This window comes from Wyeomyia smithii, chromosome 1 (assembly GCF_029784165.1).
Source record: "Wyeomyia smithii strain HCP4-BCI-WySm-NY-G18 chromosome 1, ASM2978416v1, whole genome shotgun sequence".
NCBI lineage: Eukaryota > Metazoa > Arthropoda > Insecta > Diptera > Culicidae > Wyeomyia > Wyeomyia smithii.
The window spans coordinates 179887824-180025151 of NC_073694.1; the positions used below are offsets into that span (position 1 = coordinate 179887824).

The 137328-nt window shown below is 38.3% G+C and overlaps 1 protein-coding gene and 1 long non-coding RNA gene across 11 annotated transcripts; one reads left to right on the forward strand and one right to left on the reverse strand.

Annotated features, from left to right (window-relative positions):
• Nucleotides 1–3007: 3007 nt before the first annotated feature.
• On the reverse strand, nucleotides 3008–121557 carry LOC129726185 (heterogeneous nuclear ribonucleoprotein R). Of its 9 annotated transcripts, XM_055682956.1 has the most exons (13): nucleotides 83462–83700; nucleotides 68213–68337; nucleotides 57956–58149; nucleotides 57765–57892; nucleotides 57458–57699; nucleotides 43331–43466; nucleotides 40649–40782; nucleotides 39266–39394; nucleotides 39064–39204; nucleotides 38895–39001; nucleotides 38641–38777; nucleotides 28018–28222; nucleotides 8450–8593 (listed from the first exon to the last, which is right to left on the reverse strand). In XM_055682956.1, the coding sequence occupies exons 1-13, from the start codon at nucleotides 83502–83504 to the stop codon at nucleotides 8584–8586; spliced, it is 1731 nt and encodes a 576-aa protein (XP_055538931.1). In that variant the 5' UTR covers nucleotides 83505–83700; the 3' UTR covers nucleotides 8450–8583. The 9 variants fall into 9 exon arrangements, with proteins under 9 accessions (XP_055538941.1, XP_055538931.1, XP_055538951.1 ...); XM_055682966.1 differs by lacking the exon at nucleotides 28018–28222 and having other exon boundaries at nucleotides 3008–8593; XM_055682976.1 differs by lacking the exons at nucleotides 8450–8593; nucleotides 28018–28222 and adding an exon at nucleotides 12776–24808.
• On the forward strand, nucleotides 69764–91743 carry LOC129726220 (uncharacterized). 2 transcript variants are annotated; one of them, XR_008728275.1, is made up of 4 exons: nucleotides 69764–70739; nucleotides 71511–72013; nucleotides 72070–72141; nucleotides 91626–91743. It is a non-coding gene; the product is annotated as an uncharacterized LOC129726220 (long non-coding RNA). The 2 variants fall into 2 exon arrangements; XR_008728281.1 differs by lacking the exon at nucleotides 91626–91743 and having other exon boundaries at nucleotides 71511–72009; nucleotides 72070–73078.
• Nucleotides 121558–137328: the final 15771 nt, after the last annotated feature.

Sequence of the window (137328 nt, forward strand, 5' to 3'; positions counted from 1 at the left end):
CAGCATCTCTTCCCTAGTCTCATCCCCACACCCTGAGTTCTCTTCTCAGGTGTCTGTTCGCAGATTTCCCCGCCATCTTAAAAAAAAGTAGACCATGTGAGATCTTTTATACGATTTGAAACATGTTATTTCTTCTTATTACATAATTTGAATAAGGTTCATTGGATTGATTCGTTGCCAAATGTTTTTATTATGATGATCCACAATATGATGCAAATTTTTCATATTTGGGACCGCTTCCACTAGTGATCCATAATTGTGTATTTGATGAGTTATAAAATAGATACCGTTTTGATTCAAACTTCGAACAGTTTCAAATTTTGAACACTTCACAATTAAAATCGAGTTATTATAACTAGTATAATAAAAAGAATTATTATTATATACTATTTCGTTTCTTGTTCTTCACCCAGTGATGTGTAGCAGTTTACTGTAGGGCCACTTCCGGGGAATCAGCAGGCCTTGAAAAAGGTGACAGTCCTTGTTTTCATGTACGAAACGTGTTTAAATGTAAATAAATAGCACTGATTTGCTACAACAATAAAATAACCAACATACATGAGCCAACATGAAAAGATTCATGTTTCGATGATCAGTGCAAGAAGTTACATCATAGCTTAGGTGTTCGTAATTTGATGCAGCACGGTATATTTTTTGAGAAATATTCACAAAACATGGAAATAAATACTCGATCCAGTGAAAGATTACGTATTTCTGTGACTGAGAACATTTATAAATTACTAATAAATAATAAAATTGGCCAGAAATGATTTTTTGAATTTATACAACTTCTTAAGTGATTTATTAATGTGGAGGACTGTACCTTCTACTTCTCTAAAAGGGCTGTATTTCTAATTTAGTTTTTGAAGTGAAAAAAAGTAACACAGAGAAATAATTTTCTACATTCATATAAAGATAAGTTTGGACTTGCGGAATAAAATCAATACGATAAAACAAACAAAATGGCGGACTTATTAACAATCCCGCTGACAATTCGAGCGATGCGGTTTTTCTTTTGCAGCTGCAAAATACAATTAAAGTTCAATTTTCACAATCGAAAAAAAAAGGTCTTTTATTAAAATCTGTTCCAAAATAATAGCATATTGAGAAAATCTGCCATTTTGTTTTTTTTTGTGTACCAACAAGTTTTGTGTAATGTCGCTTTTTTCACATAAAATAAAATAAGAAAAACTACCTCCGACTGATGAGGAGACACTCTAGAAGTATGTATTCAAAGAATAATAGTTTTTTTTGCTTTGCTCGATGAGTAAAAAATTTACCTTCATCACCAAACTGAATGAAATCCATCGCGGACAGTTTCTGAATTGGTGGAAACAGGGCCTTCAAGTTAATTTACATAACAGTTAGTAAGGCTTTTTTGGAAGTCAAGCATACGTCATAAAGCAATGTTTTTTCTGCGGTTTGAATTGAAAATCCCAAAAATTGAAATTATTGTTCTCAGATTTTTGATTTAGGGGCCATCCACACGTGGACAGCTTTGGGAGGGGAGGGGGGGTGGCGGTTGGCTAATGTCGCAGTACATACATTTTTTTAGAATTTATATGGGCAGTTGTCCACGAAGGGGGAGAGAGGGGGGAGTTCAAAATCGTTAAAAATTTGTCCACGTTCTTTCATCCCTGGAAGAGAATACGAACCCCAACAGTTTTTATGCCTAGGTTTTATCTAAATGTATGCTGGTCGGAATAGATCGGACTATTATTTGACGAGAAATCACTAATTCTTAAAACAAGTAGAGTTAAAAGCCCTCATGAATAGGGATTCCATCTGGTCGAAATTAGAAATCAGGACACCTTTTCTCGGCGCAAATTTGACTTAACCATTCTATTCTTCGGTGTATGAGCAAATATAACACGTAATATGTGATTTACCTTTTAAAATACAATATAAAACTCTTTTATTTACTGTACATTGAGTAAATTAGTTTTTTATTCTGTTTTTTACGCGTTGATATGTACCTCATGGAAAGACGCGGTAATTAAAAAATCCTTCAATTTAAAAATCCGCGTGAAAAAATTAATTCGAAAATCTGTGTTGATATTTCAAAAATTCAACAAACGTAAACTGTTTCAACTTAACTTAACAAATGCCAGATGCTTTATGGTAACGGTCAACGCGTGAAAGATTCTTCTTATTACTCTACTGAGATACAACAAATGAAAAAAATTTGATCGCAGTGAGCGTTGCGTCCTGGAATCGAAAACACTTATTGAGCAATTTTCAAAAATTCTGCTCATTACCACACAACAAAATTAAATATCTTAAGAAAATCAGGACAAATGCTTAAATATAAAAAATAAATCAGGACGCTCAAATAGAACTTCAAAATCAGGACATGTCCTGCTAAATCAGGACGGATGGTATCCCTACTCATGAAAATAATGCTTTCAATCTTTACTTGCTATATAAACCACTGCGCTTTCTATTAGACAAGTATAATGAGCAGATATTCCATATTTGCCAATAAAATTTATAATATCCGATTCTATTACTAGTAGTAGGTTGCAATGCAATTATGAAAAAAGTGTGTTTTTAATTTGTTTTCAAATTGAATATGTTGATATTTATTTTGAGTTGAATATTTTCTTTTTATTCTATCCATCAATGGTCTACAGGAAGTTGAAATTTAGTGGTGAGTTATCAAAATTTCAAAATGACTCGAATTTCCCTTTCTTTATAACCACAAGGTTCAAGTTCAGCTGTCAAAAGTTTATCCGCACCTTTAATACACGTCATGTCATATGCGATAGATTGCATACAAGTTGAAAACTTGTATGATATTAATTTGGATTTCGGATGAAGAAGAAACTTGTACAGTATTGAACAGGGATGGTATGCAGTGTTTACAATAAATCGTTCCACCAGTAGGGACTGTGATATTATGAAGATTTTATCTTTTGAATCAAACAAAATGCGACTGATACGTTTGGGTACAGTGGTGGAATTGTCTGAAATTGGGACATTTCGAGTAAACATAAGCACACCAATGTTAACATTTATTTTCATTTATTTTTCTTTCGTATATAGAGAAGATACAAAGGTTGTTTAGCTTTATTTATTCGTTACTTCCTTCTTCTCTGATGTTTGCTTGCTTCTTCATTTCATTTCTTGTTTCGTTTGCTGAAGTTTTTGCTTTTGCCTGTTCTTTACGATTATGATCAAATGTGTGTGTGTGTGTGGGTATGTTGTTTGTGGTTTGCTGTCTGCATTCTGTTGTTACTGCAACTGCAAATCGCATTTCCGATAAACTGGAATCGAATGCCCGCTCCGTTGTTCGCACTCTCCGGGTCTAGGTAAATAAAAACCAGCAGTTTTTGGCAGTCAAGTCGAGAGAAGAACACAAAAAGCGAAAAACGCGCGATTGACCGTCTCGATTCCACTTTATCCCTATCACCTTCTCGCGTGCACTGACAGTGTGTGTTTGAATGTGTGGTTTTTGTTTTGTTTTTTTTTTTTTTCATTAAATTTTGTTTTTATTTTGAAGTTATTTCCAGTTAAAATTTTGAACACAATTCCGAATTTGAAAAATTAAAAAAAGTCAATTTTAAATCGAGTAACAAAACAATAGAGAAAATCAAGAAGTTGAGTGAGAATGTGTGTGTGTAATGGGAAAAAAGGATAAATAGTAAATTGTTGATAGAAGAAAAATGCTATTTTTGTTACTTCAAAGCACAAAACCAACTGAGAGGTAACGTGTACGTGAAAAAAAGAAAATTTTCAATAGAAAAAAAAAACTACCTGAATTCAGTGTAAAATGTGACAGTTCAAAAGAATTTCAGTCAGTGGAAAGTTGATCGTGGCTTGCTTTGATTTGCTTTGATTTTAATTGTTTCCTTTTTTTTTGACAACTCGCTGGTTGTTTAGGTTTACTCTGTATCTCGCTTTTCTGTTTTGTCCTGTTCTTCTTCTGGCGTACGTTACTCTCCTCGGTTTCTTTAGGTGGTAAATTACTTCGATTTGACCTGACGTCTCCAAAATCAAGGGGGGGGGGGAATTGGTTTTTAGACTTTTTTTTCTGCCGCTGTTGTGTTTTGTGTTTTGAATTACAAACTCGGTCACTGTATTATTGTTTGCTGTTTGTTTGCTGGCTTGTTGGTTTACTTGTTATTGTTGAATATTTCTTGAGTGAAAGTTAGTTACATTTTTTTGTTTAGATAAAGAGATTAAAACTATTTGCTTTATTATGTTTAAGGTTAAAATTCTGTGATACATATTATGATTCTTGTTTTTCCATATTTTGCTTCTGCTTGGTTCTGCTAAACTAGTTTGACAGCGAAAAGAAAACTGGAGACTGTGTGTTGCTATGGTTTTGCATCGTTTTCGTATCGTTAAAATTAATTGTTGTAAACATTAAATAAAAAAAATAGTGTGTGGAGGCTTTTGGATAATTTAAAATTAATTAATTATTTTAATTATGTATCTCTATGAATTAGATATTTTACGGTAGAAAGGGAAATCGTTCATTGTTGTTGTTGATGTTTTCTGTTTTGCTTCATGCGTACGATTGATTTAGAATCGAACTTCTGATCGGTTTATGTGAATTTGCTGCAGTTACGATGATTTAGCGTGGCATGCTTGTTTTGTATGAACTAAAGATAAGGATAATTTTATCTAGAATAATTAAAATTTACGTTAATTAATCAAAATACAATATAAAATAAAAAATATATAATTAACATAATAACTTCTCAATATATATTTTTATACAAATATTTTTTCTTGTTTCCATTCTCTGATCCTAGCAGTGTTTCCCCCTCACTTAGTTTCGGTTTATATTTGATTCTCTCTTTTTGTTTTCATCATAGCTTCTCTGCAATATTCATCCGACTTGTCCAAATTGCCAAACAGCGCGTACTATTAAGAATAACATCTAAACGTTAATATTTATTTTGTTACATTTACTTTCCGATGAGACTGGCCCACAAGAACGCGCTCTGTCAACGGGCCTCGAGCCACCGCGCGACTGCCAACGCTGCCAGTGGGAACAAGACGACTGTCAAGTAACAAAGATTTACACGAAACAAAACAGAAAAAAAACGTTACGCTGTCGAAGGTTAACGATAATAAAAATGTAACGAAAAAGTATAACGGAACATTACAGCTAGAAAGTAGTTCAGATGGAACGCATCCACATTTAGGAATTAGAAAAAAAGTAATAACACAAAAAATGGAAACAAACAACTGGCAGCACTTGCGGCTTTGCGGTGGTGTTAGTGATAGACGTCGGCCTGCTGAGTTAACAACCCGCCTCGTGGGATATCGTCGACCGGGAAAATGCGCTACAACTAAATACCTAAATACAGTCGTTATTCCGCTATAGATTTTTGAGTTCTGAACGTACACAAAAATAGTTTAAAAATAATGATTGAATATTGCATAAATTTTACGTTCCGTTCATCCTCTACTTTTTTTTCCTCAACATGTCTACTACTGCTCCATGAATACAATCAATTTTGACGAAAAATAAGTATAATGAAACGCTCCTAGCACTAAAAAGTTATCTTTTAATCATGAACTGCTTGCGATCGCTTGTTTTGTCGTCGTTTTTTAACCGTCCACTTTTTTTTAATTTGTTGCCGCATCGCCAACCAATTTTTTTTAAATTTTTTATCAGATGGCCAGTCCACCCGTCCATTCGTGTGCGCTCTCTAGAAGCACTGCGTAAACGTTGCGATCGCGAATAGGAGGGGGGCGTCCAAAACCTGGCCATCCTTTTCCATCCGATCACTTTTCTTTGCCCATCTAAATAACTTGAAATTAATTTTCATTCAGTCTTTTCTCCCACTTTTACGTTTTATGTATTGTGTAGTAAAAGATTCTCTTCTTTTTCCTTTTTTCAGTGCGTTTGCATTTTGTTTCGTTTTTTTCTCTATAAGGCAGCTTTTTGGGGCACCGTATTCCGTAGAAAAGAAAAAAAAGAAAAACACCACGACGACTGTTTCTCGATAACTCATATCAGAAGGGCGTAGGAGATTTACGCCCTTCATTTCGCTCCGTTCGTTTCTATTTCCCATCAAAAATGAACAAAAATTATACAGAAAAAAACGCCTGCGGTTACCGTTTCTAGTGTGAGTATGCCTGCGCGTGTGTCTCAGTGTATGTGATTCAAACTAGTTTTTTTTGTTATCTATTTTGCTCTTTTCTAAATTGACTGCTGTGCTTGAACGATTGCTACTGTCCTTCCTATGGATTTTATCGCCGGTCTACTATTTTCAATTTCCGGTTAGTTAATAGATATGAATATTGTTTTTGTTTTGTTTATTTCTATTATTTACCTATAGTTTACCATGGCCTACTTTTGCGTGTGTCTGTGGAAGCTGCGAGAAGTCGGAAATTAACAAAACTTTTGCTTCGTTTCATATCGCAAGCGCAGGTAACGAACAAAAAAAAGTTAACAAGTAGTCAAGCGCACTGGATTGCTTGAAATTAACATAAAACAGAAAGCGACGATGCTACGGCAGCGGCCATTTTTTTGGAGTTAGAGTTTCCTTTCCGAAAAGAGACGCTTTTTTCATTCGTATGTAACCTAGACGCTGTTGGTATTTTCTTTCCCGTTGTTGTTGTCTGCTTACCTTTCAGTTATTTTTTTTTCTTGTTGCTGCTGTCCTGTTCCAAAAGCTATGCCCGATGATGATTTGGATGACGTTTCGATTTTTATTTTTCTCCTAATGCGCAATATTATCAAGCCTAAACACGTTTTGCCGATTAGCGAATCACACTTGCCTGGTGGTCCGCTTTCCCGAACGGTTCTCCTCTAGCTGCTTACATAATTTCGAATTTGGTTATCACTTCCTAAACGTTTGTTTTTAGATTTTTACTCTCTCTCTCTTTCTTATCCTGATCACTATAAATTTTGTGCTTTTAGCCGAGTTGATTTTTTTTACCTTTCAAAGGGCCTAAATTCTACACATTCAATTTTATAATTTCCTTTTTACATTTTTTTTGCTCCGATAATCACATTTCACCATATTGTTTTGATGTATTTTTTTTCTTACTTTTTCATCAAAAATCACTAATATGCTTTTCAATATTGTTTGCAATTTAAACTGATTTTTCTTCTAGTTTTTTTTTGTTTATTACTAAATACACGATTTTTTCGCATTTTCGAAATATTTATTTACACCTTTTTGCCGTCTATGCTTTGCATTTAATCCCAGATATTCACCGAATAATATTTTTTTTTCCTTTTTCTCGAAACGCAATTTCAATTGTTTTACTTTCGCCGAATTTTTTTTTTTCAATACGAACGCCTATTTTTCTTCTAATTTTTCTTTTTTTTTTTGTCGACATCACTAGCTGACAGTAGTAGTAGTAGTTGTAGTAGTAGTAGTAGTTAGCAATAGTAGTACACACTAAACGGTTCAGAATAATTCTTTTTGTTGGTTTTGTTTTGCCGTCTTTCCTTGTTTTTATTTTAGAGAGACGGGGGTTGCGTTCCTTCTTTTTTTTTTGTTTTGTTTTGAAATAGTATATAGACGACGCAGCCACTAAGCGAAAACGTTGGTAATAATTTGAGTAGAGTAGTATATTTTGTTTTGTTTCGTTTATCACTTTCCGTTGCCCAGCCCTCGGGTGGTGGAGATCCGCATTTTGTTTTCGTTTTAATTATATTGGAACACTGGGAAATTATTGAACTTTCGTTTTTTTCTAGATGTTGAATTTTTAAATTAAATTATCTCAAGATAACTTTTTTTTTTGAGTGTGTTTGTGTGTGTGTTTTGAGTGTGGATTTTGTCCGAATCCTATATGATGATTAAATCTCTTTTTATGTTTCTGGTATTCATTTTTGTTAATTTCTAAATCTTAAATATTAAGAATTATGAAAAGATCAGTCATTTTTTCCTTCTCTTATTATTGTTTTTTTGATGATTAGCGAAAGATAATTTCGTTTATACAATATGTTGGATTCTAATTTTATGCTTATCAATTTCTTTAAAAAGACTACAATTTTATCGTATTACTTTTTTGCTTAATTTTTGCTTGTGTGTGTATGTTTTTTTTTTGTTTCCTAAGTCCACATTTGAAGCTCTTCTACTTCCAAGTTCAATTTAGAGTTTGACTACATACAATTGTGACTGAGAAATAGCTTACTGCTACGCAGTATTAATATTAGCAATAGAAGTAGTAGGCGATGGTTGCCCGGCTCCCTGTGCAGTGGTGAGTTTGTGTTACCAATGTGGTTAATTTCGATTCGGTGTTGTTTACTTTTGTTTCATATTTGTTTGCAAAAATTCAACTATTATTTCGCACCTCTAACTGTCTGTGTGTATGTTGTGTGTGTGTTGTTATGGTTGAATGTTTGGTGTGTGTGTGCAGTTTACATGTGTTGCGCTGGTTCCGTTGTTCGTCGTTCGTTTCGCATGCGAATGACCTGCTTTTGTTTTTTAGCTCCACACCGAGTAGGTATCGGTGTACCATTGTTCCCCACCGTTGGTACCGAGGGGCTGCTGGGGCAACGGCTGGCTGCCCCAGTTATTACCAAGATTTCCGAGTGCCGCTGCGGCCGCCGCTCCGTAACGCCGCTTGATATCCCCTTGATTTTGATGACCTCCGTCGAACTTACGTTTACCGATTGCTGGAGATTGATCGGATATTTGTAATGTTTTTGGTTTCGGTTATTTTTTGTGATTTATCGAACGTGAAAGAGACGAATGCGATGAGAGAAGAGCAATAGATGGAAGAAAAAAGGGTGAAAACAAGAATTAGTTATCTTCTTCGGTATATACTTTCTAGGTACAAACTGTGATTAATATTAGGTTTTTATCATCTTATCAGCTATATTCTCTGTTGATTTATTTGCAGATTGTTCGGATGGATTATGAATAACATGTTTTTCTGGCAACCTCAAAAATTATTCGCTCTGCTACGTCGACATGGCGTAAATGATTAGCAAAAAAAAAAAAACAAAAAGTTCTGGTGTTTGAAACCGTTGCAAAACTACATTACCTTTTGAACTTATTCCTTATTGAAATTATAAAAAATTATATATAAAAAATAACTTGACAGCTTGAAATGATTGATTGATGCCAACTCGCCTCACAGGAAAGAATATCTAATTTTTCGCAGCGCTTGCTATATTTTGCGGCGTTTGCTGTCATCCAGTGTTATTGTTGTTTTTTCATAAACATTACATACATGGGTGAAGGACATTCCTACGAACAAAATGGAGTATAAAAATAATTCGTTTTATTACACTAGCTAAAATAATTCGACTTTTATTGTAGAGTGTTCGAAGTTTGAGACTGTTCGAAGTTTGAATTAAAACAGTATTTTAGTTTATTTTCAAATAATAACGGCAATGGATTTTGGATCCAAAATTTGCTTTGACTCTATCGCGAACCTTAACTTTTTGAGCACATTTTCCCAAATGTTGACTGAGGATTTAGTGATTGGGAGAAACTTACAACAATAGTTCTACACTGAGATGTCCTGCTGGACTTGTTTCGTGATAACTACATGTCCCGTAAGAAACAAGAGTTTTAAGGAATTGGTCTCTGTGTTAGTGGAAAATTGTAATTCAAATGTAAATAACAAAAATTCTACACATCTTTTGAAAACCACAACTTTTCTTGTTTCGTTTCGAGCCTTTTCAAGTCTATCTAACAAAAAAGAACACCTCAGACGTGTGCAGTTGTACGACGTTTTGGGTGGTCTTCTTCGAGAGAAATTTGCGATCCTCGAGAAAGGCTGCTAAAAGCCATGAGGATGGATTTCGTACCAACATACCTCTAGGATTGGCTGCCAGCACCTTTCCAGAGTCTAATGAATCTCTGTTGATTGTTCTCTTTTTTTCGTTTTGTGTGTCTAACTCGTGTTGATTTTTTCCAATTTTTGAAAATCTCTGGTAAATATCAAGCGGTTTTTGATTTCTCGGGGTGAAAAGTTTCAGAACTGAGAATCATTTCATTTATTTCACTACCACCCCGGATTTCAAAGCGGCAACTCAATTCCACATTGGATGGTATTTGGTCATTTTTGTCTTTTTTACAAAAGCCGGAATCCGCCATCTTGGATTTCAAAATAACATTTGGAATAGACTTAAGACATATGGGCATCAGATCGTTTTTGGAAATATTTATAATTAATTATTTTAAGTACGCACTTCTATTATTAGCAATATCACTATTGGGAGAGTACGTGGCATGATTATTATAATTCGTGCTTGTGTGCAGGCCTTACATTTTACGCTTACTACCCTGAGCCTCGCTGCCCCGGCCAATATAATCGCCAATCACAATTTCCTGGAGAGGTTTCAACTGAATGAGCTACAGACCAGTTTTATTGCCAAGAGGTATTTGTCGAGATTTTTATAATTCAACGTAAAGAAGTTAATGGAAAGCCTGAGAATAAACCCATACCTAAGTCCTTGATGTCGAATGGCCTGATTCTAGTAAGATTCGAACCCACGACCGCTTGTTAAAGCGGACTCTATAACCTTGCGGCTACGAAGCTCCCTTTATAACCTATCATTTTAGTTTGTCCATTTTCTGTCATTCTGTTTGCTCACTTTTGACGTTGGACTAACGTCTATATCGAAGTTAGGCACCTGAATTTGAAAATCTAGTAATTCAACCGGGGAAAACCAGGGAAAAGTGGTCAGGTTTTGAGCGCTTATATATCAGTCATTTCTTTTCAGAATTTCGAGGTTTTGGCATCAACCGATCAGAAATTCTTTTACGGTTGAATTTATGTAACAAAAATAACCTATTGTTCGAGATACACTATTGAAAAATTGATAAATCACATCGATTGTCTAAATCATACCGAGCAACCAATCACCACCTCTCTTCACAAGCACAGTCGACACTAACGGATACAACCGATCTGACTTTGTAAACAGTCTCACAGCTTTCAACCAATAACGAGCTCGCTTTCGGTAGCTGCAACAGGTGTTTCAACACCGTTTTAAAATGCTTCTTTTATCATTACCACTGAACAGATTCTAAACACCAATGGCTTGATTGATAGGGGAAATATTGCGCAAGATTGTCATATAATAATTTAAATATGTTTTCGATACTAAACTAGTTAAAAGTTGTGTTAAAAGTCGTGCACATCCAACCAATCACAAGCTCGCTTCTTGTTTGCTCGCGGATGGATTTTTGCTTTGGGCTATATAATAGCCTGTTTCGTCTCATAGCAGTCATCTGTTAACAAGTGAAAGGCCACCAGGCCGGTCTTGTATAATCAGCAGCGGTGGCTGATTCCAGCGGCCAAACTGAGCTGCAGCAGAACCAGAGCGGTGGTATCAGGCAGCAGCGGCGGAGGTAGTGGGAAGCTGCATTTCTTCATTCAGTTCGGTGCTCCTTCGATCTGAGTTGGACCCCACCAGCGGTAATCCAATTCAGATATCGTTGGGTGAAAACGTTGGGTGTGTGTGCAGTGTGCACATATAGCGTATGTGCATCTGTATTGCTATGACATTTGCGATGATAGGGATGGCGCTGTTGCGTGTGTATGGCTAGCTATAGCGTGTGTAAGACACTAGCATGTGTAGCATATTATGGCTATTGCGTGTATATCTTCAGCGTGTGTACGGATAGTTATAGCTTGTGTGTGGATAGCTGCTGCGTGTGTAATGATTAGTTATAGCGTATGTATGGATAGTACTAGCACATGGTTGGATAGCTTATGCGTGTGTATAGATAGTTGTATCGGATGTATGGAAAGGAATAGCGTGTGTATGGATAGCTATAGCTACAGCGTGTGTATGGATAGTTTTAACGCGTGTTTGGATAGTTATAGCATGTGTGTGAATAACTATAGCGGGTGTTTATCGAAGATTATTATTGTCATTGAAAATATTAAAACGTCTTAACGAACACAGTTGTGAATTTGATTTTAATGCAGCGATTTTAACTTCTTCAGCCAGTCTTTATTCATCGAGGAAAAATTACTACCTATGAATGATCAACACTTATTTACTATAAATTTGATTTAGATCAAAACGGGTTCTTTTGAGTATCATAAGTTATTGGTAAAAAGAGTTGCAAGTTTTCTCAATGAGCATTCATTAAATTTTCGTTTTTGTTTCTCGGTGCGCGGTTTTGATTTTGTTTCTCGCACACAGAGAAAAAAACAAACTTGTCGCTATCGTGAAAAATAACAAAACAATTAGAAATGCTCTAAATCACAACTGAAGAAGTTAAGATATTTTCCTGTCACTCGCCCAAACCTTGATAACAACTACCGAAAAACGTGTGATTGAGCTCTTGCTATATTGAGTTATTGAACCAAACGTTTTTTTTTTTCAAATACATGAAGTTATATGCTGGGCTGGAACTAACCTAGCATGAGTTTTATCGATTAAATGTCAAACAATTTTCAAATTTAAAATTTTCGGTTGAATCGTTCTGGGCTCCAATTTCAGATAGTTTCGTAAAGTTTGCTTTTTGCTTAGATAGGAAAATTTTATCAATTCGCTCAATCAAATGATTGTCTTGGTAGTGCAGCAAACAAAGGGTTGATTCGGATATGTATGAAATGACAGCGATTAAATAAAAGATATCCATTCTTTTAGTATATATTATTATTTATAACGTTTTAACGTCTCAGCATCCAGAAATGCACTGTAAGATAAAATTGCAGCAAATACTAGAGTTGCAATTCTCTCTATTATTTGTTTTGATGGAATATAAGAATACCGTAGTCCAACGTCATGCGGTCGTGTCTTGAATACCACCCTCCTACTTTTTCTTCTCTATTTTCGTTTTTTTTTGTTCATCGATATTTTTCTTATCGACATTTTTTGGCTTTATTTTTGTTTTTTTTTTCCGCAAGTTTACAAGCGCATACTTTTTTCAACAGATATTGTCAGACCTGGTCGACAGAATGATAAAAAATGCATTCCAGAAGCTCAAACCGGAACAAATAAAAGATTATAGCTATTAAATCATTCCTATGAATTTTAGTGCCCCTACCCATTGTCAACCAACGATGGTTGGTAAACGGCGGGGCAATGCGTACCAGCAGTACACCCGTACTAGTTGGCATAAAATAGACCCCAGTGTGGTCCATAGCATAATGCCCAGCAACTCCTATCCCTACCTCCACGTGGTACCGACTGGGATACGAGCAACCAAGGGAAGATCGGTTAACCGGTGGGAACTTGGTCGTATGCTGACAGGGAAGGGGGAGTTGTTCTCCTTGGAGAGCAACTTGCCTGAGCGTCTGTTCCCCAGGTCAGGGGCGGCTCAAACAGCGACTGATCCGGAGCGGACGGCTGAATTATGAAATGCGGTGTCTCGCCAGCTACACCCAAGACGGCATCGCAGCCCTAGTAAGGCAGCATGCTTAAAATAAACATACTACGAACAATCCAGAGAATGATACGAATCGGAACAATCGGTATAGACCTAGGCAAACGAGAAAGGACAACGATTGGAAACTTGGTACTTGGAATGTTAGGACTTTGCTCGAACCGGCACGCGTGGGCATCTTGGCCAGAGAGCTACGGAAGGCAAAAGTGGAGGTAGCAGCCATACAAGAGGTGCGGTGGCCTAAAACCGGGGAACGTGAATTCCGGGCGGTCGATCCGACCGCGGGCACTTCTTTCAAGTATCACATCTACTACAGTGGCGGCAATAGAGCGGAACGGGGCGTCGGTTTCGTACTACTTGGAAACCAAATGAAGCGTGTTATTAGGTGGAGGCCTATTAATGACCGTCTATGCGTATTGAGGATCAAGGGCAGATTCTTCAATTACAGCCTTATCAACGTGTACGCGCCGACAAACGATAAAACCGATGACGTAAAGGAGGAGTTTTATGAGCTCCTCGAGAAAACGTATGGAGAGTGCCCACAACACGATATAAAGATCGTCATCGGAGATACGAACGCACAAGTCGGACGAGAGGAGTTCTTTCGTCCCGTTATTGGTAGGGAAAGCCTTCACTCTACCACCAACGACAACGGCTTGAGGCTAGTGAACTTCGCCGCGGCCAGGGGAATGGCCATCTGTAGCACCCATTTTGCACGTCTGAATATTCGGAAACACACCTGGAGACACCCCAATGGAGAGGCCTGCTCCCAGATCGACCACATGCTGATCGACGGCCGGCACTTCTCAGACGTCATAGATGTGCGGTCCTTTCGAGGGCCAAACATCGACTCGGATCACTATCTCGTGGTAGGCAAGATTCGCGCCCGGTTGTCCAATGTATTTAAATCGAGATCGGCGAGGAAGATACATCTGGACATCCAGAGGTTATCAGCGGAAGGAGTTGCTGCAGAGTATACTCGGAAAGTTGATAGACGGATCGTTGGACCAGCTGGAGTGGACCTGAACGAGCAGTGGAAGCACATCCATGATGCGGTCAGCGAAACAGCGCGAGAGGTGATAGGCACGACAACGGAAACCACGCGTAGTGGGTGGTTCGATGCTGAGTGCCTAGAGGTGACGGGGGAGAAGAATCGAGCCTACGCCAACACGTTAGTAGCAGTTAATCGTGTAACGCGTCAGATACGGGTGAAATACCGGGAGAGCTGCCGAAAAGAGGCTTCATCGCCGTAAGAAACGTGAGCACTACGATCGCGTCCTCGCGAAGGCGGAGAATTGCTTCACCAGGCACGACACGAGGAGCTTCTATAGAACGATCAACGGAATCAGGAACCGGACCGTGCCAGTACCTGCCATGTGCAATGACAGGGAGGGGAACCTGATTACCGATAAATCGCAGGTGGCCAGGCGTTGGAAGCAACAAGTGATGTTGAACGGCGAGGAAGGGAGGAGAGTCGTCGAGGGGATCAGGATAGAAATTGGGGAGGACGGACAAGCTGTGGACCCACCAACATTGGACGAGGTGAAGAATGCTTGCAAAGAGCTAAAAACAACAAAGCTGCTGGGAAGGACGGCTTACCGGCCGAACTTTTCAAAGTTGGGAGCGAGCGGCTGTGTAGTGCAATTCACCAGATTATCCTAAGGGTTTGGTCTAAGGAACAACTACCTACGGACTGGTTGGAAGGACTCATATGCCCTATTCATTGAAGAAATCATTGTCTGATCGATTCATTTGAAGACATCATTCCATCATTAACAATAAACAAAAACATGAGATTAGTCCAAAACATTTTGCTTTCAATTATGACTCTGGTTTCATTCACATGCATTGCGGCACCAGCTTCCGCGGCAACAAGGCTTGCCATTGGCTGTTCCGATTGCTGACGATTTTTAGGGATGCACGAGCCGTTGATACGCACCGGCTCGCGAAAGTAAAGAACGGTTTTTTGAGCGCCTCGAAACTGATCGTTCGCCCGAAGCCGAAGTTTACCGAGACATTACGATTTTTGTGTATATGATACATATTCTGATTTTGATCTCTATCAATGTATTCCTTGTACAACTTTTGCGTTATGCGTATCACGCATTGGTTGTGCGAAGTCAGAGCAAATTCTGTGCGAATCGAAAGGACACATTGGATGATCAAAGCTTGAACTTTTGCGTGTACGAAGCTCCCTTTATAACTTTCCCTCTCTTCACTATTTTCGTTTTTTTTTTTTCGTTCATCGATATTTTTCTTATCGGCATTTTTGGCTTTATTTTTTTTTTTTCACAAGTTTACAAGCGCATACTTTTTTTTAACAGATATTGTCAGACTTGGTCAACGAAATGATAGAAAGTGCATTCCAAAAGCTCAAACCGGAAAAATGAAAGATTAAATTAAATCATTCCAATAAATTTTGGTGTCCCTACCCATTGTCAAAACGCGACAACTTAAGTAAGAGTGTCGTATAGAAATTGCTCGTCGAGTTCGTCGCTTCAACGTTATGTTTAGGAGAACACTCATTTGAGTCTCTTATATAGGGGTGCTTAAATAGCTTTTTCGATTTAAGCTTCAGGAGTGCACCTGTGTTGACCAGTGTCATCCATCTGCTCAATGTTTTAATGCTGGTGCTGAAGTCACGGTTGACTTTATTAACAGAACGTACGTGGTCTGCATAAATGTAGAGCTACTGCCGCTGCGATTTGACGAAGCGTACTATTATAATTGTGGTCAGAGCTAGACAAAAAATACTTGGTTTCGTTCTAGTGAAGTTCACAAAACAATTCGAGATGCTAAAAACTTCGTATGGCTTTGAAAGCAGTGATTGTCGTATATTGCAAGTTGATGCGCTGTTCACGATGCCCTCAAACGGAGTGCGTTTTACAATCAAGAGCAGGTTCCAAAATTCCAGAACTGTGGTTGTTTACGAAACGTATTCGTTTTCGATACAAATTTGCCGCATTTTTTGACCCACCGTTATTTGAATATCGTGTCATTTCGTTCCATTTTTAGTTTGTTTTTGTCTCATTTACACTTCGATTTTGCTCATTAGAAATTATTCCTACATATTTTTTTTTAATATCCAGAAATCCAGAAAAAGCTGAGCTTAAAGCTTAAAACCGAGTGTTGAAGATGTTAAAGATTTGGATCTTTGGTTCTTTGTTGGGAATATTTCTGGAGCTGATAGAGGGCCACATTTGATTGGAAAATTGTGCTACACTTATGCCACAAAGTTAATCTACTCAGAATTATTCAAATTTTAAGTCAATCACTCTGTATTATACAACTCATTGTCATTTTCAAGATTTTTGTTTTCAAATTTGCCGACCAAATGCTCTGATTATACTAAGATTCGATAACCCGGACCACCCGCTCATCAACCTTGCGGCTACGGAGGTCCCTCTATGCTATATTTAGTCGGCGTGCAACCAAACCGAAACAAGCACCAAAAACATTATTTTGAGGGATTGCCGTTCAAGGTTTACCCACTTCGTATTGCTGCAAGCTGCAACGGAGAACATTTGTGATAAAATAATTTTTTAAGCGAATTCATTTTAATAAATCGGGGTGCCGAACCAAGTTCAAAACTGCATTGCATAAAATCATAGTTTGTTATAAATGCTAACGATATTCTAATAGTTTTCAACACAAAAACGCAATATTTTTTCATATTCAATTGCTTTCGATATGAAAAACAAGTGCTTGCTGCGATATATTTTGCAGTGTTGTCTGTTATTCAGTTTTTAAGGCAATCCACGGGTGACGTTTCAATGCTTGTACGTTTGTTATTGTTGCTGTTTTTCAAGCTGCCAAACCAAAACACGACCAAAACCGAAATCTTTTAATGTCGGCAATAATATCAAAAGTGATTTGTTATTGTTGTATTTAGGATTGGCACCCGCAATACTAGAGCCACCGACCGGATAACATTTGTTTTTCACGCTTCTGGATCCGGGTTGCATCCGGGTTGCGACCGATCGAACATACGTAAAGCTGTCATAAGTTGAAAACAGACTGAAATCAGCTGATCACAACTGTCTCGTGGATTGCCTTATTGTTAGTTATAAGAGCATAGAGATGAGTGACTTTTCACCTACACCCAACACAAACGGGGAAGATTTTGTTACGTTTGAGCAACGTTTATTACTTTTTATGTCTCATGACCACGCATTATATACAAAAAGTAATAACCAAAGAGTATCAAAATATATGATGGCTTCACGCTTGTATGTGTTTTTGCAGAAGAACATACAACCAAGAAACGCAATGCGTGTGTTAGTAAGACTCTTATTCGCTGCATTTGTAATGATGCAAAGTAGGTTCCTTTCTGTTCCCTCTATAGGGCCTTTGCTACATATCCATGCACAGCATCTGTTGGACACACATTCAAGATAAACCATTTGTGTTCTTCGGAGCGGTTCGAGATTCAATCATCAACTACCTGACGGATTTTTATCCTTTTTGAAGGCAAAATCTCGAATATCTACAATTAGTGATAACCATTTTTTATTATTTCATTTTGTAAAAAAAAAACTCAAAAACGTAGCGCTTTTGGCGATCATGAGTCTACCGAGTCTAGCAAAAAACTCTTATTTCATATCTAGATATTATTTATTCACAGTGATATAGAAATCAACAAGTTTTACTACTTCTTAAACGTTAAAAAATCAATATTTATCAATATTTTATCCGAAGGAAAGTGAAACAAAATCCGAACGTGACGTTCTTGGAACCCGGCATATTTCAAATGCATCTAAACTTTTTAAAACTTTCATTCAATTTCCAAGGTACGTCTTTATCGGCAAGATATTCCGCAACTACGGAAAATGTAATATTTTTTTGATAAATGGATTGTTGAATACTCGCGCTATTTCGATTAGCCTGGATCACAAGTTTGAAATACCCCAGCAGAAATATCCGTGTTAATCATATGGAGCTGTCACTTTTGTTTGCCCAACGCATGACTAATACATATGCACTGTGCACCCTAAAGTTGCTTTTATTTGCTCGAAACTGTAAATCATCGCATTGCGTTGTTTCGACTTTTTATCACTTTTTACCATTTTTGTACGATTAGGATCAGCAGCTTCTCCCGATTCCTGGTCACGAATAAAAAACTTATTCATAACCTAGTTTAAAACATAAAATAAATGTTCAACTGAATATTTGTCCAGCTGCTAAGAACATAGCATCGCATACAAAACAGTGATTTGTTCATATTTTCCTCATCGACTGGCATCAACACATTCACACGTAAATACTAATGTCGAATTCGTTTTTACGGCAGGACTATACCGTCCCGGACTACACTTTGCAGCTGAAAAAAAAACATTTTCCGAGTAGTTGTAATGGTGTGCGTAATACCAGAGGTAGCTGTCACTTTGTTTTGTTTTGGTCATTATCGCCATTGTCTTTTTGTCGTGTTTGTGCTACTGTACGAAATATTTGCCAATTTACTGTAAAATTACGGAACTTAATATCAATTTGCAAGAATATGCATTGGCATGCTTGTCACTCTCCTCAGTATGTGAAAGGAGAGGAGAAAAAATTCACCGTACACTTCCCTTCCAGTATGTGCCTGCGTGTAGCAAATGCTTTCACCACACTGCTTCTTTCTCCACTCCAAAGTGTCTTAACCAGCTTACAGAGAGACAAACACACTTCCAGCTCACCCCACATCTGATAGAAACAAGAGGGGTGAATAACTCTACAGAGGAAACGCAGAAATACACAACAGTATCCACTGGCGAGTAGTCCGGAAGGTGAAAAAAAACCTACCGGGCAAAAATGTAGTCCTCGTGTAGCTACACTGCTAAAACGAATTCCACCAGAGTAGATTCGACCGGCACGAGCAACGCAGTCTATTTTTTTTTTCTCCCAATCTCTTTTCCTCTTCTGCCATGCTCACGAAACCAACTGTGAAACGCACCGCAAATAGCTCTGCAGTGTAATTATTGTGCGTGATGTCCACATGTGTGAGAAAGTACACCATAGTGCATTGACTCCAAGAGAGAGATTTCAGATTTCACCGCAGTGCGTTCAGGTAGCTCAGCAGATAAAAATCGTTTGTCGCTCTCTTCTAGTATGAGCGTTGGTTTGCTTTTTAGTGTGACGGCAGTTGTTTCCACAGTGCAAGATGTTCTCCTGCACTCTAGAGGTTTTCTGAGGAGAAAAGACAAGCATGTGCATTGGTAGTGAACGATGATGGTACGGTGTAAAAATCAATAATAATAATTAAAGCAAACCGATTTTGACACTTTTTTTTTCTTTGACACATACGTGTGAATGTGTTGGTGTCTTCAAAACTGCACTCTGTTTCTTTCGCGGACTGTCCGGGACAGAAAAAGGGGTCCGGGGATAGTCCGGAAAAAAACAGTTATGGGACAAAATGTAGTCCGCAGTGTAGGTACACCGCGAAAACGAAAACGGCATAATACATAATAACATTTTGACTCAATCTATACAAAAAAAATCGTATTCCAAATGTCCGACGTTTCGGTCCTTTCCTGAAGGGGAATATTAAGTTTTACCGTATCTTTTTCATTGTTTGTGCTCCAATCCTATAGATTGCCGGTTCAGTTTTAGCGTTCTTTTAGATGGTTTTGTCTTCTAATCACTTTTTTGTCTTTATTTTAGAATAATGTTACTACTAGTTAAACAAACCCGGCGTTATTAAGAACGAAAAACGATTCCCGTCTTAGGCCAAAAGTAATCATACAACCGTTCTAAAAAAACAATTTTTGGTGTAAAACTGAAAATTTAAAATGTTACATTTTGGTTTCTAAATTGACCACTATTCTGTTCAAGCGGGATTCGAACATTTTGTATTTCTTATACTTCACAGTTATCTAAGATTTCAAAATGGTGTCTGAGGTCGGCTTTAGCGGAACCTGAACATCATTTTGGTTCTGGAACTATTCATATTAGATCATATTTGTCAATTTTAGATTATTTTCAGGAAATCGGAGGGTTTCAAAATGGCGTCCGAGGTCGATTCCAGATCTATGGGCATCATCGAGGATTTGAAAATCTCTGATGAAATCTGGCCAGTTTTGACTGCTTTCCAGCAACCAGAAGGTACCATTTTTGGTTTCAAAATGGCATCTGGAACTTATTCTCGGGTAATATTGGGTAATATTTGTCCATTATAGGTCGTTTTTCCGATACCCTAGTTTCGAGTTTCTGTCATTTTGCTTCCATGTTGCTTTGTCTACTCTTTATTTTCAGTGTTCTTAATTTTTTTTCATTCTTGTTGTTCGATATTCTTAACTCTCGGCATTATTTTTTTCAGCAAATTTTCATCGCAAAACGCATACTCTGTACGGACAAGGCCAAGAGCTTGTTAGTGTAAAACCGCAAACTATACTGGCCGACAAAAGCGAAAACATGCTGCCCTAAGGCTCAAAACAGTTGCCCTAGAAAGATTATCCGTTTTCAACCATTATTTTGAAATTTAGTTCCTCCAGCCATTGTCAAAACACGTCAACTTACGTCAAAGTGTCGCATAGTAATTACTCGCCGAAATCGTCGCTTCAACATTATGTTTACGAGGAAACTAGGGATACCATCCGTCCTGATTTAGCAGGACATGCCCTGATTTTGAGATCCTATTTGATGTTCTTAGAATGTCCTCGTTCAATTTTGTTACGTGGCAATAAAATGTACACGTAAAAGTTCGAACCTTAATCAACCAATGCAATGTGTCCTCTCAAAACACACAAAAATTGTTCTGACTTCGCACAAAAACTGTGTGAAATGCATAACGCAACAGTTGTACAATGGATACATTGACAGAGATTGAAATCATAAACTTTAGTTTCGAGTGAACGATCAGTTTCGGGATACTCCGTAAACCGTTCACTAGGGGCAAGACACTATTGATATATTGCGAAATATTTCCAATATTCAATATTTAAAAGTATTTACCGTTTTATTTTCGGGCACCCCTTTACGTCACATCAAGCGTTACATTATCGTTAGAGGGTGTCAATTGACAGATAAACGATAAATATCAAAATATATCAACCAATATCGTGTAATATTATCGAAATATTTTGCATGAAAATAAAGGTGTCTAGCCCCTAGGTGGTTCATCGTAAGCCGGTATATTTGAACGATGAGACGTCCCAAAAAGCACGGATGTTTTTTGCCACAAAATTAACTGACGAAGGTGCCAGCAGCGTAGAACCGAATGCGTATGAATAAAACCATAGTCATAGTTAAATGCAAAATGTTGTAAGCAAATCTAATGCTTTTATATCTGTTAATGATTCGTTAATGTTTACAAATGGCCGGAATCATGAAGTGCATCGATCAGTTGATATTTTCATTCATTTAGTCATTACTAGAGACAGTGGTAAATCGCGGCAAAAAAGATGAAAATTGCATTACTGACTAACAGCACATACAGTATCAAGGCTCACGCTATGTTCCATATCTATAAAGTATCCAGGAATTGTTGCCGGGAAAAGGAGGAAAAGTTGCCATCTAGGTGCCCATGATTCTTTAGTTTTGTCCGTGTCGCTGGTTTTCAGCAATTTCGCGGGTTAGGTTGCAGGATTGACATAGAGTGCTGCGGTTTTTCATTACTTTCGCGGCATTTCGCGGGTTTTTGTAAATTTCGCGGAATTCGCGGCTTCCGCGAAATCGCGATTTACCACTGTCCCTAGTCATTACCCTACTTATTAGTATTGATTGCTGGCTGCACTGCTTCAACGATACCAGCTCGCTGAACACCAGTTGATACTTTATGATTGTGGTGGTTTGAAGCATCAGTGTCATGTGTTAACATACATTCATTGTTCCGGTTTTAATCTTAATCATCAGTAGTGCTATTTCCCTACAATATTGATGTGGTTTCGCAACAAACATTTTTTGTAAATTGCTCAGTAACATTTTCGGGACACTGCGAACAAATGTTTTTGTTTTCTGTTGAATCTCAGTGAAGTGACGAGAGAAATCTTCTAGATGTTGAAACATTTGGTAATTGTGAAGTAACGATACAGTCTCGCATTTCATCAGAATGTCCCGCTTACACCAAACACAAACGGGGAACATTTTGTTACTTTGATGGAACATTTTATTACTTATTGTGTATTAGACCGCACATTATACACAAAGAGTAATAACCAAAACGCAACAAACATTACGACGACCACACGCTTGTATGTGTTTCTGCCGGAGAACATACAGCCAAGAACCGCAATGCATGTGTAAGCAAGGCTGTACTCGTTGCATTTGTATTAATGCAACGGACAGGTTCATTTCCGTTCCCTTTATTCACACATAATCAGAATCTAACCCGTCAACATCAAATATCTAATTAGAAACATCACTGTTTCGTTCCCCAGTGTTTACTTGAAATGAAAATATGCAATACCGTGTGATCAGAGTTGCGAATGTTGTTCTGGATGGGCACGAGTTTTGTATCTTCAAACAGGTTGAGTTTCTATGAAGCACACTCATTGCGTGTTTTAGATATACACTTAATTTATCTCGGCAAACCCTCAGTAGTGCTGTACATTGACCTGCGGCAGGGCTAGTCGCCCTCGCACATGTACATGTACAACATATGCGACGGTGTTGTTTCTTGACTGGAGATGGAAAGGGAGCATTTTTCGACTGAGAAAATTTAGCATGTGGTTGAAACGTCCAATATTGGGTCGAATTCGTTTTCGCGGTGTAACTACACTTTTCCGAACTGCGTAATTCCGGTATGCGTAATTATAGGGATAGCTGTCAATTTGTTTTGTTTTAGTCATTTTGTCTCGTTTTCATTCCATATGTCTATCTCGCAAATGTGCTGAAAAAAAAAAACCTGACACTTTACCACGTGGAACGAGAACAAAAACAAACCAATTTTGACACATACGTGTGGATGTGTTGGTAACTTCCTACAGTACACTCTGCTATTTTCTGGTGTAGTCCAGGACAGGAAATGTGTAGTCCGGAAAGTGAAATAAAACATTTACGGTGTCAATAGTGTAGTCCGAGTGTAAATATGTGACAGTATGTGTTATTACTTGACTGGAGATGAATTTTATTACTTTTCAAGTAGCAGATTCGTTTCCCGAACAGTTATTCCACGTTAATGCTAATTAAGTAATACGGAAAAACTTTGCGTGTAGAAATACGTCCCGCGAGCTCTAGAAACTTTGTGTGGCTCTCTGACAAGTATCATTTTACTCATTCATCTGCCACTTTACATCTATAATAGTCGATTGGAAAGGCGTAAATCAAATTAAACGGCAAAACGTAGGTAAGTACTAACATTTCGCAGCCAAAACTTGACCTTTCTGTTTTTCAAACACGCACTTTGCAGTCAACTATTAGTATATAGGAAAATTTTGGGGCTATCGCTACAGTCCTATTAATACTAACAGTCTCTCCCGCGCTGGGTTTCGGACCTACGACGACTGGCATGTTAGGACAGTATCGTACCTCGAGACCAACTAAGAGGTCTTAAGCTTAGATCAAATTTATACCGAAAAAAAAAGGTGTCCTCATTAAGTCTTTGGAAAAATGTTGGTGGCGCACTAAAATTTTATAATGTTTTTTTTTCCAGAGTTAGAGAAAAAATGCTTAGTTTCGCTGTACTATACGCCGTCATAGAGTTCATGTTTATTCGACTTTCCGCAAGGCAGTAATATAAGGTTACCGCTATCTGTGATTTCCTTTAAAGGCACGCATCCTAAAATCAAAAAGTTTTGATTGTAAAACCAACGTCTAATTTACCTACAAATTCAACATTTCGAGAATCGCATAAAATTTGTCTGAAAAATGGTCATTTATTGAGCAGAGCACTTTATACACTTTGCAATGGATTTAACAAATAATGATAGATTTGTGGTGAAACTGACACATGAATTATGATTACGGTGGAGTGAACCGTGATGGATTATGAGCTGGTACGTGATGTAGTATGTGATGGAGTACAGTTGAGTATGATGATAAGTCAAATGGATTATAATAAATATTGTGCTGGACTATATAATTATGTATGAAATACCGTTTTAAGAATCAATATAGAAATGTGAAGAATGTAATGGTAAAATGGTATTTTGATAGGTTTCAACACAAGAAAAAAACTTAAAAACGCCATTAAACTCGAACACCCCAAACTACCTGCAAATAAACTCAACAGAGACTTTTACGCTTATCACTAAACATATTCGTTTTTGTTACACACAAAAATGCACGCTGCATATTTCAGATAATTTAATTGCAATCAATAAGTTACTCTACAAATTTGCCCTACACGTGTGTGCTTTCGTCGGCTGCTGGCTAAGCTAGGTTCAGATACCCTACTATCTCTGCATTGGCTACTCTCTCTCCTACTGGAGGAATTGAAATCAAATCATTAAACCAGAAAAAAAATGGTGGATAACCAAACAAGTGTTAACGAATTTAGGAAACAAAAAATGAAAAAATAACGCTTCTCGCTTCTTGCTTGATCCTCCGAATTCATCTTCACCACTGACCGCATTTGAACGACACCGAGTGATCCTGTTTTTTTTCGGGACCATCTCCTTGTAGTGGTTTGTGATTGCGGGTTGCGGGATTCGATTGGATTTGAATGATTTTCATTTTCAGAAAACATGAAAAAGTAAAAAGCGAAAAATCAGGTCAAAACGAAATAAAATGAAAAAGAAAATGAAAATGAAAAAGAAAATTAAAATGAATACATTTTAGTCAATAATTGTGCAACTGTACTCCTTCGAGGCACTCGACCAGAAAGAGAGAAAAAATATTTTCTTATTTCCACCTGAAGCGTTGGATACAGAGAGGAGAAAGAAACAACATTGCGGCTACCAGAACGAAAGACACTCCTGGTTTCTGTTTCGATTTAAATTGCTTTGGAAAATGAAATAAAACTAGAACGAAAAACAAAACAAGTTGGGCAGTAAAATTTTGGCACTTACCTGCGGAAGTGGGTGGGTCGGATAAACCGATCTTTGTGCTGAGGAGTTTGGTTTGCCTGTCATTGCACGGTGCTAAACAACAGATAGCTACACATAGAATAATTGAGAAAGCCAATTCGGTAACGAGTGTAAACAAAGCACAATTTACAACACGAAACTAAAACAGTTTTGAGAGTCGGAGAAAAGATTATAGAAAAAAAACAACAAAACTAGACGGTGCCAATACCAGTGAGGTTTTTGGGAAACTATACTGGCAGAAGACGCAAACTAATTAGAAGTAAACACTGCATCCAAGCCATCCAGAGTGAAAATAAAAACAATATATTTTTTCTTTCTGTTTTACGTCAATTCGGTAATTGTTTCGGGTGCGAGGGGGAGTGCGGGTAAAATGATGAAACAACAGAAAAACAAACCGAACGGTTGAAAGGAAAGAATAGAAATATATTTTGATTCACTTGTTTGCGGTTGTTGCAAGAAATAAACAAAAAAATAAACTAGATTTTCCTTAATAAAGTGTCGAATAGCACAAGTTTGTGTTTATTTTCATTTTCTTTCTCTTTATTGATCATAATCTTTTGCGGTAGTAGTAGTAGTAGTAGTAGCAGTAGTAGTAGTAGTAGTAATAGACTTGCGTTGGAGCCGACATCATTCAAAGGGGGGAGAAAGGTAAACGTAAAGGTGTGTGCTTGCGTGTGCGTGTGACGTTTTCGCGTGACGCACACACACACATGTTTCTTTCTGCACTCTAAGACCTAACACTATATAGACACATCGAGTTGTTTAAGCTACTATCTCATAGTTAAGACTAAAATAAGGCATTGTTTCGTTTGTCTGTCCTACGCACACTACTTTATCATCTAACCAGAAAAATAAAAGAACGAATCGATTAGTATTTGTTTGTTTGTTTTGCTTTTTTTTTGTTTTGCTATCCAAATTGGTTTTGGCCGGAAGAAGAAGAATCTAGTTCCCATTTATTCACGGTTCAGAGCACTTGTATGATTTATTTTTCAATTGACTTTAACAAAATTTACAAGAAATCGATTACGCTAGACTCTAACAGTTGGTTGTTGTTTATTATTTGGTGTCAGGCTAAAACAATTAAAAAAACGCCGTTGCTTTAGGCTCCTGACCGGGTTTCGTCTGCGACTAGTGATACTCATGTTTTTTTAGGTTTGATTTGAGACTCACTAGTCGCGTCCTGTTTTATGGTTTTTTATTTATTCATAATTCGCTGGAGCACACTAAGCTGAGCTGGTGCAGTCAATCAAAATGAAAGCGGGGCATACGGAAGCTGTAGTTGTGAAGAAGGCTCGATTGTAGCAAAATGATGGCAGATGATGCGTGGCATGTGTTTGTTTGTGTACGTGCGGTGTCTTTTTTTTTTCTCGGTTAGTTGGGTTATAGAGGTGATGGTGATTCGGCTTTTAATGGTGGTGGTGGAAACGGTGTTGGTCGTTGAAAGATTAAAACACAAACAAAGGTTACTTAGATCGAAACCAGAGCAGCCGGAAGCGCTCTAGTTACGAAGTCAAACATAGAGAGAGTGAAACGAGCAGTTTTAATTAATTAGGCGGTAATGGGCGTGATACAAAGTTGGGGAAAAATATAAATATGAGTAAAATAACTTAAGAGTTATCGAACGATATAATTTGGTGCATTCGTCAAACATCAAGGGTAAAGGTTGGTTTAAGAAAGAACTTAGCAGAATGCAGTAGGGATGAAATCAGATTTAGCATAACACAAATATCTTCTCAATTTTCAGTGGTTTATCTGCAAAGTTGTCTAGATTCTAGCATTTTCGTTACAATTTCAGCGAAAGCAAAGAAATATTGTCATTGCTTTGGACCCTGAGTACAATTTTGACCTCGAATGAGTTTAAATACTAATCGATTCATTATACAAACTTTTTGTTTTGTTCTCAACATAATTTGTCGTGGCTTAATTACTCCTTAACAGTATATAAACAATTAGGCTAAACATGGACTACGATCTAAACTGACGAAAAGTGTCGTCCCATGCGTTATGGGGTAAAGTTCTGTGCTTTCCTTTCGTTAGTTTAACTATATACCGACATATGTAATGCAGCTGGGGTGAAAAACGGTTTGAGTGTAAGATTTTTTTCAAACAAAAGGCGTACAATGGAAAACTTAAGAGCGAAACACTAAAATTTAAACAAATGACATATTATACCTGGGAATGCAAGAACCGGACAAGGCCCGCAAGTGATTAGCAACAAAATCAACTCGGTTATGGGCCCTGCTTGAATTCGTAATTTTAATCAAAAAACGAAAGAAATGGATGATTGCAAATTACGACAAATTTCCATGTGGCGAAAATTTGTACACTTCTGACGGTGTGATTGATAAGAACCAAAGTTATCGACTGAGCAAGGGTGCTTTGTTTACACTAACACTGGAAAAGTTTTTTTTTGTATTTTTACCGCCCATTCGTTTTGCTTTCGTCATGCTATAATGCGAATCGTTAATTGGTGCTACAACACCGTTTGTTTAACTTAACATCTACTAACAAACAAGAAACAATATGTGCGTTGTTCACACCTCACAATCAGTTTTCCTCATCTTGATATAAACGAAAAAAAAAAAAACACTATCTAACAACGCGTAACGCCTACCATTACAAACTAGTTCGTGACTGTCTCTTCCCTTAACGTTTTTTTTTTACTATGACTTTTGACAATTGTTGCATAGAACCATGATTGATTTTTTTGTTTGCATTTTTTGTTTAAATTATAAAACACTATAGTTAAACAAAAAAAATAAAAAATAAACAGAAAAATGAAAGCTGGCCGTCCTCACCTGGTTTTGGAAAAGGGTGTACGTCGCCACGAAGGTTGAGACGAGTTTGACCCACCCCACGGACCACCACCGCCGCCCCGATTGCTGCCGGAGCCCCCGCGGTGCCCACTCGCCGACCCAGCGGGACCCCCGGGTGGTTGCGGTTGCCACGACGGTGCCCAACGATTCGGCCACGTGCCATGGTTCCACGTCCACGACCAACCGCCTGTGTTTTTCGTGCGCATTCGTGCGTGTTCATTCGTTCGTTCGTTCGTTTTTGACCCGTACAGGTACGAAAACAATTTTGTTTTGTTCAGTTTTGGCACGCGTGAACAATCAGGCCCGAATCATTGCGTTTTTGGCCAGTTTTGCGACGGTTGACGGTTGTGTTCCACCGCATTCATTCGGTGTTTGTATGGGTGTTTATGTGGGGGTTGGTGGTTTTGTTTTTGATTTGTTTGTTTTTGGTTTGTTTTTGTTTGTGCGAGTATATTAATGCGCGTTTCGGACACGCACGTCGATGGAACAATAGAAATGAAAATAAAAGAGAACACAAGAAAAAGAAGAAAAGCGAATAACGCGTTAGAAAATGAATTGTCGCTGTTGGTTGGTAACAAAAATCAGGAACTTAAAAACTAATATAAGACCTATCGTAACGGTAACTCAGAGTAATAATTATACATGAAATCACCTAACAACTTGTTTTTGTTTTTGATTTTTTTTGGTAACAATACCGAGATTCTGTTCTACGAAGAAAATCGCTAATTTGATGAAAATTGAGAAGACTAGCTTGACGGGTATTCGCGATATGTTCGAAGCACCCCTTATTATTATTTTTTTTTTCAAGTTTCATTGGGGTTTTATCTCGTAACAACACTAATGGAAGCTCGTAAACAGTTTGTATTTGCAACCAAAGGAAGAGAGCGAGAGCAACGAACAAGCAGTTAACAATTTGCGTAAGTAAAGGTGCGCGGGTTTGAGGTTATGAACGAATTATGTTATGAATGAAAACTCATAGATTGATTAGAGAATGTGTTTGATGTCATTAAAATGATTTGATATATAATTGGTTCGTGAAACCTAAAATAAAACGAAAACTCTCATAACAAGAATAACACTGCAATCATGGCCAAAATGTAAACAAAGGAGTGTCCGAATGTGTGTAAACAAGGAACGCAGAATGTGATTCCGAAAAACGATAAAAATTAATAAATTAATATATAATGGTAGTAAGCGTGTTTAAAACAAAGCAAAGGAAATAAGCATTTTGGGGGTTTACACTAAAAAAAGCATTGACTATATGTATGACAACAACAAAAAAGCATCTAAACTTAAAATAATCACCTTTGGTCAGGCTCTAAAAGCAATGTTCTAACGAAATGAGGTCTCGTGACACAAAAAAAAAGAATAAAAAAACGTAACAACATTCGAAACAACAAACTAAACGAACAGATGAATAACCTTTCGCTCTCAGACGATTTTTCGCAGCTTCGAACCCAACAGATTGCCGCCTCTGGACGTGCCCGCCGTTCCGGCATGATGATGGTGATGATGGTGATAGGAGTGATGATGGTGGTGCGACGACGATGACGGTCCCCCGGGGTAGCTACTTTCACCGCCGCCACCACCGCCTCCGGTTCCACCACCTCGCTGGCTGTAATTTCCTGAGGAACCGGCGACGGCAGCGGCCGCGGCGGCAGCTGCAGCTGCTGCGGCTGCCGCCGCCGATGCCGCACTTGGTGGATAATCGTAATAGTAACTGTCGCGGTACCCACTCCCGCTGCCGCGATAGTAATCGTCATAAAAAGGCGGATCGGCAAATCCTCCACCAGCGCCGCCGCCGCCATGATGCGGATAGTCCGCGTACCCGTAATAATCACAGTCGAAATCTGACGTTTTTAAAGTTCGATTTGTTACGTTTTTTTTTGTTTGTTTGATTGAGATATTAGGTAAGTATATTTAGATAAACAATTAGTGTGTACCGTTAGTGTGGAAAGCACATGAGTGGTAGATGGCGCGGCAGTAGTTGTGGTAGATTGTCGATGGATTCCCGGTATTCGTATGTGTGTGTGAGCGAGGAAAAGAAGAGAAGATAGAACCAACAAATGCGCTCAATCAAAACATCATGAATTGCGACGCGCTTGCCTCGTCTGCCTAAACTGGGTCCTAGAAATGTAAATTTTGATTTCGTTTTCACTGTCATTGGTCGAGAGAGGTTTTTGTTTTTGGTGGTTGAAAATTTTGATCTACTTTCACGATGTTTTACTTGCACTTTTATTTTTGAACTATTCTAGTGTAATTTGGATTTCTCTTCTCCCACATGAGCACCAAGGAGGTTTTTGGTGATGCGGCCAATCGGGGCAATGCATGATACTAAACCAATCGAACAAATGTCAAACAGAAGGAAAGAACAAAAAACAAAACCGATAAACTAAACCCATACTAATGTGGATACTCTCTACATGAAGGGAAAACTAAATGCGAATACATATGATAAATTAAAAACAAAAACAATAAAACATGAACGGGTCTGCTTAACAGACCCCTTCCTCCGAACAAAGGTGGGTGATTGGTTACTTACCAGCACCGGAGAGGTTACGGTTACGCGGCAGGGTGGAAAGGAGAATCGATGGCAAATAATGGATGTTTTGGCACGCAATCAAGACATGTCCTGGCAAAGGAATGGATCGATCCATTTACCAGGGTTCGATCTTTCTATCCTAATTCTGGTCTGGTTCACCCAAAAAAAAATTACGAAATCGCCGCAGAGCGGAATTCCAACTACAAACCAGTGGTTTAAACAGAATTAAACATAAATAATAAAATAACTGTTTTTGTGTGAGAATGGAAACTGTTAACCATTTCGAATCAAACTATCTTTCTGCATAAAAATCTGGTGTTTTCTGATTCATCACTTCACTTGCTGTCACGAACTGTAAGGAGCGACAATAACAATAATCTAACAAATTCTAGAAAGTACACGCCACAGTGGCATCACAGACTAACAGACATAACACGTCGAACAAATTTGCAATAAAATCATCGTTGGGAAGATTCCAGTACTTTACGTTAGTAACACTAGCACCATCTGCTGTCGTGTTCGCGCTGCGTCATGTATGTCGACATCAGCGCCAGCGTTACTGCATGTGTCAAATGAGGAACTTCGAAATATGTTAGAGATTGCATGACAGCGCCCCAGGTGACGTTGTCGCACGATAACTGTTATCCGATTGGAAATTTGAAATGAACGTTTGTTGTGGCGATGGAGCTAGGTTCCAGTGTTACGTCTGTTAGTCTGTGGTGGCATAATGGCTCCTTTCATTTGATTTCTTTCATTGGTGTGCGTCGCAGTAGGCTTTCGCTCACAAAATAAGACAAGAAGTGGAACTTCATTCTATAGCGCCTTTCACCTTCATCCTAGCTTACTAATGTCTTCGGAAAAATTGTTTGTATGAAGGACCCGCATAATCGCAAAATTGCCAAAAATTATGGAAAGTTTACTATATTAAAAAAATATTTTTTTTTTGTTACGAGAAAGAGGAGTGGTTTATTCGGAAAAATTGTAGAATATTAAAAAATATGAAACTCTGTTGAACAAATGAAAACCCTATCTTCATTCGGTATATAGTTATAAAGTATATCATATGGAACTTACTTAAAATTTAGTTTTTTTGTACTTAACTTTTGTTAGTTGAATCTAACACGAAAGTGTTATTCGGAGGAACTGTTGGGGCACGCAAAACAACATTTTTGTCAAAGTCCATACATCTTTAGGACTTTTCCTTACAAAGTTATATCATATTTTAGCTCATTTTTTCGATAAGCTCAAGAACGTATAGGTTAAAAAGGGGCAAGTGGCATTATGATGTCAATACTTTTACTTGAAGTTAAGCTGAAGTACTTAAAACTCTTGTAGATTATATTTGTCCCAATCCAGCCGTATTAGGGTGTAGGGAGCATATGTTACAGTAGGTTTTCATATAATAAGAATGCTTACTTTTTGTGTTAAGAGATAGAGGAATAGTTTATTTGGAAAAGTTTTAGAACGTGCAAAAATATAAAACTTTGCTGAACAAACAAAATTCTTATCTTCATTAGGTGCAGAGTTACATAGTTTTTTATTTAATAGTTACTTAAAAGTTAGTTTTTTGTACTTAACTTTTGTTAGTTATATTTTACAAGAAAACGTAGTTCTAAATAAGTATTTGGGTATACAAAACACACGTTTTTGTTGAAGACCACGCGACTCTAGGACTTTCCTTGCAAAGGTATAGCATATTTCGGCTTGCTTTTTCGATTACTTTAAGAACGTATTATAAGGTTAAAAGGACCAAGGGGAACCATGATGTCAATACTTTTTCTCAAAATTCAGCGCGAGTACTCAAACTGTTATAAGTTTCCTCCCACCCTTTATTCTATACGTTGTTGAAATAATTGAAAAAATAAGCTGAAATATGCTATAACTTTGTAGAAAAAGTCCTGGAGATGTGTATTCTACATCAAAAACGTATGTTTTGTATGCCCAAATGCTTCTCTAGAACTACGTTTTCTTGTGAAATGTAACTAACAAAAGTTGAGTACAAAAAAACAAACTTTTAAGTAACAGTTGAATAAAATACTTTGTATCTCTGTACCCAATAGAGATAGTAATTTTGTTTGTTCAGCAAAGTTTCATGTTTTTGCTCGTTCTAAAACTATGCCAAATAAACTATTTCTCTATCTCTTAACACAAAAAAAATAGTTGTTTCATCTTGTCATAGTAAAATTTTAATAATTTTTGACAACTTGCGATCATGCGGATCGTTCATACAAACAACAATTCGAAGACACTGTTAAGCTAGGATGAAGGTGAAAGGCGCTGTGAAATTAAGTTTCACATTTTGCCTTATTGGACCACTGTGCGTCGGCTCTTGCGCACAAAACAAATGGTAGAATAACATTTGCGCGTTCAAGAGGAGTACACCGTTATTCGTTCAGTGATGTTATTTTATTCAGGGAACAAACGTCGGGAGCAAAAGAAGACGATTATCGCAGTAAAAAAACTATTCTACCTTGACAATTGCTTTTGAAACGGTTAAATTCTCAAAAATAGCAAATTATTTACCTATAACAGAATCGTTTTACGTGGGAAGCTTTGTAGCTGCAAGGTTACAGAGTCTGCTTTGACAATCAGATGGTCGTCAAAGGCTCCGCGTCACGCTGAAATCTGTAGTTGACTTTTTTCCCTTTTATAATAAAACTGGTCAGAGAAACGTAGAAAAATTATCTACAGAGGCGCGATGTTGGCAGAAAGAACGAGGTTTCGATATGACTTCTTTCTCTTGAGCAAATTAGTCCCTTAGGTGCGCATGTTTTTCACTTTGTTGAAAGCGATTCATGTCATGTTTCTTTGAAAGCCCGTGTTGAATAAGTAAGGAAACTGGATTTGGTAAAGCAAACCTCTTCTTAACAGGAAATAACACTTTTTTCTGGACCCTTTGTTTTTCGTCCAATCTTGACTGACAAAAATTGCTCCAACTCTAGAGATTCTTCTTAAAATTACTTAAACTAACATATCGGAAAAGATAGGGCCTTCTTCTGCAAACTTCAAAGCTGGTGGTCGCTATTTAGCCGTTTGATTCAATTGACGGAGAGACTGACGTAAAGTATGACTTTCAGCTTTCCTTCAGCGTGTTATTAAAAATTAGCACCGCATCTCATCATTTGATGATACTTTTTTTGAACGCAGAAGGAAGTATTAAATCGGCAGAAAAGTATTGGAAAAGGGTTGTGAAGAAATAAACAAATGATTATCGAATGAAGCGTCACTATAGCCTGACGATTTCCAATTGAGAATAACTTTATCAAGTCCCGATATAGAGAATATCATTCTCATCCTCCTTTTAAGGATGGAATTCCGGTGAGGTATAAATTAACAATCATCTCTGATTTTAACAGATTTTATGTAAAAAAGTATGAGCTCTGCAATGACCCGAGATTTTAAGGTATGTCATTAGTATGGCGACCACCAAGGTTGATGTTTGCAAAAGAAGGCACTATATTTTCTCTTTCCAATTATATGTTGGTTTAAGTAGCTTTATGAAGAAATTCTTGAGTTGGCGTTAGGTTTATGGATCTGATTAACCGAATGCCGTTTCTTTACTTTTTTAACATCGGCGCTTAAACAAATATAAATTAAATAGCTTTTAACACTTTCATGGAAATAGTTGCCTTTACGTTCAATTACAGTACTTCTGTTGACTTTCCTCCCTTCTAGTTTTATAGAGTCAGAGAAACGTAGAAGAATTATCTTCAGAGGGGCGATATTGGCAGAAAGAACGAGGTTTCGATATGACTTCTTCTTCTTGAGAAAAAAAGTCACTCTGTTCAAAACGATTCTTGTCATGTTTCTTTGAAACCTCAGCTTGAATAAGTAAGGAAACTGCATTGGTTAATCAAGCCTCTCCTTAACAGGAAATGACATTTTTTCGGGCCCTTTGTTTTTCGCCAATGTTGACTGACCAAAATTGCTCCAACTCTAGAAATTCTTTATAAAATTACTTGAACCAACATATTGGAAAAGATAGGGCCTTCTTTTGAAAACTTCAAAGCTGGTGGTCGCTATTAAGCCGTTAGATTCAATTGACGGAGAGACTGACGTAAAGTATGACTTTTTGCTTACCTCCAGCGTGTCATCTAAAATTAACATCACATCACATCATTTGATGATACTTTTTTTGAACGCTGAAGGAAGTATTAAATCAACAGAGAAGCACTCAAAAAGGGTTGTGAAAATTGAACAAAGAATTAGCGAAGGTTAACAGCGTCACTATCGCCTGACGATTTTCAATTGAAAATAACTTTATTAGGTCCTGTTATGAACAACGACTATTTCATCCTCTTTTTAATGATAGAGGATGTTGGAGATATTGTACAGAGAATATAATGTGCTACAGGAACTTTGGTGAGGTAAGAATTACCAATCATCTCTAATATTCACAGATTTTACGTAAAAAGTGTGAGCTTTTCGATGACGCAAGCGATTTTGAGGTTTCAATTTTTCTAAAAAAAATCAATATGGCGGCCAAATTTAATATGGCGACCACTTACTTTGAGGTTTGCAAAAGAAGGCTTTAGATTTTCTCTTTCCAATCAAAGCGTTAGGTTTATGGATCTGATTAACCAAATGCAGTTTCTTCACTCATCCAACATTGGCGCTTAAACAAATATAACCTAAATCGTTTTCAACACCTTCATGTAAATAGTGAGTCGTTCTCAACAGAAACCGCACATTATGCTTTACGCCCAACTACAGTATTCCTGTTGACTTTCCTTCCTCCTATAATAAACCTGTTCAGAGAAACGTATAAAAATTCTCCTCAGGGCCGATATTGGCAGAAAGAACGAGGTTTAGATATGATTTCTTCAGTTTTTTGTTCCTTCAATCAGTTCCTTTGAAACCCTTCCTATATGTTCGAAATATGTTCCTTTGAAATCCAAAATCAAACCCCTCGTTTTCGTCCAATCTTGACTCACCAAAATTGCTTCAACTCTAGATTTAACAGCACAGCGTCACAATCGCCTCACGATTTTTCAATTGAAAAGAACTTAGAACTTTAACAGGTCTTGATATATGCAAGAGAATGTCCTTTTCATTCTCTTTCTCTATGACGCAGAAAGATTTGCTATAGAGAATATAGAGAATACTATATGCTACAGGAATTTTACAGGAAAGTTCAACAAAAAATATATAATTAAGTCGAGCATATTTTGTCAATTATATTATAATTTTTGTTCTAGATGACATACATCTCTGATTTTACCAAAAATTCAAAAATTTGAATCAAAATAAGTTAATACACTGACATCTGTCTTGTGGTGCCCCAGTTGCACTGCATAAATATTGCCGTATCGATATTTTATCGATATTCAGTGCTTGGTTTGTAAGCGACAAGAGCGCCACATAGCGGGAGCATTACCACTTACTGGTGAATGACGGTTGCAAGTTTTTACACATCTTTTGGAAATAAGATCGAGAAGAACGTCTGTTCTCTGTGGTTTCAGTGAGTGAGCACATGTCAAAAATCAATTTTTCTGGAAAAAATCAACATGGCGACCAGCTTTGAAGTTTACAAAAAACGATCCTATATTTTAGTCATTTCATAAAGGAATTATAGAGTTGGAGCAATTTCGGTGAGCATGTTTTGTCGAAAAACGAAGGGTCAAAAAAGTATTATTTTCAGTCAACGAAGGGTTTATGCATTTGATGACTCAATTTCAGTTTCTTCACTTATTCAACATCGACTTCAACATTTTCATCAAATAGTGGCCCGTTGCCAACGGGAATTGCACATTATACTGTATGCATAAGCGCCAACTTTGAAATGGCAAGGAAATTTTTGCCCAACCCCCAAATATTTCTCCCGAGGAGCAACGTATCGTTTTGCCCCCTCAATGATTCTAGAAAGTTTGCGTTTTTTTTTTCGTTTTACTGATAGTGTTATTTGTTATTTATGAACTTCACAACCCCCACGCCATTTTGCTAAATTGTAGTCTATGATAGTTATCATCGAAACTGCCATTCCAATCACAATTCTGAGACATTTCATACGCAAAAATTTTAAGCGATATATTTCTAGAAATTCTTTAAAATTTAATAAATCAGATATATTCTTGCCTCCCCAATAATTTTATGAAGTCGGCGATTATGGCTGTATGCCGAATTTTTGTTTGAAATAAGATCAAAACTTGTGCGAATTGAAATATTGAATTGGGTTTTAACCCACAATTATTCTAAAATTGAAAAAAAAACTTGACGGTTGAACTAAATTGAGAATTGAAATATAAAACAAACATCATTTATCGGAGTTCTTGGAAACATGTTAAATAAACTTTGCACAAATGCCATGAACAAAATGTGCTTCTTTATAATATACCGTTACTCTGATGTTGAAATTGATATAAATACGATACCAGAGCACACAACTTGTTTGAATTCCACTAAATGAGTATATGAAGGATGTTAAAAATTGACTTTCGTGACTCTGTTGCTGACATTATTCAGGCAAAATTGGGACGTTTGTTTACAACATCAGCTTCGAAAAAAACTGAATTTGTATAGTAAACACTGCTGTGTAACATAATAAAAATATTGATATTCCCCCGAAGCGTCAATCAAAGTGCCTTTTTTTGCGCAACATTGCATGAAAGTTGCTTGTAATGAACAGTTACTCAACACATACTTTTCTGACAGAGCAGCCGCATCGTCAACGGGAAACATCAATGCCCCTTCCGACAACGAACTCGAGTGACGTGTGATCTGATGAACCTGGACCGGAAGGAATATTTATACAACTGCATGCAAAACATCGATTAATGCCGGCTTATTTTTTTAATGAGACCCTCGGGGCGTTCAATTCTACTGCTATGAACACTACTACAACTACATGAAAAGCTACGAATATTGTGTGTGTATACTACTAGTTACTTATCGCAAAACGAAGGGATGCTGAGGGTGGATGTACCGCGTTAGGATGAGCGAGTGAGTGAGTGTGTTTGCGTGTGTTTGTTAGTAGCGCAGCAGGATCGCAATTAGTATACGACATTAAAAGGAAAGAGCTAGTTGCTGTGTGTTGCTGTTCAACTGAGAAGGTTGCGGTTTGAGCTTTAGTTTTTTTGTGTTTCGAACAATTTGACTTCTCAGCCGAAGGGAACCGTACTTCCGGTAGGTGTGTGACTTTTTCCCGCTCGTCTATTGCTATTATAAGGAAGAGCAGCTGGCTGCGAGAGGTGGGGGCCTTGGACTAAAAGTACAGGGTGCGGTTTGAAACTACTTGATTAAATATAGTTTGATTTTTGCTTGGCATTATACAACGACTTTTAAAAGCAGTTTTTTTATTTGATTTTTTTTTCGATGAAATAAATTTAGTACAGTCCTGCGGATGGGAGCGGGGTGACAATTTTGACTTTTTGTTGTCTCTATCGAAATCAATAGTTTTTTTTTTAGAAATTTGGTAACATAAAAGTAATAATAAACAACAACATTTTTCTTAGAGTTTAAAGAGTCAATTGAAAAATCATGCAGTGTCTTTCCTTTTTTTTTTTTCTCTTTCAGTTTTTGGTTTTGCTCGCGACGTCCTGGATACTCAATTACACTAGTACTAAATATTTATCATCGATACTATTGGTTCGTGAAGTGTGCGAAAAGTAACCAAGGAAATAAAACCTACATGCACTTAACCAAAACTGAACGGACGAAAAGGGATTTCAAACGAAATTAAACCGAAACAAAAACTAATACTTGTAAATTTTCCTCTCCGAGTGAAACCATACTGACATTTTAAACCCAATTTTCATGGTGTAGAGAGAAGATACATTTTGTCTGATTACTATATTACTTCAGGGCTGATCATAGTTGATGAATTCAATTTACATGTATAGGACTACTCGTTCCTTAAAGGGAACTGCTCGCAGAGTTTTCTTTTGTTTATAGTTCTAATTACCGACTTCATCCGATGCTACGTACAAATATAGGATAAATGTTTTTTTTTTTCTCTTTTGTGTTTCTATCGTGTATGCTTGGACTACGCGATTTATTGTCCCGAAAATTAGTGGGACAGTAGACGAACAAGATAGTGGAAGAAAATCAAAAATTGCATCACTTACCGTAGTCACCGCGGCTCATCGGACCGCGCATGGGAGCTCGTGGACCACCGGCGCCGCTAGGAACTCGCATCGGTGGCATTGCACCTGGCATCATACCGGCATGCTGGGGCGACATGCTGTAGGGAGGAACGAAATCACTGGAAAAAGCAGAGAGAGATTTAAGCAACTGTTCGCCAAATTCACTCTGTCTTATGCACTAACAACAGTCATATCTTACGCTTTATCAGTTGAAAAAAAAGTTTAATTTTATTTACCCGACTATCCCCATCCTGCTCTGCAAGAACTGGTTCATGCGCCTTTCCCGTGCTCGCAGAATTTCTTCCTTCTTTTTCTTGTCGGAGGGGGGTTTCGCCAGTGACACCTGGAAATAGGGAAAGAATACTAACATCATCCTGGCTTGTGCTGGGCTGACGCTGCTATTACCTCGATATTCGAACCGTTCACCTCTTTGCCGTCCAGATCCTTCATTGCGTCGACTGCGTGGTCACGGTCTTCAAAGTGCACAAACGCGTAATCTTTGATTTTCTTCACTCGTTCAACTCGGCCAAACTGTTCGAAACACTCCTGGAAAGATGTTTACTTTGTGAGCGTCACAATCAAGAAGGAAAAACAAACTCAAACTTACTTTTAACTTCTCTTCACTGGTGTCCTGTGTTAGATTTCGCACGTATAATACTTTCACCTTGCTCATCGTTTGTTCGTCCGGTTCTTCCTGGGGGTCCGCCCAGTCCACTATAATATCACAACCCCACACCTGGAAAAAAGAATAGAATTGAATGAATAAAACGATTAGAATCATTGAATCATTGAACATTGAATGCGAATTAATTTGAAATTTGTCGTATTATGACGATGCTTTTTCTCTTGATTGAGGTTGCGATTTTCAGTAAAGTTGTTCAGATGCTTCTGAATGGTGGACAGTTTTATGTTGTCCAAAGAACTTCAGTGTATCTCTACATACAAACATCTGTGGTCAAAAGAGCTCTATCCCATAGACTCAGTAAGGAAATAGTCTTAATTTTTTCTAAAAAAATTTAATCAAGGAGTTTCTGAATACTGCTTTCTAAATAGCCGGATTCTTGAGATATATTGAGTTCATATTACTCAAAACTGAACGCATACTGTGGCGTTAGTAGTGTGTTTTTCCTCAACCAAATCATCCATAATCGTGGTATCATCTAGGATACGAGCAATCAAGGGTAGATCGGTGAACCAGTAGGAACTTGGTGGTATGCTGAAGAAAAAAAAAAATGAGTGAGTCCAAGTAGTCTTCGGAATATGTTCCTTTTCATAGCTGGATTTCACATTTTTAAACATAACAGGCAAAATAATTGTCCGATTGCAAAACAAATCAATAGGGTCTTATGGGGCAACTAGACCTTCCATTTGACACTGATTTTATGAAAATCGGTCCAGCCATCTTTGAGAAACATGAGTGAGATTAAACAGTCTTCAAAACACATTTCTTTTCATAACTTTTGAACCACAAGTCCAATCTTTATAAAATTCAAAAGTTAAGGGTTTTTCAGGTAGCCCGTTCATTTGAAACCAATTCTGTTCAAATCGGTTGGAAAGTTTTGGAGATAATGTTGTTTCATGATTTTTACATTTTGTGACATAACCTCCAAATTAAAGATCCGATTACAATGAAATTTAATAGGGTCTTATGGGACAACAAGACCTTTCATGTGCAATTAATTTCATGAAAATCACACACACACACACACACACACTATACCTGAGTGAGTACCTTTCTAGGAGAAAGGCAAAAATTGATAACACAAAGCCAGATCCAAGTTTTTTTGTTCTATTTAGGGCCCCCAACAGTTCTAAATTTATCGGAAGTCTATTGGTTAGGTCTCCGTTTGGCGCATTGCATTTCAATTTTTTGTGAAGATTTGGTTTAGGATTGTTTGGGGCCCTAAAGGGAGCAAAAAAAAATTGTTGTAGTAATCATACCAAAAACCAAAAAAAAACTTAATAGTACGTTTACCAACACGGTACTCACCTTTATCCTTCCCGTTCCGAGTCGCCGCTTCGCTAGCGACGCTGCCTTGTGTGATTCGTATTCGAGGAAACAGAAGCCTCGGTTCTTCTTCTTGTCGTCTGGTGAGCTGTAGATTATCACTTCCACTAGGCCGGCTGTGTTGTCGTTGTGTCGTCGTGATCCACCGTTTTTAATTTTCGGATTGGTTCGGTATTCGCGAGTCAAAGTGACAAACGCAGTTTCGTTGGCCGCCATTTGAGTGTGAGGGGAATAGGAATGGACGAAAGAAAGCAAATTCATTAGCAAAGTGTTATACACCGTTAACAGTCATCAGATCCTTAACAAAACTATTACTTAAGGTTAGGCTACGCGCGCTCGATTGTCCTCCTGGGGGTCAATTTGCAGCGAAACAAAGACGCTTGGCTGCAAATTTCACCAGGTCCCTAGACTGTGGTTATTTTTTTCTTCCTACTTAATTTGAATAAGATTAGCGAATCGAAAAAGACCTCAGGTTCAACAGGTTGGCGATTCGATTTTGATAAAGTTTCAGTTCTACTCAACTCAACTTGAATGCATGATAAATTTCTGTACACCCAATCGGGCCGCTGTTGGAGGCCAATGTCAACATCAACAGCGACGGATTTTTTTTGTTTGTTTTCTATGCCAAATTCAATGCCAAAAACGCTTTGTCTCCGAAATAAACGAAGTCAGTTGTAAGCTCCCCCTTCGGTGGAGTCTAGTAGTAAACAACAATCTAGTATTTATTGTACACATCATAAAAAAACACGATCGTGGGAACACAACACTCATGGAAGGATACTGATGGTGAGATGGTTCGAAACGAAAGAAGAAGGAAATGAGTGAAACAAAAGAAAGAGTAAGGCTTTCGGGTCGCGTGAGAGGATAAGAGAGGAAGAGAGGGCAACAGACGGATCGCAAAAGTCAAAAGAGTTGGTTGTGGGGGTTCGGGGGGGTCGAAGGCGAGGTCAATGAGGATGGTAACCATTTACCACTTATGTGTGTGTGGTTATTTACATTCTGGAACTAATCACGTTTTTTTTGCACACTTGATTATTCTTCTGTTGACGTTTTAGGATGCACACACTGTGTGTGTATGGCATGAATATTGATAACACCTGTAACGCGAGTACCGTTAAGTTTCTCCAGTCATTACGCTGTTTGATAGAGAAATTGGTCCAATCATAGGTAAATTCCAATCGGTTTGTGGAGCCGAAAGTGTAGCGAAATCGTTGCCGGACATAGTTTGACTGTGCGCACACAAAAGTTTGGCCGGATCTACATGTTTATAATTATTGTATAAAGATAGAATAAAACCATACAGACAGAGTAAAGAAGTATGTTGAATTGAGTCTAAGCCGAATTAGAAAAAGAAAAAAAAAACACATTGAGCTTATTTTGAAAACTTTGACATCCAAAAAACGAGAAAGAGAGACGGAAAGAGAACGGAACGCAGGAGCTGTCCGAATGTGAAGAGGAATCATCTTCAACTTCTTCATTCGCCGTACTGTAGCTTGACAATTCGGGTCAAAATTGTTCGATTGAAAAAATTACATCCAATGCGGTGTGTGTTTATTATTATTATTATAATTATTTTGATAATCATGTGTGGAGGTTGAAAATTTTGACATCTGTTCGAATTGTCTCAAAACGGGAGGCGTCCAATGGTTTCGCTCTGATTTTCAGGTTTTGACCTACTTTTGAGGGGGCCGAACCAATCCGTATGAAAGGAGTGTTTTTTTTTGTTGTTGCATTTTAGGACCAATATTTGTTTTTTTTTTGCTCATCCAGGGCGGTGAATTTGTTTTCCTTTAATAGGAGGGTACAAAAAGTGCGAATTTGGCAGTGAATTTGGAACCTTTTGTTATTATTTTTTCCTGGCTTTTGGGATTAGAAATTGTTGAGCTACAGAACTGTGAAGAACGAGTCCGGGAGAAATTATCCGATCGCAAAACCACTGTCGTTGAGATATTTTTAGATTACTGCCGGAAAGGTGTTCCCCTCGAATCGGTGGCGACCAAATTTCTACGCCAAACTACCAAAACGGAAAACCGAAAACCATTCCGGCCACCGATTCTGGGGACACCTCTCCTGTTATATAGTTCTTTTTTTGTTTATGCAATTTTGAGTGGTAAATTTTGAGAACAAAAAACAAAACCAAATTCGAAAAACAAACCAATCAGAAAAGTAAAACGAACAGAAGGTAAAAACCAATTCGTGGTTTGCATTTTACTGTGGCAGCAAATCGTGTGTAGATACAGTATAAAACGGAACAGAAAAGAAGCCAATTAAATGCGTCAAATTCCAATCGCTAGTGTACATTAGTAATACCAAATCACACTTGTCGTAGGGCGGTCGATAGTTGTTTTACTTTTTTTTTTTTTTGCTTTTTCTGATGGATAGTTGTAACTAACACTATCTACTACTTATTTCTACGCTTTTTTTGGTTTCGACAGAGCGTTCGGACACACTCCGCAGGGCAAGGATCAGCCAATCCAATTCAATTCGAGGATGTCGTCCGTGGGCGTCAAGAATTTGGATGCGTACGAAATTTTGTCCGAATACCGGCTACGGTTATACTCAAAAACAAAATCACATTCCTCTAAATTTGTTTGTACTTTTTTTTTGTTGATTATTGCTTGCAATAAATTACGTTTTACGCTGGTAGATTTTGTGGGGACTTACGTGCGTATTTAGCAAATTCCTCTAACAACTCATCGCGATCCCTATTCTTAGGAATATTCCCGACAAATAGCCGGTGATTGTTAAATGATATCGTAACACCAATCTTTTTGCCTTTCCGAATTTCATAATCATTCAGCTGGAATTGGATAAGTTTGACAACAAATGGGAAAGATTTTGGGTTCAATGCATACTCTTTTGACAGTTTTTGTTGTTTATTTTAATCGATTTTTTGTTTAGATGTTTGTTATGAATTTGATCAACAGAAAATGGTAAATGATGCGAAACGTAACAAAAACAAAAGAAACAAATAATGGATGCTCGAAATGAACCAAAAATCGACTGGATGGGAATCAATCTAAAAGCATGGTGGGCGAGAACTCAACTTTGGGAATTTGAATGGTGCGATGAATCGAAGGAGATTTCCGTTCTCGACGAATGACCGTTAAGAAACCCTTGCTTTAATTTTGTTTTTTTTTTTTTTTTTGCTTAACTTTGTTGGCGATGAGTGAAATCGAAGTTGGACTGTTTTGAAAACCTTGTGTTGCACACACTTTTTGAATGTTTGGCTATTGTTCTTTTTTTTTGCTTCACTACTAGTAGCTTGTTTTTTTTGGTTAACGAATTAAAAGAGTATGATTTTTTTTCGCAAGATAATGACTGGAGATTAGAATCGAAGTCTCTCGTACTTTGTAGAGCATTCGTATGGCAAGCAATCGAGTGCGTATGTATGTGTGTGAGTGTGTGCTGCGGTGTGGGGTTGCGATTAGCCACATATTTCGGCACTACTGTCTGCTAACCAGCGCATGATTAGCACGAGATGAACAAAAATGGCGGGGTGCGACGTTCAGGTGTGAGACCGGTGCTCTACTCTAGGCTGGCGAACTTTCCTTGAGTTCGCTTCACAATTTGGCGATGATTAGATGGTGAAGGTGAGCTTTATGAGGTGATTTTGGTCGCGTGGGTTAGCAATCTGTTTTTTTTTTCTGTGAGTAATTTTGATGACAAATGAATTTGGAAGCCAATGTATCAATGTTAGAAACAAAATTACTACGAAACTCAAATCATAATTGTTGGTCAATATATAAACTAGAGAAGAGAAATGAAATAAACTCATCACTGTTCAGTGGCGTAAAGTAAAGTTTTGTAACACGAACGGGGTCAACATTCGCGCAAATCCCACAAATTAATGAAAAAAAAAAAAACTTCGGTCAGACAGCATCTGGCATTCGGCGGGCAGAGTGCAAAAAAAAGCCCAAAATGTTGCAATTATAATCCTTCTACATCTTACTTCTTGCATCGTCGAGGGGGTAAAGTCAAGTACGGCTGCATGTACGTACAGCACGCTTGGAATTAATTTCAATCCCTTTTTGGTCTTGCAGACTGCATTTACACAAAGCCACAGGTGTTAAGCAGCGATTAAAATTTCTGGTTGCATTTGCAACAATGAAGCGGCCATGCAATTATCGGGTGGCCTCAGGAGATGCGCAGTTACTCATCCTTCTGGTTGCTGTTTATCAGAGTTATGAAATTTTATAGGTTTTTTTAATCACAAAATGATTAGGTTATAAAACATAACATATTTTCAACTGACAGAATTCAATTCGATACATGAAAGAGTATAGAATTTATTGGTTTAGACCTCATCGGATTGGTTCTCAAGTATCGGTTTTGTGTGAAGATTATATGAAAACTAAAATTATGTAATAATTTATTCATTTTTTTTTTTTTTTGAATTAGATGGCGACCGTGGAGTGATTACAGTGAGAGGAGCCCTAGAAAAATAAAAAATATGAAAAACAAAGCAGCAACATAAAAAAAATCCAAGAATAGGTATAAAATAGTTCCCAATCGCCAGAATAGGCCAGAATAGAATATGATCCCAAATTCAGCTTAAATAGAAAATGACCCCTAATTGTGCTCAGAAACGCCGAAAAGTGCTTCCTAAGGCCAAAATAGAATATGATCCCAAATTGAGCACAGAATCGCCGAAAAGTTCTTCCTAAGGCCAAAATAAAAAATGATCCCAAATTGAGCCAGAATCGCCTAAAAGTTCTTCCTAAAGCCAAAATAGAAAATGATTCCAAATTGAGCTCAGAATCGCAAAAAAAAAGCCAAAATAGAAAATGAGCTTAGAACCGCCGAAAAATGCTTCCTAAGGCTAAAATAGATCTCAAATTGAGCTCAGAATCGCCGAAAAATGCTTTCTAAGACCAAAATAGAAAATGATCTCATATTGAGCTCAGAATCGTCAGAAAAATCCAAAATAGAAAATTATCCCAAATTGAGATCAGAATTGCCAAAAAGTGCTTTTAGGACTAAAATAGGCCCAAACAGAAAACAGAAGTTATATATTAAACCCATGCTGGAATGATCAAATTATAGGTATTATTTCCTACTTTCTAATTTCCCTTACCAAGTCGTAATTCGGGGAAAGGTGTATCACAATTTTCAGGTAAAACGTGTTTATTTTAAGTTACTTGAAACGTGATTTTTTTTGTTAATGGGAATTTCATTCATGTTGAAAAATCACCTCAATTTGAAAATTGCAACGCTCTTTTTCGACCCATTACATGGTCACCCTGGAATACGATCGCCATTGAATAATAATCATTTTTGAAGTAATTCTCATTTTTTTATAATTCAATTTTTTTTCATTCCAGAAGGAAACTGTAATTACTCTAAAACAGAAAAGAGACAGCTTTTAACATAGATTTTAGCATTTTTGTTGTGAAAAAGATAATACTATAATCATCTGTTTTAAGCCCAATGAATGTTATTTTCTTATTCTTAAATCTAAACAAGGAAAGGAAAGACACTTGGAAGTGTCGTCGATTGTCCAGTTTATTAAACTACTTCTTTTTGAACATGAGAGACAAATTTGGAAATTATATAGTTAACCCATACTGAAATGATAGAATTATAAATATTATTTTGTACTTTGCAATATACTTTAGTTTCAAGAAAAATGAGTTTATTTCATGCTTAATCTTTGTACATGAAAGTATTTTTTTGTTAATGAAAATTTTCTTCTTGAAGAATATTCACCCATCACATGGTTTTTCTCCCCATCACATGGTCACCCTGAAGTACGGTCGCCATATAGATTAGTTGTGATTTTTCAAGTCGATTTCGTCCTTAGAAAACCAAACTACCAACTCTGAAATCGGGCTCTTAACCCGCAGCGGTATCAATTTTCACCTTGAAGTTGAACTTATTTCCGATTAATATTTCGAGACAATAACACAAAATCACGAAGAGATTCACAACAAAAAAGTTCCTCCTCAACTGTTGAAGAAGGCATTTTCTTAAAATCAAAATAGTAAGGTTAGTTCGTCTTACTCTAAATCTTTCAATCGGGCAAAATTCGAGACAAAAACAATCAAGCATTCTTAAAAAACATGACATATGGGAGCATAGATCGGATGCAATGAGGCGTACAGCGGATGTGCACGGGGTTGGATTCTGTCAATGCATGTATGTATGTATGTGCGTGTGTGTGTACGTGTCAGTGTGAGAGGAAAATGCTACGAAGGGCAGAATCCAGACCGTTCAAATTTCGACAACGACGACGACGTTTCAACCGCCCTTTCTTTTCGTCCATCCCCAGCAGACTACAGATCCTCTCACTTTACTCGATTGGTTGGCTGGCTGAATTAAGAGATTCTAAGAGAGAAAGTCACAGGCTTTGCTGTTGGTTGTTTGGTTCGTTGTTCTCAAGTTTTACTTACGCTCCAACACACTGGAATTCCGTTTCCACTTGTTGGTCACACACTGTGTGTGTGCCCCAGTGCAAGTGGGGCGAAACTTAAAAGCATAAACTTATAGCGTAAACAATAGTAGAAACAAAAATTCGAACGGAAACTTAATGCTAATCGGAAAGAAAAGTCGATAACAAACTTAAGCGTTTGTTGTTCTGGTTGTTGTTGTTGTGTGGTGGTTATTTTAAGATTAGAGAGGGGGGAATAAAAGTTGTGTGAATAAAATTTCGAATGCAACTCTGCGATTTGCGTGTTTACCTGTTAGTTTACCAAATTCGTCTAATATCTCCTCTTTGCCTTTTGATTTAGGTATGTTGCCTACAAAGAGGCGCAGATTCGGTACGCTTACGTTAATTTTCAAACATTTGCCGGGCTTTATTTCATAATTATCGAGCTGTTGAGGGAAAAACAAACGGTACAATGGTGAAGAGAAAGAGTGAAAGAACATATAAAACATACATGTGGTTGCGTAAATAATAAAGGAAAAATCAGATCTTCCAATTGTATGTATCGCTTCCGATCAGTGTCGGCCGATTACAGCCGAAAATAAGGAGACTGGGAGGTTTACAGGATGGATATTTTTTTAATACTTTTAGAATTTTTTTTACTCAAGGTAAAGAAAAGAAATAAATAAATAAACTATACACCACCGGCACAGGGCCGGATGGTTTACGGGATAGTAAAGAAAAAGGAAATAATACAGTGCTAAAGTGGGCGAAAGAAACCAAACAAACAAACTAACGAACGAACTAAGAAATATAAAGAAATAAGGCATGCTCGTGAATAAAATAAAACCAGGCACCTGGGGGGAAGTAAACTTTTCGCACGTTTTCAATCGATTACGGGGAAAAGTGAACCTCCCAGCGAGTGCCAATTGCAGGAAAAAATTTTCAGCAATCATACATTTTCTTTTGCTCCGGTTTTTGGTAACGGGTTGGCTATGAAATAATATAAAACCATTGAACCACGTGAATATCCAATCGCTCAACTGCGCAAAGAGGAGATTCCCCTAGCTGCCAATATGCTTTCGGTTTCGGATTAGTTTTCAGTCAGTCGATCGACCTCATCGGAGCGAGAGTGAGAGAGGGAGAGAGAGTATGCACATTGTTCAAGGAACAATCCAACAATTATTAATTAGGAATCATAAAGCGTCTCCATCGTTTAATTTTAAGTACTCAGCAATCGTTTTGATAAATTGTTACAATTAAGTTTAATTTTCACAGCAAAGGTGGCTCGGTCAGTATGCATTCTCAACTTTCGAAGCTTTGGTGTGTCAGCGCATGCCTTTCAGGCTGTTCAGTCCGCTTGTGCATCGTGAAAGAAAAGGTGCGGAGAGACGAAAGTAGTTATTTATTTTACCGGTAGCAGCTGCTTGGTTGGTTTCTGCTTTTACTTGCTTTCTTTCGCAGCCTTGCCTTGCATCCCGAGCGGACGACCGACACCGGAAGCCAGCTGACTTGCCACAGGCCATTAATTTTGAATCCCGTTTTCCGTTGGTCTGTGTGTGCGTGTGTTGGGGCCACAGTGAAAGTGGTCACGCTGTTGTTTTTTTCACATTGTACAAAAGAAAGTGACCTGCTGCTGGCGCAGGTACAACAGAAGATGGCCGATCAATTCATCACCAAAGGGCGGATTATCTGGAATCGATTTCGCCCGGTTTATGGAAAGGAGGAAGTCACCGTGAACCGTTCGGTTTACCACCTGCATTTGATTGCTTTATTGCCCGTGTTTGGAAAGTACTTGATGACTCAAGATTCGCTTGACACTTGAGAATGTTACGCTGCTTTAATATATATGTGGTAAACACTAATGAAGTACTCAAATTTTCTTCTGAACTGTTTGCTTCATAGAAATGAGTTATTTGCTTTCTAAAGAGCAGTTCCCAGGAAGGTTACTGCTTTGGAAATATTACCGGAAATATTTCGTGAAATATTTCCTGTGCGTTGGCAAGATTGGCATCATGGCTTCTTGTCATTTGTTTTACAGCTATCCAAACCGATGCGATTGAAGATAACAGTTTACGTTTGTGAAAATACTTTTTTTAAAGCCACAACCATAATAACTCACAACCATAATAGAAACTGTTCATCAACTTTGAATTTGTATCTTTAAAATTCTATAAAAATCTCATCGTTGTCATTTGCTTTCATAGTTTTGAATTTTCCTAGTAATTGATCTGATTCAATTTATGTTAGTTTCAATTACTTCGATAGGTGAAATTTTCTGGGCATAGTTTTGATCATCAATTGGACTAGCGAAATTGAAATTGAAATTATGAACACTCTCAAACTACGTAGCGTTCTTTAATTGCTGGAACAGGCTTTGAAAATTGAATTTTCGAGAGTTTTTAAAGGAGTCTTTAACATGGTCGTAATTTTGCAACTGCGCGGTTTCAAAACTTCGATTTCTCAGGAGAGTGAATATATATAGTAAATCTCCTTCTGTAAATCTTGATAAATAGTTTTTAAAAACAGAACTACAAGAGCATTGATATTGACGCTTCCATTCATCAAACCAATAACGAAATCTGACGATTTTCGTCAATTTGTGGTAAATCAAATTCCACTAGAGCTGTTGAAACTGACATTCTGGCGTCTAATTTAATATTAAAATTAGTCTTTGATATCTTTACATGGTCTTTCCCAATGAGTTTTGTGATACTCAAAACAGTAAGCTTTCAATCATTGACATACGAGTTTCCGAACTGTTAGGAATTACATCAGAACTTTATCAGTATCAGTATTAGAACTGTTTCATACTGGTAGTAATAACCATTCTAAATGCTTCCAAACTCAACTAAAACCATAAAGTTATGACTAGGAACCGAAAATATTAATGCTGTTTTAAATTTGCCAGTATTTTTCGGTTGGCTTCGTTATTGGAGAGATGATAATGAGTTAGTTTCAATTTTTAGATGAGTTTTAGTTTCAGTCCAGTTTCTGTTTAGTTTCAATTCAATTTTAGTTAAGTTTCAGCTTAATTATTGTTTAGTTTCAATTCAATTTCCGTTAAGTTTCAGCTTAATTATTGTTTAGTTTCAGTACAATTCGAGTTTAGTTTTAGTCTAACTTCAGCTCAGTCGCAGTGAAGTTCTTTGCAGCTTTATTTCTGTATTAGTACAGTTCCAGACCAGTTTAATTTTAGTTTTAAGTAAGCTTAAATTAAGCTTCAGCTCAATATTACTTCAGTTTCAGTTCAGTATCATTTCAGTTTGAGGTAAAATTTTATTTAGTTTACGTTCAGTTTCGGTTCAGCTCAGTTTTTGTTCAGTTTCAGTTCAATTTAAGTTCAGCTTTAGTCCAGCTTCAGTCCAGAGTTAATTAAGTTTTACTTTAGTTTAGTCCAGTTTTCGTGCAGTTTTGGTTCAGTTTGAGTGTGTTTTCAGTACAGTTTCAGTACCATTTCAGTTAAGTTTAAGTTCAGCTTGTGCTAATTTTTTACCAGTTTCAATTCAAATTAAGTGTAGTTCTAGTGCAGCTTCAGTTTGGTTTAAATCAGGTTCAGTTTGATTTCAGTTCAGTTCAGTTTTAGTTAAATTTCAGCTGGGTTTCAGTTGAGTTCCAGTTAAGTTTTTGTTTAGCTTCAGTCCAGGTTTTGTTTAGTTTTAGCCCAGATTCAATGCACTTTAAGTTAAGTGTCAGTTTAATATTGTTTCAGTTTCAGGTCAGTTTCAGTTTAGCACCAGTAGAATTTCAGTTAGGGTAAAATTCAGTTTTAGTACAGTTTCAATTCAGTTTTAGATCAGTTTGAGTTTAGTTTTTTTTTCAGTTTTTGTTCAGTTTAAGTTTAGTTTCAGCCCAGCTTTAGTTCAGTTTTAGTTCAGTCTCAGTTAAGTTTCAGTCCTGTTTTAGTTAAGCTTCTGTTGAATTCCACTTAAGCTTCAGTTCAGTATTACTTCAATTTCGGTTAAGTTTTAGTTTCAAGTCAGTAAAGTTTCAGTAAAGTTTCAGTTCAGTTTCATTTTAGTTATAAGTAAGTTTCAATAAGGTTTTAGTTAAGCTTCAGATAGTTTTATTTCAGTTTCGTGTTGAGTTGTTTCGGTTCAGTTTCAGTAGTATTTCAGTTCAGTTCAAGTTCAACTTCAGTTTATTTTGAGCTCAGTTTTAATTATGTTCAAGTTTAGATTTAGCTCGTAGTTTAGTTTTTTTTTTCAATTTTTGTTCAATTTCTATTATGTTTTAGTTTAGTATTAGTGCAGCTTCAGTTCGATTTGATTCAGTTTTAGTTCAATTTCAATTTTGTTCAGTTTGAGTTAATTTTCAACTAGTTTTCAATTGAGTTCCAGTTCAGTTTAAATTCAATCTTAGTTAAATTTCAGTTCAGTTTCAGTATAGTTTCAGTACACTTTCATTTCACTTATTTTGTTCAGCTCCAGTTCAGTTACAGTTCAGCTTCAATTTACTTTATGTTCAGATTCAGTTCTGTTGAAGTTAAGTTTCAGTTGCTTCAGTTCTGTTTCACTCCAGTTTCAGGCCAATTTTCTGTTTTCAGTTTAGTTTCAGTTCAGGTTTAGTTTAGCTTTAGCTCAGTATTACTTCAGTTGTAGTTCAGTTTCAGTTGAGCGTCAGTTTAGGTTTGGTTAAGTTCGGTTTAAATGCAGTTTTTGTTCAGCTTCAGTTCAGTTTCTATTAAGTTTCCGTTTAATTTTAGACAAGTTATAGTTCAGTTTCTACTTAGTTTATGTGCAGTTGCAGTTCAGTTCAAGTTTAGTTTTAATCCGGCTTCGGTTTAATTTTAGCTACGTTTCAGTCAAGCTTCAGTTTAATATTACTTCAGTTTCAGATCAGTTTCATTTTAATTTTGAGTTTGTGTCAATTAGGTTTTAGTTATGCTTCAGGCAGTTTTACCTCAGTTTCAGGTTAATTTTTTATTAAGCAGCACTTTAGTTTCAGTTAAGTTTCCCTGCAGTTTAAATTATGTTTTGGCTAAGTTTGAGTCAAGTTTTAGTTCACTTTCAGTTCGGTTTTAATTCAGATACAATTCAGTTTCAGTTCAGATTTAACTGAGCTTCAGTTCAGTTTGAATTTTGGTTTTGAGTCCATCTTCAGTTCAGTTTTCAATTTCAGTTATATTTTAGTTCTGTCTAAGTCAAGTTCCAGTTAGGTTATAGTGAAGCTTCAGTTCAGTAATACTTCAGAATAAGGTCTTTTTCAGCTTTAGTGCAGTCTTGGGTAACTTTAAGATCAGTTTCTATTTAGTTATTGTTCAGCTTCAGTTCAGTTTCAGTTCTGTTATAGTTAAGTTTCAGTTGGGTTTCAGTTAAGCTTTAGTTCAGTTTTACTGTTGTTTCATGCTAAATTTTTGTTTTCAATTTAGTATTAGTTCAGGTTTAGTTCAGTTTTAGGTACCTAAGTATTACTTCAGTTTTAGTTTATGAGCATCAGTTCAGTTTCAGTTGAGTTCAGTTTAAATTCAGTTTCAGATTAGTTTCAGTTCAGCTTTAGCACAATTTCAGTGCAGTTTCAATTATGAAACTGAATTAAAACTGAATTGAAACTGATCTCAAACAGAAATTATTACTGTTTTATAACAGCTTCAGTTAAATTTTAATTTAGTTTCGGTCAGAGTATTACAGTTAAGTTCTAACTGGGCTTTAGTTAAGCTTCAGTTCAGTATAATTTCAGTTTCAGGCCAAAGATAAAAACCATCAGTAACGCCGCTTATGTTGATTTAAGCAAGCGTGCACACCCATTAGCAAAGACAAAGACCGTTTTACGAAAACTGGTTAGTAGGCAATAAGCTCACATGGTGGCGCATGAATGTAGCGTTCGAAGAGGCACGTCTGTTTGTTTGTGGGTTAGCTTTAGTTCAGTTTGAATTGAGTGTCAGTTTAGTTTCAGTTGAATTGCCGTTCAGTTTAAATTCAGTTTCAGTTCAGTTTAAATTTCAGTTATGTTATAGTCAGGTTGCAGTCAGGTTGCATTGAAACTACAGTTCAGTATTACTTAAGTTTAACATAATTCTAGTTTTCAGTTCAGCATGGTCTTAGCTTCAGTTCAGTTGCAGTTTCGCGTAAGTTCAGTTTCAGTTGAGTTCCAGTTTAGTTCAAATTCTGATTTGATTTCTGATTGTGATTCAGTTTCAACTCAATTTCTGTTCAGTTTTATTCAGTTTAAATTCAGGTTGTGCTCAGCTTTAGATCAGTTTTGGGTTCAGCAATGGTCCAGTTACAACTCAGTTTTATTCAGTTTCAGTTCAGTTTAATATTTGTTTTAGTTAAGTTTCAATTAAGCTGCTGTTCAGTTTCAGTTTAGTTTCAATTTAGTTTTTGTTTTGTTTTTGTTTAGCTTCAGCTCAGTTTAAGTTTAGTTCAATTTTATTTAAGTTTTAATTATGTTTTAGTTAAGCTCCAATTGAGCTTCACTTCCGTTCAGTTTGAGTTCAGTTTCAATTCATTTTTTGTTCAGCTTCAGTTCAGTTTAAGTTTAGTTTTAATTTGGCTTTAGTTCAGTCTCAGTTTAGTTTTAGTTAAATTTCATTACTGTTTTAGTTAAGTTTCAATTGAGCTTCAGTTCGGTTCAAATTGACCTTACGGTCAGTTTTAGTTCAGTTGCTTTTCAGTTTTTGATCAGCTACAAGTCAGTTTTGGTTTAGTCTTAGTCCAGCCACAATCCTGTTTCACCTCAGTTTTAGTTGAGTTTCAGTGCTGTGTTAGTTAAGTTTCAGTTACGTTTCAATGAATTTTCAGTTCAGCGTCAGTTTCATTTGAGTTTCAGTTCGTTTAAAAGTCAGCTTTCGTTCAGTTTCAGTTGAGTTTCTTTTCAGTTTTCGATCATCTACAGTTCAGTTTTGGTTAAGTCTTAATCCAGCTGCAATTCAGTTTCAGTTTAGTTTTAGTTGAATTTCGGTTCTGCGTTAGTTAAGTTCAGTTCTCGGTTCAGCTTTAGTTCAATTTCAGTTCAGTTTCATATTTGTGTTAGTTAAGTTTCAATAAAGCTACTGAATAGTTTAAGTTTAGTTTAGTTAAGTTGAATTCAGTTTTATTTAAGTTTTAGTTATGTTTTAGTTGATCTGTGAATAAGCTTCAGTTCAGTTCAGTTTGAGTTCAGTTACAATCCATTTTTTGTTCAGCTTCAGTTCAGTTTAGATTTAGTTTGAGTTTCAGCTTTAGTTCAGATTCAAACCGTTTTTTGTTATGTTTCATTATTATTTTAGTTAAGTTTCAGTTCGGTTGAAATTTAGCTTTCGGGCAGTTTTAGCTCAGTTGCTTATCAGTTTTTGATCAGCTACAAGTCAGTTTTGGTTTAGTCTTAGTACAGCCGCAATTCAGTTTCAGCTCAGTTTTACTTGTGTTAGTTAAGTTTTAGTTACGTTTCAATGAAGTTTCAGTTCAGTTTCAGTTAGGCGTCGGTCTCATTTGAGTTTGCTCTAGTTTCAATTCAGAGTTATTTCAGTATCAGTTCAGTGTCAATTGTATTTCTGTGCAACTTCACTTAAATCTAAAATTAGCCTTATCCCTTTCCTACCGAGCCTGCACTATTGTGTTGGTAAGAAAAGACGGATAACAAAACCTAAATCGAAGCAATTCTTATATAAAAACACTTGCTTGCTCCGGTCTTTTATTTTTCGTAGCAGCTGCGATGTTGAAACTAGCGTTGTGAGCAATAAAACAATGAATAGGACGTTAAAAAGCGAGAGAGGATGTTTTGTTTACGTCACCTTCTACCTACGCAATTACATGGGCCCGGTCGGAAAGTGTTATTTTATTGTTAATTCAGTTTTACTCGGGTTTCTGTACAGCTTCATTCCCGTTATACTGCAGTTTCAGTTGAGTTTTAGCTCAAGTTTGAGTTCAGCCTTAGATCTGTTTTAGTTCAGTCTCAGGTCAGTTCCAGTTCAGTTTTATTCAAGTTTTAGGTAAGATTCAGTTAGGTTTCAGTTATGTTTCAGTACAGTATTATTTCAATTTCTGGTCATTTTTTTTTAAAACTTTGGTTTAATTTCTGTTCAATTTAGGTTTAGATCCACACCAGCTGTAGTTCAGAGTCAATTCAGTTTTAGTTAGTTTCAGCTTAGTTAAAGTTGAGTTTCTGTGCAGTTTCAGTTCTGTTTTTGTTCAGTTTTAGTTCAGTATAAGTTAAGGTTTTTTCCAGCTTCAGTTCAGTAATTATTCAGTTTTAGTTCAGTTCCAGATTTGTAGTACTCCAGTTTCAGGTAAATTTTTTTTCTGCTTAAGTAAGTTTAGTTTAGCCCCAGTTCAGCTTTGTTTAAGTTGAATTTAGTTTCTGAACTCCGACCCATGGCCGCATTGGTGGCAAATGCGGCATTGAGTGATATGGTTTTCGCTTCCGTAAACTTTCCATTAACTTGTCACATTCCCCGCACGCTTGTTATAAAAAAAAACATGAATTGTTAACCTCATTGCGATTAAAATGCATTGAATAATTCATTTTGATGATTTTTGTTTCATTATGTTCACTTGAATAGGGTCCATGCTTAGTAAAATTTGTATTTACATTATTTTCAAGCAACTAAAACAAAACTTTTTTCTTACCCCAAAGACGCTCTGAAAACGTCAAGATCTTCTGTGTGTCCCTAAACATACGTAACGGAGCCAGAAAGCTCTCCCCGTTTCCCGTTGCATAATTAAACACGCTCAATCAATCGATCGAATCGAAGGGAAGGGGTGTAAAAGCTGCACATACTGTCTCTCTCTCTTTTTCTCTCCCTCGAAAAGGCAAGCGGGACAAAAGAAAAGGTTACGGCGAAGAGGTCACCACACCACACACGTTCTGTCATTTGGTTCGGCTCGCGACCGGTTACCGTTATTCGAAGGACGACTTCCGGGTGCATCCAGTGAAGCATGGCAAAAAATGCCACCCCTGCTGCAGTTCTTCCACCCCATCAGTCGTCGAGGTCGGTCATCCTTCTTACATGTGTTGTGTATAATAGCTTGATTGGTTCGAAACGGTTGATTAGGATTGCCGTCCGTCCCCGAAGCGAAGTTCGCTTAATTCGACTTCGTTAGCACAGGATGGCAGATCATCGACGTACGGCGGCAGACGGTTCACTTTTTTTAAGTTGCTGCATTATTAGTTGCGACGGCTGCTGCTGCTGCTTTTGGGGCACGTGCACTGACGCCTAACGGGACTTTCGAAGCCCGAATGCACTCACGTGAATTTCTGCGCCTTTGTGTGCACATAACGAGTAAGGTTTCGGGAAGGATGATGCGAGTTAGTCTGTTTTTTTTTGTTTACCGACGTGACATGAAACGGCTTCTGTTGGGGGTCTGTGGTGAGTGGGTCTGTGCAATCCATATGCCGCTACAAACTACTGAACCGTACGCAATAAACACTAAACCATGAGGCGCCAAGATAACGGGATTATTTACAGATGGTGAACAGTTTTTTTTCTCGCGACGACGGTCGCTCGGATAAACGTTGGTCATTTGGGCTTCCCGTGATTGGAAGCAAGTGTTACTATAACTCCTGGAGCATGTAAGGCGAAAGTTTAAAGAAAAATAGTCTAGTTTTTCAGCAGAAGGTAGAAACATGCTTCAATTATTCTGAAGAAACTGGAGAAAAAAGTACTGTTCGGATGGGAGACAAATTTGTACGCCTATTTTAAATTGAAAGAAATTACAATTTACCAAACTGTACAGCATACAAAGTTTCTCCCAACACGATGGTACTTTTGTGGTAAGGAAAAGAAAAACTCAAACTAAAACAAAAAAGTATAACAAAAAATTAATAAACTACAAAGATTTTGTGACCGAATCAGCAGCGCATCGTTAATAAATACCAACAGTAGTGTTAGTGAGTGTACAGTCCTGTTCGAAATACATAAACCACGAAACACCAATCACCTCTACTCAGTTACAGAGATTTTTGAATGAGAAACAGAGAGCACTACACTAGATTTGAAGAAAAAAATATGGGGTTAGGAAAGACCAGACTCCGCTACAACTACTACAGTTTGCTTCCCGTGTTGTTGATGTTATTGTTGTTGTTGTTCTTGTGGTTGTTTCTTGTAGAACTACTTCGAAATTTATGTTTTTTTGCTAGGGCAACCGCAGTAAATGTTGCAGCATTGCAACAAAAGTACAAAACAGTAGTGAGAGGGCAGTCCGAAAAAAGTAGATGAAGTAGAATCGGGATACAAGGTTTGGGGTTCGAGGGGGGACTATCGTTTTCTGGAGGTATAATGAAATGCTGAAGATTACATTCTACTGCTAGAAAAGCACGTTACAAGAATACAGATTGACTACTTGGTTAAGGGTTAAGGGGCGGAGGATAGACAGATAGAGGTTTCATCAGGATGAAACAAACAACGAAAGATGGTTGGATGGGTTTCAAGAGCGGAGTGGTTCTGTAAGTTGGATAACAAATAGGTACGAAACGGGGTAAATCGGGACCCAGAATGGACTTACCTCTCTCACAGCATTGCAGGCGGAGTCTCGCGAGGTGAAGGTAACGAACGCGTAGCCTCGATTCGTCCCGGTCATCGGGTCCATCATGAGGCGGAGATCCCAGATTTTGCCGCACTTTTCGAACAGCGGTATCAGTTCGTCCTCGTACATGTCTTTTGGTATTTTACCGCAAAACACCTCACAACCGTTGCCCGGAGTGCCGCCTTCCCAGTTCGGAGGTGGCCCGCCGTACTTTCGTTGTCCTGTGAGATGAGGAAGGTGGAGAAAATAAAATAAATAAAATCTTGACGGACGTTAGCGTCAGTACCTGTTGTCACATCGAGTGTGTATCCTGTGCGTTCCAGAATCGCTTTGATTTTGTCCTCGTCCGGACCTTTTGCTTGTACTGTTATTGCAGGTGTGGGAAGTCCTTGCTGGCTGGCTCTGCTTTTCTGTCTGTGGAAAGCGAAAAAAAAATCGATTGGTTCGGTTTGACTCGGGGAGGATTGGAACACTTACCGGTAGGTTTTCATAACCCCGCACAGGTAGGCCGATTTGTTGGACACATGCTCCAGATTCGATTCCAGGAACTGACTCAGAACGTTTAGGGCCCCGTCGACGGGGAACTCTTTCAGTGCGTCCAAAGCTCGCTCGTCCAGTTCGGAGTGCGCAAGCTTGCCGGTTTTGTAGATGTCATCCAGCTTGCCGGCCACCTGCGGAAAACAGATAATCAATAAATGGTTAGATTTGTTATATAAATATAAATTAGCATATTTGACGAAATCATATAAAAAGATATTGAGAAGATCTTAAAAACCACTAGTAATATTTGAAATTTATATATTATTTATATTAAATTATTTCCAAAAAACTCGAATGTATATTTGATGAAAATGGTGTTAAAATATTGAAAGTGTTTAAGATGTTATTTGGGGCTTTTGTCACCGTATAATTTTATGCTCAGACAGAGTATAATTTAATTCTCAGAACAGAGAGTAAAGTGTATAAGATGTGTTTGCAGGGATTTTCTTCGGCAACAGAGAAAATCCAAATCAATTTAAGCTGAAATGGAATTGAAAATATTATTTTGAATGCTATCTGATTCTGCAAAATATTGGCCTGCTAAAAATATGAAAATCATTTAAGATTTTCATCAGAACATCACATAATCGGCGAACGTCACATTGAAATTAAACAAAAAGCATAGAAAATAAAAAAAATGTTTGTAAAAGTTCCATGGTTGTGATGTTAAAACTATCCTCAACACATCAATTCGCTCTTAAAACTCGTCATGATCGGACGCATGATCAAACTTGGTTACTCTGAAAAAAAAAAAAGCTTTTGTTCCAAACTTTTGATACCGGAATTGTATTCGGTTCGAAAGCGTTAGCAGAGTATAATGAACTATAAACAATAGTGGTGAACCTTCACAGTTTTTTGTACCAAATACAAAGGCTAGTGATACACACCCAGACGTTAAATACTAATAGATAATATTTCCCACTGAGACCAGGCTGGACAAACAATGGAGATCCCAAAAAACGGCAGATGGAAGCGTGAGTGGAAGACGTTTACCCCAATGGATGGATGCAACTAATGGCGAACTATCGATTTTATCTATGATACCGTTCAATAACGAAGGAAAGTTTTCGCATAACCCTTAGCTAATCAGAAGATCGATCAAAGAAGAAGTAGGTTGCATTGGCGATGTCTGTCCGGAAGCCCTTAAGGTAAGGCAGGCAGAAACAAGTAAAAAAGCTACTAAAACTACAAAGACTCTACGATTGCCCTCGAATTCCTACGCAAGTCCATGAAAAATTGGACATAAGAAAATATACCGTCTCATGGTTTTGAGACGTGAAATGACGCTGCTCTAGAAGAGCTCTGATGTCAGCAGGTCATCGAAGTGCAGAAAAATTATCGGAGTTAGTTTTTAACGCTGCATCATCATGCAATTCTCGCAATCTTCTGGCAGATTGGAAAGTAGGGTAGGGAACATATTCCTTTAGGAACCGCCTGTGTATTGAGACGAAATACTCGAAATGTGTTGGGTGAAATACAAACAGAAGTATATCAATCTGTTCTCTATCATTTTCTCTGTCAGAACTTAAAACTAAGTAAGGAAAATTTAACAATAATAAATTGAAGTTACCAATCGAGGGACACTATTCCAATCATCCCGAACCTATTTCAAGCAGTTTCCATTTGTTTTTCAAGCGTTATTTTCCAGCACCCGAAGTGGTTCCTGAATGGCTGCAATATAGGTCGATTTGCTTCGAATTATGTTTATTCACACATTTCTTTGTGATTAACGGTATTTCTTATATTCGTAAGACAGCTAGACAATCAAAATTTTCGTTTCCGTTATTGAAATTGTCGAATTTGATCAAAATTCAGAAGTTTAGGGCTGTTTCCTTCGACTGACTAAAATAGGCGCCACTGCTTAAGCCGTTCCTTACCCTATGTGGTTATCATGGTGGAGTCTATCTAGTACTCTTACCTACATTAAAACGGAGCGAAACAGAACAGGACCTATAATCTGGGAAACGAAAGAAAGTAGCTAGAAGAATTTGACTGAATAAGAATGCTCCATCTGCTAATAAATGGGACAGAGCGGGAACTCCTTAAAGTTGTCATAAAAAAAAACAAAATTTCTCATAAAAACTGATAATTTTACCATTGATAACCCCCAAGTTACAGCTGGAACAATTGCAGACAATTATGTGGGTGTTTCCAGCATATCTTACGCATTTCAGATGGTACAATTTCAGAATATAACGCTGCACGAGTAGACAGAGAAGAAGAGACTGCGGAATACAATAAAGATTTCACTCGTCATGAGTTTACTTGGACACTAAGAAAGGGACAGGTACAGACGAAATTGGTTACTATCTCATTTAGCAATCAAGAGAAATTCCTCCCAATTGGAAGCGTGCGATGATAATACCTATATCAATCCAGGTGAATCTCGATTAATTTCTTCGATAAGTTGAACGGCGAAGGTTTTAAAGGGACTTAATACAAGAAGAATAATATGAACAAGAATGATGAACAAGAAGAAAAAGACATACTCGATGAAAATCAGTACCGTCGTGTTCCTTTTGACATTTTTGCGACTGGAGGCTACATTGGACAATTTAAGCAATCGATAGGACTCTTATACAAAAAATACATTTTTTAAACTAAATTTTATTTCTTTTAAAAAAAAGAGCTTATTTTATGCAAATTTTTTGATATAATATTTATTATAAATACTTGAGCTACTTACAAACCCCCCTTGTTAAAAAAATGGCTTTTCGGTACAATACAAACACAAACATAGCCTTGAAAAATGGCTGACATAAAAAATGCGTTTTTTTTTGCAAGAATAACAATCTTCAACTGCAATAGAACTGAAGGCCAAAAATGAAAAAAAAAATTGTTTCTTGATACAGTCATCGGCTTTCCAAAATTAAAGGTCAGCGAAACAGCGATTTTGGAATAAGTGTTTCAGCAACTATAATTTACTTCCGCACGGTTATTAAAGGTTAGTCATGTTAGTTATGAAAAGCACGAACGAGTGATTTTTGGGAACTGTTTACAAATATGGTGCAAAATACATTGTTTCATCAACTTGTGAAAGTTAATGTATAAATTTAAAATGTATTTTTGCTAGAAGACATAATAAAACTAAAGTGCCGAAAGTAGCCCCGCATGACGGTATGCCTTTCGGACAGGTCTCGAGATTCCACTGAATTGAAAGATATTCTCGGTGCTTCGTGAACCCCTCAAGGGTCTGTAATCTCAGTTACGTTTTTCCTAATCGCGATGAATCATTTATTCAAGGTCATCCCCAAGAACGTAAAATGCTATGTATATGCTGATGATATTTCCCTGGTTGGTTATGGAGCTTACAGAAAACGCTTACGAGCAAAAACCCAGCGCGCTGCCGAGTACAGTTTAATCGTACTACGTCTGTTGTATGGAGTTTCTCTAGCTGGTAGAAAAAGGGAAAACCTCTACTAATAATCAGCTCGATATATAATAAAGCTTTTCCGACCAATCTCTTCAAAGAAATGATGTGTGAAGCTAGGCAACTTCCAATAGAATACTCAGGCTGTTTCACTGAATCTAAAATAGCGGTACGAGGAAATAAACTGGATCTCTTCAGAAATAGCTTTTATACATAAGCTGAAACGGTCATTCAATGCGGAAACTGGATCGACTCTCCTCATCAGAACCTGACAAACATTTTAAGGTAAAACCTCACTGAATTCAAAAATGGCCGACTTCGAGTCACCACTTTGAATTTTCGAAAGCACAAGACTCGGAAATAGTTAATGCGATCCCTGTGAAAATGCTATTTTATGTTTGCTGTGGTGAAGCAAACATAAAATAGAATTTTCATAGGGAACGCAATGAGTATTTCCGAGTCTTGTGCTTTTGAAAATTCGAAGTGGTGACTCGAAGTCGGCCTACTCAGCCAAATTTATTTACAGAGGGATCATGTTTTGTGATGAATTAGTTAGGCCGTTACAAATTTTATTTTCATTTTATGCCCCCCCCCCTCCCTCTTTCAAAAATTTTGAATATTGGAAGGGGAAGAAAAAAAAGCTCAAACCGTTTTGTTCATTTTATTGGTTTTCCGACAGCATGAATGCTTTATTTAGCAACGAACAAGTCCAGTGACAGCGAGAGTGACGTCAAAAGGCAACTGAAATAAATAATAATAATAATGAAGTGTTATTTTGCAACATTTATTTGAGTGCAAGTACAAACGTCATAACTTGCACACAAACTTTGATCAAAGATATTTCTTTTTTTTTCTTCTCGGTGTTATTTATTTTTTGCCAATTCGAAATTTCTATCAGCCTTATTTACTAATATTTATTCAGAGTTTATTATACGCGTGTTCTACCACAATCTTCCAATTCTGCAGGTATGATGAAACTATATCTAGACTTTTTTGCAGCCGACTGCATATGACACGAAGGCTTTTTCCTTTTACGGAAATGCAAGTATCGCCACAAAACAGAGATTTCTCACCTCCTGGTGGTAAATCCGGAAGATCATGAGTTAAAATAATATATAAGATTGGCCCCAGGATACTTCTTTGAGGTACACCAGCTCTAACAGGCGGTTTACCGTTTAAATAGTTAACCTAAAAGTACGATCAGTCAAATTTCTTTGTAATGTTTTTGTGATGTGAAGAAGCAAACGGAAATTGGACATTTAGCTATTAAACCTTTATGCCAAATACTGTCTAATGTGCTAACTCAAAGTATCTGTTAAAAATTCTCACCAAGAAATTTAAAGAGCATCCGGAAAGTCGTTCGAGGAGGATATAAAAAAATCCCATCATCTCCTGGTGCTTTCATGTTTTTGAAGTTATTTATAAAAGTTCGTATTAAACTCAGCCAAATGTAATGGCAATCTGTACTGCCATTCAGCGCGTTACAGCAAACAGAAAAACCGTATTTTTTCTGACAGTGCTAGTAGTCTATAGGTAGTGTTCGACATCGGAACAAAAAGTCGGGTCCGGGGGCTGGTCCGGTCGAAAATCGGAACGAGCTCGTTAAGGTCCGATTTGGGTCCGGTCCGATTAGCTCCATTCCGGAGTCCGGTCCGAAGACCGGTCCAGAGACTTGGAACAAAAGTTGCCAGTCTTCGAGAGCTTTATTTTAGCGAATGAAACAATCATAAAATCTTTTGTGCATGTTGGAAAGTGTTTGGTTACAACAGAATAATGCAAAATAATATGCTGAAGAGTTTTGTTGTTTGTTTCTCTAATTTTTAGTTAAATATTATTTCGAATAAACGAATTCGGTTGCCGGCTGGGTCGATGAGCATGGTAGCTGGTCTTTTCTGAAACAGTGTCGAAGTCTAAGTCTAGAGGCTCAATATCGGAATCTACATCTGACTAGCACGCTTTATTATTAGTTGTATTTCACAGTTTTAGACAAAGGTTATTGTTTGTTAAGCAATGGTGAAACTTGAATCAATGCTCGGTACAAATAGATCGATTGTTCTAGTATTAATACTTTAGTGAGTGAGATAATTCGGTATCGATACTTGGAAACTTAGTTAGATGCAGTGGGGTACTGCGTGACAAAAACCCAAGAAATTTTTTTCATGATGTCTGTTAAATGTTTTCGGAAAACACTTAAAAAACAGAGCCATCCATCGAGGAGATAAGTACAGATCATGAAAAAAAAATTAATTTGAAATTACTCGACGTTAAAAAAAAGTATCCGGTGTTAAAACCCACTTTGCTAGAATACTGCCTGAAAAACCTTAATTTCCGAAACCCACGGTCAAAGCAATACACCAATGCTTATTATCATAGATTATACAAGACTCTCAAGAGAGCAAACGACACATTGCGCCGATTTTTTGCTCTACGTATTTCTTATGTGAAAATAAACTTAGGTGTACAACAGTTAGCGCGCAACATTAAGCTTTTTCCATAGCTATCTGAAGGTGAGGAGCGTTTGCACTGCCCTTCACGTAATTTTCTTATGATATTACATGTAAATGCCAATATCTCATAAATAAATACATATGAAATAAATCCCGCTTTTAAGAACCATCTGATCTGATCAAACAATGTTATATATATACTACAAATAAAAAAATCAACCCATACGGCGAGCAAGGCGTTTCAGATGAGTTTGAAACGAAAGCAGTGAAGGAAATCAAAAGAATTTTTTTTCCAGATTTGGGAAAGCGAATCGGACTTTGAAAGTTCCGGTTCGATCGGACTCCAGACCAGACCGGATTGCCCCTTTTCCGGACTCTACCCGGTCCAATGTCTAGCACTAGTCCAAAAATTATTGGATCGGGTTCCTCACGAAACCCTTGATTTCAAACATGTGAAAATGCGGCATTGAACAGAAAAAGATAGATTAGTTTGGGTCCCTAGACGAGCAGGCTAGGGTGCCAACCAAACCCGAAAAACAGCTCTGTGCAAAAATTTAGTGTAATCGAACCTAAAATAAGGTGGCTAAAATAAGGTGGCTAAATTTAGGTTTTAGATTTTTTTTTTAAACCAGATGGTTTAAAAATGCATCTCCTCTGGTTTCATCTAAGAAAAAAATCCTTGAATGATTTTTCGGATTTCTAAGGGCCACACTTCAATCGCTTTGCACCGCTCCATTTTGGGTTCGATTGAGTTGAAATTTGGCAAGGGTGTTTTTTCGGGCATTTTGTATAAGGTTTAATGTCAAAATTTTATGGTCACTTTTTTCCCATACAAGTAATTGGAACCAATGTAGGTATGAAGGGCACTCCAATGTAAGTAATGAAGTAGAATATTCCTTAGCAAACTAGGGTAGGTTCTCGAAAACGACTCACGATAAAAAGCCTACATTTGATGTTGTTATATATATGAAACGGACGTTGTGGGATGCTTGGCGATAAAAATGGAAATTATGTAACCTGGGCCTCAGCTGTAAAATATATATTAAGCTGTAAAATATAACTAACACACGAATATCCACTAACAACATATCAGGATGCAACTCTCCGTTCACATTAGGAAGAAAATAAAAACAAATTAAAACTTATTGTTGGATTGTAAAAAAAAACTAATAAAGACAAGAAGAAAATATTATCATGGAGAAATGATAAGTGGCAGGAAGATAAAGTAATTGAATTTAAAAATACAATATAATAAATGAGAAATTTTGTTTCGGATGAAACTCTAACCCAAATATTAACTTTTTTTAGTTTGATAGAATTGTGTTTTTGCTGAGCAACCTTAAGCTGGACAGCTAAAGCCCTTGCACAGTGGGGAATCGCTGGCCATCAGCCAAAAAAAAATTTTTTTCGTTAGCTGTTTCATAATGTTTTTCCTTTATTGCTATAACATTTGTCTAAATCCAAAATTTGAGCGCAATATCACGAAATCTGAATTTTTTAGGACTTTTCAAAGCTTGGCGAACTGACGTTTTTAGTCTTTTTTTTGAAAAATAGTATATTACTTTGAAACGCTCTGTAGCTTCAATGATAGCTTGGATTTTTTTGACGTCAAAGGAAAAGTTGCTGTAAATATTGTACAGAACAAACCCTTTTTATTAGATATTGTAAAATTTGGTTATAGTAGGCCTGACTCTAAAAAAAATTAAAAAAACGTGATTTTTTGTAGAAAAGTAGCTTAAAAGTTTAGTTGCCGCAGTTTGCCACAGTTGTGACTACATTCAAATTTAGGTAAAAACGTAAGCTTTCAAATGCATACTGTCCGCTGTAGCGCAAAACTGCGCAAATTGTCACTTTAGTGAAAAAAGCGATAGCAGAATTTTTTAGTTTTTAATTTTGAAGTTGAAATTTCATCCAGGATTAATTTCAATCATGACCATGATACCCCATTAATGAAAATTCATGATATCGTACTCAATCCGTAAGGATAATTATAAATTTGGGCAAAAATCACAAAATTTATCAATGAAAAGTTATAAAATAAGTGGTAAACAAGAAAACAGTAAACAAATCTTTATGAAATTTTAATTATGTCAAACTTTATCACTTTCTGCAAATTTCAAACAATATTAAAAACATTCAGCCGTTTTGAATTTATGATCATGAAATTCGCTAAACTTATTGAAGTGTCAAATACTAGCAGCAAATTCATACCATCAAACTCCGGCTAACAATAGCCCGTTTGAAGATTGCTTTTGCTTCGCACTCGTTTGCATACAGAAGTAAAGCACACATTTTGCTTTATGAGAAAAAAAAAACAAAAACAGTCGTCGCCCTCCGCATCTTTTCGTATTCATTTAGATTTGTGTCATTCCAGTGTCTTGGTATTCAAATTCATAAATACGTTGAATTCTATTATGGAGCCTTCAACTTCAGCGGCACCACCTAATTCAATGTATAGTAAGTTGTCAATTCATGGTGTTATACATGTATTTAAATGACCTCTTTCAACCATAGACACCGGATTAGGAAGATAACATATATGAAACAATGAAACATCGGAAATCACTAGAAGAAATGAAAATTGCAGCGAAAGAAATTTTTCCTGCTGATAAGTATAATGAACATCAAATTTTCTGGAAACAATTCAACACAAGATTTAAGCAATCACAGCTGAAGATGATGATGATGACTTTTTCAATTTGTAGTTAGTTTGTATTACTTATGTTGTTTTAGTTTATTTAAAAATATATACATTCAGGCAAAATTTGTTTAGTTCGAGGGGTCGTCCATAAATTACGTATTTTTCTTTCAAAGGAGAAGACGCCCGGTGGCACTACTTGTGGTCAAAGATCATATAATTCTATCAAATAGGATTAAAGTGCCAATAAATATTAAAAATTGGGTTTCGTGCTTTATGGACGACCCCAAACAAAAAATGGATGCCAAATTCGTGTTCAGCGCCCCAAAATTATGCAAATACCAAGTTTTTGTCGCATTAATCGACACTTTTTTTGCTTGGCCAGCCTTTGTATGGAGTCGCCCCACTGTGCCTTGGTCTCCCCGGGACCGCCATTAGGCATTACTTCAGGGATGTGGAGGGGCGGTCCGCGCCGGGTGTTACCCTCTGTGCTTCCCAACCTTTTTGGCTCCGCGGCCCCCTATGCGAAGGTAAGAGAGCTTCGCGGCCCCCAGGAGAACTTCAGATACAGGTCGGACTCGATTATCCGGAACATCAAAAAAATTTTCGTTCCGGATAATCGAGTTTTCCGGATAATCGAATCACACAAAAAATACTTAAATTTTGCGATTAACGAACATAAAATAAATATTTCTTTTCTTTATTTACTTGTATGATGCAGTGACGTAACCAGAAGTTATTTCTGAGGCAAAAGGGATAAAATTTTGAGAAGAAAAAAAGAATTGGACATTGATTATTTTCACTTAATTCGAACATGTCCCAAACATGCCGGAAGTGACTTAAATGGTAACAAATATGCTAGAAGGAATGGTAAAGACAAAATTTCGGAATAAAAATTGAAAACGGACACCAGAAAAATAAAATCCCGGATAATCGAGTTTCCGGATAATCGAGTCTCCGGATAATCGAGTCCGACCTGTACAAATTTTGCTATACGAGGCTGGGTTTTTCAGTCTCTTATCGTTCTGCAAGTCCAATTTGTTTTACGTTATAGTTCTAGTACGCAAAAGAATTGAGAACCCGCCTTCACAGAGGTATCTAGAAATCAAATTTGCCAAGAGCTTCGCGGCCCCTCTACGTAATTCTCGCGGATTCCTGGTTGGGAACCACTGCTAGAGGGTGACACCAATGAAGATTATTTTCATACGTGTCACCTTCAAAAAGGTGACATCCGTAAGAATAATTATTAATTAGGTAGAAATTGCGGTTAACTCTCGAAAATTATATAAATTTGCTCTTAAGAGTATAATCTCTACCAATTTTTTTTTAAATGATAGAGTTAGTGCAATTGGAAACAAACGTGCTAACTCTCACAATTTTTGATAACACGATGGTTTCACTGCAACCTGGTGAGGGCGACACCCAGGGGGAAAAGGGTGACACCCAAAAAAAAAAAAGACCAGCGTTCTGAGTTTCGGTTAACTGAATCGAAAAAAAAACTGAATAGGTCTAATTTGCATACATATAAAACATATATCGCATAAATAAACCATATATCGCATAGATGACATGGTTTCCAAATATGTGATTTATGGATCTTTGACGCGTGATTGGTTTTTGTATATAAATTGCTTGATTAGATCAAGAGTACCAGTACTTTTTATTACCAACTTGCAGCTATGGTGTACGAAAAAGTAATTGTTTGCAGTCTAGAGAACAAAAGCAAAATTCCAGCTCACCTTTTTGTCGAGTCCATATTCCAGCAGTTGACTGTAATCCTCTGTCCGTTCGCCATCGCCAGCGCCTTCTCCCAGTTTCTGGTTTGCCATTTCTTCCACCAGTTCACCATTACCTTCGGCCATTACTGAAAATGTAAGAAGAAAAAACATTCTATTAGATAAATAGTAACCAGAAGAATGTAACTGACAAGTCGCACCATTATTACAAAGGGGAAGAGAATAGCTGCGTCACGCAACCGCCTTGGGCGAGGTCAGGAACCATCGCATCCAGGCACAGCAGACGCACCATAATAGCGGTCGCATGGCAAACGGGAATGATAACCGCGGAAAGAATAAGCAGAGAGTCAAAAAAAACGTGAGTAACAGAGTGAGAGAAAACAGTCTCTCGCAACGGCAGTGCGTGTGATCACCGCTTTTACCAAGCGACGCATCATAACTCAAACTAGAAATTAGCTTCACGCAGCCGAAAAAAGAAATGCGTACACAAATGCAGACCCTCTTCTGTTGCGAATGTAAACACAGCCGCTGGCCGACCAGTTGGCGAATATTTGGTTCAAGGTCGACCGGGGCGCAGGCTCTCTAATACGCACGGTCAGCTGGACCAACGGAAAACCAAAAAGAAGCAATCCGCACATCTACCATGGTCGCGAAATTTACGCACCACCACTTGCTCTGCTGCAGATTCCAGCCCCACACGCATATATTGCCAAAAAATAGCCACCGACCGCGATAGAGCGACTCGCGATTTTTTTTTCTTCCTTCGGCACTCCGTTTGTTACCTACGCTACTTCTTTTTTACTGCATCTTTTCGCAAACACGCGCTAGCGTACAAAGACAATTAACTCGCGAATTCTCGCGGGTTGCGTTTTGTGCGTACCTTCGCGATTTTTGTGTGTTCAGGACGAACATTAAAAGGCCCAACATTTCCACATTAAACAACAAGCGATTTTCTTTTTGGGTGAAGATTCCGCTTCCTCAATGCAGTCTCGAAGGAAGGTAACATTTACGATTCGCACGCACGCATCTATTTGATCGCGCGCTGGTTCTCTCTCTTCTCCCATTCTCTCAGCGGTTCTCTTCGCTATCTTCAATGCGCGCTGTGGCGGCGGTGGCGGTCTCTCCGCTTGACATGCGATTCGCGGTTCGCGAAACCTGCGTAACGCACTTTCTCCCCCTTCTTCCTCACTTCCTCTCGTCCGGTTGAGTAGTAGCATGCGAATTGTGCGCGGCCGGCATGCGTTCGCAGCCGCAGTTCGCACAGACAGACAGAGAGCGGCTGTGACGGCCTCGAAATTCGCATCCCACCGTGGGCCCCGAATGTAGGTCAAACTGCGTGTGTTGGTTGCCGTCGCATAGTAGAATAGAGTGCGTAGCGCGTAGACAAACAAGCGTGCGGTTGGCAAAAATGTGCGTTTTTTTCGCGAATGCGATTTGGCGGCCATCGTGAATTTATTCTTCTTAATTTTTTATTTTTGCTGTTTTCAGTGGATTCGCTCGTCTAGTTTCGCGTAGTTGCGTTTTGACGACGACGGGCGGGGGAACGAAGGATTGGCAATATGTGTGTGCCTTTTTTTTTGCAGTTCAGATTTCGCATCACACTGCCAAAATCAACCGACCGACCGAGGTATGAGCCACGGAAAGTGAAATCGCCGCCGACAGTTGTGGAAGTTTCTGCGTTTCGAACGGATCTTAGGACACGGGAGCGAAAGTGTTTGCAAATCGGATACAATTCGCAGTTTTGTCGTTGCGCCACCGCAGCAGCAGAGTAATAAAGTGGTTCAAGTTCAGGCGCTAGGTGCGCGTGGAGATGGAAAAAGAGAAAAAAGTTCCAGTTCGAAAAGGGGGTCAGATAAGTGTTGTTTAGTGCAAATGGCGAGTGTGACCTACTTTTTGGTTTTAGTCTTATCTGTGGTGTGCGCGTGGAACGCCCCCTAGTGAAAGTGCAGCGATTATCCCCGATCAAGAAATATGTTTTAGCGCGTTCAAAAGCATGTAGTTTCCGAAAATTTTGCGATCCTTAAGCCGACTCTGTCTTGTACTACCGTGAGTTCTTTGATGGACGCCATTTTCGGTCTATCTTGCGAAGCAACTGAACTTTTTAGAAGTGTATCATTTGCTACTGGAACCTGTATTAGAGTCCAAATTGGTTACGGAACATATTACGGGTTGGAGGGTATCAGCCTTAACCCTTTTGGAAGGCATTTCCCTTCGGATTATGTCCGTCCAAAACTTCACTTCGCGCGATTCTCATTCACACCAACACCAGTGAGAAGCCATCTTCTTGATGGTGGCGAAATCAAGTGCGTAACATAATTTCGCGGCTGAACTTGGCCCGAAAAGAAGCCAATCAACTCTCGAACCGATGCCAACGGACGGAAGAGGCAGTTTGCAAAATAAGAGAAAAAAAGTTTGCGAATTATTCCAAAGAAAAGCAAAGAAAGACAGACGCGGTGGTCCACGATTACGTGATATAATCTGACGTTTTGGGTGAACCGGAATCCAAGATTAAATGATTGGGTACGATTTGGTGAGTGGTTTGCGTTGGTATGCGTGTACGAACGTTCGAATTCAACAAGCTTGCCTTCCTCCCCATCTCCTGGAAGTGGGCAGAAGTGGCTAGTGGGTGACAGGATGGGGAGAAAACCCCCGAAAAAACAGATCAACGAAACAATGTCGCTGTGTGGGTACAGTGTGTACGATGAGAGAAACCAATTCGCACACCCATACCATCCTATGAAATTAGCCCTCCACCGCACATTTGCTTGGCTACAAAATTCGCGACTTTTGCAATTTTCTTTCATCTTTTTTTTTGTTGGCTCGCTTCAAAACATGTTTCGTACACTCACACCAGTGTCGCACCGTTTCCGTATTGTCTCCACAGCCGAGTGGCCATCTTTCCTGGACGTTGGGAGGCCCATTCTACTGTACCGTTTATTTTCTGGACCGCTTGGGGTACATAATACACAAAAACTCTCGCAGTCGTCACCGACCGAGGCAGAGCTAGCAGGTCCCACACACACGTAAAATCATCATGTTGGCAGCAACCGCTTTCCCATACACACGTATAAAAAGCCTGCCCAAATCTGCCAGGTCAACGACCCCGGGTATAATGACCTTCATACACGCGTTTTAAGTACACCAAATTACGACAATCCCCAGAAAATCATCTGTTCTGCCTCTAACAACAAATCGCTCATGTTTCAAACTTACCGATTGCTAGCTGGTCAGAAGTCCCCATTTTCATTCTCAACCACGTTCAAAAAAGCGCCTAAAAGTTCCGTCTTTCGTCTTCTTCCAGAGCCCGCTTCTGCAACGCCTTCTCCAACGGAAATCCGACCGACTACTCAACGCCCGCTAGGACAAAAGCCAAATTCCGCAGCAGAACGATTCCGTCTGCTATGAACTGCGCGTACGGTACTATGAACTTTGCTACTACTAGCAACTGGTGGACTCCATCCTGCCTGCCTAGCGCTCTAGTCTAGTTTGAGTGTGAAAACCGCCTCCACCCCATCGTTCGGCTAGCTACCGCTTCTTCCTCCCCTTCCCTGCTGGCGCGTCACGAATGGCGATGATGATGAACACTATACGCAGCACATGCTCGAGTGGTGGAGAAGCAGGAGGAGGAGGATGAGCTGGGAGGAGGGGATTGAAGAATGTACCTTGTATGTAGTAAAAGTGAGAAAAAAGCCGCGCTTACACGCCAACCAATCAACGCTAGCCGATGCTGATTCTTGCGATCTTGCGTTCCGAGGGGGAGGTTTTCGCAAGGAAGGAGGCAAGAGAAGAAGGACGAAGCAGTAGGTGAACATGTTAAGATTTTTCGCGCTTTTGCCAAATTAATTATGTTTGATTCACAGGATCGTGTGGACGTCTTCTTTGTCTCGATACGGTCAGGACCTCTTGGCGTGCTGTGCTGATATTTCTCACAGGTGAGAAAAGATTTGAGATCCCGTGTGGCCTGCGCTGCACTTGATGCAGTTGCTATCAGCGGCACCGAAAGTGGGCTAATCTGGGTGAGGTTATGTTTTGCTTCTGGGGGGATGTTTACCTATTTGGAGTAACGATTGAGGCTTGTAAATAAACAAGCGGCCAGTAGACGGGCGATATTATTTGAAAATGTCAGAGTATTCGAAGATGATTTTTTCGACCATGTGTTACATTTATAGGATTGACAGAATAACTATATTTTTCCCCAAAAATATTAAGATTGAGAACGTATTTGTTTAACTTAATTTGTTGTCAAATTCTTTACTCTTTATGTAGTGAATTATTCTCAATTATGGATACCTAGTCTTCGCTGGTTAAAAAACAGCCCCAAAACGCTTTCTGTCAACAATGGACAATTATCTTAGGGAGAAGACAAGACAAGAAGACAAAAAAAAACATGACATGTCTCTATAAAAAAATTTCGTAAAGTAATTAAGAGCTAGTTAAAATAACTGTTCTTCTTGAAATAATAGTTAACTTATAATAACAGTTGCAAAAATTTTTTCAAAATTTTCAAAAGTTACCAAAGAGTTATTAAAAGATAAATTCTTAACAGATCATTAGAAAATCATCGGAGAGTGGACACGAATCAAGCAAAACAATGAAGCAAAAAATGGGAACAAAATTTATTAGAGTCATTATGTTAGGTTGCGAAAGATGTACAATAAAAGATGAAGTAAAGCTCTCAAATCCTGTTCATGATTAGTAGGAAATAACTATTAAAGTGTCTTAAAAACTCATCAATAAGGATTAAAAAAGACAAGAAAATAACTAAAACAGGAAGGAATTAAAGGCAGCCTCAGGGTTCAGCCAATTGGTTTCCGGTCTTCCACCACGTTTTTTGGTGTAATGTTACGAACTTAGGCCACAAAAATGATGCTACGATAGCAACTATTTTCTTTTATAGACAACTTTAGTAAAAGTTCATACTTTGCTAATACTTGCTAATAGCTGAAATAACTAACAAACAAAATTGTTTAAATTTTAAAATTTTCTGTCACAAGTACAAAAAACATGAAATTCCCCTGATAATCTCTGAAATACATTCCCTGATATTTTCCAGCATTCAGCACAAAAAAATGCAACATAGATGAACGTAACTCTGAAATCCCAGTAAAAAAAGTATTCGATCGAATATGAAACAAAAGAGTAGAGGTCCTTTTATGCTAGAAATCCGTTTTACTGAAGAGCCGTTCAAGTGAAACAAATTTCTCTGATATTCTCTGATGTTCTAGGTTTTCACCTCCAAATTTTGCGTCTTCAACAAAAAATTAATAATATTCATAATCTGATATTTTGTCTAAATCTGCAAAGCTATTGCGTGTTGGAGGAAAGATTGGTATCACGGTACCCAGCGTTTTAACCGATTATTTTGATTCCAAATTGAAGATGAATAGCGTTCTTTTTAAGTAAAATTTCCAAACTTCACTTGGAGCAACAGTAATTATGGAAAAATCATTATATAATTCGTCATTCGAGACCCAGGAGAGCCAATCGTAATTTGTTTAGATTCCTCAGAAAATTTTGCGTAAATTATAAAATTTTTACGGAGGTGTATTGTTTAGTTTTGGAGATAGATAATATTTTTTTTATTTTTTTTATAGGGATAGGAATGCTTGTAATGATTTATTTATGTACTAATATCTATTCAGAAATTATATTGTGTGCTCTGCCACAAATGGTGACATTTCAACACAGTTTTTTTTTTGGAGAAAGAATTTTTTTATTTTTTTTATCTTCAATATCCTCCTTGACCACCATGCGTCTCCATAGAAAAAAAGGTCCCTCAATGTAGAAATATCAAACGATAGGGTCTCTTGGGTCTTGAACCCTCCAAAACGCACAGCGGCAGGTTTCCAAACAAAAGTGGGAAAAAACAGGTCTTTCTAAAATTATTGAAAATGACACATAAAGCCGGTTTTGTGGTGCTGAACTCATGTCTGATGTCAGAAAATGTCATCCACCTTAAATACTGTTATTAGACCTTTCTTATTAACAGATTTCTTTTTTGTTCAGATCATGCTCAACATTGGTATACTTGCTCTTTAACGGAAAACTTCTGACTCGTTTTTTTTTTATTGTTTGATTTTTTGGGTGCTTCTTATTGAATTAGGGTTGTCCAAAAATAGACAATCTTGTTTTAAAAAATGTGTAACTTTTCAGCCGTTTAACTGATTTAAAATCTTTTAATGGAAAAATGGAGGTATTTAGGATTGACGATTATTCAGTCCTTTAAGCAACGATGTGCAAATAGGGTCCCGGAAATTCGAAAAGAACGAAAAGTTCCCCATAGACTGCTGTTTCTCCTATCTTTCCGAACTGTTTCACGAGACTGCACGGTACACATGACTTTTGAAATGCATGTTTTTCAGCCTTTCAGCAATATGTTATGAGCATGATTAAGGTTATTTTTGAGAAAATTACATAAATTTTCCTTCAAAACGAAACTTATTGATCCAAAAGCGGATCAAAATTGTAGGAGTCACAGGTGTTTGAAGTTAAGCCTGAAATGATGATTTTCGAACATAAAAATCCTCGAAATTGTCTGACACAGCAACATTTAAAGTGCTGCCAAAAATCGGCATATCAACCGATTCTCCGAACCGAAAGAGTGTAAAAAAATTCAGAAAAATATAAAACATCAACCAAATTCAAAGACGACTTGAACTGGAAATCCGGCTTTTTCAGTCTTTTTTAGTTATAAAGGTGGATCAAAACGTTACTGCATTTTATGTCCGACGTTTCAGCCTTCGAGCTTGGCCTTCCTCAGGGAATCTACAAATTTACTGAAACAGTTTGTTTTAATAACTTTGTAGATCCCCTGAGGAAGGCCAAGTCCAAAGGCCGAAACGTCGGACATAAAACAAAGTAGCGTTCTGATCCACCGTTAAGACTGAAAAAGCCCTATTTCCTTCAAAACATCAACTACATTGACATAAAAGTTCTAGATTTTTGCCGGCCTCCGACCACTATGAAACGGCAAAGTACGGTTTGTATCACCATACTGCATTTGAATAGCTTGAGGGTTATGGTGGGTATTGAAAATTGAAAAAAATCTTTCTCCGTAATAAAACTATATAGTTTCTTAAATATTTGAAATTAAACACGAAAATTCTTGAGGAATCGCAAAAAAAATATCAAAAACTGGGATTCTTCGGTCTCGAACGGCAAATTATGGTTTGTATCACGATTTTTTACCTTAAAAAGCGCATTATTTATCGTTAATTTGACACCAAAAAATTCAAAATTAAACGAAAAGGTATTTATTTTAAATTGTGGATTTACAAAAATTGATTTTTTGGGTCACCCAATTTTTCAATCTCAGAGCCACGGATGTAAAATTTGAAAAATATTTCAAGATGTTAGTGATTATAAAAGGAACACATTTTTCACCTTTCATATGCCACCAAAAGATTCAAAATCGGTTCAATGGCTCAAAAGTTACAATGTTTTGAAAATTGTCGTTTTTTCGATTTTTGGGCTGCTCTATTTTGGAAAGTGTCGTCTTAAGGGACAAAATATACGGGTCTAGAATTTTTCAATGAAACCCAACCTTTGTGATTTTAAGCACGATCGGAGCAAGCAAAACTTCAGATAGTTTTTTTTTGCATGGAAATGATAAATAACACTAGTCGACAAAAGCGAAAAAACGTGCTGCCCTGAGGCTCAAACCAGTTGCTCTAGAAATAGTATAGCTCTTTAACCATTTCTGTGGAATTTTGTACCTCTAGCCAGTGTAGAAATACGTCAACTTACGTCAAACTGTCGCATAGCAATCGCTTGCCGGGCTCATCGCTTCTACGTTATGCTTACGAAAAAACTTTTTTAAACCTCTGCAAAAATGTTGGTGGCTAGGAGCACCAAAATTCATAGGAATGGTTGAATAGCTATAATCATTTACTTCTTTTCCGGTTTGAGCTTTTGTAGTACACATTTTTTCATTTTGTCGACCAGTGTTATGGATAGTAAAAATTAAAAAAGTTCTATCTTCAAAATATAGAGGTAAATTTCCGTAAAAACTCGATAATTCTATGTAAAATTTCCTAAGGTATCCCAAAAAAAAAATCAAATGACAAATCAAACGTCTCCTGGGTCTTGAATCCACCGAAACGGCATAATACTGTTTGTATAATTTTCGTAAATAATTGTTATTCGAAACACTATTTACCTTTAGTTTGATACCAAAAGATTCTTGATCGGTTTAATAAATCAAAAGTTACAAATTTTTGAAAATTATAGATTTTTAAAAAAGAGGATTTTTTGAGCCACCTTATTTCAGAAAGTGTCTCTCCAAAGGATAAAAAATATGGGCCTAGAATTTTTCAATAAAGACCATTCGTAGCGATTTTGCTCATGATTAAATCAAAAAAACTGATAGATCTTTTTTTGCAGCTTTTGAACCATTACTGCGAATTTTGGTACCCTTAGTGAAGATACCTTTTTTCAGAGATTTGAATGAGTGAGGTGCAATTACTCTACCGCACTTTGACGCATTTCTGCATATACTAGGGGCACGAAAATTCACAGGAATCGTTGAAAAGCTACAACCATTTTGAGCTTTGGGGCAACATTTTCACTTTTGTTGACCAGTGTGATCAAAAATATACTGAAATGCTGTCCAAAAGTAACCAAACAGTTGTCAATGGAACTATGAGAGATCATTGGAAATTACTGGCAAATATCGGTCCAAGTGTCAATAAACATCAACCAGAAGGCCCTTGAAAGTCATCAATAGACAAAAAATGTTTTCCAAAATACAATCTCATAATCATTCACAAACAATCGAAGTATTGCAAAAAATATTTCACTGAAGAAACTCCTCGAAAAGATTTGAACAATTTATAATTGAGGTTGAAAAAACATTTTTTATTTTTTATAATTTTTTTTTAGTTTTTTTATTTCTTTTTTAACTTGTTTTTTACATTTTCTTTATTTTTGTAGTCCTTCGAATGACTTTTTATCAAAAAAATTTTTTCAACAAAAACAAATTAAAATTAAATCATCTCAATAGGCCCTAAACTAAAAATCATTAATTACAAAAAAAATGTAAACATTGGTTGTCCGATCATAAGGTAACGGAGATAAAAGAATTTCCAAAAAAAAAAACAAGAAAAAAAAATAAACTCAGAGCGGATTGATTGACTGGTATAATGTCTCTGGCGATATTGTAGACAGTATTTTTTTCCTCTCAGAAAATAATAAACATCGTAAGATAAAATGAAGTTTTGAAGGAAGAAACAAAAAAATTATAATAAAAAAAAATCCAAGAAAAACTCACTTTAAAAAAACTTTAGTTTTCACCACGAAAGCTGCAAAATGTTGGCTGAACATTGATGGTTGACTATTAATAAATTGAAAAAAATTTCTAAAAATAAATTATTCTTTGATTTTTTTCTAGAGAGTCTGTTTTTTTCTTTTTTTTTTTTTTGAATGACAAAATTATTATTTACAACTTTGCCGAAGGCACTTTTCAATCAAATTAACCGTGTTGGCGCTAAAAATGTTTTTATCACTTTAAGGCACTCCAATTCCATTCATTAGTTCTTCTGCTAACGGGAAACGGAAACCTAACTTCAGGAGTTTTTTTTCTGAACCGACTGTCTGTTCATGCTTAAATATTTTTATCGTTGAAACGGTTTGTTTGTTTGGTATAGTGTCTTCGGCAAAGTTGTTGATAATATATTTCTTTCACTCCAAAAAATATACAGTACAGCATCGAATTTCGAACATCTCAGTTATGATGTAATTATTGGACTTTAAAATCAACATAAAATGAACTTTCTCTTCGATCTTATCTGGCTTCGACTCTGGATCGATCTTCTTCTGGCAATTAAGTGCTATTCATATAGAATTTAACACATTTTGAACATGAAAACAAGGAGAATTTAGGAATCGTCTTTGATTCAAACTCCGAACATTTCAATGTAATCGCTAAGAGATAAATATGCAAACCGTCTGAATACTGACTGTCACTTTTTTCAACGCCTGCTGATCCCCCGGAAGTGGCCCTACAATAAAGAATTAGGAATTGCACTTTATGCTATCGACTGAGGGATTTTATCAAGGGGTGTTTTCCGGCTTCGCAGTCTTTCATCAATAAAACGAATCCTGAATTTAGGAGACAAGACAATATAAAATTACAAAATTACACGACAAATTTAATCACAAACCTGTTACAGAACATAAATCGTTTTTGTCATACAAGCTTCGGCATCAGCATTCATGTCTTATTTACTAGCTACTATTGTGTCAATCTATAAAATAACATGTAAACATTTAAGAACTGTAGCACAAAAAAATTATAGCGGGTTTGAATGTAAGATTATTGTTAAAATTTGACGATAAATTGGTCAACAAGGCGTGATGAGATGAATAAAGGTACTGAGATGAATAAAGGAGCGATTACCCTATACATCACTGGGTGAAGGACATTTCAAGGAACGAAAAGGTATATAATAATCGTGCTTTTTATTAAATTAGGTATAATAATTCGATTTTTATTGTGAAGTGTTCAAAGTTTGCGACTTTTTGAAGTTTGAATCAAAACAGTGAAAATACGGTGAAAAATTTAAAAATTTAAATTTTTGTAATTTTTTTTTCAAGCTTGATTGAATTCAAATGTTCAACTAATATTGTGTAGTTTTCGTAGAAAAAGAAAGTTTTGAAAATGTGAGATTTTTGCGATACTTTGTATAAACAAAGGTATGTATTTGTGTTTTTTTCCTTAAAGTTTTTTTTTGTCTTATGATGAATACTTTTTCCAAAAAAAACTATTTTTTCCGCATTTATTCATGATGTTTGGCCAACATGTTGAAGTATTTTTGAAGGAAAAAAAACTAAATTATAAAATACAGTGACGTATCGATTTTATCACGGTTCGTGTTTTTTTCACGTTTCGTTTTTATCACTCGAATTTATCACGCAGAGCATTTAGGTTTCATCACTTTTCCGAGAAAAATGAAAAATATTATTAAAACACGAATTAATTTACCTAGCGGTGTTATCTAGCAGTGCAAAATTGTCAGAGAGTTTTCAGACAATCGCTACTCTTAAGGAAGAGTTCTTTTATTGACTGATGAATCATTAAAATTTACGACTGGAAAATTACGGTCTTCCGCCAATTTGTTCCAACGTCGAGGGCTTCTGATTGATGAACAGTTCAGGGCAGAATTCTGTCGCTAAGTGGCATTAGTGTGAACGCAGTTCTTCATATTTTGACCTTAACTTATCCCGTGATTCTTATGCTCTAGTAAGCTACGGTCTTCAGCGAAGTTGTTCAAAATACCAAAGGTTTCTGAATGATAAAAAGTTTAATATGGAATTGCACCTCTATGTGGTGCTAGTGTGCACGCAATTCTTCGTATTTCGATCCTGACCTAAACTAAGATTCCATCCTTCTGGGAAACTGCGGTCTTCAACAAAGTTTTCAACATGATCTTTCGAACAATTTTACTAAAGACCGCAGCAGATAGGTGATGTTCAAAACTTTCAAAGCAACATGCACACTGTTTAACAAATAAAATCTCTTGGCTCTCTGAACAACTTTGCTGAATGCGATAACTGCCTAAATGGTTGGATTCACGAGGTTAATCAGATCCATAATACTCGAAACCAAGGATGTAAATTGACCCTCGTGCTCATTTCTTTCCCAACCGAATTTTAAGTCCTCAAGTATTCCTACAACTTTGTCGAAGAGCGTATTGCTCGTACTTAAACACCGGAATTTTTTTGAATGTGCTCTCACGGCTCCGGTGTTTGAGTACGAGTAGTACTCTTCGACAAAGTTGGAGTACTACTTGAGGACTTCGAGTTCATCATACGAAGTTGTTCAGAATTGTACCTGTCAAATGAGCTATCGGGTTGCAAAAAATATGAGCGCGAGAGATAAGTTACATCCTTGCTCAAAACTACATGCAGTCAAATATCGAACAAACTTTGCAGCAAATAAAAGCCTTCACAAGTCCCTGAACAACTTTTCTTTAGACCACCGTTTTCTAGGAGGATGGAATCAATAGTTCTTTACATATATTCTTGAGTTGTTATATGTTACATTAAACTTCGACTGGTTATGTTGAGTTAATAAACAGTTGAGAACATGCACTTGAAATATCGTTTTAATAGGTTATAGGTTATGAATTTGCATCAAAAATATGTCTCCTACATATCACGCGAAAATATTTTTTGAACGTGATATAATCGAAACGTCACTGTATAAACTTTTCAAAACATATTTTTTTATTTTATTTTTTTCTTTTGAAGAAAATTTGTTCTTGCGGTATACAATTTTTTGGGAAAGACAAAATTATTATCTATATTTTTGACGAAGATATCCCATCGAATAAATAAATCGTTCTGACTCTAAAACTATTTGTAAACATCAATACTTTTTACATAAACCATTTTTCAAAAATAGTCGAGATTCAATGAAAAATTACTAATAGCACAAAATGACATCTTTAAGTCATAGTAACGAACAAAGTTATCAGAAAATATCACCAAATCTACTTCATAACAACCTCAAAAAACTTTTCTAGCTACTGTTAAAATTACATAAATTTATATTTACAAAGTAAGCCAGCAGAAGATATCGGAATCTTGCGCAAAGTTATTAAAAGACACAGAAAAATTAGTTCTTACATATTAAACAATTCAAAAAGATTTTGAAATGTTTTCCATAAGTGATTATTAAATTATTAAAAAATAATCAGAGAGATTTATCGAAAATTTACATAATTATCCAGAAAAATTTTCCACCTCTATAGTGTTATTCGCTAGCAAAACATTGTGAATCTGTTGTAAAAAAACAGATTTTCTCATTCTACTTGATATCTTTTGAAATTTCAATTAAACATAAAAAACACAACTAAAAGTCAATCAAACATTTTCCCAAGAAAACCATATACAAAAAAAAGCTGCGCCTTTATTTACTATTGTAAGGTTCACTATTTTCTGCGACGTAGACGCGTCGTTGACAGAAGACGCATCTCATTGCTTTTGAAGTGAAATAGCAGCTAAACTGAAAGAGTTAGATGCTTGGTGTCAAAAAACAACTTGTAGAGTAGAGTTCAATGTTTAATTTAGTTAAAAACAAAATTCATGTTTATCACACATTTTATGGAGAAAATTTCAGTTAGGTATCATACGTTTGTGCTAGGCCTCTTTAAAGGCAAACAAAACCGAAAACTGAAAAAAATTATATTTTGGCCATATGCGTAGGATTTTTTTAATCAAATAGGGTCCTCTATCACCCCTTAAAGGATGTCAAGTCGGCTCCCTAACACCCTGTATAATCGTTCACAAACGAATCGAGGCTTTGAAAAATAGTTGCCAAAATATTTTAAAAACATAATGTAATAACCATAATAATCATAAAGATCAACAAAAATGATAAAAATTAAAAATTAAAAAAAAAAACAATATAAATGATAACATTACACAAATGACAGAAATTAATAAAATACCAAAAAGGATAAAAATGACTCAAATGACAATAATTATAGAAATAATAATAATGACCAAAATGACACAAATCACTAAAACAAATAACATAAATTAGAAGAAATAAAAAGGCAGAAATGATAAAAAATAATGAATTGCGAATTTGACGAAACTGATAAAAACAAAAATGTCACAAAATTAACCAAAGCTGAAATATCGAAGCTTTAAAATAAATTTGCCGAAATATTTTAAATCAGATTATAAACATTTATTGCAAGTGGCGTTGACATGCCATCGAGAAGGCATTTGAAGCGTAATAAAAGATTGATAAACAGTCATAAAGAACAACAAAAATTATATAAACGTCCAATAAAAATAATAAAAAATGACAATAATTATTAAAATATCGAAATGACAGAAATTACAAAAACATTATAAATGATAAAAACGATCGAAATGACGAATAGATTTCAAAATAGCAAATATGATCAAATGACTAAAAATTACAAAAATAGCAAATATTACAAAAAAGAAATAAAGAGAATATAATAGAGAATATTAAGAAATAACAATAATGAAAATTTCAAAATAGCAAAATTGACTTGAACTGATAAAAATCACAAAAATGACCAAAAGTCAAACGTCAGAAAATTATGAAACCCGTCCAATGCATATCGCTGTTCTGAATAACGGTACAAGTGATATATATGGTGACCATGAAAAAACTACTCGATTATAAAGCTTCGATATCCAAACTTATAAATATCAGGATGAATCATTTCAAATCTGGCGTAGTTCACCTCTGACTACCAGGAATCGTGAGTATTGTTTCACCACCCTAATTTAATGCCAATTACTCTCGAGTTTTTTTTTTTTAAATTTCCAAATAATTTTTATTTGCCTCACCGACTCAGTTACGATTTACTAATTTTGGTCGTTTTTATCCTTTTTACTATGTACTATTCTATTTTTATAATTTTTGTCATTGCCACATTGCCACAACTAATGGTAGCAGTGGTCATAAGCTCCTACAAGCAGGATACTCAACTAATTCTTGTTATTAGGTATTATCATTTTGATCATTTGTGTCCTTTTCGTTGTATTTTACTGTTTATCAATTCAAAAGTGCAAATGCGTGAGTTTTTTAAACTGGGATACAAATTTAAACTAAAAGAAAATTGAAAAATATCAACCAAGATGAAACAATTAAATAATTTATTTGAATCAAACATGAATTATCAAAACGCTATGTAAATAATATTGAAAATCAATGAAAATCAGTAGTCATTTTGACATAGACGAAAAGAAAAAGAATTGAAATCACTTGAACATAAATCAGCAATCGAAAATATTGCAATACCTGAAAAAAGAGGCAGGATTATAATATAATATAAAAAGTTATTCCAGATAGACAACTGTCTATTAATCTATAATCTTTAGAAATGTTTCGAATCCATAGAACAAAACGAAATGGACCCAATATCGGTCATAGTCAAAAAAAAACAGTCAATTTAAAACGGGCCTAAAAATTAAACGAAACCAGCACGCATATAATCGTAGAGAGAAATTTAACTTTGGAGATGACTTAAGCTCAACAGTTCAGAATTGAAACCAACGTTAGTTGAGAATTTACTCACTTCGAGAAAACCCAGAATAGCATTAAATTATTGAGCTTGCTGTTGTTGTTAGCCCAATGTTGGCACTAACTAACTTGTCCGTGGCGTCCAGCTAAAATAAACGTGCACCGTGACTACAATCCTCAACCCCTCAGTTTAAAGAGGATAATACGCCAAAAATCATCAAAAATAAAACCAATAGTCTTACCGGTGGAGCAGCTCCCATCATCGGTAACTGCTTTCGAGTCCATTCCGATTTCTTTCCGCTCTAGCACAGGTACAAAATCACACTCCACTTCCACAATTTGAAGCTCCGAACACTGCTTTTAGTCACACGATTTTTTTTCTACGCCGGAGACCGGCCAGCACGGAACGTGAAAGCGAATACTTTTTATGCCAATTTTCACTATACTAGCGAACGCACCACCACCTACTGACGTGTTTGACAGCTGGCCGAAAATGAGGCGAAAATTCCGAGCGGCGTCGATCATGGCAAGCTTCGATCGAAAAACGCCAAAATCGGCGACGCTGCACGGGATAGGGAACAACTTAAATGCAGTGGAAGCAAATTACTATTTCCACTATTAACAACCCCGTAACTTTTGTTCCGGCACAAGCCTGATTGTGGATGTAAAGCAATAATGTTTGGCCAACTGCCAATGCTTTCAAGCGGCTGCCGATTGCAGAAAATCTTGGCAAACGACCGTATTTGCTTTTGTGCAATGCAGCAAAAACGGAGCTAGATTTGGCATCCCCGGTTGTACCCTACAATTCGGATAAATTATGCTCCCTAATTGGATACCCTGCAGAGATACGCTTTCCGGCAACGCGAGTCCCGGAACAACTCACCACAACCAAAGTTCACCTGTACTGGGGCTGATGGTGCGGGCGCAAACCGAGATTCCACCCTCCGAACTTTCACACGCACACACAGCCGCGAACAGCGGAACACCGGTCCGTTTCCACACCAACACTCGGTCAACCAAGTGTCAGTGTATCGGTGCCGACAGGATTTTTCCCAACCTCCCGCCTCGTCGTCCTCTGCGCCCAAGAGAAAATGGGAAATAAAACCCCCGTCTAGACGTCTCGCACCGCACACACGCGCGCTATGTAATGGTGCCGCCGTGGGTGGGGGTGACGGAAACGGTTCGGTGGAAAAACTGCAGCTTGACGGGGTTTCCATGGGAAACTTGGCGAAAAACAGCAGACAAAATCGATATTGGTTACCCTGCGTCGGTTGTCTCGGGGTTTCCGTGCGTTCGTTTGAATTCCTCACCCCTGCGGAATCGATCCGGAAGGGAAAAGCATGGATTTCGAGCAGAGTTCCGCCGAAATCAGACTGATTTGTTGGCCAAACTAGCCAAACCATCGTCTGTGGTTATGTGTCTGACAGTTCGCATCAACGCTGTCACGTTAGGGGTAGGTTAGGGGCTGACGTCGTCGTCGTCGTCGCCATTGTCGGTTGTAGTGCAGACATGCCCATACCCTCGCATTCGTCGTCCTCGACGGTGGCGCAGCACTGTGTGTCAGTGTGTGTGAGGGTTTGTTGCACCCCGTAAAATACAATTTTGGGGATATTCACACAAAGTTCGTCCCAGCAGCGAGGGGATCCTGCTGCCGCACAATCGAAGTAATACAGTTAAGATTGGGTGTTATTTTTAGAGCTGGGACATTAATTAATTATTTCATTTCGTTCGCCCGAGGGGAAGGGGGAAAAGGTTAGGAAGGATTTAGAAAAAACTTTTCAGTTATTAATTAAAAGCACCGTGGAGTTGGTACTACGGTATTATAAATCATTTCGGAGTATCCAATCGATTCTATGCAAATTTTGTTAACGTATAATTTAATTATTGAACCTTTAACGGGTAATAAATTTAGAAGCTCAATCAGCTTAGCTCTTGGAACGAACAATACAAGTCATGAAATAAAATTACTCAAAATTCTCAACAATGGCTCAGCCGATTTTGACGTAAAACTACGTTTTGCGGTAACATTATAGGGGTGTACATTGAAAAACCGAAAACATCAAGAGCATCACGAAAATTGTTCAGATTCAAATGCTTAAAACTCAGTCAGTTTTCAAAAGATTTCCTTCATTTTTGCAATAACCGATTGAAAAATTAGCTGTGCGTCCACCAGAATGAAGAAAATTTCTATTTTGAATGTAGAATGCATATTTCGACCGATCAGAACTGAAAAAAGGCAAAGCGAAGCCTTGGCGCTACATTTCTATTCGGAACTCGACTTTCTGTTTTACTATACACAGACATTGCAGCCAACTGTTCAGTGTACAGGACAATTGCGGAGCTAGCGCTACGATCTTACTGACACTAACAGTTTCTCCCGAGCCAAGACTCGAACCCATGACGACTGGCTTGTTAGGTGGCTGGCACTGGCTAGCATCGTACCTCGAGACCAACTGGGAGAATCAGAACTGAAAACAAAGCCAAATATCAGGCGAAACTCTCAGTCTCAGCCTCACGGCCTTAATTTCTCAACACACCCGACGATTTGACTTCTTATAAACGATTTTGCGACAAGTATTTTCTATGTCATTTCCTAGTCTACGAGGCACCTCCTTCACTAAGAGTTTTCTTCGGAAGCCTGCAGCATAAAAAGCAGCAAACAAATTCCCCATTCCCCATTTCGGTCACGGAAAAGAAGGGAAAATTCCGTTTATCTCGTTGCTAGCTTTAATGGAATACTTAGTAGCTGATAACAGGCTAAAAATGATGCTGTGATAGCAATAAAAGGAAAATCATCCCACGCAATGACGAGAAATTGAGTAGACTTGCCGGTAGCCCACCAATGGCACTTTTTAGCACCCCAAAATTATTTAATTGAAACAGTTTATTTTTTCGTTACTCGTTACCCAAAATATGCTATAACTTTGTAGGGAAATATCCTGGAGATTTGCGGTCTTTGTTGAAAACGAGTATTATGTATATCCCAACAATTCCTTAGAACAAAGTTTTCTTGTAAAATACAATTAACAAAAGTTTATAAATTTTAAATAACTTCCATAAAAAATACTCTATAACTTTATGCCCAATTAAGACAGGTATTATGTTAATTCAGCAAAGTTTCATATTTTTAACTATTATAAAAATTTTGTCGAAAAAACTATTCCGTTATCTCTCGAAACAAAGGAGTTTTTTTTTGTGTTTTCATCATAGGAAGCTTCAAGTGAATTTCGGCACCTTGTGATTATGCCGGCCATTCTTACAAACAATTGTTCTTGGATAAAGGCAGAAGGCGCTAAGGAATCAATTTCCACTTTTTGCCTTTGTGGACTGCAGTGTTGCGGTCGTGTTTTATACACAATCCCCTTTGCTAGACTTTTATATGGATTTTTATTGCCTTTTGGGCAAGTATTTTTATTTTCTTGTCGAGTATCCAATCACATTCATGTAGTATTTTTGAGATATTTCTGTATTTTTTCAACCTACCAGCAGCGTTAGCATGTTTTTGATAAGTTCTTGACGTAGAACTACGTCTCTCACGGAGGGGTGCAAAATGAAAATCTAAAAACGGACAACGGAGGTATGACCAATTTTAAATACTTTTTTTTTCATTGTAGAATTAAACGATATTTATTTATTTATTCGTTCAACATCAACAGACTCAATCTGGTCTCAATGATTGTATCTGGAAATATTTAAAATATTACTCCTAATACTAGAGCGAGGTAGATGGTAGTCGAAACCGGGAGATACACTATTGAAAACGCGCTGAAGTCCAATGAGAGCTCCATTTGCCCCATAATTTGTACGACGAAACGGAATTCGTAGGAAAAGGTTATTCCGAACGACTCTGGAATTAACGTTTAGATTTATGTTGCCTAGTATTACAGCACAGTCGGTTCTCGCCATCAGGGTATCAGCAATTAACATAGCTCGTGAAAGATCACGTCTTTCAAAGAGTCAAGGCCGATGAGCTGCGCGTGATTTTCGTAACTGGGGAGTTGGTGAGGATCGTTCCAAGGTAGATGTCGAAGAGCAAAACGTACAAATCTCCGCTGAATTGCTTCGATTCCGTTGGCACCATTAAAGTATTGAGGGTTCCACACTGCCGAACAGTATTCAGGCGTCGAGCGAACTAATGAGCAATATAGACTTTTTAAGCAGTACACGTCCCTGAAATTCTTGGCCATTCTCATTATCATTCCCAAATTTCGCGAGGCTTTGGCAACGATATAGCAGATATGCTCCTTAAAAGTGAGTTGACTATCTAACAGCACTCCTAAATCTTTTACATTTACTTCACGCTTAATCGGCACTGCCCCGAGTTGGTAGTCGAACATAACAGGTCGCTTTTTTCTGGTCAGCGAAATCACAGAACATTTTTCCGGACTTAGAGTCATCCTATTGATGTCACACCATTTAGCAAAATTTTCCAACTGATGTTGTAGATAGAGAGCATCCTCCGAGCACCTCACTTTGGCGTAAATTTTCATGTCGTCGGCAAAAGATATTCTGGCCGACTGAGAATGCAGTTCACATCGTTGAAGTATAGGATGAAGATTAAAGGCCCGAGGTGCCTACCTTGTGGGATTCCGGAAGAAGCATGAAATTTTCGCGATCTGTTGTCTCCAACTTTTACCACGATGTGGCGATCCGCAAGATACGATTGAAGCCAGCGTAAAATGTAAATTGTGTCCATTATTTAGAACTTTTGTAGTATATCCCCCTTACTAAACGTGCTAACTATAGGATAACCGGTTGCCTCCACACGCTCCCAGTCAGGTAGAAGGAGCCTATTAAAGCCAATTACCTTCCGATGATTAGCAGATCAAATTTCACTAGATTGTAAGCAACTCTTGTAGAAAAATTTGATTCTTTTCATGTATAACGCACCTCAGCTGCATAGCAGATGTTCCGAGGTTCAGCTTTCCATGCTACAAAAGCGACAGATATCATCCTCAACTCGATCAATGTTCTGTAGGTGATATTTACTCGGACAGTACCCGGTTATAAGTCCTTTCACAGGACTCCTGGGTAGATACAGAGTGTCCACTTATTGAGCTCTAATAGCTATTTCTGTAATTTTTGCTTCTATTACCCTTCTTGACTGGTGACATCCTCTGACAGCCATCCAGTCGGCTGTCACCCGTTGTTTCTCCCAGTGTTTAAGTTTCATTTCTGTTGTACAATTCGAAATGCCGCAAAAGGGTTTTGGGCCAATAAACTCAATTCCACAGTGCCCTGGGACCCAGTACAAATTGACAGATTTTATACGTCATAAACTCCCCAGAGAGAAAGAACGCACTCCCAGATAATTATAATTTTTGAAGTGTATATGAAGGCACATAAAGCCTTCTCATAAGTTATCATAAGCATCTCATAAGTTAACTATTTTTCAACGTATTTTCTTCCTTCTTGCAGCAATCGATTGGCAAATTATCTTCGCATCCATTCAATTGCATGACCTCTGATTGGTCGCTCAATTCCGCTTTATTTCCCTTACACGGTCGACAGAATATTATACCTTGTTAACTAAAAATTAATGAACACTCTGGGGTGCCTGCTTTTGCTTAACTATCGGATGGTCTGACCAGCGAACAAAATTCAGCAGTAGCGGCAGTGACATTTTCTCCAGTATATCTCAATCTTTTTGCAGCAACACAAGCTTCCAGGATCCTAGCAATTATATTGCTGGAAGTCTAATTTTCAGTTTAAAACCAGCATTTGTAAATATAAAGTTTTCATAATTTTTGTCATGTTTTCAAAAAAAATTTACTCAAATATGAAAAATAACATATATATTTTTTTTTGTATGCTCCAAAATAACTTTGAGTAGAATTGAGATATTCACGTTACCAGAATTGCAAATTGTTTCTCTTGAAAAGCCCTAAAAGCCGTTCGAAAACAATGTTTGTGTGAAAATTTTCCTTCTCTCTGTAAAGATAAAAAAGTAAAATAGGGTATAAGCTCTATTATCGTCAGGTTTTACCTATTATCGTCAAGGGGTAAATGATGTTCAAGATTGTTAATTGTTTTTGCATGACGGTTCTTCATAATGCAGCGTACAAAAATATTATTTCTTCATGACTTCATTAACCCCCCGGACGATAATAGGTAAAACCTGACGATAATAGAGCCGATACCCTACTTGATTTTATCCAAAATTAAAAATAAGCGCTTTATCATAATTAACAACTTTAAAGTATAAAGTTTTTATCTAAACTATTGTTATGGAGTTCTATACTCAAATTTTCCCCTGTATTCGGTTTCTGGACCATTGTGCAATGGCACTTTTTAGCGCCCCAAAATTATTTAATTGAAATAGTTACTTTTTCCTGTCAAACGTTACTAATAGTGATAAAAAACGTACGATACGCCGAGCGTCAAAAAATCGCGTTAAAAAACTACATTCGCTCAAGGTTTTCATTTATTTCTGCTTTATATTATCGAAAAAAAATCTAAAGCAGTGTTCACCTGCGAATCGAACGGAATATAAAAAAAAAGGTTAGGCCTAATCAGTAATTGAATTAAGTAAATTGTTTTTTTTTTTTTGGGAAATCTGCGTAAAAAACTGCGTAAATTCCGAAATCCGCGTATAAAACCATGCTTAACTACTGAAATTCACGTAAAAGATGCGTAACTACTGAAATCCGCGTAAAAGGAGACTAAAGTGTGAATGAAACTACTCGCGGAACAAAAGCTGGCGTAGCAAAATCAAAGCTGGCGTTGCAAAATCAAATAAGTCTGAAAGAAGATTATAAGATAACATTATTTCAGTTTTTTTCAACTGGGTCGCCATAAGAAGATTCTTTACACTGGTAGACAAAAGCAAGAAAAAACAATGGCTCAGAGCTCGAGCTGGAGTAAAACGAATGATTATAACTTTTCAACCATTCCTGTAAATTTAGGCGCGCTTAGCAAGCTTGAGAGTATGAAAAGTCTTTTGAGACTTAAAAATAGTTTTCCTGTACGTAAGAGTAGAAGCGACGAACTCGGTGAGCAACTACTCTGCGGTAGTTTGACGCACTTCTGAGCTAGCTTCGGGCACTAGAATTCACAAGAACGGATAAGAAACTACCTTTTTTATATTCCGTTCGACTCGCAGGAGTAAATAACTCTGCTATTGATTCTTTTTTGAAAGTATTTAGCAGAAATAATAAAAAACCTTTAGCGAATGAAGTTTTTTTACGCGGATATCGGACTTTAGAGTATTTGAAAAAGCAGATTGTTTAAAAAATCACTGTTTTCACCACTTTTTGCAACGTTTTGGTAAAAAAATCAACTACTTCATTTCAATAACTTTGAGGCGCTGAAAAGCGCCATTGCACACTGTTTCCAAAGCTGCAAAGACGTGCTCGAAATTTGACCGAAAAAAAATTATTTCAGTGCCTTCAACTTCAACTTCTGCTTTGCACAGAAATTTCAGAAACATGCATTACACATTCATTAAAAATGTGGGAAAGCATTACCAAAGACGGTTGTTAATTTTATTACACAGCAGCAATTCGTAATCCATCCCCATGTCTGTCACCACAAACAAAATGTTGTTTTTGTTTTTCCAGCCGCATAACTGCAATATGCACCCTGAAAGGGCGTAATAAACTGATGCGAGACTAAGGGCGCGCTGCTTCTTCCACTATCTGCTTTCAATCGACAGAAAAAAAAGATACACTTGTCGCTACAAGTCGCAACACGATACCAGTGATATTGTTGCGTATGTGAGAGCTCCATCTGCGCTTTTTTCCGCTGGTTGCCAACATGAAAGCGTCTTGCATCTAGCGAAACTGAGAGGAGACAAAACTTCACAAAAATGTGGATACAGATACAAAACTAGTGTGGTCTTTTAGAACAGCTTTTTGAGCTACATGAGAGCCTGCTTTTGCCGAAACAAATCATTCCACTAAAGGATGATGCGACTGTCGGACAAAAAGTAGCAGCAGCGGCAGTGACGAGTCTGTAGAGTAATGTTTGGGCTGGGGGCACCAAAATTCACAGAAATGGCTTAAAATCTATAATTTTTTCTATTTTTAGTTCGAGCTTCAGGATTACACCTCTGTTGACGTTTTGTGCGAAGATTTTGGAAATCACTTATAGCATTGATCTTGTAACAATGTTTCTCAACAGAAATAGAAATAAGAATACAGAAATAAAACCAAATTTTATCGCCAAACGAATTTCTTCAATGCGCGAATGTTATTCTACCTTTTGTTTTTTGTGCGAAAGTCGACGGTCGTTCTACATCGGAAGCGAAAGCCTACTGTGACGTACACCAACGGAGCGAAATCAAATGAAAGTGTTGACCGTTTACAAGCCTGCTTTGATGTTTCTATGAGGGATTTCAATTTGGAAATGAAACCATATAACATTGTACTTATGAAATAAAAATAATTAACTTATCTTTTTCCGCAGATAATCACAACAAATAAAAACATAAAGCAGCAGCAAAACAATTCAACCGATTAAGACCAACCAAAGAATAAAAAACAGGAAAACGTTTTTAAGAGAAATACACAAAGCTAAATTATGGGAACGAAGATGACATTAAAAAGCCGTAACGGTGGAAGCAAGCACAATAACACCTCTCGCCGAGCTAGATTAGCAAGTATTACGGCATAGCAAAAAAAAAACCTTCGCAGCTGTCTGTTGTGATAACGAAGCACGAAGGCTTGATAAACTGCCTGACTGCATTCCTGGTCTAATCAGGTGAGGTTAGAAACTGGGAACCGATAACAGTCGAATGCATTTTTTTTTTCTTCGCTTTTTATAGGATCATTTTATTATACTCCGAATTGGAAAGGCATGGAGTGGAAACGAAAACCGATTCAAAGGGTCTCCACTGTGTTGGAGAAGCTTGAACGAGTGTTTTTGTTTTGAAGTCGATTCCAGGAAAAAAGGACCACAAAAATCGGCTTTGGGTGGAATTTTTTAATAGACTTCCCGCCCTTGCAAGGTAGCAATTTTCTCATCTGATTTTGCAGATGCGTGTTTCTGCAGATGCGACCGTGGAACAGTTTGCGGAAAACCCGGCAGCAGCAGCAGTAGCAGCAGGTTGATTGATGTGGGAGTTCTTTTTTTCTCTCGGTGGGTGAGGTCAACAGCGGTCAACCTGGGAGAGAAGATTGCAAGCAGGCAGCATCGCTTGCTGCCGGCATTTTGGGATCTGCCCGAAATGGCTCGAAGAGGAAACACGTGTTTTTGCGGCCGAGCTGCGTGCAAAGGCAAAGCAAAGCCAAAAAGAAAGCGAAGGAAACTCTCACAATGTCGGATGGCAGCAGCAGCAGCGGTACGGCACTGGTGTAAGTGCGCTTTGCGCTGAAAAATTGCAGTGTATGTATTAATGCACTTTTCCGCATCCAGCGCACCCTGCGTTCGCGCGCGCGTTCCTCTTGCGTCTTGCGTGCTGAGGTTGTCTGTCTCGTTAAAGCAACGGAAACACAAACACACAGCGAGCGAGAGGCGACGACGGACGCGTTGCACTTTTCGGTTTCGATGCACTGGGCTGGGATGTGCGGCGGAGTCACGGCCTGCTACCGCGTGCTGCTACTCATAGACGGCACCTCGGGTAAACCGAGGACCGCGAGGAAAAGCGAGAAAGAGCAAGTATCAATACACATCACAGTGTGAAAAAACAAAATGGTGGACGGATTGTGTTCTTTTCCATAAGAAATATGCTGCGGATCGTTAAGAAAACGTTAAAACTAATGCTGATTACGATTCGACACCCGTCCAAGGCCTCATCAATGGTTGACGAGTGTGATGAGTTGCCTCTAGCGCGAACGGGGCAAACGTGCCCCGAACTGGTCAATCAATCCAATTATACTAGGCCCTAAAGAGTGCACCGTAACCGGAACCCACTCACACTTGCAGTTTACAAAACGTAGACCTCCCAACCTCTCCCATGGCAACAACGATAATGGAACAAGGAAAGTCTGGTTAAATATTTAGATAAAATACCTCTCGAAAGATGATTTCCTCACTCTCTCGTTGCCGGTGTCCGCACACGGAATTCGCACTCGCACTCGTTGGCGTTTCTACCTTTCTGTCTCCGGGCTTTGGCACTGCTGAACTGCTGATGGACGGACGGACTGCCTGACGGTCACACAAAGGTACAGTTAGATGATCTAATTTCGAGCACTACACTCTTTTCCACCACATTGGGATCTCTGCACTGATCACTGGCACTGGTTTAGGACCGTATGTCGCATTCCCCAAGCTGGACGGTTTGCATTAAAATTAACTTGAAATCTTCGCGGCGCTCTGCTAAGACCTTGCACTTGGATCACCAAATCCACCCGCTTGTACCGTGTCGTGCAAACAGCGTAAGGGAAGAAGAAAGGAACACACAACCAGGAAGACGTCCACCCAAAGCCGCGAGGAAGATCTCCACACACTGTTCCCTTTTATTTTTTTTTTTCGACGAAAGGTTCGATCACCTTTGTCTGCCCAAATCTCATTCACTCCTAGTGCACCGGCGAGGCGAGCGTTGCTTACCAGTTGCGAACATAGAGCAGCAGCAGCACAAAAAACGGCGAACCGTGTGTAATGGCGTTCGAACTACGTCACCAACTCTCTTGTCGTCACAGCGCGATATTACAGGTCTTCAAAAAAAATCACTCTCCAGAGGCCACCTAGAGACCACTGGACTGGGGGTCCTTACAAACCCGACCTAAACGGAATCCGGTTTAACGTCGTGCACCCCACAGGTTAGACGGGGTCTGGGTCGGCGCGTGTGAGCCTAATTTCTTGGGCCGATCTGTGTGTCTGGAATCGACAGAACACACCCGGTATGTCTAGTTCGGTTCCAACACACTTCACACTCTAAAGCAGCTACGGTACTACTGGCCTCTCGGGGCTGGCAGGCGATTGTGCAGTTCGTCAACATACACACCGGTTTTTGGCTGCATCAGTATGCGCAATAAATAAACATTAAAGACTCGAAAATCCCGCACACAAACACAAAGCCAAGCCAAGTTCCACCCGAGAAAGCTGAGAGAAAAGAAACCTCCTTTTTCCACCATCACCACCCAGCCAGAACCGGGGAGAACAAGGCAAGTACACACAGATACCAAGCCACCAAACATCACCCATCACACGTACACACAGCCAGAAATCTTCTCGTTACCGGCTCCTCCATCCAAGCTCCATCCTGCCGGCGACTCCCGTCCCACATAAAACTTCGAAAGCCCTCCCTGTGTAGCAGCAGAATAACACAGCACACCGAAAGAAAAAAAACCTTGTCCTTATGTCACTAGCCAAGCGAAACAAAAAAAACTCACCTCCAAAAACTCCAACAGGATACGATATGCACCAAACCGAACCGATCGGGGAGAAAAAAATCCTTAGCACCCGTACCGAACCTCACCGTTTTGCTCTGCGGCAGAGTGCTGCCTAGCGCATTTGGATTCGTGTTTTTTTCCACCACGACACGACTACGACACTACGGTTCATGTTCTGCTGAAACCACCCCCCCCCCTCTTCTCCTTCTGTAGAACAGCACAATCAAACGACGAAACTCACCACGACCACCACCAGACGGCGTGTATAACTCGAACTCGAACAGCAGCAAGAGTGGGGGGAAGGGGGTATTAGACGAGGAACACGGCGTGAAAAACCCTCCGTCTACGACTATCGCAGCGGGAAGGGGTGGAAGAGTGTGGGTAGGGGGGACTACTCACTCACACCATCACAACCCCGACGACGTTAGCAAAAGTTAGCAACCTTCGATGCCTAGGTAGGTAGGTAGGTAGGTATAATAGACGGAGAGCGAATTTGCGAAGTTTTTGCTGTTCTTTCAGCCTCCCTCCCACCAAACACCCTGCCGCGTGGCTGGTTGACAGTGCAACGAATACATTGAAAACACAGGGAACTCAGCGCGCTTTTTGCGCCGACCACGACGAGATGAGCGGAAGGATTGCGAAATTCTGGTCGAACAGACGCGATGTGCGAATTAAGCGATTTTTTTTTGCTTCAGTGCCTGCAGCAGCAGCAGCGAGCAAAAGAAAGCGGGCGATCGCATGGGCGAAACTGTACGAATAAGCGAGCCGACCGCCGTAATGGAGGGGGATGGTGGCTCATGGCGGTGCGAAGATAGACAGTACGGAACCGGGCGCCTCCATCGGTGCAGAAGAGCTGCTGGTAAGATATAACTCCGATTACTTGGATTCGTATGAACTGAGAGATGGTGATAAATTGGGCCTTTTTTTAGTTTTACACACCGATGACAATCCATGTTGTTTTCTCTGGATACGATACGAACTAGATATAGCAGATTATTATACCCATTCATAGAAAACAGCTCTTTGACTTCTCTGGATGGATGAGAAAAGTGTTAGTTTGAGCTTCACATTTGTTTAGCAATCAATCGAATGATTTTGACATCAACTGTACTGTGCTGTCAGAATATCTTTCATGAGCTGCTGCTTTTTATCAAGCAATTAGCCATTAGACACGTGAATCCTCATCGTGTTGTACAACAAACCTAAGCTTGAACGCCATTTTCAACAGCATTCCTGAAGAATTATGGTGAAAGAACTTTCGTCAACAAACAAGTTTTCGTCTGTTTCTCATCGTGATCTAGATACTTTAAAGTTCCATCGATAAATGCTTTACGAACAGTCAAATGACTGGCTTTGACTAAAAGTAACGAGAAACAGTAACCAGCTTTTCATTATGCTATGCTTTTGTAATTTGCGCTAAAGATCTGCGATCGTGTTATGTTCTCATGTCAAGGCAGCCAAATAAATTGTCGTTCAATTAGTATCGAGCTACAATAACAAACCAGTTGTCGTATATTCGAACAATTGAATGATGGAATGGACTATGATGCGGCCTGAGAGCGGGGAAAACTTCCTCTAGCCGGAATGTTGATTATGACCGTCCTATGAGCAGTGAATAAAAATCTCCAAAAAATGTGAGGGACATCGTCAGATAAATTGTTAACTACTTGAAAGCAACAGATTTTCGGAGTGCAGAGGGGACTGCCAGTGGATCTCACAACCCTGTGGAACCAGAAAATGCAAGAAAAGTCTCCGAAGATTTCAATGAAGTCCATCTGTGTGACTAACGTGTAATGTATTTGGGATTTTCGGCTCATCAGTCAGCAAGCATTGGAAAAACGAAAGTGTCACTACTTCTTCTCCAACGTTTGAGGCGGGATACTGTAATGCAATAAGACTTTTAAACTTACACGACAAAAACCGAACAACGTTATCTAAAACATTTTTCAAAAAGACGTGCAAATCACTATAACATGAAAAATCTTTTTCTATTTTCTAATCATTATAACATGAAAAATCTTAACGCGAACGAATAGAACAGTTTTTCAGTGACAGTATGGACAATATCTGCAACATCAGTGAATTTTTTTACTTTAAACATAGACAACAACGTGAAAACAAAACGTAGAGCTAATACTCTTTGATAAAGACAAAATAAATTGTCGAAACGTTGGAAAAAAAGTAGCGACCATTTCGATTTTCCAATGCTTGCTGACTGATGAGCCGAATATCCCTAATAAATTATACAAAAATAACAGAACTAACAATGAGTGTTATTAAGGTCTAGAACGCGCAAAAATTTGCCGACTTCAAATTGATATATTTCTATTAAAAATAAATTGAAAAAAATAACTGAAATGCTGCATTTGGAAGTTTCGTGTATATACAATGGTTACTATGATGAGTTTTCACCGTTTTCTCTCCAGTTTTCAAAATGACATCCAAGCAAGGGGAGCAACGTGTCCAAATTTCGCTCGCGCTGCAATAGAATTGGACATTCTCGCACTTCAAGCTGGCGAAATTGCTGGAAATCGACCGCGATTCGGAGAGATTTCGGGGAGAATTCGAAGAGCGCCTGTCGACCGCCAGGAAATTTGGAATTGGCGGCAATGGCAATATAAGCAATATAAGTGAAATCCTAACCTCTTCATCCGGGACCTCACTAGCAAGCTCAAAAATGTCCCATACTGCTGTGCAGTGGGTCAACTAACGCCGGGTTGTCGACGTTCAGGAAGGTTAAAGTGGCGAACCGAGATTACAAACAAAACACGACGCCGGTCCCGAAAGTTGTATACGAATCGGCTCACAAAGTTCGACTGTGTCGTCATAGCCAACGAAACTTATGTGAAGGCGGATTCTGGACAGGAGTCTTATACCACTTCAGTTTGGGTTACCTAAAAACACTTTTCTAGAAAGACGAAATGTTCTACAAAAATACTATGAATAACATTATCTTCCAATTTAAGGTAGAGCAACTTGACTTTTTCAGCAACGATTTTTTTTTTGGGACCGCCTAGTAAACAGCTTTTTTGATTGATTCGTAGTAGGTAGTAGTCCTTATACAGGCTGGCGAAAAAGTTTTCAAAATCAAATTCCCTGATTTTCCCTGATATTCCCTGAAATATTACATTAATTTTCCTGATATTTTTCAGCATTCAGCAATCCCAGAGAAAAAAGTATTCAATTAAATATGAAACGGAACAGTAGAGGTTCCGAATCAGACTTTAATGCTACAAAAATCAGTTTTTGCACTAAAAAGTCGTTTAAAAATGAAACGCATCTCGATTAAAAATTTCCTTTAATTTTTTTCAATTTTCCCCGATATTTCCTGATTTCCCTGATCGAAAAATGAATTCCCTGACATTCCCTGATTTCCCAGTTTTTTTCCAGGCTGTTGCTTGCGTAATATCGCAAAAAAATTCAATCGTTGCTTTCCGCAGGCCACAGTTATCATTGGAATCATCACGGAAATCATGAAATTGATATTCTCGGATACATTTGCATTTAAAAATGGCGGAACTATCAGCTACAGGTAAACCTTTATCATTAATTCAAGCACTGAATACTTCGCTGGGATTTACCAATAATTTTTGGAGGTGATGTTGAAATTCGCCGTACATTTTTTCCCGTAGCAAATATCGATAAACGTTCTTCGTTTAAACTTTGAGTTGAAACGGAAGGCAAGTTCATGGTGAAACTGCGAACAAGCACTGAAAGCACTACTATGACAAGCCTGTCGAATTACCCGGAGAATTTTTATCGCCTTTTCGAGCTCGGCTCGGCAGTAATGGAGCACTTTTTGGTCCTCATAGGGCAACTCTCTAAAGAGTTTTTGAAGGCAAAAAAACAGAGAATGGAAGCGAGGTTTTTTAATTTCATGCATATTTTATGATCTCACAAATCGAGAATTCCTCATCCTGGAATGGCGCAAACAAAGATCTTATGCATTCTTCTTCTCTTTTTATCCAGAATTTGAGATTTTTCAAGCTGGAACGCTTAACTGATCAACGGCCTTCAATTACCTACTATTACTTACAATTAATTGAATACGAATAGACCCTACAGAGCTTTCGAGACCGTTTGAGGCAATCACGAGGCTAATAGGCTTAAAGAAATCATGTATTTCTGAAGTTATTCCATATATTGCAACACTTTACTCTTTGCTAGAAAGAGTAGATGAGTATCATGAAGGAGTAGAGTAAACTAAAAATATTTTGCTAAAAATTTTGAAAAACTGAGTAAAATTTTCACTTCTGCAACGGTTTAAATTCTGAATCAAGCAAAATTTTATTGCTGAGGATTACCGAATTTGACGAAATTAGAGGATTACCGATTAAAATTAAGACTAAAATTTGTTTCAACCAGCAAAAATTTGCAGGTCAAAACCCTGTACTACTAACATCAGAAGAAAGTGCTACCAAACGCATGTTACGGCCAATTAGAGCTGAAACAAGACCTTCTTCCCCAGCACAGCCTACGCAAATGATTTGACTCTATAAACAATTTGCCGTTGTTGTTTTACTCACTCTAGTCCACAAGGTCCCTCCTTCCTACTGAAAGTTTAACTCTCATTAGTCACGTATAAAAGCTAGCATGCAGGAATTTAGTGTTTATTGTATAACCGATTACTGCAGCAAAAGGACGGTTGGCGTTGACTGAAAATTGACAAGGCTGAGCAGGAGATTCATTCGATCGCAGCGATTCACAGCAGACGAACCAACCGGTGGACCACAGCACTGCACAGCATTGCTGAACATGTGCAGACATGTTAGTAATCGTCGCGTTTGCTGTCAGCCATTTGTCCACTGCTAATAGCTGTGTGTGTATCGGTAGCGGTAGCGTATGTGTCACTGAAATCTACCGCTTCACTTTATTAAACTAACTAACCCCAATCGAGTGTATCCCCAAACGCAATGCAAAAAGTAAGATGTTGGTATCCAAGACACGACCGCATGGTTGACGTAGGACTATGATAGTTTCATATTTCATTTTGAAAATACAGACTCTGTTCTATTAGAGCAGGTTTCATTTTTGGCACGGTTCAATTTTTGTAATGTTCGATTTTGGCACACATGTGCCAAAAACAAACGGTAATGTTCAATCATATTTTTCAGATCAGCGCTCTACTGATGCATGGTTCGATACAGCACTGTTGTCTGTGCCAGTGTATTTTCTTTCAAGACATCAGTTTTGATCACATTGTAGCAGTAGATGGTTGAATTGTCTGCTAAAGGCGGTTGATATGAACATTTCGAAAAAGTTTCACCCTCAAGACATCAAGATAGTCTAGGTTTTTTGAAGCAACCATTACTTGAGCTATTGGAACGGGGAAATTCTGTCATTTTTTTTGCCACTGGCTTAGAGGATATCACAGGAGCAGGCATTTTTTGTCACGTCAGCAGTTTCAAAATATTTTTCCATTCTTGCTAGAATATTGAAATGCCCAATTTTAGAATTTTTGCGCAATATCATGGAATTTGATTTTTTCAAAGCTTGGCATACTGACGAATTTTGGCACATTTTAAAAAAGAAAAGTACATTGATTTGTAACGCACTGGAGCTTCAAAGATAGCATGAATTTCGTTAGTGTCAAAGGAGAAGTTGTTCGGAATACTGTGCAACACAAATCTCTTTTATAAGATATTGTAAAATTTGATCAAAGTGAAAAATTAGTAAAAAAAAATTGTGAATAAGCAGTTTAAAGGTTTTGTTACAACTTTTGCTCAGCGCTGTTATGCTTGTTAAACAAATTTGAAAATATTGATGACGAAAATGAAGACGATGATTAATTCATTTATTTGTAATTGGTTTGTTATACCCATGTTGTTTCAATTTTAATATAAAAAATCATTTTAGTTTTAGAAAAAATGAACAACTTATTTTTTCCTGTGAGAAGGATGCCCAGTTGCCTTGCTTGTAGTTAAAGATCATATAGAATTCTTTTTAAAGAAAAGTAATTTTTGAGGTCCTGAACACGAATCTGGCATTTATTTTTTATTTTATTATATTCTGGCACTTTTCGAATATAATAAAATAAAACAATAAATGCCAGATTCGTGTTCAGCACCTCAAAAATATGTAGATACCATGTTTTTGCCACTTTTATCGACACTTTTTTTGCTTGGCCAGCCATTGTATGAAGTCGCCCCACTGTGAGCTGGTGCCTACTCATAAAGTCGGTGCCAGGCGTGCTCGCATATGATTGCTAAATTATTCGTGGAAATTGGACCTTGAAATTTTTCATCAATTTTTACTGTTTACCAATGAAGTAATAATGATAGCTGAAGTATCACAAAATTGTTCATCATTTTATCACTTTAATGAAATATTAGTTATTTTGATCCATATGTGGTTACATAAGAATTTCCGTTTGAAATATTTCATTCCGACGTTACACCTTGGTTTTAGTTTACGCTGAATATGTCTCGATATAATTCGGTTAGACGTAGTCCTACATCAAAAATACATTTGTAATAGAAGTGTTTCGCACTTCTAATATTGGCATTATCACCAGTGGTGGGCACCGCTAACCGAAATTTTAGCGACGCTAATCGCTAAGTCGCTAACCGGAAAATTAAGCTCGATAATCGCTAAACGCTAAACGCTAAACCCACATTAGCGGAACTTTCGCTAATCGCTAATCGCTAACTTTTTAATATGTAAATAGTCATAGCGCTATATTTATTGCTCGTGTTTTGTAAGTATTAGACCACTTTGATCTGTTTTGGTTAAACAAACTAAAACAATTACTTTTTAAAGCTTTTTACAGTAAGAGGTTTACGAAACGGTATTCTTATTTGACTTTGTATAAACAAGAATAACAAAAGTTATTTAGCTTGCATTGAAAATAGATACTCTTAAAAAAAGTTTTCATAAAAATTCAATTATTATCTGAATCGAAAAAGTAGAACCAAAGTTGTCCTAATTTCAAGCGCATTGCAATTTACCAAAGTTCTTGGTGTGCCGAAAATTCAAGCTAGACCTTGTGTTTGTTCTTCAAAATGCTCCTGTGGCTTGTACGATAACTGAAACTCCATTCTAGGGTAAAAAACTGACAAAAGTAACTTTCGCAGTAAAGTATGTTCATCTTTCGAAGCAATTTACGTACGCCATCAGCAATTCACAGTTTTTCTAAATATTTTTATTGTCGCTTCACTACAAAATTTAGCGAATTAGCGATTAGCGTTTCGAAGGCCAAAATTTTAGCGACGCTAACAGCTTCGCTAACCAGCTCAAAAATTAGCGAAATCGCTAAATCGCTAACTGAATTTTAGCGTCGCTAATTAGCGAATTAGCGAATTAGCGGAATGGTGCCCACCACTGATTATCACTATTGAGAGCAAGTGACATGATTATTATAATTCGTGCTTTTGTGTAAGTTCTTTTATCCTTCTTTTTTCACGCTTACTACTCCGAGCCTCGCTGCTTCCGGTCAATTACAATTCCCTAGAGAGGTTTCAATTGGATGTCCCTCTGGCCAGTTTTATTGTAATAGGGATTTATTTTTGTCAAAAGGTATTTATCGAGGTTTTGCAGAGTTCAACGTAAAGGAAGGGTTAGTGGGGAACCTGAGAACAAACCCATGCTTAAGTCGGTTAACATCGAATGGCCTGAATTCAACTGAGATTCGAACTATTTCAACTATTTTTCACAGGCGTACTCATGCAAAGTTGAACTGAGTAACCTTTTTCCAGATTTGAATTCAACTTGAATCTGCTTCCTTACAAGAGTTTGAGTTTTTTGGCACCGCACACTCTGATCGATTGAGCTTAAGTGCGTGCAATGCATGCAGTGCACGATGTATTCACCGATGCAGGCGATGATGTGATGCGATGAGTTTGGTTTTGAGATTGAATTTATGCTTTCAAAGGACAATGCAACAAACTTTTGCAGCAGACGCGGCGCGAATTTCATCGTAGTTCGATTTTTATGCAATTGTTGTTATGTAGGATTCCAACTCAAATCTTACACTACACTGTTAGTAGGGTTTACGTGCAACCGAGAATTGATGTGCAAGACAGTTTAAAAACTCACTTGAACACGAGTGCAAAGTCACACTGCCTTCTCTGGCTGAACCATATTACTAAGCCCCCTTGTATATTTAGTTGGAACAGATGACCTAATGCCTAAAAACTGGTGTAACATACGTTTCTATAGCGTACATTATTTAATCAGTAATTTTAACACAATTAAACTCGAAACAGCTTTAAGTCATTCCTTCTCAGGTATGCAAAAAGGTACATATGTGTCTCAGTTCAGACTCAATGTTAGGGGAATCGTTCATGTAGGGTCATTATGTTAAAAAACAGCAATGGTATGAATTTCGACAACAATTCAGAATTTAGCGCTCGATTTTACATTATAAATGCAGATTTTCATCAGTTCACTCAAATTCAAGTAAATCCCAGCAAACACATAAACAAAATGCAGGTACCTATTATAGAAATATTGACCTCAATAGTTGACACAATAATGAAATACATGCTTAAAAAACGATAACTGACTAGAAGGGCACCAATGATATAAGCACAGTGCAGTTTATACCTATTATCATGTTCTTTCATTGAACTTTAAAGAACGATTTCAAACCATAGTCTTGAAATTCTGACTATTCAATCTAGAATTTCAGAAAATGTATCACAAGTGTGCATATTTTAGTTACGCTAGTTGAATTTGGTAATCGCATCATAATTAGTTACGACTCTTCGAATCAAATGTCGAGAGGTTCGTCGCTTTTATTTAAAGATGGCATCTGAGTAAGCTGAACGAAAAAAGTCGAAATTATAGTTAGACAACAGAGTTATAAAAATAATCCACCCTCGCAAACAGCCGTTCAGTCGCGTCATCGTCGTTGAGAGTTCGCCCCTGCTTTTGTCTCTCCTTGACCGTGACCGTGTCAGGTCTTCTTTCCGAGCTGCCTCTTTCTAATCCGACCGCGACCGCGCGCATGTAAAATTGGCGAAATGCAGCGAACTTTCAACACATACCAGCGGGATTTAAATTTCCGCCAAACCTCGCACACGGTCTGCCGGAGGTAAAGAGAGAATATCGAACCAAAAGAAGAAAAAAATACCCCACAAGCACAACTTCAATTAACATTCTAATCTCACCCGAATCAGAGTCGAATTCCGCTGTCAAAAAAAAAACTCACACTTGGGACCCCTCTAACAAATCATACACGGGTGTTGGTTCCACACAGAACCACGTCCTGTTTTAAAACCTCAACGTCCTTTCTCTGATCTCGCCTTAAGTCCATCAATTATACCACAAAAAATAAAATAATTTTTTCCTCCAGAGATTGTTACCCCATGTAAGCAAAAAAAAGTTGACCAAGATGTCATATCAACATCGAATCACACCGCCCCGAAATGATTGCACCAACACAATCATACACGCAAGCAGTCAAACAAGCAACGCACACCGCGATCCGCGAATGCGAGCGTTCGCATAAATTCGCGAACCTAATTTGCGAATTTGTTATTATTGTTGATGTTGTTGTTGTTGAGTCTGACTTCGTTGTGTCAAGCTGGGAGTGCGGTACTGGCTTCTCGTGTGAACGAACCGTGCCTCTGTGCTGCTGTGCTGAGGCCTGGCATGGCATCATGTTCCGAATAATGAGGTGTGCTGCAATCTAAGTCGCGCGGCCAGGAGAGACCACTGGTGAGGAGGAGAAATTCCTAAAAAAACGGAACGGAACAAAACGACGACGGTCATCGATGCTTGTGTGTATTTCAAGAAGGTTTGTATCTTCTTGATTTGTGCGCTTGTGTTAGCAAAATTGCATGGTGATTAGAAGCAGATTGGTTCGAGCCGAGAATAAACGATGACAGTGAGCGAAAGTGCGTGGTGCATCGACTGCTTTGATTTCTTTCGTTAAACAAAGCAAAAAATGGCTGTTAAAATGTAAACGAACTTTTGCGACCAGCTTCTGGGCGCAGTAATTACGGAATCATGTGAGCAGCTGCTGGCTTGGCTATTCTGAAGTATACCAAGGATCTCATAGCCGGTAAACAACCACTTGAGACACTTTGTTGTAGAGCACAGTATACGAGTATCCTGGCCGGCTTCAATTAGCTCGCTCTGAAGGATACTTCAGAGTCGATGTGATACACTCGGCTTGGGAAATAGGAAAGGGTGAAATGCTGATTGTTGAACGTTTTGTTTTCATTTTATGGCTTGTTTGTTTATGTTTTTCTCTATTACACCACTAGTCTCTGACGTTATTGTGTTAAATTCTGAGTAAACTTAGAGATAAGAATCGATGAGAGTAAATCGTGGAATAGTTTGAAAAATACTTTTATAAATTGTTATAAATTCGAACATAAAGTTATAAAAACAAAATCAATACGTAATTCGATTGTGAATTATTACCTTTCTCAATTCTCGAGTAGGAATTCAATCAGATTATCGGATTTGAACCTTCTCAAATGATGGAGATTTAAACAAAACAAAAATCATTAATTTTGAAACCAAGAAACACCAAACATACATAATTGAAAATTTGACATCAATGTGAAAAAATGTCAAAAGTGTGTTTAGAAAAATTTTACCGATTCAACGAAAAAATGTCAAAAATCGGTAAAAATTGAAACATTTGTAAAACGGCAATAAAAGATATTTTTCTATGACAAATTAAATGAGAGAAAATCCGATGAGATTTGTCAAAATTATTAAGAATGATATCAATATCAAAAGGTTGAAATAAATGTCATTAAATGTCATGTACGTCTCATTTTAGTTGGCTGGCATGCTTTGGAAATTGTAACGAAAATGTGCTCTCTTAAAATTAAACTAATTTCCGAAGCCAATGCAGCACAGTGGTACGAGAGCTCAAGATCGTGAGCTTTTTTCATTTACTCTCCAAATCCTGGTTAAATTGCCGGTTCAGAAAATATTTAGTACATAAAAAGCCTCAAGATTTGGTTTTTTATCTCCGCCGCCGGTGGGAAAAAAACCCGTTTCTTCAGTCAGACTAATTCTTAAAACGCGATTTGTTTTAATGTCAAAAAAACTGCTTCTACACAAGCCGAGTTGGGTTGGTAATTGGGTTGTTTAGCTATATCAGTTTTTTATCTCATCTGAAAGAGTTGTATTTTGTAAGAAAAAAAAATGCACGAATAGCAAACCAGTGCAAAACTAAACTTAAAATCAATTGGAAAAGCTGTGGCTAGCCAATTAGGAGCTTGCTTTCTACTCGCGATGTTTATCTTAGAACCACGATGTAAGAGGCTCCACCTTTTTAGCAAGTTATGTCGTTTTTGCAGTTTCGCGTATGCTTCAAACAGTAGAACGGCTCGAAAGGCAGACAGTAAAATTCATCTCGTGTCGGATGACAGCAGATAGCAAGAAAGAAGTTCTCATAGCCATGTAACAGTTTATTACTCTGTTGCGTGTTGCATGTTGCAGTTTTGCGGCTCACAGAAAAAAGACGGTCAAAAGTCTTTTCTCACTTTTTCTTACAATGCAAGGGGCTTAGTGTCTGCGAAAAAGTTGTTCAGAATACTGATTAGAATTATTTGACAGTTTCATTTAATTGCTTATTGAGCAATGAAAAATAAAAAAAATGAAAAATACTTTTACCTCAAAACATGCAAAAACAAATGACGTAGAGTAATACCTTACAAACATTTACAATTTTAAATGATTTGATTTCAAAAATTGACGTTATTTTACCTTAAAATCGCTCTATCTCGGAGTTGGAACACAGAATTAATTTCTTTTTTTGGAAAAATATGTATTTTGGTATTATCTAAAACTTTCTAGAACATCTCAAGTTAATCAGAAGTAGTTAAGATATAATTTGAGTGAAAAACTGGTTTAAAGGTAGTCTTCTAATAAAAACAGTTATATCTCTTCAGAGATAAAACCTAGGAGTTTTGTGTCTTCGGCAAAGTTTTATGAAATCGATAGCTCTGCAACTTTGCCGAAGACAGAAATTGAATAAAAAAAGTAAAAGTAAAATAAAAAAGTTAATTTTTCTAAGTGTAATATTAGCTAAATAAGCAATTAAGTGAAAATGTCAGATAATTCTAATCAGTATTATGAACATTTTTTTAAGACACCAAAACCCTATAATGTAAGCAAAAGTGAGAAAAGATTTTCAACCGACTTTCTTCAAAACCATATTTTATTAGCTCTGACGCTGACTGGTGACAGACCCGAGTATGGAGTTTGAAATGCTGCTGTAAAGTCAAGATAACCGTTTCGGAGGTATTCAGTCATTTTGTGTTATTTCCAGAGAGCGAAGGCCGCCATCTCTGAATTCAAAATGGAAAGTGGAATAAATTTCTGGCCCCTAGGAATCATTCCGGTTCCGAGAATTTACATACTGGGTTTCGGTCATTTTAGGCTGTTTTACCGAAACCGGAAGTCGACATCTTAGATTTCAAAATGTTACGGGATAACAATTTCTGACCTGTGGTCATCATTCTGGTTCCGGAAATATCGATATTGGGTGATATTCGGGTATTTTCAGTTGTTTTCCGGAAAAAAAATTGGTTTAAATATGTGTTTCATGTGTGTGGGACCACTTCCCCCTCCTAAGTCGGAAGGGGCGTCAAACTATCTTCCTTTCAGAGAAGGGAGGGGTGTCGACCCACCATAAAAACATTTCTGCCCTCAAAAACCCCCACATTTGTTCCATTTTCTTGATTAGCTCTCGAGTTATGCAAAAAAATTGTGTTTTATTTGTATAAGATCTCTCCCTTCCAATAATTTGATTAGTCCTCGAGTTATGCAGAAATTTGTATAGACCCCTCCCCCCTTCCAGAGTAGGATGCGGTGTCATATCATCATATAAACTTTTCTTACCCCCTAAAACCTCAACGTGCTACGTGCTAGTTTTGGTTTCATTTGCTTGATTAGTTTCCGAGTTATGCAGACTTTTGTGTTTCATTTGTATGGGAGCCCTTCTTCCTAGAAAAGGGAGGGGTGTCATTCTACTACAAAAATATTTGTTGCTCCCGTTAACCACCACATACCAGATTTGGTTTCATTTGCTTGATTAGTTCTGGAGTTATGCATAAATTTGTGTTTCATTTGTAAAGGAGCCCTGCCTTCCAGAGGAAGGAGTGGTCGTAAATTATCACAAAAACCTTCCCCAGCCCCAAAAACTGTTACATATAAACTTTCATGCTGATCGGTTCAGTTATTTTAAAGTCTATGTGGATTAGACAGACAGACAGAACTCCATTTTTATTTGTATAGATTTACTTTAATTTGTTTTTGCTATTCCCAACAGCCGATCAAATTAAGTAATTTTTGCGACAATGTCATGAGTTGTGCTCTTTTTAGGCTCAGAACTGCTGCCGAAAACTTTTACTAAACTGTTACAATAATTTTTTGAATAGTGGAAGCACAGATAACAGATGCCCAAGCTAGAACAAAAAACTTCAGAAATCGCGTGTATGATTGAAAATTCTTACCCGTTTGAAATGCTAACGACATCTTTCTGCAACTTGCGACTTTAACCACTTTAGTGATGGTAGCGCTGGATTATAGTCAAAGCTACCAGACGTATGAAAATGCTCACAGATTATCGAGTCGCTGTTTTTACAATGATATAACACTGATTTTGTGAGGTTTGTGTATTTTTTTTTTCTCAAATCAACTGAAAACAAACAAATTTATCGCAAATATAAACTGGGATTGAATAGAATTATCGACTAACTGCTCAAAATTTCTATATTAAAAAACAGCAACTCTTCTTATTGCGATAATATCGATAAGAGCTGGAAAACTATCAAATTTATCAAATTATTGACTACTAAGTACACTTAGCGACACCATACTGGGTGTTGAGACATGCTGAAAACCGTTGCGTCTTTTTACACATTAAGCAAAACTAGCTTGGATGACTGTTACCTGTGGTTAAAGGTCTAGTAAATTAGGTTTGTAGGATTTTAAAACAAATCGTGACAATTGGCTAATGCCGTTCCCGGAACAGGTTGAAAATAATTTCGCTGTCCTGGAGAAAATTCGGGTTCGCCCGAAGACCCAGAGACTGGCTCCCAGGCCTGGCGACTTCGGGCGAGAACTGAAAGTGAGATTAAAAATATGTTAAATATATGCCCTTACGAATAAACACACAACCCCTTGCAATTGATGGCAACATTGCAAGTCGTACAATATTGTTTCCATCAATTATTACGTGTTTGTTACCGTTGCTGATTGAAAAGCACTCCTGTAGTCTAACGGCTGCCGTAGTACAGTACATTGTCTAAGGCTGATCCCGGTTAACTTGCCGGAAATATAGAAACATTTATGTTACCACAAAAAAGGTAACAAGCGTAATCTCAACAATAACCGAAGGATTACATCATAATGCACTGGATCTAAGCTATTTAAGATCCTAGTTAGAGTTACATTTCACCTACTCAACATAATTTGTTCAAAGGAAGGTCAATTGACACCAACTTAGCTGAGTTTTCGTTGCTTTGTATCACGGCTATGGAAGAAGGTTATCAAATCGACACAATCTATAAACATCCGAAGACGACAAGATCGTGCTGACCATGAATTACTGCTAGCTTAAAATGAGCGTATAGATGCCTCTCCTCACTTCATTGGATGGCTGAAATCCTGTTTGGTTAACCGTAAATTGAGCATAAAACTTGAATCGACTCTCTCCTACAATTTCACAAACAATTCTGAAGTGCCTCAGAGAAGCAACTTGGGACTTTCACTGTTCTCGATCTTCTTCAAGGATATTTGTCTATTCCTACCTTCTGGCTGCAAACTCACGATCTTAAAATCTTCATCATCGACGAATCAGTAGAAGACTGCATTACTCAACGACCAATTGAAATTTTCGAGAAACGATGTGTGTGTGTGAAATCAACTTGTCATTAGCGTAAAGAACGAAAGTAACAAATATCCGGTCTCCACAGTTGAAGTTGTTGATCGATTTTTCGATTTTTCTCAATTCTGTGAAACTTTCAAAACCCGTCTTAATTGTTTTAACTTGTTCTTCTAAAGTGTAATTTTGATAGCTAGTAGTTTGAGTTTTATTCATGTAGACAGAAATAGTCAGATTAATTAATAAACGAATAATAATAAAAATGATTCTGTTGTGCCAAATGTGAACATATTCGATATCTTTTCGAATGTTAGTGTTTGAATATACACAAGAAAGGCTGGAGTTTTATTAAAATAAGGTGCCAACATTCTATGAAAAAATATTTCACTTAGTTAAAACGAAGCTACCCTGCTGCCAGTGTTCTCGTTGCACACATAAGCCCAAATCAATTTCAAACTGCAAGCAGCAGCTACGTGGCATGCAAAAGAACCCGAAGCCGGTTTGTATTTATTTTTTTTTTCCTCAAAGGACAACAACTGGCATTTCCAGTGCCCCAATGCAGTGCGATAAGTAACGATCTTCATCGTCGCCATGATGACCTCGATTGCAGCTACTTCTACTAGTACATATTGCGTTAGTTAGGAAATGTGCAATTCTAGCAGAAAATTTACGACATAAATCTTGTGCGCGCGAAAGGGTAGAGTGGATTGAAACGTGCCCCACTTTGTGTTAGCTTGCGTTTGTCAAACGGAACAAATGCGCGTTTTGCAGCGGAGGGAGAGAAAAAAAAAATGCTCGGAGGATGTGATGCACATCTAGCTTCTGAGCGCACACAATTGTCTCGCCAAAACCAGAATGAGTTAGATGCGGTAAGAATTCCAGGCGAGAAGATGCAGTCAAACGGGGTGCGGTTAGTACCGGTTTTTTTTTTAGCTGCTGCATTATAAATGCACACTGCAACTGCATCGCGTTACTAGCGTGAAGGCATGTCTGAATTGCAACCCGTTCTGGCTAACCGACAAAATCTATTGCACGTATTTAAGCTGGCAAGCCTGACAGCCTTGAGTACGCTCGTACTTGAACACAGAACCACCCTAGTTCACGTTTCACTCCACTCCAAGACGGCTGCATTCTGCGGCGCCGTTGCCGTCCAAGATGATGAGCTCGAGAAGTATAAATATTGGTCTGACCTCGTTTTGTCTACGAACGCGCCACGGATGGATCGTGCAATTGTCTGCGAAGTGCATTACAGTTCACAGAATGCACTTCTTTGTTCGGTGTCGTTAGCGATTAGCGCTCTTATCAGGCCGCGGAAATTGCCAACTTCTTCTAGTAGACATTTCACATTTCGCAACTGTGTCTATATTAAAAACCACTCGTGAGAGGGTGAACCAGTTAATCCATTAGCCGCTTTGAATGTTACATTAGACAGCCATCCTGCGAGCTGAAAGTTTTTAATTTTTCATGCAAAATTTGCGATCTGTCAGACATGATTTATTACATACCTTCGATCATCATCATTGAAAACTCAATACAAATAAATTTGCCATTTTTATTGATAACAGAATTGAGTCCACTTCAGTGTGCAGAACGAAGCCACAGCAAAAAGTTTTCACTTGGGGACTCCAGAAGCGCGTATAACGGAACGCTGCTGCCGGTTGCTGGTTGCGGGAGCGGAAACGCAGCGAATAGTTGCAGAAATAGTCAAGGCCAACTGCATCCGCCTCCTCCCGGTTCTCTACGTGCACCAACAGCAGCAGCAGCCAGCAAGCACTGCACCTACGAGCTTTGAATAAGCGTGCGCGTGCGCCTTCTTCGATGAGAGCGCGATCTACCGTTTCGATGCAAACTTCGAACAGTTCAAATTAGATATCTAAATCTTTGTTCTGTTTTAATTTCTCGATTTAATAACAATTTTGACTTTTCAACTATTGAAATTACACTGAAAGCAAGTTGTTCAAAATTCGATACAGAACGGATTTTTGCCAAAAGCAATAAAATCTGCTGTGAACAAGTGATGCGTCTGCTAAATACCGGTTGTCGAATGCATCATCCATGAGGAGTATACGAAAGTAATAACTCATTTTTGAAATTGAATAAGCGACTGACAACCACACACAAGCACCCGGCTACCGCCCAATGCCCTTGGTAACGAGACGGTCGATATTTGCATTTCTGAAGTATGCATACCTAGCTTACTTGCTTACTTGACACTTGGCATTTCTAACTACTAGCACTTCTAACTGAAATAGTACGCCGCCCGTCATGGCACACTACTTCTTGGCAGTGAACAGACCATGCATGCGGGCCATCACGAGGAGAGGGGGGAATGACATTCAGTTGCAATGCGGTTTGCTTCATTCTGGACATTTGGCAGCTGCTTAAATTGTACTCGCAGTCGTAACTGTCCGCGTCCGCGCATGCATTCACATCCTGGCGGCTGTAAATAACGAGACACGAATGGGCATCACACTTCGCGCTTTGTCATCTTCAAATGTTTCGATTGTCTTTGTATATTTTTATGTTGCTGTTTTAGCAATGCACCACAAAAACGTTTCTGGCAACGCTGTTTCGAATCGTTGTTCACTTCACGCTTGTAAAAAAAGCTCTCAACTCGAGGGGGGATCTATCTGTCAAACATCGTGTAACCAACATATTTGGCAACATAGAGTCTGCCTGTTGAATGATTCGACTTCGCCAGTGATTAATTGTAGTGACACATCTTTACCTTCTTTTGTCTAAAATAAGCTAACAAATAGAGCAACTTCAATCGTTCAAAAGCTAGGGGCTAAACACTTTTATTATTATGAAAAATATTTCGAGAATATGCCACGATATTGGTTGATATATTTCGATATATATCGTTTATCTGTAAATTAAATTTTTTCCAACGATAATATAACGTCAATGAGCTATGATACAGATAGAGGGGTTCCCAAAAATGCAACGATAAATAATTTATAATATAAAGGACTGGACACATTTCGCAATATATCAATAGTTTCTTGCCCCTAGTTCAAAAGCTTCGTCTCGCCAAGAAAGTAATTCAGAAGCACAATCGCTCTTAAGTCGTTATTCCCAACAGTGCATCGGTCACACGCGGCTGACTCATGGTGATGGCAGCCAGAACGAAAAGCGAAGCGTTCGTGTTCTAACTTTATCTTCACTTGAACTAGACTTGCCAGAGTTAATTGTAAGAAATGATAGCGTTGACTCAACGCCATAGCTAGTGAAGTACAGAGCACTAAAAATACACGAATGCTATCAGAAAAAATGTCCCGCATAGTCTTACATTATTCAAATTCGTTTTTTTTTTTTTGTATTTTAAAGCAGATATTCAAAGGGCTTTCCCGTTAAATGTTAACCGTTTTGTGCTCGACGAAAAAAAAAACACACTCAAATGTCCGACGCGGTACCCGGCTACCCACAAATTAAAATTCTTGTAATTTGGACAACTTTCATCCGATCTCGTCAGTTTTAGGACCAAAAGAATGACTTTGAAATCAGTGTAAGTAGTATCCCGACAGATTTTTCTCATTCCCGAGAATCCGGTTTTAATACTTTCTCAAAATGTGTACAGATTTTTTCAAACTTTAGATCATCTTTAGATCAAACTTTTAGATAGATTTTTTTTCAGATTACAAGCAGATTTTTCCTGTTTTTCGAGCAGTTGCGGACATTTTCCAAAAACATCTAGCATCTCTGATTTTCCCTGTCAAACAGATTTGATCACGGGTTTTTTCCCGTGTGTTGTTCATCGTATCATTCAGGTTAAAACTGATGACTGTTTCAATTGACGGAGAGAGTGAGACTCTTCCCTTTCCTCCAGCGTGTCAATTGAAGTTAGCACCGCATCGCGTCCCTTAATGATAGTTTCCTCGTGGAGTACTGTATGAAGACCTTTGACTCCGCCAATGAACCCTCATCGTCATTTTTAATTGAGAATCGTCATGTGAGAGTGACGCTGATAATCTCCACTTCCAAATGAAAATCATTGCTTTCATTATCCAGCAATTCAGCTGTCAAAATCAAAGCTTACGAGTAGCTTTCATGTGACTCACAAACTGCTCGAAAATGCTGCAAATACAAATTGAAAACGACGGGGCAAAGCGTCAATTGGGTTGTTTAGCTATTCCAGTTTTTTTATAACATCTGAAAGAGCTGCATTTTCTGAGCAAAGCGTGTTTTTCAAAAATTTTCTATCATCGTCCTTCAATTTTTAAATCACAAATTAAAACTACTCGAAATTTGCTCGAAAAATCGCTACAATGACAGTTCAACTGTCATTGTAGCGACTTAAAGCGATTTTTATTCTTCATTTTACAATCGGATAACAAATTTTGAAAAATCACGTTTCGCTCAGAGAGTTACACTCTTTTAACTGAATTATTAAAATCAGATATCCGTGAATAGCCAAAAAACTCAATTGACTTGAAATGATTTTTTCAGGCTCTAGTCGTGATCTTATCACTAGGTTAGCCACTAGAGCACTGATCCCATCGGTATCCTTTGTGATGAGTTTCGTTCGGTTTTTTGCTGATCGCGATATTTACCACGGCTATTGAGTTCTTATCAGAGCCTGACAAAGTCTTTTTCAATTGACAATTATCAGGTTATAGTAACGCTTTGACCCGTCGCTTTCAATTGAAAAGCTTTTGTATCATTTTCGAGCACTTCGTGAGTCACATGACACCCAGTCGAAAGCTCTTGCTGTGATTCTGACAACTGAAGGGCTTGAAACTGATACAAACGCTTTTCAATTGAAAGCGGAGATTATCACCATCACTCTCAAATGACAGTTCTCAATTGAAAATGACAATGAGCGCTGACGGAGACAGAAGGCTGCCATACAGTACTTCTATAGGAAAGAGGGAGGAAATATTGATCGGAACTTGCGTAACGTATTTATTGGACGCCATTGCCGTTCTAACTACGGCTTGCGGTATTAGAAAACTACCATCAAACAACGCGATGCAGTGATAATTTCAATTGAGACGCTGAAGGAAAGGAAAGAGTCTCCCTCTCCGTCACTTTCTCCGTCGATTGAAATAGTCATTAGTTTCATTTGATAGATCCGAAAGAAGAAAGAGGGAAAGAGAGAAAGAAGTGATTCGTTGACAGTAGCCTAAAGGAATCAAGTGAAAATGAAACTGTGCGAATCGAAATGACAGCGCGAGTATATCAGTTTTATTCCTTTGTTTCGAAAATGTAGAGCCCTGGTTCTCATAACGCCATTTATTAGTGAATATCCGCTTATTTCAATCCAGTGCTGCTAGAGATTCTGTTTAACTCGATTTATTCTAAACCTTGCGGTTTACTTGGGCTAGTGCGAGATGCGCATCTTGTTGCTAAAACGTTACTTGAAAAACTTTCAAACAGTCTGAATTTCTCCCCTATACATTTTGTTTATGGTCTCATTCTGGTTCTCTTTTATGAGGCATTTGACCTCTCAAGTTCTATTTCCGAGCGGCTTAGTCGCTTTGATATTAAAACAATATATTTCTAAAAGAATGACTTTTAATTCAATTCAGCGTGAAAAAAATCGTTCTCATTCGGAATACCATTACGCTCACCGATAGAAAAGCGAGGTTAATTCAAAATTTAAATTGTTTCTTTCGATCAAGTATACTTTCCTCTTGTTAGTGACCATCTTTCTCCGGGATACGTTCAAACCAAATTATGCGAAAACTAAAGATGCATCACAAAAGATCGCTTAGCTGAGGAACGATTACACTGGTGAACAACGGGGTTGGCCAAAATTCACAGTAATGGTTGAAAATCTGTAATCATTCTAGGGCAACTGTTTTGAGCACTGGGGCCGCCAGTGTTATTTATATGGCCTGATAGTAGTTTTATGAAGACATTGCACCGTTTCCGAAAGAAATTTTCAAATTATCTGGTCCTAAAATGTATGTTTTCAATTCAGTTATGAGCAAAATAACTCTGAACATATGTTGAAATTCAATATCATGGTATTTAGTTATTAGTTAGTAGTAAAAATATTCCGCCCCATTGAACAATATGGATGTGTAAAAGGTGGTTCAAGCCGATTCTGTTTTGCACACAACTCTACGAGATTAAAAAAATTGAAGAGGTTGTTTGTAAGATGTCTTATTTCAATATAATTCCTGCAATAGGTGTGGGACTACACTCGAATAGGGTTAATCAATTTGATGGTTGTGGAGCGGTAAATTTCAGTAATAACTTTCTTCCAACTCTTTGTTTTACTAAATGATTGGTAACCTTAGACAGAAGCGTTGTTTAATTTACCTGAAGTCATTCGAAAATACTGTTGAAGATTGCTGGAACACAGTTGTAGGTAGAGTATCACTTCACCGTCAAAACCAACTAAATCCTGCTCGATGATAATGTTGTGTCAAACTTTAAATTTTAATAAGAGGTATAAACTCATTTTTACTGCTTCAATAGAAAACATTTTACGTCTCACAAAGTTGAGAATTGATTAAGTTGCCTCCATTCTCGTTTTCTTTGGGAGCAGAACAGCTTGGATATTCGACGGAAACCCTCTCAGGACAATAGTGACGTCGAACAAAAGCTTGTTCATTGCCTCGTCTTTGCGGATTGCCAACTGCAGATGACGCGTGATGTTCCTCGTTTTATTATCTCTAGCAGCGTTCCCCGCCAATTCCAACACAGACACAGTACTCCATTGCAGTCGCCAGATACTCTAGCACCAACAGGCATAATTTCCTTAACGAAACAGAGGATGAATTCGACCTACCGGGAATCGAAACCCAGCCCGAGGTGAACGGGACTTTATCCTTCCCTTGACTTTGCCTCCGTAACCACGACCAAACATTGTAACTTGCAAATTCGATTGAACGGAATAACGATATAATGACGAAAAAAAACTGCAACATGTATGAAGAAAAACACGTCTAATTGTCTCAAATACCTGCGAAGTCGACTCTTGCAAAATCCAGGCGGCGCGGTGTAGGTGATAGAACGAGGGAATTCAAAAAAGAGGATGGACCGCGCTGCTGTCAACAAGCATCTTGATAAGACGGCACCGAAGTAAGCAATCCAGGGGGCCTAAATCTATAGCTAAACTGAAGCTGTTGCGAAATATACTAGCTCGAAGTAATTTGTTTCGTTACTGCTGCCAAGTACAAATCACAATCGGCCCTTATCAGGCCACAACCACGTTGATTTATTTTACTTTGTAAATAATGAAATTTTACGCTGTTCTACATTTATTCCGAACAGAAAAGTGGCCCAAAAGTACATCCAATAGAATCGAGCTAGTTTGCATTAGGTAAATTGAGATTTGTTGATTGTTGTGATTGAGTCATTTGGTAATGTGTTACACAGATTAAACCGCCAGACTGATGCAACAGCACAACTAGGGAAAATCGTTCGACAATGGAGATAACACGAAATATACTGCTAGAAATAAGGCTGATACAAATTTCGCATTCTTTTCATGTCCAAGGTTATCAAAGTAAGCCAAGGGGAAGGCGAGAAATAAAAAACACCTAGACGAAAAAAGGGAATATCTTTGATAAAAGTTTGTATACAAGTTACGACGTTTGTAACTCATATAAATGCTGAAAAATAACTCTTTATTATTATTGTTTATCATATTGCTTAATTTTTGGCGACCACGAGAGTGGTGACACTCTCGCGGTCACTGGATTTGTTTGTTGCTAATAATATCAACAAAACTTATCGAACTTTTTTACTTTCCCTTGAATTTTCTAGATTTCTAAGGAGGAGGTGTGACATAAAATGAAAATAAAATTAGTAACGGCCTAACAAGAAAACGAGAATAAATTAATTTACAATGACCAAAACCTGCCGAGGTGTCACTATTATTACAGCATCAATGGCGCTTCTTAGTGCACCAATATTATTTATTTGAAGTAGTTGATGTTACCACTGAGAGTTCGCTTAAATAACATTTCACCGTTGTGTGTCGTCTGTGCTTATACTGTATTATCATTACGGGCACGCGATTGGTTGAATTAGCACCAAATTGGTCATGAATATTAACCACTCAACTATAAAACAATGTTTTGAAACATGATTCAATGAACTAGAGTAATTTTTTCTCTAACCGAAAAGATATCAATGACCAAAATCCCTTCAGTGGTCACAAAATTTATACGCATTCGAAATTTTGCATTCTGCCGATTCTCTTCATTCAAGTAAGTTCTTTGTCAAAAAGGGTTAGGGCCGGTCTACTTAATTTGGATTAGGAATCTACCCATTGGAATAGTATTGTTTTTCCAAGTCAGTTGTTTCCATATGCCCTGTAAACTCTGTGTCTTCATTCTGAAATAAAAGTGAATTATAGGGGAATTTTGGGTAAAATGGACACCTGTCTAATACTCGACTATTACGTTGAAAAATATCATAAAAAAATTCATTGGCACCCTATCTCAGAAACTTTGGTGGCTATTTGAGACAATTTTTAAGCCCTGAAACAGTTACATGACGAAAATAATAAACAAAAACAAAAGACACGTGCACATTCGTGGTGGTGATGTGATGTACAGGAAATAACGTCTTTTTCAGAGTAATACAAATATTTGTTATGGTTTTTGTGCAAATATCTGTGCTCAGACTACTAACCAGCAGAAATAATCAAAGGTTAATTGGTAAGGTAATTGTTTAAATGATTTTCTTGATATATTAAGTTATTTTCAATGATACGTACTGTGCGAGTAAACTGGTGGTAATGAAATAAATGTGCGAATTCCAATCCCTTTCAATTTATAAGAGCAAAGGCAAAGATAAACCTGGACTGATCTACAGTTGACTGCGGCCAAACGTTGAATTCGAAATGTCCGTAAATTATGCTTTTACCATTTTCCAGTTTCTTTCTACATATTGGTATGGATTTTTTGACAAATGGTGAAAATAAAACTTTTGATAACTGTGCCACGTGTTATGAAACAAAATTCTACTATCAGTAAAAAAGATAATAAATTTCCTCGCCCAAGACGTTTTTATTACCCCCTCCCTATGTTCATTTTACATCCAAAAACTCTTTCTAGAAACGCTCGAGAAAGCTTTGAAAAATAGTATATAATTAGGAAACTCAAGTATCTCTACTTTTTTTTTGTATCAACCATCAGTGGCCCAGGTAATGTGCGTGATCGACATGGTTTTAGTGCCTAATTGAAAAAAAAAAATTGGGAAATAGCTTAGGATGTACATTTGGCACCAGATTCTCTATTCATGCTCAAAATTATTTAATGAAACACAGCTGTACAAACGGCTCATAGTATGCCATGAAATATGTATAGTCACAAGAGTAGAGTTCTGGTTGTTCTAGTGAAACACGTACTTTTTCAGAACCTGCTAAGAATGGACACTGTTCCGCTAATTAGTGATGCCCATTTCAATTTAGCGAGTGATTGATTTTGCTTGTTTTTAAATTGAAAAACAGTAGCCGTCGCTAATTGCCAATTTTCGAAATTTGCAAGGATGCTATAGAATTATTTTTTATCTCCACTGTGAAATGCGAATGACTTGCATAAATTGCTTTAAATCGTTAAAAAAATTTACGGCAATAGAAACAAGCGCGAGACAGGTTTTTGGAGCTTACTTGCGTTCGCTCTAAGGTTTGAAGCGACGATAGATAACTAATGACGCTAATTTTAAAATATAAAAATTCGCTTATTTTCATTTTATTTATTTTTTGCGTTTTCATAGAAAGTGATGACTGTAGACTTCACATTTTACCTGCAAGTTTTGAATTTTTGGATGACTTTCCAACGAAGTTATTCGTATATTCTAGCAATTTATTTAAAAACCCATTAAGAAAACGTGAAATTATTAAAGTAGATTTAGTGTTTTTTGTTATTACACTACTACTGTTTTTTGTTGTTACTACTACACTTTTCACATATGACAAAATCATCCACAGAAGAAAACCAACAATTCGACAAAAAATAATTTTGGCCGCAAATATTAACTTTCCAACCATTGTGCAATGGCGGTAAAAAACGGTAGAATACCACAAAAGAATTTACTGTATGCTTCCTTTTAACAATAAATAATAGGTAATCAAAAGACAAACTCTTGCAAAGATTCAACGATACTATTGCAATCTGTGCAATTTACTGTTGAATTTTTCTACACAATTAGCTAAACAAGCCAATATAAAATATTAAATGATAACACATTTATGTTAGAAGGTAACGAAAAATAAAATATAAGTAAACAATGGGTTGGTGTGGTAACGAAGAAATGACATTTTGGCTGCATCCTGAGCTCGGATGAATACTTGAAACTACAACACGAGCGGTTGCGTCCATTTGAATAATTGGTTTGCAAACCTGTTTCATAGTGTCCAATGATTATGTAACACAGTCAGAAATGTAACGGGGGGAAAACAGTGGAGACGCACGGTATACCGTGCGTGAATAGTAAAAATTGTAACTTACCGTCGATAGTTATCCACTGGTGGATCGCCTTCCGCTATTCTCTATCTCCCGTCCTCGAATGGTGGATCCGTCCTAGTTCCGCGATTGATCGGACGCTAATCGCTAATCACAGACCGGATTATTTTCCACTTTTCTCTTTCGCTCTCCTACTATCTTGCTCCTGTGTGATGGGGAAAAGGATGATGGGGCTCTCTGATGGAGGGAAGTAATCCAACGGAATTTCCTGTGTTGCCGAAAGGTTGTGTGAAAGTCTCCGTTTCGTTGCGGGTTTCCAGCTGGATCGTGTTTGTATGTGTGCGCGCGTGTGTGCGTGTGTGAGTTTGTATGTGTACCTGGGCCTGTGTGTGGTTGCGGGATGCAATTTGCTGAGGTGAAATTATTCGATTTTGGTTTGTTTTTTGATTCTGGTTTTGGGGATCCGTCCAGCCGTCCAGAGGTTTTTCTCAGGTAATTTTTGCCTTCCCTCCTGCGTCGATAGATTTCCGGCGTGTACTCCAAAATGGTGATCGTTACGAATACGTTCGATTTTCCGATTCTGTTACATCTGGTTTTGTGTTGGGCGAGCCGCGCTGCAAATTATTTCACCTTCCGGTGGGACTTTTGAGTTTTTAAACCAATGCCAATCTTTGCAATGTGTGAGAATTTGCTGCCAACTTTTGACGACATTGAAGCTGCTTTATGCCGGATCCGGGAATGATGCTAGGATTTTCGATCCATCCACGGTTCGGCCGTTTTGTAGAAGGGCACTTATCACTTGATTTTTATTTTTTGCTATGTCTAACACTTTGGTTTATTTTTTTTTAACTTCGAAACTACACTTGGATGTTTGTTTATTTCTGCAATCGCTTTTTTTTCGCTCGAGTTACAAAATACCCACACTCCACCAATCCTTTCGGGGTGTGGAACACTTTTCCAATAATCAACGGTCGGAGCTTTTATGTAACGGCGAGCGGCAACCCTTTTTTTGTTCACTGACAAACTAGCTGCACAATTGTTTCACACAGTTTTCTCCGAAATCAGAAGTCGTGCTCTCTGAAGGTGGGTTGTGTCTGGACCTTACGAATAAATGCTTAAACCGAGTAAATAATAGAGGAAAAATGAAGAATTATCCAAAGAGCTCGCACACACTTTTAGTTGGCCTTAGCTTACTTATCCTAGGGCACTAGGGCTAGCTTAGATAACGAATAAACGAACGATTAAAAACAAAATTCTCAGTTGCAAGCGATTCACTTGGCAGCACTTTTTCTCCTGCTTCTGTTTGGCTTTTAAATTATTTTAAATCATCGAAAAAAAATCACCAGTCTCTTCATGGGTAGTCACATTTCACTTGGGAGAAATTGTAGAAAAAAATCACAGTCTGCCGCTTCTACTGCTGTTGTTGCTGCTGCTGCTGCTGCTTCTGCTGCTGGTGTTTCTCCGTCCTTTCCGAACCGAAATTTTGAACTCGAATGAGGATGCAAGTCTGTGCTCCCGTAGGAAGCAAATTTTCGTCTCCGGGAAACGAATTGTAGACAAAAAAAACAAGGAGTTTCTCCGCACTCCACGGCCGGCAGCAATCTAACCGTGCTGTACTGACTACTGACACGATGACGACGGACAACAGAACGAAATTTCACAAATCCAAAAAAAAAACTATAATCTAGAGTCTAGTTCTTTTCCACTGTGTGTCCTACCAGGACTAACTAATCGCACAAACGGCTCTGACGGCCACCGTGTACCAACTACCAACGACGTTAGGCCGAGTACCTCGCAGCAAGGGATGGATGAATGGATATGTTGGTCAGCAACTTGTGTGAGACGTTCTTGATCGTCCGCGCTTAGCTTCTCTAGTGCACCGGTGTATGCGAGAATTTCCCAGCGATGGTCTCCCTTTTCGCCACGGCGCGTCGTCAAGTTTTTTTTTCTATGTTCTTTGGTGTGCTTCTTCCTATGTTAGCTTGCGCAAGTGTGTATGAGTCTGCTACGTTCCTTCTCGCCTTTCCTGAAAGGGGTCAGACAAGGACGCCAGGATGTGTAGCCCCTTCTCGCTCGTTCCTGCATTTTCACATACCAACACACACCAGAAACCCGCTTCTCTACTGCCCAGTGCGCCAAGCACACAGGCTGTGTTTCTTGTACAACCGGATCAGGGTGGTGGCGGTTATGATGGGGGCATGGGGTTGTGCGGCACAATTGCATCTTGGAAGCGATTGCTATGAACGGAGCAGCAGCGCACACACTAGTGCATAACCCCTTTGCTGGTGGTTGCTGTAGTTTGCCTGTCTGGGAGCGAAAATCCGGCACAGCCAAACGGAGGATGCAGTTTGCAGCGATGGCTCTGGGGTGGTTCTGGCGGCGATGAGCGTTCGGATTTATTTCCTCAATTCAGTTCCCCAAATAGTGTACAATGTTCTATAAAAATGCAGTCAATATTGCAATGATTTTCGCTGGTGTCAATTTTTGTTGATTTTTTTGTCAATAAATTAATGAAATATAAATTTGTTTAATTATTTGTCGTTTGTTGTTTTCATCTTATGGAACATTGATACTCAATTGAAAACTAAAAAAAGTCCTACTTTGTAACTTAATCAGTTTATAGAACGTATTCTTCGTAGGTTACTTTAGGTTTTACAGCAAGAAAAAAATCTTAAAGAATAGTTCAATAGCTTTTGACTAGACAGAGTATTCGGGCGTTAACACTCAAAAATTCAATAATCCCTTCCTCCTACCTCAGAAAACCGCTTTGTAGCACTGCTCCAAAGAGCTACAACAGAATTTGTTCGACAATCGATCAACGCTTCTCGTTAAATTAAACCACTTCCCACGTTCAACACTACCACTCACTGCAGAATACTTTAATCTCTGAATTTAATTGCTTTAATTCATTTAATGTTTGGTCGCACAAAATGGGACATAACTTCGTCAAAAAAACACACAACACAAATCTTGAGATATCATTTTGCAGCAAATTTATAAAATTACAGAAATGATTATTCGTCTGAGTTTTGAAAGAATTCACGCACTTTTTGTTTAATACCGCCCATCATCTTCTGCACAGTGGAACTGTCACTTTGATCCGCCATTTTCTTCTATGTAAATCAGCCGGGTTTTTTTATCGTTCTGCCACTATTCTTCAACTTGCTCTTGATTGGATGAACGGCATAATTCACTTCTGGAGGCACTGTTCTTGATACACCTGGCCATCTTTGGTTGATCCGGTGATGGAAACCTTGTTTATTGCCACAGCTGCAGATCCCCTGCCCCACTATCAGCTTCCGAGCAAACTTATAAGCAAACACGGATTTAAACCGCTTGGCGACACCTTATTCTTGCGCTTGGACATATAGAATTTTTGTCCTGGGAGCTACGCGAAATCCATTTTTATATATGTTGCATCGTCCATTAAAATGTAGCCGTCGAATTTGGTCAAGACATTCTCATACTGCGAAATAGCGCGGCGTTTTGCAACGAGATTCTGCTTGAGAGTCGACCGCAAGTTTTCATGCCGCCAGATTCGTAGAACAGTGCTGTACGGTGCCGTGAACTTCTTAGCCAAATCGCGTATGGTGATCCAAAAGTTCGTCTAAACTACTCTGGAGACTTTCAATCGTAGCTACTTGTCAATCGTTCTACTTCTGCGGTTGCTGTGATCTGCGCGATCCAGCGTTAGCGTTTCATTGAACCGTTTCAACTCGTTGTTTACGGTTGATTTGAGGAATTTTAGACATTTCGCATTTTTTGCACCTGGCCACGTCAAATTATCAACTAAGTGTGCACGTCTCACGTCTTTCACGTTTCATCGTCGAAAACTTTTGATCCACTGACTCGAACTTAATGAAACCTTCACCACTATGTAAACGAACCTTCCTCATCGCTGCGCTGTCATTGGTTTCTCGTAACAGCCACTAGAGGCGCCATAGTGAATAGAAAGCTGCAACCAAATATTAAGTGGATCTATATTTAACTGGCAAGAAAATCCTGTGGTCCTGTGGGATTTGACCCGAAATCCTCATTCCCTCAGCCCCTTTTCCCCTAGTGATCAGTGATTTTCGTCGCTGGTCTTTCATAGCTCTTTCCGGTCAATTGTATGCGGCTGTTCGGTATCCCAAATCTTGACAATCAGTCGATGCAGACACTAGAACAACTTTTCCAGGCTAAGCTTCGTTCCGATACCATTTTTGCAGTTTCAATCAGCTCGCCTTCTTCCGGCCACGATGCTTCCGGCGAATGCGCATAGTTTTCAGCAACGTCGATTTGCATCAGTCTGAGCTGGTGACTTCCAGGTGTATCGATATGGGAGGTTCTGCTAGGAAAAGGTACTACGTACGGCCATATTCTTGGAAGCGGTAAAACCGATGATTCTTGGGTCCCTTTCTTTAGCTGACTTTTCTACTCCTTAACCCGGCCGCTGATGTCGGTTGTGCTCCTCGCAGATGATCTTGATGTCATGTTTCGCTCCAGCTGCACGTAGAATTCTTCCTTGTCATTGGTGCTCCCGATATGTGGGTTGACATTGAGGAACTGTACCCAGCTTATGTGTTTTACTGTAGTAGATAGTATGACCATCTCGGAACGTATACTGTCCGCTGCAGCGCAAAACTGCACAAATAGTCGCTTTAATGAGAAATGCGATAGCAAATTTTTATTATTATATTATTTTATTCATAGAATAAATTTATAAAATTTATCTACGATATAATTCAATCAAAACTATAATACTCAATTGATGAAAATTTTTTAATCAGAAATGGATAAAATAGATGTTTGGGCAAAAATCACAAAATTTATCATGAAAATGTTATTCGAGCACGTGTTGTCATTGTTTCATTATTTCTTACAATGATTGATGGAAAATTTGATTGAAAAAAAAAGATAAGTACATTGAAAGTAAACGAAGGCTACTTTAATTAATCACTTCAAGGTTGGATAGGTTGTTTTTATTGCAGGATTGATATTTCTTATCGGCTGGTATTCAAACGCTGGTGAAAATCCAGGTTTAAGACCAAATCGATGATTAAGGTCAGCAATATCAATCAAACCGCAATACTCTCTTTAGGAAGGATGACCGAAGAGACTCCAAAGAAGAAGCATTACATAAGCCAAAGAATTTTTCACTCGTAAAAATAGTTCATTGAGCAGACAGTATGTGAATAAGGGAAAGCGAAAAATAAGCGAAATGAAAATATGATACAGATTTGAAAAATTTGGACAGGGAGATTGCAGGTTCATGTCCCGTCGGGATGCGGTATATTTTTCCAAATCTGTATCATATTTCCAGTTCGCTTATTTCTCGCTTTCTCTACTTCTAATATTGTCTGCTTAATGAACTTGTGTGTTAACGGATAAAAACCGTTGTTAAAAATAGAAATTTAGTTCGTAAAAACAGTCAAGGAAATACTAATCATAATAAATTCAATCAACTTATTTCCACAGATCCAATACACAGACAAACAGACATACCACTCCATGCAAAATTAAAAAAAAAATGGTGGTTCCGACTAGCTCGTGCGACACCTATTGGACATATTCCGCAAAAGATATACTCTCAGTCTTTCTGCTGTTTTGGCAGCACGGCGCGCAGCAACAGTCAACTGAGTTCAACAGAAAAAAGCACACCACCGCCACCACCGCTGCTGCGGGGATATTTCGCATAACTTAAACTCATTTGAATTGACCGTTATTCAGATCCACGAAATTAAATTTCGTGCTACGTCTGTTTGTCTGTACCAATTTTTTTTTGTGGTAGAACTAGACTACTGCTCCCATTAATTAGAACTATTGTAGTATATCCCCATTACTATACGTACCATGTAGGAAACCAGACACCCACTATTTATCGAGTGAATGGCCGGTTGCCTCGGCACGCTCCCAGTCAGGTAGAATGTGCTTTATAAACCAACTACTTTACCAGGATTAGCAGACCAAATCTCACTTGGTTGCAAGCAGCTCTTGCTAAGAAATTTGATTCTGCTCATGTATAATTCATCGCAGCTGTATAGCAGATGCTCCGATGTTTCGCTTTCCATATTACAGAAGCGACAAGTGTCATCCTGAACTCGACCAATGTTCTTTAAATGATACTTACTCGGGAAGTGCCCAGTTATTAGTCCTGTGCAAGTACAAAGAGCCCACTTATTGAGCTCTAGGAGCTTTTTAGTAATTTTCCCGTTTGGCATTATTACCCTTTTCGACTGGTGGCACCCTCTGACAGCCCTCCAGTTGACTGTCACCCGTTGTTCTTCCCAGTATTTAAGTTCCATTTTTATAGTGCAATTTGAGATACCGCGAAAGGGTTCCGGACCAACAAATTGCGAGTTGGAGCCCTGTTTGGCCAGTTCGTCTGCCTTTTCATTGCCGTCTATGCCGCAGTGCCCGGGAACCCAGTACAAATCAACAGAGTTCATACGACACAGCCTCCGCAGTGAGAGAACGCACTTCCACACTATTTTTGACGTACACTTGTGAGCACAAAGAGCTTTTAGTGCCGCTTGACTATCAGAGAAAATGCAAATATTCGCATGTTTGTAGTTTCTCTTCAGACAAACGTTGACACACTCGATTATAGCGTAAATCTCCGCTTGGAATACAGTAGGCCAGTTGCCCATTGCCACTGATATCTGTACACCAGGACCGAAGATTCCCGCACCAGTTTTCGAACCGATTTTTGAGCCCTCCGTGAAGAATACCGTTGACCCCTGACGGACCATGTTAACTCCGCACTCCCAGTCGGAGCGCGATGTTTCACGCACCTTGTAGGGAATGTCGTAGTTGTCCAAAGGTTTCATCCAGGCTCCGCACATACTCAACAAAGGCCCTCTTTTAAAGTGTTGCAGAATACTCAGATGACACTAAGGAAGCGTATGTTATTTTCGGTAGTATGATGGAGGTGTAGATCCATCTGACCATTTTTGGTCTTAGGCCCCGTTTCCTACCAACCGTTTTGGAACATAACCAGAACGCACTGACCGCTTTGCTTACTGCAATGTCTAGATGGGCGTTTCAGTTAAGTTTCGCATCTAGAGTTAAACCTAGAAATTTAACCCTCAAGCTTAAGAGGCATTAGGTTAAGATTCCTCTTTTTAGTGAAAGGTACTACTGTTACTTTTGCCGGGTTGATGTTCAGATCCTCCATTCTACACCAGAGATAAGTTACGTTGAAAGCAAGCTGCATTCTTTCCGAGACAATATTGTCAAACTATTCTCTTACCATAATGAAAATTTCGTCTGCGAAGCCTACAACTTCAAAACCTTTATCTTCTAGGCTACAGAGAAGGTCATCCACAACTAGAGACCACAGAAGTGGTGAAAGTACTCCGCCTTGAGGGCATCCTTACGGTTATAGATGTTCCCCCCAGCTCCGAAGAGATTATTTTTTGTGCAAGCATGGTATGAATCCAGTTGACTATTCACGTGTGAACATCCTCTTCTTCATCGCTTTTGCCATAGAAGAGTAGGTCGTGTTATCGAACGCACCTTCAATATCCAGGAAAGAGCATAATGCTATTTCTTTTGCTGAGACTTTTCAATTTTTGTTACCAGCGTGTGGAGCGCTGTAACTGTAGAGGTACCTGTTTGATATGCAAATTGAAATTTAGATAAAAGGTATCCAAGCATTTTTGTTGCATATAGATACTCCTTTAGTACTTTTTCCATTGTCTTCAGCAGGATCGAAGACAAGCTTATGGGTCTAAAAGGTTTGGGGTTATTTCTATCTCTATTTCCCGTTTTTGGTATAAAGATAACCCGTACTGCCATCCATTTCGATGGAATGTAGTTAAATCTTAAACTGGCCTTAAAAATCTCGATTAGTAACGGTATCAGCGTTGCCTCACCTTTTTGGAGTAACGCTGCAAACACTCCGTCAATATCTGCAGATTTGAAAGGCTGGAAAGATCTAGCAGCATTTACCACTCTGGTCGACGAGAAAATTTCGTCAAGTAAGTTAGAAGTTGAGACATCTTCTCTTTCAGATTCCGACAGAATCTCCAGATTTTTTTGCCCAAATTTCCTTTTCTACCTGCCAAACCCCTTGGAGAACTAGACTTTCTCTCACACAGAGTGAGTAATTATCCACATTTTGGCGTAGAGTATTTCAGTCGCAGAGTTCCTTTTCAATCTTTAGCATCACGTGTTAGGGATAAACATTTGCTCTCTCAGTTTAAGAGGGAGTAGTTTTCGTTCTCCTTTACTAAAAGAGAAGTTGGCCAAATATCAAAACATTTAGGTCCACATTGACGCCACATCCTAACCGTTTTCGAATTTAATATTATAGGAAGATTCACAACTCACCATGGGTGCGTATTTTGCAGAAAGTTCGATTTTTTACTGTTTTTGCCGCATCCTAGAGCGATGAGAACGGGAACGCAATGCTCAGTTGGTTGCCGAGCAATTTATTTCAGTTTTCTTCCGTTCGTGGATGAGCAATTTACAAGAGTTTCACTGGTTTTTTGCTCTGTCAATTTAGAAGCGTTTTTTTTCGTCAGAGAAACTATTACTCTGCGCTCTCTCTACAGCATGAATGCAAGCTCACAGTTGTTAAGAGGGAAGAAAACTGTTTTCTCTTTAAGATGAAGATGAGCAGAACAAAGCCTGACCAGTGGCGAAAAACACTTTGTTAGTAGCATTCAGGTGGTGATCGCAAGATTTCCAAACGTTCTATTGGTCCAGTTTATCGCATTTTTTGTAAATTGGGCAGATAACCCCATCCTTTCACTTCCCGGCAGCTGTTCGGTATCCCAAATCTTGACAATCAGTCGATGCAGACACTAGAACAACTTGTCCAGGCTTATCTTGACAAGCTTCGTTCCGATACCATTTTTGGGGTTTCAACTAGCTCGCCTTATTTCGGCCACGATGCTTCCAGCGAATGCGCGTAGTTTTCAGCACCGCCGATTTACATTAGTCACGCGGCATTGTACGCGGCATTGTACGCGATATTGTTTTGAGCGCATCTTTACCATCACTAGGTAGTGGTCCGAAACGTTAGGTTCCAACGTCGATCAATACGTGATCGATTTGCGATTTTGTCTGAGCTCGTGACTTCTGCTGGAAACGAACGGCCGTGTTCTTGGATGCGGTGAAGTCGATTACACTGGTTGACAAAATGAAAAAGGTACATTCCAAAAGCTGAAACCGGAAAAAAAACTGAAAAATTATAGAGCCATTACCAAAACGCTTCAACTTACGTGAGAGTGTCGTAAAGAAATTGCCCGCCGGGTTCATCGCTTTAACGTTATGTATAATTTTTCATTTTTTTCCGGTTTGAGCTTTTAGAGTGCACCTGTGTTGACCAGTGCTATTCTTAGGCCGTTTTCGTTGGTCAGCTGGTGCGCGCTGATCACCGGTTTAAGCGATCTTTTTGGCCGACATGAGCGTTGCAATATTCTTGCTGATGATCTTGATATGGTATGTCGGGTAGCGGTCGTATTCGCGCTCCGGTTACACGTAAATTTTTTCCTTATCAACATTGGTGCTCCCGAGATGAGGGCTGGCATTGAAGAACCGTACCCAGCTCATGTGTATTAATGGTATGACCATCCTAGAACGTAAATACCATAAAATCTTTCCAGCACAACTCCTGCGCTACGTCGAACTTCCTCCTACCTCAGAAATGCTCTTCAATTCATCAGCAACTACTTGGATGCTTCCAATGAAATTGCACGTTTCGCATGTTCAATCGTTAAGGCCTAAGCACAATGGATACGTTTGCGTTGCGTTGACGTTAATTTGACAGAAAATGTATGGCCTAACTGTCAAATTGCCGCAAACGCAGCCGCAACGTATCCATTGTGATTGGGCCTTTAGTCCGTTTCGTCGCTTAGACGAATTGCTTTGTTTTCCGCTCGTTGTCAGGTTGTTTTTCCTCTGCAGGCTCACAAAGCTCACAACCAACCCCGGCGGAGGACTAAAGCCGTGGGTGCACCAACAAGACGGTAGTTCAGCGGCTGCTAACGTGGAGGTCAGACGCTCGTATTGATTCCCGAATAGAACCCCGCTTCCCTGTCAGCATACGACGAGAAGTTCAACCAAAATGTGTTATCCCAACTTCCATAAGGTTACTCGTACACTAGTCGGCTCCACGGTGCTGAAGGAATAGGGGTTACTTCACAAGAGGCAAATGAACCATCTCACACGGAACTATTTGGTTGGTAAACGGCTGTCGTATACTGACAGGGAAGGGGGAGCTGCTCTCCTAGGAGGGTTCCCCATGTTAGAAACAAACAGCGTCTGATCCGGAGCGGACGGCTGAATTATGAAATGCGGCGTCTCGCCAGCTACACCCAAGACGGCAGCCCCGTCGCGAGACTAGGCATACGCAGCCCTAGTAAGGCAGCATGTCGAAACATTACATTACTACGAACAATAAAGACTTGAATATGGACCGGAACAATAAGCGACGAAATAAGAACGACGATTGGAAGCTCGGTACATGGAACTGTAGAACGCTGAACGCCCCGGGTGGCGATCGGATTTGCTGGATCTCCTAGAACCCCGCCACTTCGGCATCGTTGCGCTCCAGGAGCTTTGCCGAAAAGGAGAGAAGGTACGGAGGATTTGTGGCCGCAGGGCACAGTACTACCAGAACGGCTGCACAAACAATGAGCTAGGTACCGGCTTTATAGTGCTGGGTAGGATGCAGAGTCGTGTGATCAAGTGGCAGGCGATCAGCGACAGGTTGTGTTTGTTGAGAATAAAAGGCCGGTTCTACAACTACACCATCCTCATTGTGCACTGCCCTCACGAAGGAAGACCCGATGTTGAGAAAGAAGAGTTCTACGCACAGCTGGAGAAACTCTACGATAGCTGCTCGCGTAGAGACATCAAGATCGTCACACGGGACATGAACGCATAGATCAGTAGGGAAGAAATGTACAAGCCGGTGATCGGCCCGCATAGCCAGTAACCGTGACGAACGACAACGGCCAGCGATGTGTCAGCTTCGTAGCTTCCCGAGGACTGGCAGTCCGAAGTACCTTCTTTCCCCGTAAGGACATCCACAAAACCACCTGGAGATCCACTGACCAACGTACAACTCAACGTATGACAGGGAGTGCGAGGCAGCGGTGAATGAGAAGAAGCGGACCTGGGTGATATACCTGGGCAGGTCCACGAGAGAGAACAAGGTCAATTACAAACGGGCACGGAACGACATCACCACGATTCTCAGACGAAAGAAGCGCCAGCAAGGGAACCTTCTCACGGATGCCAGCGAGGTGGTCGACAGGTGAAAAGAGTACTTCAATGGACACCTGAATGGCGATACAGTAAACAGAAGCGGAGCAGGAATTGACCTAGGAGCACCAGCAGCGGATGACCGAGTACCAGCCCCCGATATTCATTAAGTTCTTTGTGAGATCGGGAAGCTGAAAAACAACAAAGCCGCAGGCAAAAACGGACTGCCGAGCGAGCTTTTAAAACATGGAAGAGAAGCGCTGGTTAGAGCGCTGCACTGGGTCAATTCCAGGATTTGGGAGGAGGAAAAACTGCCAGACGAGTGAATGTGGGAGTCGTCTGTCTCATCTACAAGAAGGGCGACAAGCTGGAGTGCCGACACTACCGCAGTATCTCGCTTATCAATGCCGCCTACAAAATACTCTTACAGATCCTGTTCCGTAGTCTATCGCCTTTACCAGGAGGTCCGAGGGCCAGTACCAAGCGGGTTTCATGAGAGTCCGTGCCACCACGAACCAGATCTTCTCAATCCGACAGATCTTACAGAAATGTCGCGAGTACAACGTGCCCACACATCACATCTTCATTGACTTCACGGCGGCCTATGATACAGTCGATCGAGAACAGCTATGGCAGATCATGCACGACAACGGATTTCCGGATAAACTGACTCGCTTGATCAGAGCCACCATGGCGCAAGTGATGTACTACGTGCGTGTTTCGGGGATACTCTCGAGTCCCTTTGAATCGCGCAGAGGGTTGAGACAAGGTGATGGACTTTCCTGTGTGCTTTTTAACATCGCCCTTGAGGGTGTGATCCGGAGGGCGGGCATCAACACGGAGGGCACAATTTTCACAAGGTCTGTTCAGCTTCTGGGCTTCGCGGATGACTTCGATATCATATCACGTAACTTTGCGACGGTGAAGGAAACTTACGCCCGACTGAAAGCCGAAACTGGACGAATCGGACTGCGGATAAATGCGTCGAAAACAAAATACATGCGAGCGAGAGGCTCCAAGGAGAACAACATCAGCCTCCCAACTCAAGTCTCTGTAGACGGTGATGAGCTTGAGGTGGTCGACAAGTTCCTGTATTTGGGGTTACTGGTGACCGTCGACAATAACACCAGCAAAGAGATCCAGAGATGCATCCAGGCAGGAAATCGTGCCTACTTTTCACTTCGGAAGACACTTCGATTAAATCGAGTGCGACGATGTTGACGCTGTACAAAACCCTGATAAGACCGGTAGTCCTCTATGGGATCGAGACAACAACGCTTCTCGCGGAGGACCTTAACGCTCTTGGAGTTTTCGAACGGAAGGTGCAGCGGACTATCCACGGTGGAGTACAGACGGACGACGGAGAATGGCGACGGCGCATGAACCATGAACTGCACGCGCTGCTTGGAGAAAATCCCATTGCACACCTGGCGAAAGTCAATAGATTAAGTTGGGCCGGTCACGTCGTAAGGATGCCGGACGACAACCCTGTGAAATCACTCCATCGTGCGCAACGTGCACGATGGCTCGACCAGATCGAAGGATACTTGCGGGTGGTGAGACGCCTGGGGAACTGGCGAAACACAGCCCAAAACCGAGCAACATTGCAACAAATTCTTGATACAGCACGAGACACCACGGCACTCGTCTGATTGGTAAGGTAAGGTGCACGGATCTATCTCATACCTGCAGATAAGGGATGTGCGAATTGTACACATTGTTCACATAAATTGAAATACTACATATCAGTCGCTGCATTTTTTATTCCTTTTTTTTTTTCAATTGTTCCATTTTACCGCCGCACTGACAATGATGTCGCAGTGTTGATTGCAATATCTGGATTTTTCCTGGCGGTTTTTTTATAGATTATTGCAGATTTGGCAGTTGATTTTCGAATCGGTTTTTTTTTTCATAGCGCTTTCACCGTCCGGTGGTAAGGAGTTCTTTCATAAACACTACCCGTCTTTAGTTAGGAATCGTTTCACTGAGTATTGCAACACAACAAAAAAACTTATATACATTGCCTACTTTTCAAATGTAAGTCATGGGACAAAAATGTAATTAGTTCATGAAGCAGAAACTCTAGATCTTCTGAACATCTCTGCTGAAACTTTCTAAATGGTGGGATTATTGAGCTAAATAACGTTCAAAACACTCAAAACTACATGCACACTAGCGCTGCGTTGCGACTAAATTCCGCACTATACTGTTCGCCAATTACAAGCCCTTGACCTTCTGAACAACTTTGCTGAAAATCACAACTCTCTAAATGACTGTGGCTTTAACGACCTTCCAGTACAATTCTACAAAAACCTCTTACCACTGACTCTTCCGCTATATACTTATCTTTTCAATGCCAGTGCAAATCTCCAGTGCAAAATTTACACAGGCTTGGAAGTATGTCAAAGTAATCCCTATTAAAAACAAACCGAATGCTTTTAGTGTATCAAGTCGTCGACCTATTAGTCTTCTTAGTCTTCTCTTAAGCATTTGAAAAGCTGGATTTGTCAGCATACATAAATTAAAGAAGTTTATTGAATCCTTTCCAATCTGGTTTTCGCAAGAATCACAGCACTGAATCCGCCCTCATGAAAATTCATGACGATATTGCACTCAGAATAGATAAAAAGGGATAGTTGTTTTTTTATTGATCGACTTCGCAAAAGCTTTCGACCGCGTATCTCATAAAAAACTTTAGAATAAGCTGGGAACCCTCTTTGGTTTCTCCAGATCAGCCGTATCGTTGATGAAAACATATTTAACAGGTCGAACCCAAGCGGTTTTTCACGACGGAGTGCTTTCTCCTTTTAAATTCATTGATTCTGGTTCTGGCAGTTCTTTTGAGTAATTTTATAACTTCAGATCTTGTTGTCATATTTATCATATTTTTTCTTCGCGTAGAACTACTTATCTGTTCTCAATACTGATACCATGCAGAAATACTAGAACCAGAAGTTTTGTGATTCCTGCTCATTCTGCTAGCTACTGTAATCATTTTTTGTTTGTGAGAGGTATAGGTTATCCATGAATGAAAAATCTAAAATTAATTTGTCGCGTCTTAAACGGGAACGTCATGCACTGAATGAATTGTAATAATTGGGTTGTTTAGCTACTCATGGATTTCTGGTTTTTATTTATCAGATAGAAGAGTATAATTTTCTGAGCAAAACGTGATTTTTTAAAATTTTAGTTCGTGGTCCTTCGGTTTTTAAATGAAAACCAAAAATCGCTACAGTGACTGTTGGTATATGGCGGAACTGTCATTGTAGCTATTTCATGTAGATTTCGAGTAGTTTGAATGCGTGATTTAAATTTGATTGACAACGACAGAAATTTTTTTAAAACTTACGGTTTGGCTTAGAAAATGCAGCTCTTTCAGGTGACAAAAAACTGATATAGCCAAACAACCCAATTAATGAAGGTATCATTAGATTGTAAATTGTAATGTATCGCATATCCCGAACTCCTGACTTGCGTGCCGCAAACAACTTTACTACGACGTCGCGGTAATCTTTTTTCGTGCGCGTTAAACAAACAACAAATGTCAGCGAGTCAACACCATGCGCGTCGGTTGGCTTTTATATAAGGCTAAAGCTGACACCAATACCAATACACAATACGTAGGATACATGGTGCGCACCTACACAACGATGAAAAGTTGTATTCGAACTTATTGCACACCCTGTATGTACATTAGAGATGGTTTCATTTTTGAAAAGGTCGGGTTCGGGTCTGGTAAAAAATCCGGACTTGGGTTTCAAAATTTTGGGTTCGGGTTTGATCGAAAAAATAATGTTTCGGGTTCAGGTTTCAATCGAAAAAAATCGGGTTCGGGTACGGGTTTGAGGAACATCAAACCCAACCATATCTAATGTACATAATCAGCGGGGTAGGGCAAAACGATCCATTTGCCAGAACCAGAAATAAGTTTTTTTATCCAATTGGGACATCAAACGATCCTGAACTTTTTTTTCTTCTGTGTGGACTCATCACTGCGACCAGAGACATTTGATTTATTGTGATATTGGTGTTTTCTGTACTCCGCACTTCAGATTATTGGCAGTATCACTATTGAAGTGAATGATAGGCTGTTCATTATATCCGTGCTTGTGTGTGAGATTTTACCCTTTCGTTTCAAGCTTACTGCTCTACTATACCGAGCCTCTTTCTATCCTACCAATATCGCCAAGCTACAATTCCCTGAACTGAGGCTACACCCAACGTTCCCCTCTGGCCAGGTTTATTCTAAGAGGGACTTATTATGTTAAGAGGAAGGAATCTTATCGAAACCTCGTTCCCCGTGCCAATATCGCTAATTATAATTCCCTGTAGAGGATATATATTCCTGAGATCAGTTTTATTATGAGAAGGACTTATTTTGTCAAGAGGAATGAGCCTTATCGAAACCTCGTTCCTCCCACCAACACCGCGTCACAATCACAATTCCCTGAAGAGGCACTCAATGCTTCACCTCTGGTCAGTTTTATTATAAGTAGGACTTATATTTTGTCAAGAGGAAGGAGTCTTATAGAAACCTCGTTTCTCCAGCCAAGACCGCGCCATAATTACAATTCCCTGAAGAGAACTATTATACGTTACTCAGACCAGTTTTATTATAAGAGGGATTTTTTTTGTTAGGATGAAAGTCAGCAGGGGTACTGTAGAATTCAGCTTGAAGGAAGGGTATACAGTGGAGAATAAACCAAATGGCCTGATCTACTGAGATTTGAACCCACGACCACTCGCTTATCAAAGCGGACTCTGTAACCTTGCGGCTACGAAGATCCCCATCCTGAACCTTACGAAGGTCGATTGGTTTTACCTCCGCTTGGCGCATTGCATTCTGAATTTGTATGGAAAAACCTACTTTTGATGTAGAGCTACGTTTTTCAGGAAGTTCGACTATATAGGGGTTTAAAATTTAAATCTAAAAACGGAAAAAACGGAATTCCAATTAGTTTTCGGTCAGTTTTCAATGGATTTCCTTTGTTCTTGCAGCAATGGATTGGAAAATCATCTATGCAACCGCCAAAACGCTGAAAATTGTAGTTTGATTATTCAAACTATTGTATTCTTGAAAATTGTCAAGCCTCGCTGAAGCGCAGATTTTGACCTCTGATTGGTCACTTGATGCTTGCTTTCCTTAGCATGTACCTGGTAAACCAGAATCTGCTCCCTGGGCGAAGTGTGAACAATGGAAATAAATGTTAAAGAATAATCTCTGGCCGCACGGTTGTGCGTTCCCATATGCAACCGCCGCTACTGTGGTTTGCCCGTGTGCCCCCAATGAGTGCGCCGCTGATATAGCTGTCACCTTACACAATATTATTTTTCATTATTTTCCATATAGTCGTGAAATACAAACGTGTTTAATTTCTCTCTCAATTGCCCTGTCGGCTAATCCACACCATTCCGAAAAAACCTTTTCAGGTTATGGGCCCAGTAACCACGTTGTGCTAGTAAAACTTTAAAGTAAAGTGTTTTTTTTTTGCAATGGTGGATGAACATTCCGAGCGTGTTTTTCTGCCAATTTTCGACGGTACGAACTATCGGCGTGGAAATTCCGCATGCTGATACTCCTAGAAGAGCATGAGCTCGTGGAGTGTGTGCAGAACTTTGCAGCGGCTGTACCCGCATTGCAGGAAGTAAATGGGGATAATGCAGAAGTTAAAATGGCAAAAAAGTGGCCCGAGAGAAAAGAAGGAAAATGGATCGGATGTGTAAATCGTTACTTGTGTCGCGTATAGACAATTCACAACTGGAATATATCCAGAATAAACCTGCGCCGAAAGACATTTGGGATGCATTGCGTCGTGTGTTCGAGCGGCGCAGTATTGCGAGTAGAATGCACCTGAAGCGCCAGATGCTCACGATGCGCCTCGAGGGTGGTTCGCTGCAGCAACATTTGCTTCAGGTTATGGGCCCAGCACGCTTCCACTGGTCACGTCTTTTTTACCGAGTACGTAAAGTTCCTGCTTTTTCTCAAACCAATTAGTTAACTAGTGGATGGCCCCTAGGACGGTCGTAACTGAGCAGTAGCTGGTATCAGCAGCTCTGTCGTATTTTAGCAACACACAAACGAGGATGTTGGCAATCAGAGTTAGTCGGCCATCAAATTTTCAGTGTGGAAGCCACTGAGTTTTACACATTTAGGAATTTGATATCATTTCCATGTCTCAGGACGAACTGACTTCGCTTTTCCTTCAGCAATACGCAACACCACAGAACGGATATGCAACTTCGAATAAAACTCTGCAGCAAATCGGTGCCCAAGCTTTCGCATTCATTTTTTGCTGTTCCATCCTACATTGATTTTACATCGTTCGAACAGCACGCTCCAATAGTTTGAACATGCACCAAAAAATTGTTTTTTTTTTTGCTTCACCACCAGGCAAAAAGGTGATCTTGAATAGTTGAATCTATCAAAATCAAATTATAACAGGCCTGCATTCAAGAGATCTTTAAAGCGGAAA

Excerpts from the sequence above, each read along its gene's own strand:
- LOC129726185 (XM_055682899.1), bottom strand. The coding sequence starts at position 83,504 with ATGGACTCGAAAGCAGTTACCGATGATGGGAGCTGCTCCACCG. Across the intron at positions 43,467-57,457 it reads CCTGCAATGCTGTGAGAGAG|CTGAATGATTATGAAATTCG; the intron begins GTAAGTCCATTC and ends ATCCAATTCCAG. Across the intron at positions 38,778-38,894 it reads AGCAGGATGGGGATAGTCGG|TGATTTCGTTCCTCCCTACA; the intron begins GTAAATAAAATT and ends TGCTTTTTCCAG.